Raw genomic sequence first — 140,885 nt, forward strand, 5'->3', positions numbered from 1 at the left:
GAAGGAAGGAAAGAAAGAAAGAAAAGAAAAGAAAGAAGAAAAAGAAAGAAAGAAAAGAAAAAGAAAGAGAAAGAAAGAAAAAGAAAGAAAAGAAAGAAAGGAAGGAAGGAAGGAAGGGAGGGAGGGAGGGAGGGAGGAAGGAAGGAAGGAAAGAGAGAGAGAAAGAGAAGAAGAAAATGGGGTGAAGGGGACATCCTTGACCTAGAAACATGATTAAAGCCTGCGACTAGGTTTTGTAGGGTATGATGACTTTCCTCATCCTAATACCTTTAGGTCAGGATAATTTCCTGTGAAAAATAGACTTACAGCTTTAGTGGAAAATCTCAAAGGAAAAATAGCATTCACTCTGTAGAAAGTCGCTTCAGAGCCAAATTTGACACATATTTCAATCCTAAAATAAAGTATGTACAGAATTATAGTCAGTTCCTTCATATAGGATCAAGGTGTTTAACCATTTTAAAATTTCTCAAGGAGTTTTAAGATTTGTGAAAATTGATTATTATAAATGTATTTCACTCTAACCAGCTCATTTGCTTATTCTTCTGGGAATACTAATGCCAAAATATAAAGCTCTAATTCCTATGAACAAAGAAATCACTCTTACTGTATCACATAGCCTGATTGGCATGAGTGTTGAAGGAGAAAGTACTCCCATGGCTTAGAGGCAGTGTGGCATAGCAGACAGAGCACAGGTATAAGGGTAGCCAGGGGAACATGAGCCCTGCCAGGCTCTATCACTTGCTTGCTGTGTGACCTTGGGCAAGCAAATACCTCCAAGCCTCATTTATCTCCTCTAGAAACTGGACACAGTGATAGTATTTATCTCACATGTTATGAAGATTAAATCAGGCAGTTGCTGTGGTGTGAATGTCTGTGTCCCTTTAAAATTCATATGTTGAAACCTAATCCTAAATGTTACAGTTTTAAGAGGTGGAACAGAGCCCTCATGAATGGGATTAATGCCCTTATGAAAAAGGTAAGCGAGAGCTTGTCTCTTCTGCCTTGTGAAGATGCAGCAAGAAGGCACCAGCGAGGAAGCAAAAATTGAGCCCTCATCAGACACTGGTTATACCACTTGGTCTTGGACTTCCCAGACCCCAGAACCATAAGCAACACATTTCTGTTGTTTATAAGTTACCAAGTCTAAGATATTTTGTTATAGCAGCCTGAATAGACTAAGGCAGTAATCCATGTAATATCCTTAGCACAGTACCTGCAACATAATAAGTCTCAGTGTGATTATTTAGTGCCAATAACCCACTTAACTTTCTTGGTGCCAAGTTTTCTTTACAGAGAGTTGTTATCTTTTAAATTATTTACTTCTCAAAGTCTGGTTCTTCCAACAAATCATTCCAGAATCTGCTATTGTCCACAGAATTATGCCTGCATTTAAAATGAATGATACTAGAAGGAATGACCTTATTTATTTCAAGGACTGTAATTTTTAAATTGATAAAAACAAATGTAAAGTTTTGAGTATCATTTCTTAGGTAAATGTGGCACCTCACTCTGTGCTTCTCCTGAGCTATAATGACAGCAACAAGGAAAAGCGCTTTCTTCTCCGATGAATGTAACGCTTTCTGACTTTAGGTTTGGTTGACTCTTCTGTCAGCTCTCCAAATGTTCCTGAAAGAGGCCTGCAGGGTGACCTCCAACAGACTGAATGACAGAGGCTGGCTTTTGTGTCAACAACTTAGGCAAGCATCAGGTACTTCCATTAAACACAAGTGAAGATACTTCTTTGCTCTGAACCTGGCACACTAAAACTCAGCTTTGAAAGGAAGCACAATATTCTTTTTTTCTTTTCTTTGTGTTTGTTTGTTTGTTTGTTTTGGGGACAGAGTCTTACTCAGTCACCCAGGCTGGGATACAGTGGTGAGATCATGGCTCACTGCAGCCTCAACGTCCTGAATTCAACTGATCCTCTCACCTCATCCTCCTGGGTGGCTGCGACTATAGATGCCTGCCTAATTTTTTGTACACACAAGGTTTTGCCATGTTGCCCAGGCTGAATTGCTGGACTCAAGCAATTCTCTTGCCTTGGCCTTCCAAAGTGCTGGGATTATAGGCATGAGCCACTGTGCCTGGCCTGAAATTACAATTTTCAATTTTGTTTCTGACAAGGGGTCACATTTAACTTAGCAGAAAGTTTGTGCCTAGCAATAATGGCAATTGGCTAATATCCAGCCTGATCCCAACCCAGCAGAAAAAAGATCCAGGGACACATGCCTGTGAGAGACTGTGCACAGCGTGAGACCAACGCGCCCGTATGCAGTCTCCATCGAGAGCCAGAGCCTCCCAGCGTGGGCCAGGCTCAGGAGAGCACCACAGGGTTGGGGGGATCCCAGGAGGAATGGAGCATTTGTTCTCAAGCTCTTGGGCACCAAAATATCAGCCAGGGACTGTGAGTGGGCAGCAGAGATGCTTTCCCTCCTGCTCACTCCAGAGTCCTTCATTGTGACTTCTGCAGTACCAAACCTTTCTCTTGCTCTTAGTATACTTAGTTTCAGTTGCCCAGTTATTTTCCTTGAGTTAAAAAAGAACTCTAGGATGAATGACCTCACCTAACCCTGGGGTTAGAAAGTAAAGAGACCAAAAGCCTGGAATAACACCCATGATTATTTTTTAGGCAGAAGAGTAAATATTTATCAAATAAATGTTTGTTGAATGCTCAGTCAATGCTGCCTAGACATATGTTTGTATTTCCTAATAATTTAACATTGCAATGTCATATCTTCAACAATCTTCAACAACCCCATGGGGAAGATTCCTACATTGCCCATTTTTGGTAGGTTAAAGTGAGCTGTGCCAAATTAAGCAGTTTCTCAATGGTGGCAAAGAAGTCAGTTAGCTGAACTGGAATTTCAAATACCTTACTTCTGAGTCTACCAACACATACACCTTTCAGTATCAAAAATACCATTTTTAGACTCTTTCTTGACCAAAGTGCAGAAAATAGGTGATAAAAAATGCGAAATTATTTTCTATGTTGTTTCCTTTTTTCCTATGTTTTTATAATAAGCAAAAAGACCAGAGAAAATTACCAGAGTTATAAGACTTTTTTACACAGTGCTTGCCTAGAATTATTTCTGTTTCTCAGGATATATAGTTTCAGCTATATAGACTATACAGTCACATTTTTAGAGAAATCATTTTCAATATAATCCCAACAAACATACTATGAGATACTTTGAGTATTTGCTGCCATGTGAAATAAAATATAGTAAAAAGCACAAGCTGCAGGGCTGGCCAGGTGTGGTGGCTTATGCCTGTAATCCCAAAACTTTGGGAAGCCAAGGCAGGAGGATCACTTGAGGCTAGAAGTGTAAGACCAGCCTGGGCAACATAGCAAGACTCCATCTCTAAAAAAATTTAGAAATTTGAAAATAAAAAAGTACAAGCTCAAATAAGGACAACTGTCAAGTCAATGTTTAAGTCTGATTTTGTTATTAACCTATTATGTGCAGTAATGATATCTTCTGAGCCCAAACTTGGCATATGACATGGTAAATGCAAGGGGATTGGGAAATGGGGCAATTATTTAAATTCAGAACAACCTATGGTAATTAGAGGACCTTTTTCACTGTACTATTAAGGAAAGTATTTTGGAATGACTTGCAAATACTTAAACACTCTTAATATTGGCTTTAATTGTTCTTTTGAACTTCTTATTGTATACATTTGTGTATCTGTTCCAAACCTAAAATTACTATTAGCAATGAGACATCAATTTAACAGCCTTAACTATAAAAACATTAAATAGGTCTGGCGCGGTGGCTCACGCCTGTAATCCCAGCACTTTGGGAGGCCGAGGCGGGTGGATCACGAGGTCAACAGATCGAGACCATCCTGGTCAACATGGTGAAACCCCGTCTCTACTAAAAATACAAAAATTCAGCTGGGCATGGTGGCGTGTGCCTGTAATCCCAGCTACTCAGGAGGCTGAGGCAGGAGAATTGCCTGAACCCAAGAGGTGGAGGTTGTGGTGAGGCGAGATCGTGCCATTGCACTCCAGCCTGGGTAACAAGAGTGAAACTCCGTCTCAAAAAAAAAAAAAATTAAATATTAAACTTCAGATAATATAGCACTAATTTGTTCCAAGTTAAACACCAAAGACTATGTAAAGTCATTGGTTGGGCCAGGCTCGGTAAATCACATCTGTAATCCCAACACTTTGGAAGGCTGAAGTGGGCAGATCGCTTGAGGCCAGCAGTTCAAGACCAGCCTGGCCAACATGATGAAACTTCATCTCTACTAAAAATACAAAAACTAGCTGGGTTTTGTGGCATGCACCCGTAATCTCAGCTACTCAGGTGGCTGAGGCACAAGAATTGCTTGAACCTGGGAAGTGGACATTGCAGTGACCTGAGACTACATCACTGCAAACCAGCCTGGGTAACAGAGTGAAACCCTGTCTCAAAAAATAAAAATAAAGTCATTAGGAAACTGCACATTGAACAATGTCAGTGAAGGCAGACATCATGGAAAATCAATCAATTAAAAAATGTTCACTTTCCCTGAATTACATGGCTGCTTTGATCTGTTCTGTATTTTAGTCATGGCCAGATACGTCACTGCTTGTTCAATTTGAAAGAAAAATAAGAAGAACTCAGAGAACTGTATCTGGAAAAGCATATTTACTGAGTACTTACTGTGTACCAGTGTCAATGCTCAGATACAGAAAAAGAACAAACAGCCAAACCAGCGAATGGCAAATTGGCTCCTGCCCTCAAGAAGCCTCTAAGGAAACAAACCAGTAAGTAGATGACTGCAAAACAATGTAGCAAGGTTCTGATGGGGACAGCCAGCTATTCTCCCTTGTCACACAGCCAGAAAGTGGTTGAATGACATCATCTAGCGTGGCATCCACCTCCCAGCACTGATTCTCAGGGATCTAACCTCCCAAAAGTTTCTACTGGAGGAGATTTCTCAGGATTTAATAGAGTATATGCAACAGTCGAAAATAGACTTTGAGGGGATTAAGAAGGGTGGTCATTTTGAGGATAATCCTTAAATCACACAGTGACTTCTTACAGGGATCTGCTCAATAAGACGTTAATGTCACATCTGAAGAGTGGGTACAAAAATGCAAAGCACTGGAAAGCATGCACCACTGATGAGCTGCAAGTCGTAACCTAAATATGCAGCCCTTTCAATGGTCAGATTAGGCCTGATTAGGAACTAAAAACAATGTATTTGCTTATTTATATAACTGAAGCATTTGATATTGGACAAGTTACTAATCTCCCCAGGCCTTATTTTCCTCATCTGTAAAACGGGATAATGTTAGGACTATTGCGAGGATTAAATGAGATAATCCACGTAAACTTGGAACTTTGCCTGCTAAGTAATGCTACTATATTTCAAGCCAAAGCATAGTGCCTGAAGTAGAGATATTTTTGTTTTGTTTTTTGTTTTGAGACAGGGTTTCCCTCTGTCACCCAGGCTGGAATGCAGTGGTGCAAATCATGGCTCACTGCAACCTCAATCTCCCAGGTTCAAATGATCTTCCTACTTCCACCTTCCAGAGTAGCTAGGATGACAGGTGCAGCCACCATGTCTGGCTAATTAAAAAAAATTTTTTTGTATAGATGGGGGTCTCACTACGTTGCCCAGGCTGATCTTGAACTCCTGGCCTCAAGTGATCCTCCCACCTCCACCTCCCAAAGTGCTGGGATTATAGGCTCTAGCCACTGTACCCAGAAAAGATATTTTTAAAAACTGAGTAGATGCAGTTTAAAAAATGTTTGGGGAGAAAGGCAGAATTTGTATTATGAAATATTCCTTCATTCTTATCTTTTACTTATTATTTGTGTGAGAATCATTTGTTAAAAATAGAGTCCCCATCTTTTAGAGATTCATACTTTAGTATTTGTGGGTGAAATGATATGATATCCAGGATTTGTTTAAAACTAATATAGTGGGTGGGGGCTAGGGAATGAGCAAGTAGATCAATGAACCAAGCTTGGCTGTATGCCGATCACTGTGGGAGCCAGGTGATAAGCACAAGGAGCATTGCTATACTATTCTCTCCACTTTTGTATGTGCTCAAAATGCATACTAAAAAGTTAAAAAATAATAATAGAGTCAGAATGTGCAGCTACTATCTGCTCCCGTGTATACATTCTCTGGTGTGGATTGAATGTCCAATTTTTCTTTTCAAAACAGGCAAGCATGAATTTCTGTCAAGCTGAGGCAGAAATCATGTTGCTACGGCAACTCTTCACCACATTAAGTGGTTGTAGAGTCAAAAGTAGCAGGTTTTTTTGTTTTGTTTTGTTTTTCCAGGAGATGATCTTCGTATAAGAAAAAGAAACCCATCCCAAAGATCCCTGCCAGGCCTTGTTCCCTAAGAGAGCCTCCCTCCCTCTGCCTACCATACATAAGGGGCTGAGGGGTGTAGGCTTCCACAGTTTTGAGCCAGGAAGAATAGAGGACAAGGAGTCCCTGGGGCAGATTCGTGGGGGAAGCCACCTAAATTGGGAGTCCTGACTCTGTTGGCTGGGACTTCACAACTCAGGTAGGGCCACTGGTGGACAAGCAAAGAGATCCCCTTATCAGGAAGCTGCCCCACCAGGAAACATCTGTTTCTTTCCTTTCATGCCCTTTCCTGACATATGCAACTGATCAATGACAAGAAACGGGGCCCAGTCCCCACTTCCTGCACATGGGACTCTGTTTCCATAGAGGCCCACTATATGTCTTGAGAATCACAAGAAAACCATTATTTGGCAGGGAATCTCAGGGCATCATTAAGTCCATCCCCTGCCTTCATAGAGAAAGTCTCTAAATCATTCCATATGTTGGCTCCCACGGCAACATGAGGGCAGAGGGAGCCCAAGCAAGAGCCATTAGGGTTAATTTCACAGCACAGAACAAACAGGCCTCCTGGCTTTGCTCGCTGGAGGGATTAGATGGGGTGTCCACCCCTTGACCGTTTACCGTATTATCCTGGGCAAGTAATTTAATCTCTGTGTGCTCAGTTATTTAAGGCCAGGCACAATGGTTTATGCCTGTAATCCCAGCACTTTGGGAGGCCAGGGTGGAAGGATCTCGAGCCCAGGAATTTCAGATCAATCTGAGCAACATAGCAAGACCTCATCTCTACAAAACATTTTTAAAACATTAGCTGGCCATGGTGATGTGCACCTTTAGTCCCAGCCGCTCAGGAGGCTGAGGTGGGAGGATCGCTTGAGCCCAGGAGTTTGAGGCTGCAGTGAGCTATGATCATGCCGCTGCACTCAGCGTGGGCAACAGAGTGAGACCCTGTCTCTAAAAAAACTAAAGTAACATGAAAAGTTTTTAAAAGGGTTCCCTTGAGGTTGTGGTAAGAATAAAACAAGATGAAATATGAGGAAATGCCTTGCAGAATGAAGGGATGATTTGCTACTCATGTGAACAGGGAGGAAAATTACAAAGCCACTATGTCATTTATTCCCCTCTTTTCTTTTCTTCCTTCCTCCCTCCCTTTCTCTTTCCATCTCTTTCTGTCTCTTTCTCTCTTCTTCCTTTCCTTTTCCCCCTCTCTTTTCCTTTATCTCTTGTTTCTTAATTCCACAAACTAGCCTGAGATTTATTTTTCTGACATGTCCATAGAGACTGTCTCCTCATGTGTTTAACAATTGGTTCATTTGCAGGCTTCTGGGTGTTGACAGTAAGCACCTTGTACATTGCAGGTTAGTCTGTGGGTCTAAACATTCAACGAATTCCCTAATAGCACTTATCACTCGAGCTCACAGTGCTGGCTTTCTCCTTACATCTCCCTCTAGCCAATCAAATTCAATACTTTATCACTCACGCTATTAGTGTTTCTGAAAATTTCCTGCACAATACAATCCAGAAATCTGACTACCTGGAATTTCATCTACTCAGTCAAGAACTTGTCTTTATTAAGGGAGTAATGAAATGTTTATTTCGACTGAGTCCACATGTAGGGGTTTTTGTTTGTTTGTTTTTATGTTTTCCTGACCCTTGGTGCCGGCTACAAGAAGCTCCTAGCATCCTACTTGGCATCTGGGATTCCAAACATTTTAAAGTAACAGGAAGTCTGTGCTGGCTTGTATTTTCATACATCTCAGTGCTTTGGAACAGGAGGCTGCTTCTGTTCTCTGGGTTTATTGTTATTATTATTATTTATTACTTCAGGTAGAATTGCTGACACAGGTAAACAGTCTAAAGTGCTCTCTCTCTCTCTCTCTCTCTCTGTCTCCCTCTCCTCTTGAAAACAGTAATACAAAATCCTGGTTTTGGTTTTCAGAATGCTTGACGCTGCTCAGGCCATAAACCGTGTGTTAGTTCTCAAGCGCTGGAGCTTGTCTTTGTTTAGTTTTCATAGGATGCTGTCTCTGGGAAGTGAAGCACATTTCTCCTCCTGAGCTCCCCCAGGTGGAGGCCCTGGAGCAGATGGGGCTGAGGCAGGAAGAGCAGCACACAGCCAGCAGCCTGTGGGTGGTGGCGGGAAGAGGAACAAGAGTGTGGGATGGAATCTCAGGTAGATCCAGAGCCATGGGGAGCCACTGTAAGGTCTAGAATAGGGTGATGCAGGGAAAGCCTTTGAAACCCCATCTGTCTTTTAGCCTCCTTCTGGTTGCTTTGGTGGTCTATAACAATCACTTCAGGTCATAAAGCAATCTACCCAATGGCAGAACAGCCAAATGGCCTAGATGGGGCTCAAACTCACTAAAACTAAGATGTGTCAGTATTAGACAAAGGAACTAACAGACTGTGAACATAATGGACTTTAAAAATGGCAGTGGAGGACAGGTGCAGTAGCTCATGCCCGTAATCCCAGCACTTTGGAAGGTGAAGCGGGGAGAATCACTGGAGGCCAGGAGTTCAAGACCAGCCTGGGCAACATAGCAAGACTCCCATCTCTACAAAAAATAAAAAATTAGCCTGGTGTGGTGGCATGCACCTGTAGTTCCAGCTACTCAGGAGGCTGAGGCAGGAGGATCACTTAACCTAGCAGCTGAAGGCTGCAGTGAGCTATGATTGTGCCATGGCAGTCCAACCTTGGGGATAAAGCAAAAAACATCTTTTCTTCTTAAAGAAAAAAGAAAAAGGCAGAGGAGCATCTTCCTCATTTCTAAGAAAAGTACAGATACCAAGGAGTTCTTAAGGAGAGAGGCTCCAAGAATTAAGGGCAAAGGAGGGAGAAAGAAGAAGGAAATATTTGCCTTAGTAATATTTGCCATCATCATAAAAAACAGATAAAAATTGACATTTGTGCAACACTTTGCAAACTTCTTTACAAAGAAGCAGTTGAAGTCTTTGCAGAAAAGAACCTTGAACTCCAACTCAGAAAATACCTACAATGATATGGAAAAGATTCAAGACCCATCAGCCAAATAGACTGCTATTCATTCAATGTAAAATGTAAGCCATATTTCCCAGCCCCCTCATTTGGGAGTAGAAACAGCATACCATCTATAATCATGATTTCATATTTTTCAGGACACAGTATGACTCACTGGCAGTAGCTCCCATCCTTTCTTTCTCAGATTCCCAGATGCCTCCCAAACAACACTTCTAGGACTTCAGGGGGAGTATGTGGCTAATGTGAAGAGTGGAAGTTGACTCTCTTGGTTCTCATGCCATTGTGTAATTTTCCATTCTTCTGCCCAACTCAAAACAGGGTGTCATGTGTGGCCATGGAGTTGGGGGAGCAGAGAGCTGCAGGGCCTGCATCAGTCACCCAGGGTTTACTAAGGCTCTGTATTAAGAATGTCTCAGCTGGGAATGGTGGCTCATGCCTGTAACTGCAGTACTTTTGGAGGCCGAGGTGGGAGGATCTCTTGAGACCCTATCTGTACAAAATAAAAATAATTAAAGGCCAGGCGCAGTGGCTCATGCATGTAATCCCAGCACCTTGGGAGGCTGAGATGGGTGGATCACTTGAGGTCAGGATTTCAAGACCAGCCTGGCCAACATGGAAAAACCCCGTCTCTACTAATAATACAAAAATTAGATGGGCATGATGGCAGGTGCCTGTAATCCAGCTACTCTGGAAGCTGAGGTGGAGAATCACTTGAACCCAGGAGCCAGAGGTTGCAGTGAACCAAAATTGAGTCACTGCATGCTAGCCTGGGCCACAGAGTGAGACTCCATCTCAAAAATAGTAATAATTAACTTGGAATGGTAGTGTATGCCTGTAGTCCCAACTACTACAGAGGTTGAGGCAGGAGGATCGCTTGAGCCCAGAAGTTGGAAGCTGTTGTGAGCTATGATTGTTCCACTGCACTTCAGCCTAGGTGACAGAGCAAGACCCTGTCTCTAAAAAATAAATAAATAAAATAAATAATGCCTTCATCTTCATGGCCACCAAGAGTGCTGTTTTTGAATTCCATGTTCCATGGAAATGTTAGGAAAACAGCTCTTAGTTTTTATTCCCTCCTATTTAATGGAAGACAGTCTACTCTATTATAAGCAAAGTCTCTGAAGGCAGACAGACTTGGGATTTAGATTTTAGATGCTCTTTTCTTTAGCTATGTGACCCAGGGTAAGTCATTGAGCCTCAGTTTTTCCAGCTATAAAATGGGGATGATCATAATAGTACCTCTGGACTAGGGATGTCCTCAGGGCTTTACTAATTGATCCAAGTAAAAAGCTTGCCACAGTGCCTGATCTTTGTTAAGCATTTGGTAAACATTAGTTGTTATTGCTGTCTTTGTTGTAGTCAATGTTATGTTGCTGCTGTTCCTATTACTGTCCCTTTTATGTAGGGATTTAGCTATAAGTCCACTGGGATAAGGCAAGAGAACATCGTGAGTGACAAGCACCATGCTTTTATAAGAATCCCCAATGCTATAAAGCACCTACACAATATCTGGCACATAGCACCTGCTCAATAGTACTGACTTCTCCTGTGGATACAGTCTTTCCGCTTTTAAATAAATACACATCTGTCACCCATGGTCTGAAGGCAACACTTGATTATATTCTCTCTCTCTCTGTCTCTCTCACTCTGTGTGTGTGAGTGTGTGTGTGTGTGTGTGTGTTTTACTGCTTTAAGCTTTTGTGATAGCTTTTAAAAGATATATCTTTTATAAGATATATAAAATCTTGTGATTTTGGGGAGGATTTTTATTTTGTTTTGTTTTGACCTTTGAGTCCCTAGAGCTCCTAGCTAGGTTAGCGGGTTCCCATTCCATCTCTTCAACAACTCCCACCTCTTCTGGAAACAGATCTGCTCAGCACTGCAGGAGTTCCCATTTTCCAGCTCCAGCACTTCTTATAGGAAAGGTGTGATGTCCTGGGCCCACTGCTGCTGTCTGACCCACCACTTCAATGTTAGCCGGCTCCAGCCGTTCTTCCTCCCAGGCTTTGTTCTGCCCAACTTTTGGCCCAGCTGGCCAAGAGTCTTAATAATGGTGAAAAGAGCCCCCTCAGATGATTTTAAATATTCCAGAAAGTCTAACAACAATCAGAGCTGGGTCTGCTGTAAGGGTTGCCATGCCTAATTAAAATGCCATGAGCCTTGGCACGTGGCTAGAAGTACATCAGCTATTTGGGGCAATGCTTGTCGATACTCCTGTTCAAATGCTCTGAGCATCTAACAAAAGTGGAAAACCAATTAGTTATAACTTCCTTTTTCCCTTGATGGGGATTGAGAATAATAAAAAAGAGTTCTTGTTGGCAAAAGGCCGGATGCCTCTGCTCTAGTCAATTCCATTTTACCAGTACAAATTTTCATGAAGGTCAAACCAAAGACGGCAAAACAAGCTACACAGGGATGTGAGGATATTATGAGCCCTGTCCCCTAATTGAACTGGGTACATTTGCCCATGCACAAGGAAAAGCCAAACACGGAAGCCAGATTTTTGTAGAGAGAAAGGCTTATTGCAAGGTGCTGTGCAAAGAGACAGGATATGGACTCAAATTCATCTCCTTGCATAGGTCACAAAGCAGTTTATTTAAAGGAGAAATTCTGGGGGAGGGGCTTTGGGGTTGGTGAATGATTGGAGGAAAGGGAGGGGACGTTTGGAAAGTCCCTTAAGTGGGCGAGGTTGTATCTTCGTGCTCCTTTGTGGTTGTATGTGCAAATTTGGGGGTAATAAGTATGAACCATATGGTATGACTTCAAACTGTGACATCAGAAGGTCACCCATCTGGCAAAGTAAGACCATTCTGCACAGACTGTAGCCAGCCATATTGATTGCAATTAGTTTCAGACAGTTTGGCCAGTTTTGTTTTGTTTTGTTTGTTGTTGTATTTGTTTGTGACAAGTTCTTGCTCTGTCACCCAGGCTAGAGTCTGGAGTGCAGTGATGAGACCATGGCTCACTGCAGCCTTGAATTTCTGGGCTCAAGTGATCTTCCCACACCAGCCTCTGAAGTAGCTGGGACTACAAGTATGTGCCACCATGACTGGCCCTTTGTTTCTTTTTGTAGAGACGAGGTCTTGCTATGTTGCTCAGGCTGATCTCAAACTCCTGGGCTCAAGCAGTCCTCCTGCCTTGGCTTCACAATGTGCTGGGATTAAAGGCCTGAGCCACCACACCCACCCCAGTGGCCAGTTTTATCGCAAGTGGAGGGGATTGTTACAAGCTGCTTCCTTATGTGCCATCCTGTAAGACAAACTCAAGAATTCCTATTAGTTACCAACTCCTTTAATCCTTTGGGCACAGTTTCACTTTTAGGGTTGAGTGCCTGATATCCGTGATGCCCAAAAGTCTGGTCTCTTTTAGGCTGAAGGCACTGGGGTGAGTGCTTGTTTTCATGGGTGAAATAAACCATTGCTTTCCAAGAGCAGCATCACTCAAAACTCTTTTGAGATTTCTGACCACCTAGTTGGTAGAGGGCAGAGACACAAGGAGGAATATTCCCTGACTTTTTCTCTAGCCCTTTCTACACAGGCCCACCCTGCGGTACTGTTGCCTATAAGTCCAGCTTTCCTGTACCCAGCCAATTACAACAAATGCATGTATCCTTCCCCAAAGCCCTGTGGGTGACAGATGGAGATCCTCACTCCTCTCCCTCTAAAACATAGAGCACAGGGTTTGCTAGTCTGTGCATACTGAAACCTTTAAAAAGAAACAAAAACAATTTCCCCCCCACCTTTTTTTTTTAGACAAGATCTCACTCTGTCGCCCAGCTGAAGTATAGTGGTGCAATCAGAGCTCACTTGTAGGCTCCAATGCCCCGGCTCAAGCAGTCCTCTCACCTCAGCCTCCTGAGCAGCTGGGACTGTAGCACACACCACCACACCCAGCTAATTTTTAAAACTTTTTTAGAGACAGCGTCTCACTCTATTGCCCAGTCTGGTCTTAGACTCCTGGCTCAAGTGATTCTCCCACCTCAACCTCCCAAAGTGCTGGGATTAAGGCATGAGCCACTGTGCTTGGCCTTCCCCAGCCTTCTTGACAAGTGTTTTCTGTGCCATGTAGTTGATCATTTAAGGTCTTGCATTCTCCTCTAATATTTCACATGCTTTCATTTTAAAAAAAATTTATCTGGGGCAGATTTCACATACTCAACAAGATGAAAGCTCCTAGGAGGCATGTGATTACTTTATTATGCTCACGAATGTACTCCATGAACAAACCAGAGTTAAAGTTACCCAGGTCCCTTGCTGCAGGCCCCAGGGAACTTTGCAGTGAGTGCTTCATGATCCAGCCAAATATGGAATAAAGCTGTGTTTGACAAATCTTAACTCGCATTGCGTGACACACTAATGTTATGTTTGCAGCTTAGATGAGAGTTTGCTGACCCGGGTATTAGCAGAGCCAGCAACCTTGTGAGAGAAAGAACTTGGAAGCGATGCAGCTGCCTCCTGAGCCTCCATTTGGGATCACTCCTTCCTGCAAAGCTTTACCCAACTTAGTGCTCAGTGTGTGTCCCCAGACTGGACCCTGGCTCTTGTTAGACAGATCCAAGATTGGTGGCAAGCAAAGTACAGCAAGTGTCTATCAAGCAGGCAGGAGAACACATAATGAAAATTTAAAAGCTGTATAAATCTTCCGGGATTAGAAACACATGGAGCAGGAATCAGTCAAGGTTCGTGACAGAGACTGCAGAATGTCTCTAAATATTATTTCTGACAGTAGAAAATCAATTTACATTTAATACATTTTAAAACAGCCAACCCACCCATACGATTTGATATTACTAAGGAGAACTGAAATGGAATCTTTATGTGGTTTGTAATCATATTCAGCAGAGGTTTATTATTTCTAAAAATGTGTTGTGTAATCACAGTACTTTGTTGAAATTGCCAGGTTTCTAATATGTTTGATACAAATATATTAGATTCATAATTAAAATGCTATTGTCTATTAATGCTGCCAGAGCATTTTCCCCAGGCAGACACTTAAAAAAGAATCCTATATACTTTGAAGGAGGAGTGAGCTCCTCGTTTAGGAGAGATTCCTCCCTCCACATTCTTTATTTATTAATACAATCAATCCAGGGAAGAATAAAGCATCCTCAGAATGAGACTAATGAGGCCTAAGAACACAAAATTGAAAATAGTCATCACCTTGACTCAATTGTGAAATAGTCTCTCCAGACTACCCACACTTGTGTAGTTTTAAAGTGGTATCGATTTCTAAGGTTCATCAAACAGTGCTGTCAGGGTAATCATTGAAAAATATATATATAATGAAAGTTGCTTTTTTTTTTTTTTTCTGGGCGTGGTGGCTCACGCCTATAATCCCAGCACTTCGGCAGGCTGAGGCAGGAGGATAGGTTGAGCCCAGGATTTTGAGATCAGCCTGGGCAACATAGCAAGGCCCTGTCGCTACAAAAGCCAAAAAAAACTGCTGGGCATGGTGGCATGCTACTGTAGTCCCAGCTACTCAGAAGGCTGCACTTGGTGGGGGATCCTTTGATCCCAGGAATTCAAGGCTGCAGTGAGCTGTGATTTTGCCACTGCATTCCAGCCTGGATGAACAGCCAGACCCTGTCTTCAAAAAATTTTGAAAAGCCAGAAATGAGGAGGATGAGGAGGAGAGAAGCATCGTCAGGGCAGAAAACAAGCAGTGCAAAGGCCAGAGGCAGGATGCACTGGAGAGCAGGCCAGCCTGAGGGAAGCAGAGCAGTGCAGAAGTGGAGGGGGCCCAGCCAGGAATTGCCTCAAATGTCTTAAGGCACTGAGCAGCCACTGAAGGAGCGGGTGGGGCTGTTACCAGAAACACATTTTATAAGTGCATTTAAAAAAATACTATAGTTGCTATTGTAGTCTCTACCCTGTTTCATGTCCTGCTCTTCTCCTAGCTGTGTATCAGAAACATTTTCAACGCTTCATCCACTGTTAGTTACAAAATGGTAAGTCATTCAACCATTCCCTTATAATCAGATATTTAGACTTTGTTGGATGACTTTGATTATTACAGAGCAATGCAAGTAACTTTGCACATAATACCCTTCTTCCTATTTAAAAATAATTCTGTGTCAGGATATGTTCCTAGATGTCACACCAGACAGATGTGACAATGTTCATTCCATTTACTATTTGATGGGTGAAAAAAATCATTATTTTCTAGTTTCAGTTTATGTTCCTTCAATGACTAGTAAAATTGAGTATGTCTCCATATTTTGCAACAAGTATTCATAGGGCAAAAGATAAGGTTACAGAGTAATTTAGTGAACACATAAAGAGAATTTGGTATTTTATACCCCAGTAAACCTGTGGCATGTGCAAACCAGTGAAACCATTTTAGGTTTGGCTAAAGTTCTTTAATAAAGCTACATTTTTAAAAATCACGGAGTTCTCTAAAGGCTAAATAAATTGTTCTTTGAAAGGAAGGCATTAACAAGCTAATAAAGTATATCTATAGACATGTACAGAGAGTGAAATCTATATGGCTTAGATACCAGACTAATCTGTTTGTATGGCTTAGGCACAAATCTATGCCCAAACCAGTGTCCAAGTATCTGTGAACCCGCCTATTCTACCAATAGAAACACAGGCTCAACTTCTTTTTTTATTGAGCTCAGGATGTATCTGTAATGATCTCATGGAGGGTAGCTTTTCAAGGAACTCTGGGTGGTTTTAAAATAGTGGTTTCACTGAGCCACCCAACACAGGAAAGCTGTGTTTTTCAGCCCATTAGGACAAACCCCAAATCAATTTACAGCTGTATTCAGGAAAAGCTCAGAGCAAGCTTGCTGAAGGAATTCACTTCAAAGGCCAAGTTCTAAGAGGGATTTTCTCTCCCTCCAGCTGCCTCCAGGATAGGACCCTACTCTTAAAAGATTTGTTTGAAATTTACGTAAAATCTGGCTAGTTCTCAGGGCAATAATCGCAGCCACTGAGGCGAGGCCAGGCCTCTGATGGAGCAGACGCCCTGAGGTCTTACTGACTCTAAAAGATGCAAAGATGACAAAAAAGGTTATGGTGTGAGTGGAACCATCCCTCCTCCTCGGGGTTGTTTCCGGAGGCCACCCATGGAGGGCCAGCACTGGGAAGCCCCAGCAGACAAGTGCAGAGCTGGCCTCTGGCTGGCACATCCAGTAAAACCCAGGGTTGAGGGTGGTGGTGTGTGCCTGTAGTTCTACCTACACAGGAGGTTGAAGCAGGAGGATCCCTTGTGCCCAGGAGTTCAAGGCTACAGCGATCTATGATTGCACCACTGCACTCCAGCCTGGGTGACAGAACAACACCCTGTCTCTAAGAATAAAAAATAGTAATAATGATAAAAATAAGCAGGCTAGTGCCATCAGTTCAATGACTATTGAATACCCTTATAAAAGCCAATCATTTAAAAACTAGTTTTGGAAAGACTCATAATTCTGCTGTGAGTTAGAGGGAATGAATTTAGGAAGGAAGAATCATTGCCACATCTTTCGTATTACAGTATATGTAAGACAAGATTATCTTATGGCTGAAATGAAAAACCTCCATGCTTATCTAGAAGTCAAGTACAGACTCTTGGTCAAGATAAAGATGGGAGTGCTAATTTGGAAATTGCAATGTGCTGTTTAAAGCTTGAAACTTCTGGGGTTAGCCCCTGCGGTCAGCTCGCTTACAGATGGATGTACAGATAGATGGCTTATACCAAATTTAAACAGTTATGTAACCTGGTTTTAGCTATGTAACCTGTACGCAGAATCTGTGCAAACTTTTCCCCAGATTCCCCTGAAATAAAGATACTTCTCACCTAGCATCCTGGTTCATGATAAAATAAATAAATAAATCTATATGACTCTCCAAAGTAAAATGCTGAAGATAATGACTAGTTTAAGCCCAGTCAGTATAAAGCCACTGGAAATAAGGTTTATTCTCTTGGCGGCGGTAGCCTGTCCTCATGCTGGAGTCTTGCACATTGCAACCTCCATATGCAACCAATTGAAGAAGAGAGAGCATTTTGCCAAAACCCTTCATGTGGAAAACCAGTGTGACTAGACAGACCATCTTTGATTTCATTATGGTCTGAGGTTTAGTTAAGCAGAGCAGCCAGCATAGGACCCGAGGGGGAATGAAAAGTTCTTCAGTGTATTTTCTGCCTCAAGGAATAGGGACTGTTTATTTTGGGGGACTTACTGTTCTCTTCCGTGCTCCTGAAACTGGACACCACTACGGTGAGGGAAGAATATGAAGAGCCGGGACGGCACAAAGAAAAGGATAATGAATCAAGTCGTTCCTTGGCACCCAGCCATAGGTTCCTTGGCAACATGGATCCTTCAGCTGTCGGCAATCAGCCTACAGGCATCTTTCAATTATCAACGCTATTGGAGGGGGCAGTGATGTGGGTAATCCCAAACAGCAGATAATCCCCCCAAATCATTTAATTTATCTTTTGAATGATTTTCATGTGTACACACATGATTTCTTCCTTCCTATTTATGTTCTGCTTAGGCCAAAAATAAAACTGATGTGCACTCTTTGAGCACACACTAATGAATGAGAAGGCTGGCTGAAGGACACTGGTCTTCTGATTAGACATTTTCTGTGGATCATCCACTCCTGGATGATCCAGGGTTTCGTATATTGATTTCATAGACTCATAGCACTGCAAGGAACCAAAGGATCATGCCTTATTTCAAATTCTTTTGTTTTGCAGCTGAAGAAACTGAGTCACTGCCATAAGACCATGTGGCTAGCTAAATATCCATCCAGCTGTCATTATTTCATTCACAAAACTTCTCCTGCCATTGACTTTTCCTTTAATCAGTTGTTCCCAATTGGGAAAAGTCATAAGAACCCAGCCATAGCCTCTGCTTAGTCACTTCTCATGGGATTTGTAGTATGATGCTGCAATGCCAACCTCCAGACCAGCAGCCCCGACTCTGGCAGCTCGTTAGGATCACCCAAGAAGCATTTAAAAATCTCTGGCCAATTAAATTAGAATCTGGAGTGGGGTTTGGGGGATTAGTGGGTGAGACCCAGGCATTCAAAGTGCAATCAGCTGGGCACAATGGCTCACACCTCTGATCCCAGAACTTTGGGAGGCCGAGATGGGAGGATTGCTTGAGCCCAGGAGTTCGAGACCAGTCTGGGCAACATAACAAGACCCTGCCTTTACAAAAAAAAAAATTTTTTTAAGTAGCCAGGCATGATGGTGTGTGCCTGTGGTCCCAGCTACTCAGGAGGCTGAGACAGGAGGATCACTTGAGCCCAGGAGGTTGAAGCTGCTGTGAGCCATGATTGTACCACTGTACTCCAGTCTGGGTGACAAAGGGAGAACCTGTCTCCAAAACAAACAAACAAAAACACCAAAGTGCAATCAAAGTCAAGAATCATCATTCTGATGGTTGACTCCTTCCCCTACCAGCTATATGGCCTCAGACAAATCACCTCACCTCTCTGGGCCTCAGTTTTCTCTATAAAATGGAATAATGAGTATGGTAGTTTAATACTTGCCTTACTGGGTTGTTGGGAGGATTAAATGGTTTCATGTATATAGAAAACAGTAAAACAGTTCCTAATACATAGAAGGTGTTATATAAATGTTAGCTGTTACAATTAGTACCACTACTACTGCCAAGATTATTGCATGAGGGCCCTGTGGAAGAAGGAACCTGCTGAGGGCTCTTGTTAAGACATTGGGCTAAATGAGGAGTCATTTTTGGAAAGCTGGCTTGGGGCCTTGAGTTTTAAGTTGACTTCTCCACTCAACAAAATATCCTAGGAGAGGTGGAAAGAAGTAAATCAGCATCTGAAAACAGATTTACCCTTCAACTTGGTGGGGAAGGAGGGGCATTTTAGTGGGTTGTATTTGAGTGATATCTGTGTTTTTTAAACATACTTTATTATTTTTGTTTTTATTTTTTGTACAGATGGGGTCTTGCCAAATTGCCCAGGCTTGTCTCAAACCCATAGGCTGAAGCAATCCTTCTGCTTTGGCCTCCCAAAGTGCTGGGATTAAAAGTATGAGCCACCAGGCCTGACAGGATATCTGTGTCTTTTAAATCACCATAGCTGGCCGGGCGCGGTGGCTCAAGCCTGTAATCCCAGCACTTTGGGAGGCCGAGGCGGGTGGATCACGAGGTCAAGAGATCGAGACCATCCTGGTCAACATGGTGAAACCCCGTCTCTACTAAAAATACAAAACATTAGCTGGGCATGGTGGTGCATGCCTGTAATCTCAGCTACTCAGGAAGCTGAGGCAGGAGAATTGCCTGAACCCAGGAGGCGGAGGTTGCGGTGAGCCGAGATCGTGCCATCGCACTCCAGCCTGGGTAACATGAGTGAAACTCCGTCTCAAAAAAAAAAAAAAAAAAAATCACCATAGCATTTGGCCCTTGTTCACTTAATAGTTACCATATTGGTTATGAACATGCAACCACTACCAACAGAGTCTGAATTTAAAGCATTGTTGATCCCACCTTTGCATTTTAGCACAGCCCCCTTTAAGCCTCTGTGACACACCTTACATTGGGATGAATTTAGATCCCTAGGCCCACTGTGGTGGGGAGCACTTTTGATATCAGTTTACTCGTGGTTTTAAGAACTTTTGTATTACAACCTTACTGTGATCCCAGACATTTTTTGATTCCCATTTGTTATAAAGTAAATGTCTGTGTCCCCTACCCCACATTCATATGTTGAAATCCTGACCCCCAGGGTGATGATATTGGGAGGTGGGACTCAGCAGAAATTAGGTCATGAGACTGGAGTCCTTATGCATGGGATTAGTGCCCTTATAAAAGGGACAGGAGAGCTCTCTTTGCCCTCTACCATGTAAAAATACCATGAGAAAATGGCCACCTGCAACCTGAAAGAGGCTTTCACCAGAACCCAACCATGCTGGCACACTGATCTTGGACATCAGCCTCCAGAACTGAGAGAAGTAAATTTCTGCTGTTTGTAAGCCACCCAGTCTATGGTATTCTGTTATTGCAGCCCAACTGAGACACCCACATTTTATTTTATTAGCAATCTGATGAACTAGAAATGCTCAGTTACTGGCCTTCAGAAATTGACCTATTTACTAGTCCTTAACAAAGTGGCAACCAGTTTTGTCCTAAGGAAGCAGACACACTATACAGTTAGTTTCAGGCTAAATGAAACAAACTCACACATTCCTCACTAAACATTTCTTATAAAGATGCTGGCAAATGGGCTTCTTTCTAAATAAACAACTATCATTGTATAGAAAAATTTTGAGACTAGCTATATTTAATAACACATAAGGCATCATGATGTTTGCGTGCTACAAGATTTCAGAATTTATTTCTACTAGTAAATAAATTATGTAGAAGTCAACTCATGATTTTTATATGTTTATTTTATTTTTTTACTTTTTGAAACAGGGTCTTACCCTGTCACCCAAGCTGGAGTACAGTCATGTGAACGTGGCTTACTGCAGCCTCAATCTCTTGGGCTCAGATGATTCTCGCACCTCAGCCTCCCAAGTAGCTGGGACTACAGGTGTGTGCTACCATGCCTGGCTAATTTTTTGTGATTTTTGTAGAGATGGGAATTCACCATGTTGCCCAGGCTGGTCTTGAACTCCTGGGCTCAAGCAATCTGCCTGCCTTGGCCCCCCAAAGTACTGGGATTACAGGCATGAACTACTGTGTCTGGTCTGAAACTCATTGTTTTAAAGACTTCTTTTAACAGACAGGTTCCAAAGACCTCACTGTATATTTTTTGTAAATTGTATTGAAACATAACATACATATAGAAAAGTGGACCAATCATAAGTGCACAGCTTGATGAATTTTCACAAAGTGGCAAACCCATGTAACGAACAACTTTATCAAAAAGCAGAGCATTACCAGCAACCCAGAATCCCATAATGCCTAGTCATTGCTCCCACATAATTATAATCCTGATTTCTAACACCATAGATGAGTTCACCTTTAAAATTTGTTCTTTATATCTTAATACAAACATCTTGATTTTGTATAAGTAGAATCATACACTATGAACTCTCTTGTATCTGGATTCTTTGCTCAGCCTTGTAAGATCCATGTATATTATTACACGTAGTTGTAGTTTTTTCATGTCATTACTGTGTAGTATCCCATATATAAATATGCCACAATTAATTCATTCCACTATAGATGAACTTCTTATTATTTCTAGTTTGAGGTTAATATGAATAGTGTTGCTATGAACATTCTAGTACATGTGTACATCTGTCCATTGGCTATATACCTTGGAGTGGAATTGCTAGGCCTTGGCGTATATCCATGTTCAGCTTTAGCAGATTCTCCCAGTTTTTTAAAGTGGTTGTACTACTTTTCCCTCCTATCAGCTAAGTGTAGTCATTCCAGTTGCTTTACATCCTCACCAACCCTTGCTATTATATACCTTTTCCATTGTAGCCAATCCCTCACCGCACATTTTAAGAAAAGAAAAAATAGACATTACAAATCATGATACTGGAAAATGCTAATCCTGTCCTATACCAGGACAGATCTCTCAGTCTGCAGTAGAAGTGAAAAAAGGACCTGACTGGCATGCCTGCAGAGCACTGTCTCCACAGCTTCTCCACGTTCCATGGCTGAGCTCCTTAGGCAGTGAGAAAAAGAAGACCAGGAAAGAACATGGCCCTGGTTCCTGCCCAGGGTGCTCTCTTGACAACGGGAACTTGGTGACCCCTGAAAGAGTACATATGTATTTACTGAGCAGCTCCCATACTGGAATATTGTCAGGAATCAAGCCTCTGCCCTCAAAGAGCTTACAGTAACCTCAATGCTTTAGCGGGGTGTCTCTGGCAGCCAGGCTGTGCATATCAAACTAAAACAAGGAGGAACTGAGGCCAGGAGGTGCTACACAATCCACACACACAGAAGCAGGTGCTGGAAACAATGGGGCAAATTCCCAGTGATCTCACCTACTTAACACCTCCTTGGAAGTGTTTCCTTTATTGAAAATTCAGATACCTTCAAGTTAATTTATCTTTGGCTTTTCACCCTGGCTTCTAAATGCTGTTTCTGCTAGAGAGGTCTTTGGGAGTCTTGGGCCAGCAATCCTCCAACTCCTTGGCCTATTACTTTCTCAGTTGTCTCTAGATATTTCTAGAGCATGGCTCCTCAGAAACACTCTAAATGCTTACAAACTTTTGTCATGGGAGCTTGTTAAACACAAATTCCCCTTCCTAATACTACTGGTCATCCTCAGCTACCATAATCCCTGGCAGAACATGCTTGGGCTTTAGAGTTCAACAGAAAGATCTTCTAGCTGCAAAATCCCAACTTCTCTAAGCCTCAGTTTCTTCATTTGGTTCTGGGAGGATTAGATAACTTATGTAAAATACTTAGTAGTGACCCTGGCACATATTGCGCATGCAACAAATGGTAGATAATATTATCAGCTGTAATTTAACGGCTCATCTGCCAAGTCATATGGCAGTTTGAGTGAGGAGCCTCATTGCTGATGAGATTGCACTGACAGCATGAGTGTGGTCACTTCAGGAAAATGTTCCTTCATGTCCATGGGAGTCAGACAGGGGTACAGAGTCTCATCTGACTGTATTTTTATCTCTGAAAATTCTGTCCTCTAAAGCCATCAGGTGTTTTGATTCGATCCCAGTATTCTAGGAATTTTTTTCCATCGGTTGTTAGTTTCTTCACTTGTTCTGCAGCAAGACCACATAGTAAAACCCAAAATGCATAAACTTTTCTCGTTAATTTATCATTTTCCAAATTTAAATGTCATTTTTTTTAACCTTCACACTAGTCTTTGGTACCATTCCCTTTCTTCTGTTTCTTTATGTAGTTTGAAGTCTCCAGATGTGTTCTCAAACGTTTTTCTTAAATGGTTACTCAATAATCATACATGGTCAGTCCCAAAGGTGAGTTTAGAACAATTTGGCAAAAAGCTTTCAACTCCTGTCCTAAGCTGACTCTTGAATGATTTGCTGAGATTTTCTAACAAATAACTATTAAATATTAACTTTAGGTAAGGAGTTGTGAAATCCCCAAAGATTAATGGAAGGCTGCTCTCAAAGGGGTCACACAGGCTCGCGTCTGTGATCCCAGCACATGGGAAGGCTGAGACAGAAAGATCCCTTAAGCCTAGGAGTTCAAGACCCGGCTGGGCAAGATGGTAAAACCCCATCTCCACAAAAATTTTTAAAACATTAGCTGGGTGTGGTGGCACACACCTGTAGTACCAGCTACTTGGGAGGCTGAGGTGGGAGGATGGCTTGAACCTTGGAATTTGAAGCAGCAGTAGTTGTGCTAGTGCCACTGCACTCCAGCCTGAGTGACAAAGCAAGGCCCCATCTCTAAAAAACAAAAGGGGGTGGGGGAGTGGGGTGTTCAGTCTTGAGAAGAAAATGATTAATCAAAATACAATGGGGGAAAGAGTATAAACCAGGGTAATAGGCATCCAACTTCCTGCTCCCCCTTCTTACAAGCTGTGTGACCTTAGGCAAGTGTCTCATTTTCTCTGAGCCCTTCTTTACTACTTTGTACAAAGTGGAAATAGTAAAACTCTTTGTGACTGTGTATCAGCAGAGTTAAATGAAGCAATGCCTGAAAAGCACTTAGCACATTAGCTGACAGAGTAGCCATTCAATAAAGATTAGGTCTTAACTTTCTACCCCTGCTTCCCAGTTATACAGCAACACACACATAGATATACACCTAAAAAACTCAGATATATTTAGAACTAAGAAATATTTTTAATCTAAAAACTTAAAACTTTTATACATGACATTGCTGTTTTAATTAAACACACTTTTAATGACAACCATCAGTTACAAGGATCACTGGATTCAGAACTTCCATACTCATGTGGGTGGGGTGCGGGAGGCATGGCATTAAAACTGCATCCTTAGATTCCACTGGGCAAGTTTAAAAAAGAAAAACAAGTTTTGACACAGAATCTTTAGGTTTTGAAATATACTTATCATAAAAAACAAAGACAATGTTAAATTGAAGATACAAATAATAAAACATTTAATATTCTTTCTAAGAACCCATGTTGTACAAACTGATTCAACAAAGCTTTTATTTTTTCCCAAAAGCACTGCCCATGTCAGTATCACTATACCATGTTTAACCACACTGATAAGCACCCTTGGAAACCCACTATTAAACTTATAGAACTTTGGACTTTGTGGAAGTGAACAAACTTCAAAATCTACTTATTGCTGACATTGTTGGTGATGTGCTTAGAAACCGTTTTTCCAAATTTGCTTTGCACCTAAGAACTGCCTGCAATCTGGTAATAATATTAAAATAAAGTATCTTACTAATTGATAGATTATTGTATAGCTATCACTTTGAAAAACAGATGTTCCTAATTTGATTTACTTATTTTTTTCTAAATAATGTCCCTTTGGGGAATATTTTAGCATATATAAATACATTTTAAAAATTGCATATAATCATACGTTAAACTTACAAACAGTTTCACATTGAGGTAAGGAGTAATCATTTTAATGCTTTTACGAAAATACTATACCAGAAAATGATTACATGTCTTTTTTTTTTTAAACAACACAATAACAATTTCAAGCATATGTAGCAGTATTTATAAAGTGACTCTTTAGGTGCCCATCACTCAGCTGCAACAACCACCAACCCTAAGGCCAACCTTGCCTCATTCACACTCTTGTCCATTTCCTCCCTTCCTTATTATTTTGAAGCAAATTCTAGATATTATATCATTTCACCTGTGAACATTTCATTACTTAGCCCTAAAATATAATGACTACTCTCTTGTCAAAATACGCATGACATTATCATCATGCTTAAAACAACTAACGGTCCTTCATGTCATCAAATATTCAGTCAACATTTAAATTTCTCATTGTCTCATATTGTCATAATTTAATTTCTTAAAAATAAGATCCAAATAAAGTACATGCTTTGCGATTGATTGTTATGTCTTCTAAGTCTTTTTTTAATTATAGGCCATCTTCCATCTCTCTTTTTTCCCCTTTGTAATTTATTTTTCAGAAAACTGGGCTGTTTGTCCTAAAGAGTTTCCCCTCTTCAGGTTTTGCTGATTAAATTTTGGGATGGTGTTTAACATCTTTTTCTGCACTCTATTTTCTGCAAATTGATAGTTGGAAGCTTTATCCATATGTAAGATTTCTATGTGTTTTTCTTTGGTTTATCTCCTTTTATTCATTCAACTTTTACTGAATACCTACTATGTGTCTGTTACTGTGGGTTGCTATGAAAACAAAAATGCCTCAGAAGCTTAAATATGAGTGAAGGTAATCAGTGCAAAGAGAATTATAATCAATGTGTTTGGAGTTGATGTTTAAAATAACTGCTAAAAGAGCCCTGAGAGGTGGCAACTAGCTTGCCTGAGGGAATCAAGGGTGCCTTCACTGAAGATGTGATTTTGAATTAGGCTCTGAAAAATGCTGGTTGGAGTTTTGCAGTTGAGAGCATAGGGAGCGAGGGAGAGAGGAACTGCAGGCAATTTCCAGTCCAAGGGATCAGCGTATGTGAAGGCAGAAAATCACGTAGGAAAATAAATAATAAAGCTCAACAATCTATCTGAGTACAAACATTGATGACAGTGCCCCTGAGCTGGACAAAAAGATCTTAAACTCTCTCTTTAGTTCTTGCCTCCTCAGTCTCTAGAGAAGTTTACAGCTTCTAGAAAGAGTTGATTATCTCAGCCAAGGAGAGGAGGAGCAGCGTATGGAGAGGATTCCAAGAGCGCCAGAGAATGACAGCAGATGAGTGATCAGGGAATCTGACCATAACAGAGCTTTGGGCAGAGACCATCTGGCCTGTTCTGGGACTGGGGTCTTTGGTATATGGAGTGACTGGCATGTGTTACGCATGCACTCAGAGGCAGCCTTTGGTAAGATGGTCAGGTGGGTGAAGTTCATTCTTGTTATTTCCTCAGCCCCCTTGGCATACTCCTCTCATCTTCCCTGCTCTTGCTCCCATCACTTGTATCCCCACAGCAATGACCCTGAACAATATGAGAAAAGAATCTGATTCTACAAATATGAGAAGATGCCAGGCAGGGAAAGAAGGACCGAAGGGAAATGCAGGGTGGTGGAGGTGGGGGCAGTGAAAGGAGTAGAAAACTCCCCAACAACCCTCCTGGAACAATGTTCCTAGCTACTACTGGCTGCTCCCTGAGATGATGCTCCCATTCCTCTCCTTCTCTAGTTGGCAAACTCCTACTCATCCTTCAAGGCCAGCTCAGGCCATGGTCCCTTATTTCTGTGACCTTTCATCTTGCTAGATAAATGCTCCCATCACCATGCTCTCACAGCACACACTCAAATCTCAGTTCCCGCATCCATCACTTTGTATTATAATCATCTACTTGTGTCCTCCCCGTCTCCTCCATGTGTCTACTTCCAAACAGGATTGTGGTCCACTCCTCTTTAAGTCCCTGTGCCTAGTCTAATGCTAGCACATCAAGATATCCTGCAAACATTTGCTTTTTTAAAAATTGAAAGTATTTACTAGAAGAGATTGGCCTGCATCCGTTGCCACACTCCACCTCTTTTTTTTTTTCCTCCCAGTTATAAGAGGGCATAGTAGATGATGGGCTAGAAATAATGTCCTACAGGAATGGCAGCGATGGTGGGAAGTGGGAGCCAGGTAGTCAGGGATGTAGACCTAGAAATTCTGGTTCATCTCTGTCATGAGTCTCATTTCATGCTGGGCTTCCTAAGATAGTACTAGTGATCTGTACATGATGGCCAGTGTTGATTGAAAAAAAAAAAAAAACTGCAAAATGTGTATTTACCCAAGTAAAAAGTCTGCAAGGGTAATGAATAATACCACGTTTGGTAGTCCAGATGTTTCAAAAAATGGCAGCTACAAGAGTGGAAATATAGCTTTTTAAAAGGTCTTTAATTGAAATCTGTGGGCCCAGGCTAAGCTACATTTTGTAGGATTGCTGAGGTTAAACTCTAAGAGAGCCCTAAGCCGATTTATTTACATTCCATATTGTTTTTCCCTCTTTAACCCAACTTAAAGCTAGGGGAATCTATTCGGTACCAAAGCACTACCCAGCTGGGGTTATCCAAATAAGAGTAGATTTTTTCGGCTTGAATTATTTTCATAATTGCACCACTTTCCACTTGGCATTAGTGTTAAGCCAGTGGTTATTATTCTGCAACTGCATTTTATGTTTGTGAAGGAACAGACTAGACTCCTCCCAGCCTGCAACTATGAGACAAAGGCCACAATTCCAAGACGTAAATCAGTGTTCCAGCCCTCATTTCATAAAATGCTTATTATATAATCGTTTTTAAGATACACGTATTAGAAAAACGAGGAAGTAACAACAAACAAAACGAAAATGAAGAAAAACGCAATCTTCAGAAATGTATCAGAGTAATGTTCTCTTGAAAAAAACTTTGCCTGCTGAATCATTCATTTTTCAAATATAACTTTGTGTTAGAAAAAAGTTCAGATTCCATCCACACTTCAAGTCCATTGTTCTCTAGGTAATTGCCACAGATCAGCGGGGTATTACTCTTAGATGTCGCAGCAGCAAATCATTCAGCTGATAGCATTTAAACATCTCTCGTAGTCAGTTTTTAAAAAGCATCTTTGGCATCCAAAGGAATTAAATACATCTGATAAATGTCTGAAGTTTTGGACAAGGTTCAAAGTCATTTTTTCTGAGTGAAGAAGGCACACTAAAAAGAGAGTAAACTATATTCACTTTTTCAAATTCCCTAAACACTAACATTTGCATTTTACTATGGATTGCTATACTATTTATTATTTAAAATCTATCTTACTCTATAGAGCACATTACAAAAGCTAGCAATAATTCTCACCTTACAAGCCTGAAAGATGGGTTTATTAATTTAGTAAATAATGTTTCAACTGTTCTATAGCCCTCCTTGTCTTTTCCCATAAATATCCTCTTAGGACACCCAAGATGGCACTGCTGGCCACAGATGTGTGGCACAGGTGCTCTTTTTTCCCCATGGTTTTCTGTTCTGTTTATAAACATTTTTCCATTCACCTTATGATTGACTCATGGAATACTTACAGGAATGTGTGCATGGTCTCTCAGAACTATGACCAGAGCACAGAAATCTATTTATACTGACCCATGGAAATTCTATGTGTTTCAGTGGGACACATGCCATGTCATCCTTTTCCCTGATCCTGTTGAGAATGTAGGAGGGGTGACAGGAAAACTGTGGTCAGGAGTCTGGATTCCAATCCTGCTTTTATCAACAACTAGCAGAGTATCCTTTGGCAAGGTCTGCTTTCTGAGCTTCACTTTCCTTATCTGTATAATGAAGACATTGGACCACAGGATCATTTAAGGTCCCTTCAGATCTAACTTTTTACATGTGGCAGATCATTTCTGATGGTGGTCATGACAATCCTTCCTACCTTCTATTCGTACCTTTTTTTTAAACGTATACTTTACCTAATAACTACAATAAAGTGCATATATTTTGACAAGTATATACACTTGTATATATACTGCAACAAACAAGGTACAAAACACTTCTATCATGCCAAAAGTTCCCTCGTGCCCTTTTGCTGGCAATCCCTATCTTCTAGCCCCAGGCCACCAGTGATCTGCTTTCTGTCACTATAGACTAGTTTCCCTTATCTAGAATTTGATATAAATATCATAATATATGTGTTCTTTTGTGTCTGGTTTCTTTCACTCAGTCCAACCACATTCCTTTTGTAAGGTGCCTGTATCATCCTCTCATCAAGAGTAGAATCTATTTGCCAGCTCCTTGAATCCAGAATGGCACTCTGACTTGCTTTGAGCAACAGAATACAATGAAAATAATGCTGTGTGATTCCTTCTACCCCTTGGTGAACAGTTGCCATGTAAAAATGCCTGAGCTAGACCACTGAAATACTTAAGGCCATGTGGAGAGAGAAGAAGGCACATGGAGGAGGACCAAGGTCCAAACTTGTGAATTAGGCCAACTTGGATCCTCCAGCCTTAGCTGAGGTACCCCTATCAAGACCACATGGAGCAGAAAAGATCCATCCTCCCTGACTCCCACCTGAATTTCTAACCCAAAGAATTGTGAGCAAATAAAATGCTCTTGGTTTAAGCCACTAATTTTGGGTTGGCTTTGTAACACCCAAAACTAAAATAATGAGTCTTCTGCCCTATCTTCCTTAAGGTCCAGCAGAATCTATGTCTGGCCCTAGGACTATTAGTCAACTAAAATATTTCCCTGAAATCTTTTCTACTTCTCTTTATTTCCTTTTCATATTGTTCTTCCCTCAGGTATCATAAATTGCATCTAAATTCTCATAACTCTGTTTCATGAACTTGAAAACCGCAGCGTGTTTTTCTTCCATTTCACTTTACAGGGTTAAAGAGTATCTAATTTTTTCTCTCCTCCCTTCAGATCCAGTGTTCTAGCATTTGAATTACAGCATGTTCTAGAGAAAAGAATAAAGAGTTTGAGAGCCAAGAACCCTCATTTTATACCTAATGAGCTGTATGGTTCTAGGCAAGTTTGAAATCTTCCTGCACCTGATTTTCTCCATGTAATCTCATGAGCTAGTGGGGAGAATATAAACTGTAGAAACAGATGGGAGAGTTAGTCAAAAGCAAAGTACTCTTTATTTCCATAACTTGGACACGTTTTCTGCAATTATATTTGCATGCCCTCCATGTGTCAAGTTCTCTATCACAGGCTTGAACATGTAAGATAACATTTGCCTATCTCCAGGAAAACAAGATAAACACTATTTCTGCCTTATAGGTTTTTTTGCTGGAAATTGAGATCTCTCTCTTCTACTCTCTCTCATGCTCTCTCACTCGTGTGTATGTGTGTGTGTGTATGTGTGTGTGTTTTATGTTGCTATTCTCCACAAATGTCTTGTTGTGAGATACTATAAGACTCTTTACGGTCAGGCAAAATCTGGGTGAACCATTCTCATGGAAGGGTGAAAGCTGAGGTTTATATGAAAAAAAAATATGCACAGGGCCTAAGAGGAAACTACCCCTAGGCGGGAAATTAGGTAGTCCTCTTTTCCCAAATACAATTTTAAATTTAAAAATATCACACTAAACCATAAAATAAAGGTAAAGAAACTCAAGTTTCTAATTTGTACCGTGATAATTACTTCAAAGCTTTGTTTGAAATATCAAATAAAAAAATCCAATTTTTTTCTCTCATTTTTTTCTTGCATGTCTTTGTTTCTGTTGGTGTCTTAGAACAGCAGATTTCAAAAAATGATCCCTGAACCAGCATCATCTGTGAACCTGTTTGAAATGCTAATTTGGGGGGCTCTACCCAAGTCTACTGAATCACTTAACTCAGCGGGTAGGGTCTAGCAATCTGTGTTTTAACAAGCCTTTCCGGTGACTCTGCAACACTGAAGTTTGAGAATCACTGCCGTGGACATATACTTGGGCTGCCTCTTGCAATTTATCAAACTGGCTGTTCATTACAATCTCCTGGGGAGCTTTATAAAAATATCAGTGCTGGGACACCAATGCAATAGATTCTAATATATTTGGTCAGGGGTAGGCCAGGACACCAGAATTTAAAGTCTACTAAGTGATTCTAGTATGCCTACCAGCATTGAGAATCACTAGCATTTTAGGTAATCTGGCTCTGACTCCTAGGCTTCAGCAACTTTGGGGAGAGAAGGGAGGAGCTCGGTATGCTTCCTCGGTTTAGGTGGAAGAGAAGCTGCAGGGAAGTAGGGATAGTTCAGAAGAATGTTTAAGCAAGTCTGAAATAAAATACATTTAAATGTGAAATGTGGAAAGGGAAGAATTACAGTTAAGCCATAGTCTTCAGGGAACATTTGAGGCAGTGAGCATTTTAGACTGAATGACAGGAAATAGGTTTATAGAAAACCAGTGGAAGAGAATCAGAGATAATACAACTGAGATAAATTAGGCTTGAATATTCCTTATGGGGCTGTGTTGTGCACTAGAATCCCGTCGTACATTTATATTCTAAGCCTCTGAGCAAACATCATTTACCCTTTAAAAAAAATCTGGGAAAAGAACACTTCTATTTTTTTAAAAGTGTTTTTGCTATTCTCTGCATTATTTTTTGTTGTATATTACTGTAAAATTGGTTATTTTCAACCAAAGTCTTGTGAAGGAGGAAACATTCTCACAGAAGAGTGAAAGCTGATTTGATTATAATAGCTAGCAGTAGGACTTGGCAAGTAATTTTCACTTACACAACAGCCAACTGAAAAAAACCAGCAAGATCATTTTTAGGCTTTTAAATATTACAGGCATAAAAAGAAAATTTGAGAAATGGATTTGTCTTGGTTAAAAGCTTTTTTAAAAGGATCTGACTTTCAAGTTATATTTCGTCATATATTTTTGGTATGTTCATATTTCAGATGAGTTGAGGGACAGAAGATAGAAATGAGTTTTTAAAAAATTGGTGAAGAGAGAGAACCAACTAGGAAAGAAGATGTGGCAAATGTAAAAATAAGAGAAAAGATGTAGTGAAGTGAAGGATAAAAGGGCCCTGAGAGTGAAACAATATGAAAGCGGGGATTTTTGTGTTTTGTTCACTGCTATACCTACAGCATCTAGAACAATGCCTAGCACATGAAAAATGCTCAATAAATACAGTGTAGTTGCTGAATGAATAAATGACCTGCAAGGATACCTCCAGTTTTGTGTACCAGGATAGTATAGTTACTGGGTGACTGAGAAATTAATACATGAAATCTTCAGCTTATTTTTTATTTAGAGCTTTCCAACTGTACTAACAGGTGTTATAAACTTTCTCAGCCAAGATGTGGCCTTTTCCTAACGAAAAGTTCCAAAGGAGTGGAGATTGAGACTGCAGTAACTTCTCAGGAGCTGGCTTCTCTGATCCTCTTCACTCCAAAAATACAATGTACTCCCTTTCACTTCCCTCAAAACAAATCCACCACTTAAGAATCTGCATCCTGTGGGGCTATTTTTGAAACGGGTATTAGGAGGATGAGGCCAGTCAATTTTCATCTGAAACACTCCTCAGATGTGTCTCCAAGTACAGTGTACACCACCATCTTGTAGGTGTTCTGAATGTCCCAAAGCCCCATGTTTTGCTCACCAGGCATGCCACCCTAAGTCCCCGATGCTGGAAATGAGAATATGTCTGAGGGTCATGGAGGAACAGTTAAGAAATGGCTTCCATCTTCTTCATACATTTTTAGTGGGTTGACCTCAGAGAATCAATCCCTCAAATGAAGTGGAAAGCATCCTAGAAGTGAGAGCTCACTTGTTTCATTTTCTTATTTGGAAAATGGAATGTTGGCGTGACTCCTTCTTGGCTATTCTTTACGTATTACTGTTCCAAAATGCAAAAAGCAGGTTCAAAGAGATACCCTCTTGCATCATTCGCCTTTTGGTTTCGTCTCACAATGCCTTTAGATAATGGGCCCATTTCTTTTTTATCCACGGATTCAGTAAATATTTACAAAGCCCCAGTACACTGCTGGGTATACTGTGCTAGGCTCCAAAAGTCCCTGCTCTCCAAATGGAGATAAAAATCAAGTGGATAGAGAAGCCAATAAACGTGTAAAATGCGTTATCACACCAGGAGGTTATAAATGCTACAAAGGGAAATAAAACAGGAGAATGGGAGATGGGCAGTAACAAAAAGCTCTAAAACCAAACTTCACTTCGCTGCTGTCAAAAAATATTCTACGCTCCACCCCTGCCCTGCCTTTTTTTTTTTTTTTTTTTTGCCCTTGCAGCTTGCCTGCTCTAACAGTAAATGTCTTTTAAATACCACCCACTCTGAGGGATGAGAAATTACCTAATGGGTCCAAGGGACACTATTTTGGTGACAGCTGCACTGAAAGCCGTAACTTCACCACTCTGCAATAACTGGAAGAAAACTGCACTTTTACCTCCTGAATCCATAAAAACAAAACTAAAATAAACAATAGATGCTTCCCTGCTGACTCCAAGCCCCTTTCTCAGGTTTGGTTTCCGCCCGCTTCTCTGACCAGGCGTTTCCATTGGCTCTGCATAAAAATCCTAAGGGATCCCCAAAGTAGCTCGCAGCCCCACAGCCCTCCCGCAGTCCTCCCCTCTCTCCACGCCTCCCTCAGGCCAGCGGTGTCGCTGGGACCCAAGTCTGAGGTGCACGGTGGATTCAGCCGAACAAACGTCACAAAACCATGATTTGCCGAAAAACGTCATAAAACGATGAGAGGAGAAGACGACGTTGTGAGAACTTGGTTCCAGACAGCCTCAGAGCAGCAGAAAACCTCAGGAAACCCAAGGAGCGCGACCCTGACGGCGACGGAGGGGGTGTGCGCGGACGGCACCGTCCCCTCCCGCCGACGCCAGGGCTCGAATTAGAACGAAGACCCGGCGGCCATAAATCTCGGTTTCTCGTCTTTCGCTGAGGCGAAGAAATCGCCCGCGGTCCTCGGCGCGCATCCCACCGAAAGCTAGCGGTGACCATTCAGACAGGCCGCCTGCAGCGCTCCCTTTCCGCAGACAAAGCTGCCTTGAAGGCCCTCCGCGGCCCCCGAGGGACCACGATCCGTTGGTCAAAAGAAAGCGAAAGCGGCCGCTCCCCTTCAGGCAGCCAGACAATAGCGGTGGATAGGCCGCTCCAAGCCAGCATCTTTGTTTCCCTTGCGCCAGAAAACGAAGTCTCCAGATACCACTAGAAACCAGAGGCCGCTCTTCCCGCTCGATCCTTTCCAGCGGGCAGAAGCGCGACGGCCACCTCCGTCGCGAGGAAGCAGTGTGCTGAGCCCCGCACCTCGCTGAGCCCTCTCGAGCTAAAGGAGGCGGCAGCCGTGGGCGGTTACGGCCTCGCGGACGTCTCCGCGCCTCAGGGCCCGGCGGCCTGGGCGTGCTGGAAGTAGCACCGGCCCCGCGCGGAAGGAAACGCACGAGGTGATACGGCTCAGCGCGCCTTTATAAAGCCGCGCCCCCGGAGACGACGCGGTGACTCCTTTAAGTTCACGTCATGTCTGCGCTCCTTTTCGGCCTCGACTGCCCGCTGCAGCATTGCCTCTGCGTCTCAGAGTGGCCGCCGCGGGCCTCTCTGCTGGAGCAAGCAGACCTGGAGGCTGTCCAGGGGTCGAGGGGGTAGCGGCCCCGGCCTCTTGGGCGCCAAAGCCTCACGCCTTCCGAGCCCTCTTCCCGGGTTTGGGCGTGGAGCATGCGTTGCACCCACTTCCTGGGCTGTGCGGCTGTCGGAGCCGGTGCCTCGCCTCGTCGCCAGGCCCCATTTGTCCCCTCAGGCTTGACAGCGGGTGTCAGCAGGTCAGCCCGGGGCTTCCTCCCACATGCACAAGCCTGGCACGCCTCAGTTTCCTCAGTTGTGAAAGAATAGAAATTAGAGGATGCAGATTACCTAGCGGCGCATAATCAGTTCTCCCAGCTAGCGAGTCCTAACATAGCATTAATACGCAAAACCGCGTGATTGGAGCTGAAAAACGCGTTGCTGTGCGGGGAAGAACCCCAAAAGCTATAGTCGGCCAGATTCCATTTATAGGACATTCTAGAATAAGCAACGGTGGCGAAGGAAAGCAGTTGCCTGGGAAGGGAGCGGAACAGGACAGAATGGAACGCACAGGAGCCGGGGAACTTTCAGGCGTTGGACGATCTCGTATCTTGATAGGAGCGGCGGCAACATGGCGTATACAGTTGCCCCAAATTATCACACTGTAGTTTCTAAATGGGTACGGTTTATTAACGTTCAAATTATAAGAAAAATTTCCTCAAAAGTTGGGGGGCGGGGGAGGGAAAAATTAAAAAAGGTCGTGGCTAGGGGGTTGTTGGGGAATAAAGAAGAAAAATCACGGTTTAAAAAATCTGAGAGCTAAATCCGTGCTCTTTCTGAATTGAGAAGCAGTGGATGCTAGCAGTAGGAATAGCTCAGGTCCGAGAAGGATATGCCCTACCGGACCCGGTTGATGTGCCTTCCCGGATTTACTCGTTCCATCGTCCACCTCCACCCCGACCTGCTCCTCTTGCTTAGGGTAGAGGACTGGCCTCCAGTGCCCTCTCCCGACAGCCTCCCCCAGGTGAGAGTCAGGCTTCAGCACTGCCTCCCTGACACAGAGGCTCTGATGGCGGGATGCTCTGACTCAGACTCAGGTGAGAAATTTGAAGCAATGCTCTTGCTTCCCTAGCAGTCGCCTGGAGGGGTCAGGTGCTGCCTTCGGAGGAGAGGGAGAGTTAGAGCCCCAAGTAGCCAGCATAGAAACTCCTTTCCCTGCCGCCATCCACACAGTCCCAAGGCATGCTAGTTCTACATGCGTTGTCTGGAAGCTGTCCTTGCATGTGAAGTTGTTTTCAGCTCAATAATGCACCACCTTGCATTTGCCTTCCTTCGCCTTTCCTGTCACCCTTACTACCGTGGAATTATATCTCCTAATAAAATCTTACCACTTAAACTTGGCCTCAGGCTCTGTCTTCATGTGAATCATTTAGCAGTGTTTGGGCTTTAGGTCTGTGCTTTTCTGAAAATTCCACAACCACAATAACATAAAATTAGGATTTTTTTTTTCTCCGTTTTGGCTCTGGTTTACTGTCCCATTAAAGTGCTTCTTTAAAAGGCATCCAATTGAGACCAACGCTGAATACATACATTTTTATAGGTATGCCCCTATTTGAAGTTGCTAGAGGTAATCAAAGTTTGGGCTTCCACTTATTGGTTCCTAGTGGTGTTTATTCTCAAGAGTAAATTCCTAGAGCATAGGCACCTAAACGCTTTAAACCTGAGATGCATGCAAGTGCAAAACAAAATGCTTTCAAATCATGATCATAAAGCTGTTAGTCTGGGGGTCTACTTATGTTTTTGGCCAAGCTCTAGCTTTCCTAAAGACATCAGAGGATGATATGTTAAAGACTTTTTAAGTGACTTTTGGTTTATAGTGCTTTGCGAAACAATTTTTCTTTGCATTATTTTCTGTATTAAATACTTCAGTAAGTGTTTTTAATGATAACAGCCACTGGCTTTGTGGCCTGCTGTTTACTGCAAGTTTGCCAGGCCTTATTCTAGGCTTCCCTTCCTCCTGGGCCTGCCAACCATCTGTAACTTGATCAACAGTAATTTGAGATGGGACTGGCCAGGGTCATATGTTAAACAGGACATTTCCACTTTTCTGACCACAAAATCCTCCGCTTCCTGACAGCTCAAAAACTGTTACATAATCTACAAACACATGGCTCTAATAAGTTCTACTACATACCTTGGCAAAGGTAACACCTGAAATTTACATTTCTATTGGCACAATATATTTTATTAAAGATGGTTTTCATTGCTTATGATTGTAGCCTATCAGAGCATTTAATTATTTTTAATAACACATTCTGCCTTCATCCATATCATCATAGTGAACTGATTTTTGCAAGGAAAACTTGGTCATCCTAGCATGTGAAAAAATTTTAATCCTTGTTTGAAAAATGTTTCATCTGAGGTTAATTTCCATTGAGAGCAAAAATGAAGCCAAGCTGTCTGTACACGTGATGTGTTTAAATACATTTTCACGAAGAAAAAAAAAGAATACCTTGGGTTACAGACATGCAGCATCAGAAGGCATCTCAATAAACAAAAGTGAGAGCTCCTCTTTAAATCCTAGCACTTGATTATTTCCAAATATATAAGGGCAGATAATGTTCAGCAAACGTGCAGGTTTTACAAATTGGCTCTTCAGAGTAGGTCATAAGCTTGCTGCAATTGTGTTCCCATTACTCAAACGTTTTTAGAATTCTTTAGAAACTTACCACAAGAGTCTGAGTCACATTCTTTTAAATGACATCATCAGTGATAGCAAATCTTCCACCTCTGAGAGTAGATTTTTAGAAATACCCAAGTCATCTGAAACCACCCCAAGTTTAGTAACATCATTTGGCAGGGAAAATTGAACTAGAAAGAGTGATTAAACTGATTAAATGCTTTTTAAAAAATTAAACTCCAAGAAATGGAAGATTAGGGAAAGATTGGAGCAGAAATTAACCATGAGAAAAGAATGTTTTTGATCAATTCCATAGGTAATTCTTTGGAAAAAGATCAAGAAAATGGAGAAATCTCTGATAGATCTATTTTTTAAAAAGGAAAAAAGAAAATATAAAATTATAAAGGAGAAAGATAGATATGGAGACTTTTAAAAAATTATATCAGGCTACTATGTGATATTAGCTATGTGCTAAACACTTTTTTCTGGAAAACCATATCACCTAAATTGAATCTAGAAGTAGAAAAACTAAGTCAAAGCTAGGGGAGAAATTAATAAAAGGCCTGAAGACTGAGAGAGGCTTTAGACAAATTCTTGCATATTTTGAAAGACATAAAATCCCTTTCTAAATGAATAAAGGCACTAAAATTTAATTTTTTTGTGAGTGAAACCATTTTCACTATAAAACCCATCAAAAATGGAATAGCCAAGCATGACGGCTCACACCTGTAATCCCAGCACTTTGGAAGCTAAGGTGGGAAGATCACTTGAGCACAGAAGTTCCAAGAGACCCCATCTTTACAAAAAGTAAATAATTATCTGGGCCTGGTGGTAGTCTCCTGCAGTCTTAACTACTTGAAAAGATGAAGTGGGAGGATTATTTGAGCTCAATAGGTCGAGGCTACAGTGAGCCGTGATCTCGTCACTGCACTCCAGCCTGGGTAACAGAGCAAGACCCTGTCTCAAAAAAAAAAAAAAAAAAAAAAAGATACAAAAAGGACACTCAAAAAATGAAATTTCACATAAGATACTCAATGCCAGAACTCCCCCCAAAATACCAAAAATATCAGCAAATTAAATTCAGTAAAGTCAGTCATTTTAAACAATCAGGTAGATTTTATCCTAGAAACGCCAGGATTCAATACTAGCAAAATGGTTTATATAAAAATACATTTAGGCTATATAAGAATAAAAACCTTATTATCTCAATAAGTGATAAAAATCTAGCACCTACTCCCAATTAAAACAACTATATATTTTTTAAAACTTTTAGTAAATGTTAAACTGATAGCCAACACCATATCTTTTAATAAGATTTTATAAAAATAATAATGCTACTGGTAATAAAGCCAAATTAAATTTATACCTTCTCTCTGAAGGCCTCCTGAGTAACTGGGATTACAGTGCATGCCATCATGCCCAGCTAATTTTTGTATTTTTAGTAGAGATGGGGTTTCGCCATGTTGGCCAGGCTGGTCTTGAACTCCTGACCTCAGGTGGTCCACCCACCTTGGCCTCTCAAAATGCTGGGATTACAGGTGTGAGCCACTGCATCTGGCCTGCTTTTTGTTTTTTAATTTCATAAAGTACCTTCTACATCTTCCCATATCAGCACATATAGATGTACCAAAATTTTCATAGTGGTTGAGTACAGTTACATGAATGAACCATGATTTTTCACTTGCCTATTGGGGACTATTTAGACTATTTTCTAGTTTTCTGCAATTATATACAGTCAGAGCATCCTTGAATGTCTTTTCCTACTGGTGCAGGTGTACTTGTTGGATTAATGCCTGGCAATGGAATTGCAGATCAATATTTGGATAGATATTTCCAAATTAATATTCAGACAGACTGGGTTAATTTACAATTTCACTAAAAGTGTGTGCAAAAATGTTGGTAATTGTTGAGGCTAGGTGATAGGCACATTAGATTTTATTCCATCTTCTTTTGTGTATATTTTTAAATTTCCATACTCAATGACAGACATTTTCACTAAAACCAGGTATAAATAGGCCTGCTTTCACTACTATTATTTTAAATTGTACTGAAATAATTCTGTAATAAGACAAGAAACAGAAATACTAAGTAAAATATTGCAAAACAGTAGAGAAATTGCCTTTATTTGCAGATACTTTTTGCCTAGAAAACTTAAGAAACTTGATTGAAAATCTATTATAAAATAATTATTAAAATCAATTAACTTTCTACTGATCTAGCAATGACCTGTTTGGAAATATAACTTTTTTCGGTTGTTGAAATCTGGGAACAAATATATTTCTTTAAAAAACTCTATTCACGTACAAATAATATTGACAAGAACTGACAGGGATTTATACAAAGAAAAAGAGAAAAAAAAATGAAAGCAAAAAGATTTGAATACATTGAGAAATATGTTATGCTCCTAGACAAAGGTATCTATCCCTTAATTTGCAATTGTAACTAAAATTTCAATGGGACTTTTTTAGAAGTTGAAAAAATTCATTTCTATTTGGAGGAAAAAAACAGATTAGCCGGAATACTTTGAAAAGAAAGACTAATAACAGGATATTTACTCTATCAAGATGTTAATAATATTATAAAACCATAATAATTACAATAATATTGAACTACTGAGGAAAGATTGACAAATATTTCAGAACAGATAGCCCTGAAAGAAAACTCAATATTTCAATAAATGAAGCATCAATAATGGGGAGGACATGGATTATTCAACAACTGGCACTAGGAAAACCAGTCATTTGGGAAAAACAAAATCAGATTAAAGGTTCATACAATCTACTGAAATACATTCCAGATAAAGAGATAAATGTGAAAACTGAACTACCAAATAACTAAAAAAAAAAAAAAAAAAAATCTAAATGGATAGCTAGCTAAGTGATTTTTGGATGGGAAAGAACCACCACAAAACAATGGAAGAAATCATAGATTTATCTGCAATAATCATTTAAAATATCTGTATACCATTATAACAATATCAAATAGTAAGTTGTGAAGTAGAAAGATATCTGTCATGACTATCAGAAAATGGAAGAGTTAGTATTTACATCCAGGTCCTTTACAACCCTTTTGAAAGAAGAAATTCCAAAACCTTTTGGGCAACACAAGCATCATTGAGCTTAAATTCAGAGAACCACTTTGAGAGGAGACATCATTTGGAAGAATCACTAACTCACTGAATTTTTAGAATGTTAGGTTTTTATTGTTTGAATGTTTTGTTTTGTTTGTTTTCACCTCATTTCCTGTGTTCAGGGTGACATTTGAAAATGCTTTTTTCTCCAGTTCCTTTATTGTGCTTCCCTATATCCTTTGGAAGAGGTTCAGTTGATCTCATTACAATCCCAGGGATAGATACACTTACTATTCCCATTTTCCAGATTAAGAAGGATGTATTTTTGTGGCTTTAAGCATAAGTAGGTGGCAAACTGAAAAAACTAACATAAACAAGTCATTCAAAATAAAGTTATTAAAGGAGAGTCCAAGCCACGTGAACACTATTTACAGAAAGAGAGACAGCTGTTCAAAGTACCTGTCAGTCCTCAAAAGACATGTGCTCAGCCAGGATCCCTACACCCACCCTCATCCTTAGTTGTGACAGAGCACGCCCAAGGGATATAACCTAGCTTTCGCCTCAAGCTACAGAGAAATGAGTCTGTGAAGTACACTGACCTCAGTGGGGAAATACCATCTGATCCCTCCCTGCACTTGTGCTAGCACTTACTGGGGGCTTAAAACTGAAACTGTTGTAATCATGTTCTGACCTCATAATACACATGAATCATCTCATATAACCATCACCAAACAACCCCAGGATTTGGGTACACTTATAAACCCAATTTTCCACTTTATGGAACTGAAGCACAGAAAAGTTACAGAGCTTGCTGAAGTTCACACAGCTAGCAAATGGTACAAGCTGTGTTTGAGCCAGGCAGGTAGTTGGGACTGGAGAGGGAGCTCCTTGGCTACGTGAAGTCAGTAACTATGTACAAAGCCCTTTTATATATAAGAGCTCATTTGACGTTCCCAACTTCTTTGTGATAAGGTCAGGAAACATTCTCCCCAATTTACACTGAGACAACAAACAGGTTATTGAAATTAATCATTTAAATATATATATATATATATATCTGAAAGAGATTGCAGAGCATGGATAAACATGTGATAAGGAATGACTGGAGGGAAAACAAGGCTTAGAAAGCTTGACTCACAGAAAAGAGTGCTCTGAACTTTAAACAAAAGCTGCATGGAAGGGAAAGGAGCTGTGGAGCGGGCAGGGGAAGGTTATCCTGAGCACAGCAAGAATGAAAATCATACCAGTTCATGAGCCAGCAAGGGGTATAATGATACTACATAATAAACATTGAGAGAAGTCACACCCACAGCATTCCCATTATTTGGAAGCTGTCTACCTTCCTGAAATACTAATCCATGTCACTGTTAGTCTAAGAATCCTGCTGTTAATTTATGTCTATTTATTTACATGGCCTTTGTTATTTTAGATAATGAAGCCAGAGGTTGTGTACAAACCACCAAGATGAAGTTTAAATACAATCATGGTAATAAAGTTTGTACAAATGCTTTTGGAATTTGTTCACATAGAGCTAAAACAATATCCATTAACCTCCAAACTTGTTGCTTGTTTTTTTGGTCACATTATTTTTTTTTATTCTGAAATATTGTGAATACAAAGGAACTTCACAAGAAACGTGTGCTCTGAGAAACTTACTTTTGTAAAATGATTCATGCTAAATGCACTAGAACTCCATCTGTTTAAAATAGGAAAATAAAGGATCCTTTTCCCATAATTTATTACCTACTCATTTAATTTAAAATCAACATGCATCAATTGTAACAGAAATTCTTTTATCTACTGTAAATTATAGCATTCTCCTGAAGTTTTATGAAATGTTGTTTAGTAGCACAGGTTTTTATCATAAGAACATTGTCTCTGTAGTATTCATATTCAATTCAACATTTTCATAAATAAGTGTCCATCTAAATTCTCTCTCAAAAGTGAACACATTCCCTGTAATCATCCCTTTTTGACCTCCCTTGCCTGCTTCAAATATGCATTCTTTCCTTCCATAATCCTGTGCCATCAAAATCCGTCAGTGACCTGTAGCAACCAAACAGGTTTTCAGTATTTGATCTCAAATAATTTTGAAAAATTGGAGGATTGTTCAGACTGAAATATTTTGGCTATGCCTCCAGGGAAAAAAAATAAAAGGCACTCTTAATCCAGGGCTGATTTTTTTTAATTGCCAGTGTTGGCATGAATGAAATATAGGATGACTCATCCAATGAGAATTTGAATGCTGGTGTAAAACCATAGAGAAAATCCAGGTGAGTTGAAGGAGAAAGATCAGGGACTTGTGAGGAAAATTCAGTCAGAAAATGAAAAGAGCGTCTCTACGAATGCAGGAAAACAAACAACAGGTTTGAACTCTAATATTTAAAGACTGCTAAAGGCTATTGACATATGACACCAGGATGGAAGAAAAGCTGAGGGTGAAAAGTTTCTAAGCTGACTATTAAATAGATGTAACTCACTGATGAGTGTGCCCATGTGGGATTTTAATTACTGAGACATCTGTTTGTGAAGTGTAGTACTAAACAGGGATCAAATACAGAGATCAAATTACGCGGGGCAGGGAGTGAAGATGACATTCATGAGTCAGAAAGGAGAGCTATCAGCCAGGGGAAAATCAATCCCGGCTTTACATCTCACCAACAGAGAAGCAATTATTTTAGATGTGGGGCTGGTTAGCGTCCTAGGTCATGAATTTAATTAAATAACCCTCGAGTGGCAGAAAACAGAACAAACCACTGTATTTAACTGTCAGTAAGACATGCTGCAAATAAATGGTCCAAATTCCTTCTTTTTTCCTTCCCTCCTCCCACATAGATTTGTTGCCATTTTTCTTAAATTCACAACTCTCTTTCCTTTCCTAACGTAGCCTTCTCAGTGGCATCCAATAAATTCATTTACATACATGGCTTGAATCAGAGGCAGAATTTGTCTCCAAAATTCTCACAATGGGATACTTGGGAAGGGGCAGGAGGGGAGAAAGGCACGAATTAAATCACCATTTGAATTCCTTCCTTAGGTTCAATAAAGAGGCTAATAATTCACAGAAATATCCTGGGATCAAAGAGAAGACTCTGTGGCCTCATTGGACATTAGTTGGTGCCTTGGAAGATAGCACAGGCAGGAGACACAAAAGAGTTCAAGTGGTTGGAACGAGATATGTAGAAGACATACCTAAGCACAGGAGAGGGGAAAGAGAGCATTCAGTTTGCTTTTGAAATGAATATTTAAAAACCAGCTTCACTCAGGGTGGCCCCTTCCAGTACTCTGCTGAGTCAACTCTCTGCTTGGCAGCCTCTTGTCCCTAGCTGACTCAGGACAGAAAGCTGATTGATTGCCTTAAGAGCCTTCCCCTGACCTCTCCACTCAACTCTCCTTCCTCCACCCCACCATTATTCCAGAGCCCAGCTCAGGTCCACTGCTTTTCTCCAAAATGCCTTTCTTCCATTTGCAAATAACAAAAACCAGTTGGAAAGAATTTAGGTAGAAATGTAAATTTACTGGAAGGAAGAGTCTTACAAGGAAGAGTTGAAGCCTCCCCCAGGGAGAAGTGGCCCAGGGAAGTTCCCAGGACCTCAGAGGCTAAAATCCACAAGTTCCTCCAAAGGGCTACCTGCCATTAATGATTTAGCTACCAACTCCCAACCACTGTCTCTGCGCAAATCTGAAATTCCTGGGAGAATCTGATTGGCAATACACAAATGCGCTCACACATATACACACACACACACACACATGCACAGCATGTATTCAAGCTCAAGCTGTTGAATAAACGCTGAAAATCATCCCACAGTGTGGTTCATTTTTATTAAACTGGTCTTTTTGCTACCATTTTAAAGTTCTAAGAACTACTTGAAACACCATTAACCTGAGTTGAGCAGGCATGGAGGACAGTAGAGCCAGATTCAAACACCCAGTGAAAACAAAATGGCAGTGGTCCGTCAGTAGAGCTTGAAAAGAACATTTCTCACTTGGGCAAGCTATGCTTTTAAAGTATCTTGGCCAAATTCCCCTCAAGGGTTGCCAGCAATTAGGATGGCTCATAGAACTTTGCAGCCTCATTCATTTATTCAATAATTATTTCTTGATCTCCTGCTGTGCACTACGCAACTATGCTAAGTGCTGTGCTGGATACAAAGATGAATCAAGCATCGTTCCCGCCCTCATGATTCATAAACATAGACCTGCATCTCTGTGTGAGCAACAATCTTAAGGGCTTCTAAGAATCATTTTTCATATGAATACTGATTTTTAAATCCCTCCCTCGTTGGATGAGAAACCTAAAAATTGTGCCTGAACTGTGAGGCAGGGTCATTTGTTAAGATTTCACTCTTGGTATTCAGAGCCTTCATTAGGCTACATCAGTTGAGAACTGAGATGGCTTCACAAGTAACCATAGCCAGGCATCACTTATTTTTACAATGTGACTTGGAGGGTATGATGATGGTGGGTGGGAATTACTTTTTGAAAAATCACTGATGTTTTCTTTCTTTTCTGAACCAAATAGACAACTAAGCATAAGTTAATTTTTAAAAATTCTAGCCATTTACCTTACCCTCACGTGGGAACGCAGTTTGGAAGATGCTTAGCAGGTAAGCTCCCAGAGGCAATACAGGAGCTTCTAATTAGCAAGGACTGCTAAGGCCACAGAGAGTTTACCTGGGTTATATGTGCGAAGTGTCTGAACTTCTGGTTTGGATTTACAGCTGAGAAAATTTGACGTTCTTGTTTGGATTCTAGTTTGAACCAGTTGCCTATATGTTCTCAAATTTGGGGTGGGGGTGTTCAAATTAAGGTGTCAATTTTAAGATTCAGCAGATTATTAAGACTCATTCTGGTTGTGGGTTGAGGATTTAATTCAGCCTGTGTTTGTGGGTAAGGATATAAAAAGTGTGACCAAAAATCACAGCCATTGGAGGACGTGTTTGTTGGCCCTTCGTCCTAAAGAGGAGACATGGGTAGAGCACTAGAGCATCATGGGCCACCCCTTGTGCTGCTCAGATCCACTTGCCTATTGGGTAAGTTCATCCACCTAGTACTCGGCAATTCCAGGATTCTCATTGGGCTTTATTACTGGAGAAACTTACAAGATTAATGGGCAAGCAATAGTCACTGCAGTTGCAATGGGTCTCAAGCCTGAGGTAACTAACATTTCACCCTCTTTTCTACCCTGTCCTCATTTTAGAATTGCCTTAGTCACTGCCAGCAGCCATGCTGGTCTAGGCAGATTGCCTGATGGGGTGACCCAGACCCTTGTCTCCAAGAGTCTGAGTCTCTGGTCCCATGTCTAGCCTAGACATAGCTTCTGTTCATGTCCGTTTACTGTTAAAACTAGGTATGAGAACATCAGGAAACAGCCCATCAGATCACCTGCGTGCCAAACATTTTTCCCTCCCTGTGTTCTGTGACAAAGTTCTACCTCCTCCTGATGATCAGGGTCAATGATCTTGCTACTTTAGTGACTCCTTTCTTGCTGGTCTCTTGGCATAAGGAGACTGAAGTGACTGTCAGCTGTAGTGTGAAGTACAATGGGACTTTGTGTCCACTGATGAAGTATTACTCCAGTGGGAACCAGGACCTCTTGACCCACAGAATCTAAAGTTTTGGGGACAGGAAGCACAAATTCCACAAATGTACCACTGGGAATGACAGCTTCCCCCTTCTCCCTATCGTTTCTGGACCTATGTATTCTACCTACTGGGAACATAGCACCATATAATGGCATTGATTTAGTGTGGTATCTCAACCTTTATGGGATATCTTCTCCAAGCTGGGGCCTCAGTTGCCTTTTTTTTTTTTTTTTTTTTTTTTTTTTGATGGATTCTCACTTTGTCGCTAGGCTGGAGTGCAGTGGCATGATCTCAGCTCACTGCAACCTCCACCTCCTGGATTCAAGCAATTCTCCTGTCTCAGCCTCCCGAGTAGCTGGGACTACAGGTGCATGCCACCATGCCCGGCTAACTTTTGTAGTTTTTAGTAGAGACAGGGTTTCACCATGTTGACCAGAATGGTCTTGATCTCTTGACCTCGTGATATGCCTGCCACAACCTCCCTAAGTGCTGGGATTACAGGCATGAGTCAGTTGTATCTTTAAGAGGTGGGTCCACCATTCTATCAAGCCAGTGGCTCAGGAATGGGGCAGTATGTGTGATAGGACCAGTAGAATCTGGTCTAAGGCAGTATCATATGAAATCTAATACCAGTGGATCAAGCATTCTTAAGTCCTCAGGTAGTGATGCTGGCTGAGGTCCTATGGATAAGAAAAGCAAATTCATGCCGGAATATATAACAATCCCAATCAAGATGAATTCCTGCCCCTTCGGGTGGAAGAAGCCCACTGAAGTCAGCTTACCTTCAAATGGTTGGTTGGTATTCTTGAGGAATACCACATTGGGGTTTCTGTTATAGACAGGTTAGGCATTTGGCAACAGTAGTGGCAGGCTCTGGATCAGATTTGGTGAATGGAAGTCCATGCTGTTGAGTATATTCATAGCCACCATTCCTGCCACCATGGCTACTCATTCTATTTATGTGCCTATTGTGCCAGCACTACAATAGCCAAAAGAGAGGCTGCCGCATGCATGGCTGAGTCATGAATGTTGTTTAGTGCCTTTTGGTAGTGGCTGCTTTGATGTGCATCAACATGTGACACAAAGTTCTTCACACTTTGTATCCATACCAATCCTTCTGCTTCCAAGCTGCTGACCGAACTACCACCCTATTCACCACTGTCCATGAACCTGCATATACTCTTTACCTTGAGTTACTCTTCTTTTCACACAAAGTGAATGAACAAGTGCATCCTCTGGAACTTTGCCCATTGGAAGGTTTTCTCCTCACCACCCTCTTTCAAGGTTGCCTTAAGTAAGGTTGTAGCGCAGCAGCATCCATTTTTGGCTTGCACTCTTATGCTGAGCCAACCAGCTATGAATGAAGGTCAGCCCTTTTTCTCCTCCATCAGCTGACCACAAGGGACACCTCCATGCAGTCATGGTTGTGAGCTGCTACAGCTGTGAACATCATAGTCATAAACACCAGGGCAATAGGAGTGGATGACACGTAGGTCTGGGCTATCAACTGGTACAACTTACTTGTGTCCTCTGGCCCAGCTCATGCCCAATCCTGTATCTGCCACTTCCATTTTGTGATAAATTGCTGCCAGGCCCATCCAACTTTATAACTTGGTGGGTCTGACAGAGCCAGCTCATGATGAATATCTCAGGCTCCATAGTTGCTTGATGTCTCATGGTCAGATGCTTCATTTCAATCATGGCCTAGGAGTCTGCAAGAATTTCCTTTTTTTCTTTTTTGAGACAGCGACTCTCTCTGATGTCCAGACCAGCATGCAGTGGTATGATCATGGCTCACTGCATCTTTGGCCTCCAGGGCCCAAGTGATCCTTCCACTTTAGCCTTCCAAGTAGCTAGGTCTACAGACACACACCACCACACTCAACTTTTTTTTGTAGAGATGAGGTCTCGCTGTGTTTCGCAGGCTGATCTTGAACTCCTGGACTCAAGCAATCCTCCTGCCTGAGCTTCCCAATGTGCTGGGATTAGGGGCATGGGCCACCACACCCAGCCATGAACTTTAGAATGGTATCTGTTTAATACAGATAATATGGTCCTTCTCCAGGATCCTAGGGGGTCTATGCTGTGATTCTCTCATTGAGATTGATTACCAGCAACTATCCCCAGCATTTTTCTCAGCACAGATTCCTCTAATACCAGAGGGTCTGCTGAGCGATATAGCAGGACTTCTTGTACTGCTGTCTAGGCCTGCTGCAGAGCTTTATTATCTGGTAAAAGGGTTGGAACAATATTCTGAAGTGCTGGTGAAATAATTACTAAACACACTTGCTCAGGTGATTTAGGTCCTGTTGTCATAAGGATCATCCTCTCCTTCAGACAATGGGTTCCAGATCTGAGAGCTGACAGGTTTGGAAACTGAGCTAGTGACTTTTTACCATGACAACTGCCTCATATTTATTTTTATTTTATAAATTGATACTTGTTGACTGCCCATTTATCTTGCCTCTAGGAAATTCTATTAAGCATTTTCATAGCTCTCTGTGGATTGGGTCCCTGGATGCCACGTCTTGGCATTTATTGCAATAAGTGTGCACACCTTGCTTCTGACAGTTAAGTCTTGCTACTTGGCCTCTGTTATTTCAGGAGTCTATCATCCTTATTTCTGTTGAAGAGCCCAGTTCTGTAGCAGTGTCTCCTCCAGTCAACCCTGGCATACACAAGAGCAACTCCATTGAGATTCTCAGTGACTGTAATGCTCTTAACAATGCATTTCTTATCACTTTGGTAAATGGTATGTCCTCTGGGCCTTCTCTTAGAATGCAGTCAGCTGGTGGGTTTTCCATCCCCACATAGGCTATGCACTCCAGCATGTCCACCTCTCTGAGTTGCCTGGCACCTCTTCCAGTCTGCCTTGGTAGTCATGGCATTTCCACTTCACTTACTATAGGCTGTTGCTGCTTTCTCCAAGCTTCCAAGAGTCATCTTATCGCCCCTGCCAGAGTGATCAATCTCATGTCCTGGGAGAGTGCTCCCATTATCAATAAACTCTTCTTTATCCTACTTTGGTCAGTCTTCTCCATGATTGTACAGATAGCTATGAAAATGAGCCAAATACTTCCTTTTTTGTGCAAAAGAGTACTATAACATCCCTTCATTAAGGACTGGCTGGCTAGAAGAGAGGGAGACCTGCTATATCCCAACCCAGGTTCTGAGATGAAGAAAATGAAGCCCAAAAGTGTGGCTTTCTAGAGATCCACCATCTTGCAGTGATGATACATTATTAATATATTTTTTATTCAATTTTTAAAGTCAAGGTGAAAAGGTTATATGGGTTATTCCAAAATGTGCTTTGGTTTTGCATACATATAATGTGGTCCCATATTTGGTCTCACGTACAGTGTCTATAAATGCAAGAATAATGGCTTAATTAGTATCTCTGCTAACTTTAATTGTAGGTTTTATTGTAGAGCACACTTTTCTGTGGGGGAAGGGGGAAGTCAGGGAAGCAGTGGGCACAAATGTTTCCAGGCTTTGCAACAAAAAGGTGATTCTTTTTATTGATATTAACTTTGACTCTGATTTTTTTCAACAAACTTCTTTATCTTTTAGCATTGTTTATCTGAAACTCTCTTTGAAATCCATTATAAAAGTGAAAAGAAGAGTTGCAAATACGATCTATCAAGCACTTATGTGCACAGATACACAGGTTGTGTACTTCACGAGGGCATGACACTTCTAAGGGGGCACGGTTCACAGAGTAGACATCATGGATTTGCATATTTATAGAGAATTTTCCAGCAGATGGCAGTACAGTGTGTAGCTCTAACAAAATAAGACAATTACAATAATTTCTGCCAGATGGAAATAAAGTATCTCAAGGACTGGGCAGCTTTTATAGTCATACAAAGATATACAGACTAATGGTGGTATCATTTACTACATGCCAAGCTTTCTGGTCACTCATCCTCATTTTATCCTCAGAATCTGATGAAGTGAGTGCTATTAGCAACTTGCCAAGGCCACTGACTGGGGTTGTAGTTTTGAGATTCTTATAAGGGTCTACTAAGGCCCAGAGACTTGAGGAGACTTGCTGTGGTCAGAGCTAGCACGACCTAAGGTCAACCAGAAGCTTAGCGGCTCTTACTCTCAGTCCAACCTGCTGCTAGTTCTCCTGCGTGTTCACCACAGTACTGGGTGACACTGCCGACTGACAACAGGGCACATTTCACTCATGTAAGTAAAAGGTCATCTTTAGTTAGTGAAGAAAAATATGGGAAAATGCTGACATTCCCGTTGGCACTTTACACACTTACATTGTATGATTCAAACTATACCTGCAACAGATATATAAAAAACAGAAAACTCAATATAGGTTATAATAGTTTTCATAGAGTTGGACTTCTTTATATTCAAAAATACTTTAAGTAAACATTTACTATCAGTGATGTATAAGTTTTAGCAAGAGTGTATTACCAAAAATTCTATATACATGCAGAAATTTAGAGGCTTTAATGTATGAATATCTATACCAAATCACCTTGCAATAATTATATATTGGTATAATATTCTTTATCCAACATTCAGTTTAAATCTACTTTAGAAAATGTATCAATCATGATTAAAAGAAGCCCATTTATAAATATTTTGTATTGCCCTCTAACTTAATCCCCAAGGAATTATTTTTCCCTAAACCCACTAAAATTAAAAACAATGTGAAAACTCTATCACCCATGAAACAAGCAAACTGTGGTAACTTTTTAATTTTAAAATAACATGTATAGCATGAATACATTTTTCTAGCTGTAAAAAGGCTTGGAGAGCTATTTGGAATTATCTGTTTGTTAATGGCAATTGTTTTGGGTTGTGAGATCTGGAGTCATGTTTTTGCTTCTTTCTTTATCTATTCATATACTGCCTATTAATAACACTGAATATGCATCTAATTTTGTGTCCTACCAAGTCCTCATAAAAGCAAAGCAACATGAGTATATGTTACCAGAAAAATAAGTGCATAAACAAATCTAATTTTAAAAGTCAAGAGTCTCTTAAACTGGTAAATGTAATAATTATAGGACAGTCACTTGATCCTTTTAATCTCTGAAAGAAGCAGAACAGCTACAAGTCAACACTTTCTAACCAGTGAATTCTGTGGCAGAATAAGCCACAGTGTACATAAACCTCAACATTTGGTAGCACCTATCTTAATCAAAGAATTGGCTATTTGAAAACACAACAGAAAATTTCTTCATTCTTTCAAGGTTAGTTTCTAAACTTGACATCTGGGATGGGAGATGGGCCTCACCCAGGAATTTAAGGTCAGAGTTTATGTTAAGCAGGACCTCAAATCAAGTTTAGAAACAAGCAAATCTTTCATCCTTTCTTTAAGGGTTTTCTTTGAGAGGAAGGGTTTAAAAAAACAGGTCAGTATCTTGTAAATACGGGGTTGCCATTTATTTTTACATACTGCATTAAATATGCCTGTTTTGTGTTCAGTGTCTTGTGCCTATTCCACTGCCTCTGTCTGGGCAAATGTGTTTATATTAGAAAACTCCATGAGGGCAGAAAATGTAGTTTTTTAAAAAATCATAAATCATCTGGTTTGAACTCCACTTATCTAAGAGTATGAGGCCTGGGGAATACTGCACAATTGCTGGCCAAAATATGTAATCTGTCATTGACTATCAGATTTCCCATTAATCACATGTCAAATTTGTATAAAATGGATTTGTTTATAAATTGTTATGTGCACCACTGCAGGTTATTTTCACAAGCTTCTTATGAGTAAGTGGAGTGACTATTATCACCCTTACTATAATACTTAACAAAGAGAGACTAGAACCTATGTTTTCAGCATCTCTTTTCAGGTACCACTGATTTCACCTATTTCCACAACAGGTGAAAGGACTGAATCTATAATAATAAGGTCCAAGTAATTCTGTTCCTGAACTGAAGGCCTAAAAATAGTTGTTCATATAAGTAGAGAATTCCTAAGAACAGGCGAATTTTAAATAAACTCCTGGAGTTGGGGGTGGACAAGGAGCAGTGGGACAGGGGTTTGTTTGCACAGGGAATTAAAATCGACAAAATTCAAATGAGGGATGAAAAATATCAGTAAATATCATTAATGACAGACACTATTTTTGCCCTATAACATATGAAAAAGATTTTGTTTTTATATGTATTTTTAAAATCTCACAACGTACTTTTCAAAAAGTAAAGCTTCATTTTGTTTAAAGTATTTTATGTTAAGAAACATTTAATAGAATAAATTTTCCAAACTGCATATGATCAAATTATAACACCAATCTGAACACTATTAAGTATTTTATTACTTTGTTTAGTACTATTTGATAAGTATGAAATTACCTATGAAGTGAAAAACTTAGTACTACAAAGTACAATGGCAACAAAATACCTAAGAGGAAATTCAGCATTCCAATAATATCTGAGGTGGTTTTAACCCAGATAAACTAATTTCTGTCATTATCAACATGGTCATCAAAGAAAACAGCCCTAATGAAGAAAAACTACTTTTATTTTCTCAGATTAAAAGATTCGTAAGACAAGCTGTGCAGGCATGAAGGAAAGAAAGGAAAGCTATAAAATGGAATAAAAATTACATTTTCCTATTCAACAGGTCAAAGAAATTGCTGCAAGGAAACAAAATAGGCCCAAGGAAGTATTTTTAAAAAAATGAAATCACCAGCAATCTTAGCCAGACACTAGGCAAAAAGGAATGGGGTAATCTTGGGTATTATGAAGTTTTAAATGATGCAACAAAGCTATGCACTGTTAGGAAATAATGATGACAGAGATGAATCCAGAAAATTAAAAAAAAAAAAAAAAATGGGTAGCTCCTTTTGCACTTTAAAAAAAAAAAAAAAAAGAGAGTCCAAGAAGGAAAGCTGAAAACAGAGTTAGACTGGAAACACCGTAGCATAGGGGCTGTATGGGTTATCATTTACCTCCTCCAGGAGAGAGCAGCAGAAGCAATTTCCCTTTAAAGCAAGATACACACACTACAACTAACCAACACCCATAAATCCAATCACATATTCCCCAAGGTCACCACCACACTGGATAGGAAAAATGAAAAGGACAATTATAATGCTGTTTTTATTTAAAATTTTATTGAAACTCTCTTTCGCCCCTTTACCGCTTCCTAAGTGAAAATGTATTTAAAGTCTGAGCCTGATGGTATTATCTTCAAATTATTCCTTAAATCCCTGAATATGTGGCTTTTGAAACTTGGGAAAGTGAAGCTAGGACAAGGGTCCATTTTACATGCCTGCTTCTTTGTTTATTCATGAGCAGAGCTAGACTAAGAAACCTTTCAATGAGAGGGAGAGCATGTCTGCAGGAGTATAACTCTTTATTCTGAATTCTACCGTCACTGGCCCCATGAAAGGCAAGGAACACGTTACATAGGGTGGGGAAGGGAGTTTGGACAACTTGTGATGAAGAGGAGTAAATTCTTCCTAAACTCTTGGCAAAACCTAACAGGTTACCCGTACAGTCTGTGTCTTAAGTTAACATACTTAAGCAACTAGCATCAGAGTCTCCTTCAAGTGCCCTATGTATCCGTCATCAGTTTCCTCTTTGAAAGATTTCTCTTCTCTATCCTACTATATAGTTAGCAAGACCAGTTTTCCTTCCTTATGCCTATGAGAAATTGGCAAGAATAATTTAGGGTTTTGGAACACCATCTCTTATCTGTATCTCATTGGAGGTGTCTGCATGTACAAGTGTGTGTGGTTTTTAACAGAATAACAAATGCCTTAAAGCCCTTTAACGGGTTTTTAAAATCTACCTTTAGAGCAAATCCTACGCACTTGAATGACCATGAATAGTTCCTCATTCAAGCTACTAATATTTAAAGTATTATATAAATTTAGAAAATATTATCTAAAGGTATTTCCCATTAAATACATCTAGAATATACTTAGTTCAAATATTTAGAAAGATTTAACTACTGTTACTCATAACTACTCTGCTGTGAATTTGAGTATCAGACTACAACTTTGCTTAGTTAATAAGTGGTTGATAGCTGTCCACCCTCTGCAGAAGAGTATCTGAATATCCAGGGGAATAATACCTGAAAAAAGAAAATACTCTATTAAACGCTTGTGAAATGATCAGCACATAGTCGGTACATAAGATTCAATATAGGGGATTTATCTTAAATAATCCTGTGAGTGAAACCTCAAATACACTCTGAATGACTATGTTCCAGTAATGCTTTGTGCATAAAGTTAGAGGCTATCCAGGAAAAGAATATGAATTCATAAAACTGTGCTACAGAAGTAACAAAACATTTAAGGGATATAAATGTAATGGCAAAGGGGGCATTTTCCAAACAAGAATCTTCAATCCAGTGGCAATATTTTATTACAGAGACTTCATTTTAATCATATCAAGTGGCTAATGTTGCTTTAAGGATCATAGCTAATAGATTATTTTTTCATAAGTTAGACTACACAGTCTACTGTTACTAATAAACTTCTGTATTCTGACTGCCTTAGAGATCATTTTCAGCATAGGTTTTAGCCAGATCTAGTCACCCAGGAAAACAAAAATTTCTGGGAGTATAACCCACATTGAAAAACTACTTAATAAATGGGTTACAAATACTTGTGTCATACAAACCTAGGAAATTAATCATTTTTACTATTAATAGTTACCGTATACAAGACTTAGTATAAAAGTATTAAATATGTTGATCAACACATTGTGAGATACTTAGTATGTCATGGAAATAATTTACATGGAGAGAAATGAATGTCAAAATTTAGCAGGCATTCTAGAATAAATAGATTTTTTAAATCTATGGAAATATATTTCAGAAATTCTCAAAACACTCAAAATATTAAGCTTCTGAAGGCATTTTCTCCAGATAAAACCTACTATTAGAGATTTGCTCTATCCTTTGTTAGTTATCTTCATCTACGCTCAGATGCTCGACTTACAAACTCATAATTTCACACTAATTTCTTCCACAATTTATCAAGTTAAGGTGGACCAAAAAATAATACAACTGTACTTTCTCAGTAGTGTGCTTATAGGCATCCATATTTAAACAGATACTTATGTACACATCCAAAAAACTACCTTAAAGAATATTTCTTCTCTAACAGCCTCTTACTCTGGAAAAAATTGTCTTTCAACAATGGGTTTCTTTGAAGTATTCTTAGACTAAGAAATTCACAACTGTTTCTTCTCTGAGTTAGTCAAAAATTTTAAAGCAGGCTTTACCTTCCTAGGCCTTCAAATGTATCAGACAACAGATACGAAAAATGCAAAAGGTAGATTCTTAACTATCTCTAAAATTTTAACCTTTTTTATTCAAATACTAATAAATTTTATACTATTTTAATGTAGTAAATATTTAATTTATATTAATATTTTACTTATTTAATGATATAGTATTCTTAGTACTGATATAATGATATCATTGATATTAGATTAATAATAATTATTAACACCATGTTAAATATGGGAGCCACCAGCTACATGTGGACTGAATGGGAACCACCAGCTACTGAGGACTAGAAAAATGGCTAGTATGGACAGGGCGCAGTGGCTCATGCCTGTAATCCCAGCACTTTGGGAGGCCAAGGAGGGTGGATCACCTGAGTTCGAGACCAGCCCGACCAACATGGTGAAGCCCTGTCTCTACTAAAAATACAAAATTAACCAGGCATGGTGGTGCATGACTGTAATCCCAGCTACTCAGGAGGCTGAGGCAGGAGAATTGCTTGAACCTGGGAGGTGGGGGTTGCAGTGAGCTGAGATCTCGCCATTGCACTCCAGCCTGGGCAACAAGAGCAAAACTCTGTCTCAAAAAAATAAAATAAATTTTTAAAAAAGAAAGAAAAATGGCCAGTATGTCTGTATTTAGATTATATAAAATTTGCAGTTGAAAGAATAGAGTAGGCTGGGTGCGGTGGCTCACACCTGTAATCCCAGCATTTTGGGAGTCGGAGGTGGGTGGATCACAAGGTCAGGAGTTTGAGACCAGCCTGACAAATATGCTGAAACACTGTCTCTACTAAAAATACAAAAAAAAATTAGCCGGGCATGGTGCTGGGCGCCTGTAGTCCCAGCTACTTGGGAGGCTGAGGCAGGAGAATCACTTGAACCCGGGAGGCGGAGGTTGCAGTGAGCCGAGTTCACGCCACTTCACTCCAGCCTAGGTGACAGAGTGAGGCTCCGTTTCAAAAAAAAAAAAAAAAATAGACTCACAAGTTGTTCCAAACATATCTAAAAGTTTTCTAACAACGGAATCAAGTGTCAGGTTTTTTAAATTTTAAATTCAATATTAAAAATTCAGTTTCACAGACATACTAGCCATTTTTTCTAGTCCTCAGTAGCCACATGTAGCCCTTTGGCTAAGTATTTTCTCATTTAGTTCTAACTATATTAAATAAGTAATTATCTTTAACCACCTTGTATAGATATGGAAACTGTGACTAAAAGGGTTAACTATTATCTTCAAGGTCACACAGTAAGTAGTTAGAACTGAGAGAAGAATTTAGGTCTGTTTGACACCTAAGCCTGAGCTCTTAGCCATACTCCTCCTGAAAGAACCAACATGAGCCTCCAGGTAAGACCAGGAAATTCCTTCCCTCTGGCCAGCAACCACGGCTATGGCTATTCCAACTTACCTCTAAATGGCCTTTAAGAATGTAAATGAATTAACCTTATCCTAGACCCACACAGAATTAGGGTTATTATTATTATTATAATGTTATGCTACCAGAAATGTGCTGAATGGCAGACTGTGTGTCCATGTCTCCCTCCCCAAATTAGATGTTGCCCCAAGGCCACTTCCCCACCCCAGCTAAGGCAGAGATTTTGAAAACAAAGGAGTTCAAAAACACCTTATGGCTGTGAAATAAATATTTAGGTTGTAACAGATGAATGTATCCGTTGATACTTTCTTACAAAGGATAACTAGTTCTAAAATGTTGTCATCAAGTGATTCTTGAGAATTATGTAATTGTAAAAATAAAACTACTTTGAGATTATATTTGTCTATTTTCATAGAAAGCCAACATTTCAAATATTTCTGTAAAATACCATTTTATACAGCTTAATGCTTTAAAATATAACAGAGGTTTTCCTGCTTGCCCTGTATGGTGAAATTATCAGAAATTTGAAAACATTATTTAGCTAACCAAAATTCTTTAGTCAATTTAAAAAATGAAATCCCAGCTCACAGAATTGGAGAAGTTAAAAATTTACAATGGCATTTTGACAAAGCACCAGATTAATTTCTAATGTGATAGACTTTGCAGTTTCTCCTGGTGCTCAGTTAAAATATGCCTTCAAAAAAGTGGGAAAGACTTCTATTCAAGAAAGTATCCTACCATTGGTTGATTCTAATAGGTCATTCATTCTGGGTCTCAGGACCCTTTGGTTAGGTTTTTTTTTTTTTTTTTTTTGCATCTTTCTATAATTTTGTTTGTAACAAAGTTGCACTGAAAGTTATATTAAACTTGTATAAAACAGCATTCTTCCTGAAGGGACATATATTCCATGTATAAAAATGAATTTTATTTTCTCGATAAAAGATTTTCATATTTCCTTCATTTAATGGTTTTACACATTTTATGTTAAACAAACTTTTAAAATATAAATCTGTGGTCGGGTGCGGTGGCTCAGGCCTGTAATCCCAGCACTTTGGGAGGCCAAGGCAGGAGGATCATGAGGTTAAGAGATCAAGACCTTCCTGGTCAACATGGTGAAACTCCGTCTCTACTAAAAATACAAAAAATTAGCTGGGCATGGTGGCATGAGCCTGTAGTCCCAGCTACTCAGGAGGCTGAGTCAGGAAAATTGCTTGAACCCAGGAGGCGGAGGTTGCAGTGAGCTGAGAGCACACCACTGCATTCCAGTCTGGTGACAGAGTGAGACTCCGTCTCAAAATACATATATATATATAAATTTGTATGTTATATGTAGACTAATTATACATGTTATATCACTGCTTTGATGTATCATATATATTAATATTTTTAAAGCTGACTCATTGGAACTCTTTGGTCAAGTAGTTCTCATAAACTTCCTAAAAGTGTACCAACTGGCAACTCTGGAAAGAATTTACTGGATAAAAATAAGTGAAAAGAAAATAAATTTTAATCTTAAAATTGTTTTTGTGCTTTTAAAATTTATGTTACCATATGTATTAAATACCACTGTTACTAAATAGGAAGAATGAACTGAGTTGCAACTTACATAAGTATATGTTATAGCATGTAAGCTTTAGAGATTAGAATTTACATTTTCCAATATTAATCAAAGAAAATAAGAAATAAATGTAGGATTAGAAAAACATAGATAAATGTGCTTTTATTCTGCATGCCTTATGGGCATTCTTAAATTATTTAAATGATTCTATCTTTTCCTGGTTACTTTGCTTTTATTTATTTTGAGCTTACTAAAATAGTTTTCTTTTAGGCTTACAAGGACTGAGGCTTAGGCTGAATGCTCTGCAAATCAACTTCATTTAAAAATGAATTTTATTAATCTTGAAAATAGCATCTTGCTATATTACTCTGAAGTACCTGTATATCATAAACACTATTTGGGTTTTTCTTTTTTTTTAAATTTAGATAGTGACTCTTTTTTGTTACTCAACATCTTTTTTCTACCTGTGATACTCTCATTAATGTAAATGTGAGTTTAAGGCAGAAAAGTTATATACAGGGAACTATGAAAATCACCATCTATTCTAAATCAGGTAGTCACAATTTAAAAACTGTTTAATTTGTACTCCATATTTGTGTATTCTTTAGTAAAGCATATATTAAATTAGTACAAAAATGTCTTCAATAACATTCCAGTTTGAATTGGAAATGTGCATGTCAGTCAGAGCAATTAATTTGTGGTGCGGGGGGAAGAGAAATAAAGGTATACACTGGCCTCACATCATATTTTGAAGTCCGCATTTTGACACAGTGGATATAAAAATCTAGATTTGAAAACAGAAAAATTACATTCTAATATTGAATATTTCAAAGTCCGTTTTCCTCACCTCACTATTTCCTCTGGGTAACAATTGTTAATACTGTTGATGTAATCTTGAAGGAGAGAACCAGGTTCTGCTTTTATCTCTTGAACTTTTTTAAGGCCACCACTTGTTACAAAAAGTCGTCGAGCTTTGCTATCATGTGGCAGTACCTTGAAAAGTGAAGCACAGAAAAACGTCAGCTTTTCTTTTTCATGTTAGATTATTACTATTGAAAAACAATAATGTATGTGAGAAAATGTAAAAGGATTTATACCCAATATACCTATAACATAATGAGCCATATCTGCTGCTGATTTTAAGTGAAACGTGCTCTTTTTAGAATGTTGTAATTTTTATGCTGTAGAGATGAAATAAAGGCAATGAACATGGGCAAAGGCAATGGGGATCCACTCACAGATATAAAATATAAAGCTTACACCATTCAAGGTCTCTCTGCTCTCTGAGAATTTAAAGGCAAGCTCCTTAAAAAGCACAGAGTCTTGTGGGAACCAGCTCCTAAGTACCTCTCCAGCCACCTTACCTACCAATTTTCTAAATATTGTTTCAGTAACATCATAGCATGCATGCTGTGCCATCTCTTGGCTTTGCACAAGCTGTTACCACTTCCAAAGATGGCTTTCCACACTCCAGAAAGCTCTCCCCTTAGGCTTGGTTAACTCTTAGTCATCTTTTAAGACTTAGCGCAAGCATTACCTCCTCTAAGAATTCTTCTGTGGAAACCCTTATCCCCTTATCCCAGGATGAGTTGAGTCTTTTTCTTCTGCCAGCATTCTGTCAAACCACCATCAATGTGGTTACCACATAATACTTAAACACCACACAATATTTTAATTTTAATCAATATTTTAATTATCCATTATATGTCTGTCACAATATCACTGAAGGCAGAAACTATACATGAGTTGATTCATTCATTTCCCTCAGGCCTGGTGCCTAACACTAACAGAGGTTCAACAAATGTTTAATGAATGAATATACTGAAAAGTAGGCAGAGAAAGGCGACTGAAATGTTAGGGAGACATTCGAGAAGATCAGAAACATAAAGAATCAATAAATCCAAGAGAAGATTTCTTAAAGCAACCAATCAGAACTAAAAAACAAGTCACTGAATCTGACAGTGAAGAGAAGGTGCTGAAGACTTGAGTAAGGGCAGCTGTGTGTGGAGGGGAAGTTGAAGCCAAGTTACCAGCAGCCGAGGAAAGTGTCCCAAGTAAGGAAGTCAAGGCAAACTTAAAAGTTTCAGAAAGAAAAGAGAGGGAATCAGTAGATCAAGCTAGGATAGAACTAAAGGCTAACGATGTTACAGATTTTGTTCTTAGGATCAAGGAGACTTGAGCATGTTTGAACATTGACAGGAAAAAGCCAGTGAAAATGAAGAAATTCATTATGAGAAAAAAAAAGCTGACCAGACTAGGAAGGTCATGGGAAGGAGGGGGGCTCACAACATAGGAAGTCCTGCCATCTTCCTTGGTCACTGCTACTATCCCTGTGACAGAAACACCCTTTTTCCCCCACATCTTGTTCCTTCTGCAAGGACCAGCTCTTCTCACTTGTCCTTCCTCCACTGAAGCCCTATCTGAACACTTCAGACTGCATTCACTCATTTCTTCTTTTAAAAAGTTTACCTCCAAGTCTAGTATATTGAAACGTTTTCTAATTGTTTTGTCTGCTCTCCTCAGCTAGATTATAAAGTTCCCTGAAGATCAACTTTATCTTAATCTTTTTTGTCTGTTCCCCAATGCTCAACAGAGTTGGGTACACATAGGCATTTAACAAATAATTAAAACCACAAAAAGATCTTACTAATAGAACAATAATACAAATAAGCTGGGCAATAAAAGACTGCACTAGTATGTATTTGTAAAAATATAATAGTCTATAAATATATTGGTTTTACATATTTCATTTGGCCCGGATAAATTTTATTACTTTTATTACTATTTCTGTCCCCAGCCACTTTAGTATCTTTTCACTTTCTACCTTGCTTTATCATCTCTTTTTAGCGCTTTGGTATCCTTAGATTAAGAAAATATTCCTGAAGGCACATTTATAAGCATATATGATACAGGTACTGTATTTATTTTATCTTGGGGCTGTCTAACTTCCACACATCCCACTGGTTCTACTTATTTTAAACTCTTAATATAGGCTAGTGTTTATTTTCATACCTACTTCAATAAAACCAGAATATCTCACTCGCTAGGCTAAAAGATTACAAAATGAAACTTTCAGAAATAATGTCAATTACCCAGTTCAAGAACAGATGAATCTGTCCGTAGATGATTTACTCAACCCCTTACCCCTTATCCCTCTTAGATGACCAAATTAGCTGGTCACTTTTCTAGCACCCAAAAGTACACAAAAATAAAGAAATGGATCAGTTTCCCTTGCAGTAACTTAGTCTTTGCTCTGCATTATTTGGTTAGTCAGTTTGTCAAGAGGGCATGGCATTATATCTCCCGCATCCCATATAACTAAAAAGGGGAGAAAAGTTTGGCTATTTTCTTGGAAGGAGGGATAAGGACTAGGTGTTTAATACACACAACAGTATCCTGGGTGGGTGGCTTCAACAATGTGAAACTTCTACTTTCCTGTGGGTCTGGCACTTGAGGGCCAGTCACACTGTTGGAGGTCATGAACAGAGTTGAGAGAACTGGAGACTGTTAGCAGACTCTTTCAGATGAAGACCTAAAACTAGACAAACTTATCTGTAGGGACTACTTTAAAAGTTATAACAATACATAGTTTTTGTTCATTATTTGTGGAAATAGTATATGAATAGTAGCTTCTCATTTATATAGTATTATAACTGACTATTCAAATGAATTTACCACTCCCCATTCATTTTTTAAAAAATCTTTTAAATTAGCCTTGATTTAATTTATTTGCATGTTTTCTTTTCTTTCTTTCTTTCTTTTTTTTTTTTGAAACAGAGTCTTACTCTGTTGCCCAGGCTGGAGTGCAGTGACACAATTTTGGCTCGCTGCAACCTCCACCTCCCAGATTCAAGTGATTCTCCTGCCTCAGCCTCCCAAGTAGCTGGGACTACAGGCACGCGCTACCACGCTCAACTAACTTTTTGTATTTTTAGTAGAGATGGGGTTTTACCATGTTATCCAGGATGGTTGCGATCTCCTGACCTCGTGATCTGCCTGCCTCAGCCTACCAAAGTGCTGGGATTACAGGTGTGAGCCACCACGCCCAGCCACATGTTTTATTTCTTAAACACAACTCTTTGGTTGTTTTTGTTCTTTTGAGTATTTAATATGTGCCTGGGATTGAGCTAAATGCTTAATATATGATATCTCATTTACTCTTTACAATGACCCTATGAAATAAGTACTCTAATTATTTACATTTTATGGGTAACCAAACCAAGGTTTAGAGAGGTCAACATTTTGTTAAAGAATTATAGAGGGCCGGGCGCGGTAGCTCAAGCCTGTAATCCCAGCACTTTGGGAGGCCGAGGCGGGTGGATCACGAGGTCAAGAGATCGAGACTATCCTGGTCAACACGGTGAAACCCTGTCTCTACTAAAAATACAAAAAATTAGCTGGGCATGGTGGCATGAGCCTGTAATCCCAGCTACTCAGGAGGCTGAGGCAGGAGAATTGCCTGAACCCAGGAGGCGGAGGTTGCGGTGAGCCGAGATGGCGCCATTGCACTCCAGCCTGGGTAACAAGAGCGAAACTCCCTCCCAAAAAAAAAAAAAAAAAAAAAAAAAAAAAAAATTATAGAGCTGGTAAGTGGGAACTCCAGGTACTCCAATTCAGAACGTCAGCTCATGATCACCATGGGCTACTACTCGCACAGACCCCATTTTCCTAAGTCAAATTCACTGAGCATGATTTAGCCAGCTCTTGATAGCTTAGGGTCACCATCCTCACCATCAATGTCTGTAGTAATAGAGTCATTCTCTTTCATCCTTTGCTATTGGTAATCAGCTCTGCTGGCTATGCCCACCTCTAGCAGCTTGAACTTTCTACCTTACTACCATATACTATCATTTAATCTGCAACAATCTCAGAATATGACAGCTATATTTGTTAAAATTGTTCATAAAATAAGTCAATGTGCTCCAAATGACTGAGAGCATCTCCAGTAAAGTACATGGATTTTGTGAAAGATATTTCAGTGGCTCAGAAACCTTTTTCCTTTTCTCTTTATGATCTTTGCAGTATTTCCAGGTGAGTGAGATGGACACTAGGAAGATTACTAAAAGTCACTTATCAATATAAATTATCTACTTATGAGATTTTTATTTCCTGAGAACACTAAAAAAGACAGTAGAGGCTCTGATGAAAATGTGAGGATGAAGAAAGTGTTTTATTTATGTGTGAATTTTATTAAGGTAACTTCTCTGTCCATACAGATTGGTGAGAGTTAAGCAGTAAAATCATGACCCTGTCTTACAGAAAAAACTACTGGCCCAACAGAAAAACAAAAAAAGTTAACAAATTATTTTAATTTTCTTCCACCCCTTAGAGGCTGCCATTTCTTACCTTACTAAACTGTCCAACCACATGCTTCAGGATATTGGGAGGAGCGTCATACAGAAATGGTTCGAGGGCTGGTAGGTAGGTGCACTTTTGCAGGATATTCTTTATGGCTTTTTTACTCTTGAAATATAAAGCAAAATGTATACAAAAGTAAGTAATCAATGAAACCTTGACAAGAATTCAAATCTAACATTCCTGGAATTTCCTGGTCTAAGCTGCAGTTGTTTCATTTGTTAAAATCGTTGTCAGAAAAACTCCTGCTTTGATTGGTTTTATCATAGAATATCCTACAAGTTGTCTTTGTGTTAAACCTTAAAATGTAAAGTATATTACTGAGCTCTTAAAATACCTAAAAGAAAATTAAAATTACAAAGCACAAAGTTACAGACTATAAATTAATATGTACACATATTAGGGTAAAAATTTGTATACAGGAAACTGAGGTAACTAATACATCCCATGTCTACTTATCAACAAACATGAGAAAATAACAGTTTTTTTGAAGAATATCATTATCAGGCATTCTAGATTCTTCTTGATTTCATGGCTTATACATATGCAGTCAGAAGTGTCTACAGTGTGCATTATTCAATGAGCATTTGCAGAGGTGCTGCCATAGCTCATAGGTAGACACTTCTCCATTCACAGATAGAAGCAAAACAGATAGGATCTACTCAACTGCAGAGAAAAGATCTTCTCGACAGTAGGGAGTGTATCACCCACAAGCAGAATACTTACCATATGTATCATTCCCACCCCCGCCTGCACTCTGTATTTCAAGGTAACATCACGTGCTGGCCCTTGCCACAAGTGAAGAAGGACCCTGATGGGACTGCAACATAGCACAGCAGCCAGCTCTCAGGTCATGGCTGGTTGTGATTCGTTTTCTTTGTATTAAAGGCTGTCCCCTTCAGTTTGGAAAGCTTCACAACAATTGGGCTTGTCTCCAGCTATTTTCCACTAGAATTCCACATTTGTTTGTCTGAAGTTTTGTGCTTCAGTGCTCCCTTATGGCTTTTCTCTTCACCTATTCTTTCTCTGAGGCCTTACCCAACCTGGTCTTCTGGGATCACCATCTTGTTTTGCTATTGAAATGTTTTGCAATGCTCTTGAAATGTCAAGGAGCATTATGATTTTCACATCACGAATTTTATAATTGGTAAATCAACTCAGTAAAAACTTTATCACGGTAGTGTTATTAGTAAAAGATCTCTTAAATTCAAGTTTTCCTGGAGACCCAGGCTAAGCAGTCTTGCATAGCCTCTTATTGCTTAACACACTTATCCTCAAACACTGTTTTACAAATTACATTAAATAAAACAAGGAATGTAAAATATGCAGCCCAGCTTTTTCCCACAAGTAGTATAATGTAAGTTGGAACTAAATTCTCAGTTCCCACCATATCTTAAATCATGGTGATCTTAGCAAGCTAACAAATTTAACTTCACTGTTATCAGTGAAAAGGTCTTTGAACACTGTAGCAAAAATTACATACACTGTACAGCCTTATTCTAATAATTCTAAGTCGATGTATTGTCAAGTTATTAATCAAGAACTATAGAAAGGAGTCTAATGACACTAGAAATTCACTGAGCTTTACTATCTTTCACGTGGAGGGAAATATAATCAGCTTATGATTATATTCTTCTAGATATAAATGTATATCAAAATTAATAATCAGCTCTATTATCCAGCATGATAGAAATCCTAGTTACTTAAGACTTTGTTTACATGTCTATTTGACAATGAAAAGGAACAAAGTACTGATACACGCTACAATATGAATCAGCCTCACAAATGTTACCCTTAGTGAAAGAGGCAAGCCACAAAAGTTCACATATTGTGTAATTTTGTTTATATGGATTGTTCAGAAAAGTCAAATTTAGAGAGAAAGAAAGGAGATTAATAGTTGTCTGAAGCTGATGGGGATAACTGAGAGGAGGGAAGAGGGGACTGACTAAAAATGGACATGAGGCTTCCTTCTGGGATGATGAAAATGTTCTGAAATTTGATTGTAAAGATGGCTGCACAATTCTGTAAATTTACTAAAAATCATTCAATTGTGTTCCTAAAATGAGTGAATTTATGGTATGTAAATTATATCTCAATAAAGTTGTTAAAAAGACTTAAACTCAGCCAGGTGCAGTGGCTCATGCCTGTAATCCCAGCACTTTGGGAGGCCAAGGCGGACGGATGACCTGAGGTCAGGAGTTTGAGACCAGCCTGGCCAACATGATGAAACCCTGTCTCTACTAAAAATATAAAAATTAGCCAAGTGTGATAGTGGGTGCCTGTAGTCCCAGCTACTTGGGAGGCTGAGGCAGGAGAATTGCTTGAATCCCAGAGGTGGAGGTTGCAGTGAGCCGAGATTGTGCCATTGCACTCCAGCCTGGGTGACAGAGTGAGATTCTGTTACAAAAAAAAAAAAAAGACTTAAGCTCCTTTCTTGAATTGCAAATATTTTCTTCAAGTTTGTGTGGCTTGTCTTTTTATTTTCTTAATGGTAACCTTTTCTTTGACAGGATCTCACTTTGTTACCCAGACTGCTGTGCAGTATCAGGATCATAGCCCACTGAAGTCTCAAATTCTTGAGCTCAAGCAATCCTCCTGCCTAAGCCTCCCAAGTAGCTGGAAATACAGGCATGCACCACCATACTCAGCTAGTTTTGTTTTGCTTTTTGTAGAGACAGGGTCTCACAGAATGTTGCCCATGCTGGTCTCTAAACGCCTAGCCTCAAGTGATCCTCTTGCCTTGTCCTCCAAAGTGTTGGGATTACAGGCATAAGCCATGTGCCCCAGCTTAATGGTGTCTTTTGAAGCATAAAAGTTTTTTTTTTTTTTTGATGAAATATAATTTGCTCTTGTTGCCCAGGCTGGAGTGCAATGGCATGATCTCGGCTCACTGCAACCACCACCTCCCGGTTCAAGAGATTCTCCTGCCTCAGCCTACCAAGTAGTGGGGATTATAGGCACCTGCCACCGTGCCTAGCTAACTTTGTTTTTTTTTTTTTTTTTTTTGTTTTGTTTTTTTAATAGTAGAGATGGGGTTTCACCATCTTGGCCAGGCTGGTCTTGAGCTCCTGACCTTGTGATCCACCCACCTTGGCTTCCCAAAGTGCTGGGATTACAGGTGTGAGTCACCGTTCCCGGCCAATGTATCAGTTTTTAAAATCACTGTGTTTGAACAATTAGAACGTGTGGACACAGGGAGGGGAGCATCACACACTGAGATCAGTAGAGGGGGCCTAGGGGGAGGGACAGTAGGATGGTGGGGAGGGATAACGAGGTTAGAAATACCAGATATAGGTGATGGGCGGATGAAGGCAGCAAACCACCTTACCATGTATGTACCTATGCAACAATCCTGCATGATCTGCACATGTACCCCAGAACCTAAAGTACAATTAAAAAAAAGAAAAGAAAAAAAAATAATTGCCTAACCTGAGATCACAAATATTATTCCTAGGTTTCTTCTATGAATTTATAATCAAAACATTTATATTTAGATCTATGATCCATTTTGGATCCCTATCTAATATTTTTTACTTGAGATCCAAACTAATATTTTTACTTGAGGATACAATTCCCAGTACCTTTGCTGAAAAGACTATTTTTTCCACATTAAATTTCTTTGGCAACTTTGTGAAAAATTAATTGATGATAAAAAGGGTTTATTTCAGATTCTCAATTCAATTTCATTGATATATATGTCTTTCTGTAAGCAACTACTATATTATCTTCATTACTATGGCTTTTTGGTACATTTTGAAATTGGGCAATGTTAAGTTCTTTTTCAAGATTGTTTTGCTAGTCTCAGTTCTTTTCATTTCCACATGAATTTTCAGATCAGCTTCTCAATTTCTGGCGGTAAAAAAAAAGCCAGCTAGGATTTTGATGGAGATTATGTTGAACACACAATATTAATTTGGAGTATTGCCAGTTTAACAATATTGAATCTTCCAGTCCACGAACATGGAATGTCCCATGATTTATTTTTTAAGTAATGTTTTATAGTTTTCAGTGTACAAGTTTTAACCTTTTGTTAATTTGTATGTATTTAATTCTTTTTGACATTATTATGAATAAAACTATTTTCTCAATTTCATATTTGAATTGTTTATTACCTGTATATGAAATACAATTGAAAGGCCAGCAGTGGCTCACGTCTGTAATCCCAGTGACTTTGGGAGGCCAAAGCGGGTTGATCATTGGAGCTCAGGAGTTCAAGACCAACCTCGCCAACATGGCGAAACCCTGTCTGTACTAAAAATACCAAAAAAATAGCTGGGCATGGTGGTACATGCCTGTAATCCTGACTACTCAGGAGGCTGAGGCACAAAAATCACTTAAACCCTGGAGGTGGAGGCTGCAGTGAGCTGAGACTGTGCCACTGTACTCTAGCCTGGGCAATGGTCCAGCCTGGGCAACAGAATGAGACTCTGTCTCAAAAAAAGAAAAAAAAAAAATACAATTGATTCTTGTATATTGATCTTGTATCCCATGACTTTGTTGAACTTTTATTAGTTCTATGATTGTGTGTGTGTGTGTGTGTGTGTGTGTGTATCTGTGTGTATTCCTTAGGATTTCCTACAAACAAGATCATGTCACATGTTGGTTTTAAGATTCGTTACCTTTTAAAAGATACATGTTATAATTGATTATTCATGGCACTGAGCAAAATACAATAGTTCTTAAACTCCATACTATGAATTGTACGGAAATTTTATTGGGTCAAAAACCGCTTCTATTTACCTAATTCAGTAAATCAAGTAATATCTTACCTTGAACTAATGAATAACAGATAATAAATTCTGCTAATTGTCACTGCATTTAGTAGTTAATGCTTAACCTTACACACAATATGTGATGATGTCAAAGAAGGAATCCTGGGCTATATATTGAGGGCATTCTGAGGGTTTGAGCCTGGTTTCCCTATAAACTAGCATAGCATCTATAATTCTAAATTCATTCATTTTTCTGTCATTTCTAAAAACTGACTGTATCCTCCCTGATTAGGGCTATTAGAAAAACTGCAGTAAGTAACAACACTATTTTTTTACCTTTTAACACCACATATAAAAATAGCAATTAACAAAATAAAATTGACAATACTATGGGAAACCAATACAATTTTGATTGTTTTCACTGAAAATTGAATACCAAAAAATTACTCATTATTGCTTTCCTTAATGGATTATTGATATGGCTTGCTCCCAGTGTTGGAGAGTAAACCACATCAATTGTGTGGCCTACTATCAGTGGTGTGACCTGGTGGGTGGTGATTGGATCATGGGGGTGGTTTCTGATGGTTTAGCAGCCTTCCCTTAGTGCTGTCTCATGATAGAGTTTGTATTAGTCTTCACACTGCTGATAAAGACATACCCAAGATGAGGAAGAAAAAGACGTTTAATTGGACTTACAGTTCCATATGGCTGGAGAGGCCTCAGATTCATGGCAGGAAGCAAAAGGCACTTCTTATATGACAGCAGCAAGAGAAAATGAGAAGATGCAAAAGTGGAAACCCCTGATAAAACCATCAGATCTCATGAGACTTATTACCTACCCCAAGAACACTATGGGGAAAACCACCCCCATGATTCAAACTATTTCCCACTGGGTCCCTCCCACAACAGGTGGGAACTTTGAGAGTATAATTCAAGATGAGATTTGGGTGGGGACACAGAGCCAAACCATATCAGAGTTCTCATGAGATCTGCTTGTTTAAAAGTATGCAGCACCTCCTCCTTTGCTCCCTCTCTCCTGCTCTGCCATGTGAAGACATTCTCATCTCCCCTTTGCTTTCTGCCATGATTCTAAGTTTCGTGAGGTCTCCCATCCATGCTTCCTGTACAGCATGCGGAACTGTGAGTCAATTAAACTTCTTTTCTTCATCAATTACCCAGTCTCAGGCAGCTCTTCATAGAAGTATGAGAACAGGCTGATACAATTATCTGGAATGAAAACTATTCAAAATTTTTTTAAAAATGTTTCAGAAAGTTATTTTTGTTCTGAAAGCATTGTGGTCCAAAGAGTAATGGCTATTAAAATGAAGAGGAACATAGTAGTAAATCTTTATGACCTTTGGTTAGACAAAGCCTTCTTAGATACAACATGAAAAACACATGCAACAACAACAAAAATAGATCAATTGATTTTCATTAAAATTTGAAACTTTTGTGCTGCAGACAGTATCATCAAGATAATAAGACAACCCACAGAATATGAGAAAATACTTGTAAATCATACATCTGATAAGATCATGCATCTAGAATATACAAAGAACTCTTATAACTCAATAATAAAAAGATAAACAATCCAGTTTAAAATGAGCAAAGGGTCTGAATAGATACCTGTGCAAAGATGAATGAACAGCCAATACAAATGCAAATCAAAACCACAATTAGATACCAATTCAAATCCACTAGGATAGCTACAATCAAAATTAAAGATAATAACAAGAGTTGGCAAAGATGTGGAAAAAGTGGAACCCTTTCGTACCTTGCTGGTAGTACCTTGGAAAACAGTTTGGCAGTTTCTCAAGATGTTAAACAGAGTTATCCATTGACCCAGCAATTTCATACCCAAGAGAAATGAAAACACATCCACATGAAAACCTGTTACAATAATGTTCATAACAGTGTTATTCATAATAATCAAGAGTAGAAATAATCCAATATCCATCAGCTGGAAAATGGATAAACAAAATGTGGCATATTAATATAATAGAATATTATTTGGCAATAGAAAGGAACAAAATACTGATATATGCCACAACATGGACGAACTGTGAAACTTTGACTAAGTAGTAAATAAGCCAGGAACATGGCCAGGTGTGGTGGCTCACATCTCTTATCCCAGTGCTTTGGGAAGCCAAAGTGAGAGACTGCTTGAGGCCAGGAGTTCAAGACCAGCCCAGGCAACAGAGTGAGACCCTGTCTATACCAAAATAATAATAATAATAATGATAATAATTAATTAGCCATATGTAGCAGTACATACTTGTATTCTTAGCTACTTGGGAAGCTAAGGCAGAAGGATCACTTGGCCCCAGGAGTTCAAGGCTACAGTGAGCTATGATTGTGCCGCTGCACTCCAGTCTGTGCAACAGAAAGAAACCCTATCTCTAAAAAGGTTATATATTTTGTATGACTCCATTTAAGTGAAATGTCCAAAAGAAGCAAATCCATAGAGACAGAAAGTAAATTAATGGTTGCCTGGAGCTAGACAGAAGGGATACAGAATCACAGCTAATGGGTACAGCATTTCTTTTATGGGGAATAAAAGTATTCTAAAATTAGATGGTTTCACAATTCTGTAAATATACACAAAACCATTAAATAGTGTACTTTAAATGGATCAAATGTATGGTATGTGAAATATGTCTCAATAAAGCTGCTAAAAATGACGGGGCAACAACTATTACCATAAAAACACAATAATTAAATATCTTAAACATAGTTTTATAACTAGAATGAGCTGATTCAAATGCCAAATTCAGATGAAACATTTCAATATGATGCCTCTAAATCCAAACAAAGATATAATTGTCTGAATATTTTCAAAACATACGTAGATAAACTTAATAGAAAAAAATTCCTTTTCCATTTTTATTAAGATATTTCGTATAACATGGGAGCAAATAGTAACAAAATCCACAGAATGTGAGAAAATATTTGCAAATCATACATTTTATAAGAACTTGGGCCAGGTGCGGTGGCTCACAGCTGTAATCCCAGCACTTTGGGAGGCCGAGGTGGGCAGATCACCTGAGGTCAGGATTTCAAGACTAGCTTGGCCAAGATAGCAAAACCCTGTCTCTACTAAAAATACAAAAATTAGCCACCTGAAACCCCAGCTACTTGGGAGGCTGAGGCAAGAGAATTGCTTGAACCTGGGAGGTGGAGGTTGCAGCGAGCCAAGATCACACTACTGCACTCCAGCCTAGCAACAGAGCAAGACGCCATCTCAAAAAAGCAAAAACAAACAAAAAAAAAAACAACTTGCACCAAGAATATACAAAGAGCTCTTACAATTCAATAATAAAAAGGTAAGTAACCCAATTTAAAATGAGCAAAGGGTCTGAATAGATATTTTTCCAAAGAAAACATGAGAGAAATTCCGAAAGACTGCTCATTGGTTCTCCTGCATGGAAACCAATTAGAGAATGCTTACAGAAGCTGACATGCCTTTGAGAAAAAATGAACTTCAACATGGCCCTATAATTTGAAAGCTGCCATAGAGTAACAAATGAGAAATACCATTAGACAGTTCTTGACACTCTTGAATACACTTCTCCCTGCTGAGATGATGTCAAATCAAAAAGGTTTGAAAGGACTTTTATTCTACACCCTTCAAAATAACAACTGACAGAATTCAAGAGACCGTGGGGAAAGAAAAAAGAATGATCAACTCCCCATAATAAGAAAATATTTGGATGGGCTTGAAGCCTTAAAAAGATTGTTGATAGAATAATGACTGGTAAAGATCCCACATTTTAACTTAACTACTCAGCGTATTTCCTGAAAGTAATACTGTACTAAATATGGGCAGAAGGAAGCTAATTTCTACTAGTTAACCTAAATATACCACTTGTTAAACAAAATGAAATTTATCTTACTTCAAAAAGTGAAGTTTTCAAATTTATTTTTCTCCAGTGATATGTATACAACCTAATATCATAATAATTTATTAAAAACCAAGTTATATAAGGTAGTAGTATATAAAAAGTACATACTCCTACCTAAGGGACTATTTGAAACGGTTTCTCAAGCTGAAATTACTATTGAGTCCACTATTAATGATTTATGCTCTAGCTCAAATATCCCTTTATTGCCAAAACTTAAGAGGAAACTCAGGAGGGTGGCAGGGGAGGAAGGAAGAGAGAAGAATAGGAGGAGGAGAAAGACAGTGATGATAATGGGTTAAAGAAATACGAAGCCAAAAGAGGACTACATACATAGGTTAAAATTATATGCATGTATATCAGCTGTGCTTGGACAACTCAAAGCTGGGAATAGAGTTTTGGTTTCTCACCAGAAAGTTAAAGAGACCTACTAAACTAGAAAAGAACTTACACTGTCAATCTTTCTCTCTCTACCAAGCACTGCCAAAGAATACACATGTGAAAGACATATGAGGGAAGTTCTAAATCTATTAAATTACTATTGGTCTAGAAAGCCTTATAAAAACTGAAAAAATGTTAAATCTTAGAAATCAATTTCCCTCAATGAATTAGCAGAGAAATAATATGCAATCATAACCAAATATACATAAATTTACTTTTCTAAAATTTACAAGCCAAACAGATAATTCACTATACCTAACTTTCAGAGTCCCTCAACTACGTAGTCCAAGCAAACTTCCTGTCTCATTATCCCATCTAAATTTAAGTTTCACCAAATTGTTTTCCTATTTGTTAGTTTACTGTTTTAATTAAAATTTAAATGTAATTTAATCTAATGTTAAATTATTGTTTTTTCTGTGAACTTCCCTCAATCCAAGTCAATTTTACAAACTGCTTTCAAAAAATAACATGTTTTCCTAACAGGAACTATGCTGGAAAACATTTTTTTTTCTTTTTTAAAAAATTCTAAAATCATTAAACAATCCATCCTACTTCATATTTATGTTTTGTGAATCATTTTGGTAATCACTTATATTTTGTGAATCACTTCAGAAAATCTGCCTTCTAAAAATGCATGATTTTAAAATGTTTAATTTAGTGAGTCTTATAGACAAATTTTTTAAGAAACAAATATAAAAAAGGTCAGGTGGCCCTGGAATTAAGAGAGGTAAATTATGGGTTCAAAAATATCCCCTGAATTTGTATGATACCTTTGAAAGGTACTTCACATTCTTTTGGATATTACTTTTAAATGTAAAATGAAGTAGAGGTCTCTCCAGCAAATTCCAACTCAAAAATTCTATTATTCTTCAATTCCTACTTCATAAGAAGAGTCAACAGGAATGTAGAATATAATAACCATTCATTTTACAAATAACTTTGCACCCATAGAGAACTTTCTGTCAAATATATTGCTGAATTTTTAGAGACAGGGTAACTCATTTTCAAAGAAGGGTAAACTCAATTATGATAAATTCGTATTTCTTGACTAATAAAACAATATTGTCCATGATGAAAACTAAGAGATTTTAAATGACATATTTTTTAAATGAGCCAAAATCTTCATAAAACAGAATTAAGCACTTACTTTTACTTGAAGATCCTCAGAACTTTCTGTTGACATGTACAAAGAAAGCAGAACTGGCAAAGTATTTGTGACTGCAACAGCCCGTGCGTGTTCAGGAGTATGTCTTCCAATCTGTCCTAAAGCCCAAGCAGCGGCAGCCTTAATATGATCTTCTGGCTCTTCTGACAAGCAGACTGACAGCTGGGGTACACCCTGCAGCGTGGATCAAAAGAGCAAGTGATATGAATCTAGAGCAGGATTAAAGAGTCTTCCATGTCTCTCAAACATGAGAAGAAATCATTTCAGCCTTGATCCTTTTTTTCTTAAATGGTTCAATAAATAAGCACATCACAGGGGCTGTCATTTATTAAGTCAATAAAATGACTAGAACTAAATTACCTTAATTATCTATAACAATTCAACTAAACCAAGAATATCTCTACTAGCTTTTACCCCCCAAATAGAGAGGTATTTAACCAAACAACAGATGTCACAGACTAGGAAATAATAGGCAAACCCAGGTGATACTGTGACAAATTAAAAATGTTTAGAATTTTTAAATCTTGTATTTTCCTTTGTTAAAAATTTAATTTAGAATCTTTAAAGAAATTGTCTTTTCACCAAATATAATAAACCTGAAAAGAAAATAACTACTATAGATTCAAAATCAAATAAATCAGTAAGAATCTACTGTATCTAAGTACCTTTTTGATGAAATATATTCACTAACACCTTTCCTAAAACAGTACATAAATAATTTTCCATTAATTATGTTCAACTTTTAAATTATAGTTTTGTCCATTTTAACATGATTGAATGTCAAAACAGCAATGATTACTTTTGTTACACAGATAGCACATGCTCACATTTTGCATCTTAGGCTTCAATTTTATCTAAATAATAAAAATGGAATTAACTAAAAAGCCTCAAATAGATTACATTTTGTATACCCAAGGAACAATTTAAAAAAAAATCAAATTCTAATTCCAGATTCTGCACAGGTATAATTTTCTGACTAATTTGTGATTAGAGTAATCATCTTAAATTTAGTACCACAAAAAACTATCACATGGTTATGCTGCCATAGCAAAGGCCAGAATCATCATATATGCTTTAATTCTTTGCCTTTTAATTTGGTTATTAAGACCAATTTCCTGAAGAGATCATCTGTATTTCTTCATTGGCTTTTTTCCTACAACAAAAAATGTATGTCTGCCAATATTAAAGGTCAGACCTGTCTCCAGAATGAAGCAACTTTCCAGAAAGCCCACATGTCAAGGATGTAAAAAGACTGAAGAAGTAGGGGGAAAAGGAGACAGTGCCTCCACCCCATCCCCAAAGCTCTGACTTGTTGGCCTCAGTTGTAATGAACAACAAATATGATAAGGAATACAAATTTGCTTTAAAATTACTATTTAAATGTAAGGTATTATTGTTAGTCTTTATAGTACTACACAGGAAAAGGAGAGAGTTCTACCATACTATGTGGCTTGCCTGAAACTGCAGGAGTTTCAGCAAGCAACACCTTGATCTCTAATTATCTGAAAAACAAAGCAGGTGGGAGTGGCCAGCAGCAACCTTGGACCAAATATGGGGAGAGCTTCCTGGTTAGTTTCAGGAAGACATATGGGAAGCAAATGCAACTGCTTCTTCTTTCATCATTCTTCCCATGCATAAGCTTCATGCCTAACCAAAAAAGAACCAAGGATCAAAATCCTGGTAACATCCTTACCTTGACCCTTCAGAAAGCACCACTATTGCTCTAGTCACTATCACAGTCTCTGGTAATAGAAGAACAAAAGGTAAAGAGCAGGATAAAAGGGAGTAAAGCAGAGAATTATCATGAAATAAGTAGAAAATAAAGATCTGAGGCCCCTTTTTATTCTGAGGATTAGTAGGGGATAAAAATAATCCATATTTCTGTTTAACATACAGCAGCAGGTTTTCTATGCTGATAAGGAACCTATACCCTAGAGGGTCACCACACATACTGTAAGCATACAGGCTTTGAAGCACTCATCCAGAGACCAATATTTATTCATTAGCATATATTTTGTGAGCACCTACTATGTGCCAGGGCTGTATTAGATTAAGGGTTCTTACAAAGTTGTCAATTGAGATAAAGCAAAACCCCTAGAGCAAGGAAACAAAAACACTGCTTTCTGACATGTACTCTGAATTGCCTAAATCTAAGAAGAGAAATAGTTCATAAAAGCTGAAGGAGAGAAAGTGAATAAAAAGGGATGTCTTAGCCATTGTCATCTCCTACTCAAGTCACAGGAAGGGAGGGGTATACTGAAAATGACTACTGGGCATGACATTTACAAATAGGTGTTTCTAACAAAAGTAAGCTTCACATGTTGTAGATATGTACAATTAAACCTTCAAGATACAAAGAAAAAATATTTAAATACAGATAATACTATGCTCAAAATAGTTGATATTTTGTTGATAAGAAACACTGAGTAAAACTTTAAACTTCCCATAACCTAACCCTTACTTTAAGGATTGCTTTGGGAAACTTGCTAATAAGCATTGAAATAATCAAAAATTTTTCAGGTAATTTTTTTGCTCCAGTCAGTTATATTTTGTATTCTGTGGGAGAACATTAATCTGTAATTCTTAGAATTTCTTACTGTAACTAGAAGAAAATGAAGCAAGAACAAACCTTAGAAATGATGACCGCCATTGCTAGGTTCTCAGAATGAGCTGCTACGTAACCAAGCATCATGATGCCAGGCAGCCGTGTGTTCCCTTTGCAGGAGCCAATACAGTCAATCACAGCAGCAGCCCCTCCTGCGTTAACTACCAGCTGTGAAAGCTAAGAGATGGGAACAAGAGTTAGATCACCAGGACCCTATGATGGTCTTTAAATATAGTTTAATATTGTTACACTCTATGTGGAAACTAAAAACAACTGGTGAAATGGAAATATCATTTAGTGAAATCATTATATTTATTAAACAAATATGCAAGTACAATCATACTGCTAGTTCAAATGCACAAACATACTCTCTGTGAGGAGCTTTATTCTGTGGTTCAATTTTTCATGCATGGATGGCACAACTTTTATCCCTGTTATAATGGATGTCAAAATTCCTCACCTAGACACTAAGCCTAGGGCTAGTTCATAACTACTACCGAAACCCCCAATCACAATGGGTAAGTATGAAGCAGATGAATCACTGAATGCTGAAAGACAATGTCAGACTTGAAATATTCTAACCTAATTGTTCCCCCAGTAATGATTACTAGCTGAGTGCACTTCAATTTTGAAAAATCTCAACCAAATAAAGATGTTAGATGAAATAAAGAATGAGGACTTTAAAGTTTAATGAAATGAAAACTGACTAGTCAAAACATACACAGAAAAAAGATACTTCAGAATCAACACAGGTTTGCGTTGTCTCTATTTCTTTCCCATCTAAGAACTCAGAGCAGGAAATCACCATGTAAGAGCAGCTATTGGAGTGGTCACAGTAGGCCAAGGGACCTTTGTGATTTCTCCCATCCTGGAGCTACAAGAGTGTTCTTATTACTCCCAGTTGACATAAAATGGTAAGGATGGCAAAGTTCCATAGTCCTTACAATCTAGAAATGGAAAGCTGGAAATGACTAGGAACTGAGATTTCAAGCTCAAACTCTGCTAACATAACCCAGTGTTCTCAACTGGCGGCAGTTTTGCTCCCTGGGGAACATATGGCAAAGTATGGAGACATTTTTGATTGTCACTACTTGTGGGGGAAGGGTACTTTTGGCATCTAGTGGGAGAGGCCATGGATGCTGCTAAATATCCATCCTACAATGTGCTGGCCCAGCTCCCCACAACAAAGAACTACCCAGTCCAAAACATCAGCAAGTGCAGAAGACAAGAAATCCTGACCAAACTAGATCATGTGTCACAACCCTTAGGCCGTATAAACAAATTCATGTTTTATTTAAAAACTAAAACTAACTGCTACATGTTACTGTGTCTTGAAGTTTCTTTTCACCTCGGGTGTATGTTTTGCGATCTCTCTAATTAAAGTACAAGCATTTTTCTTCACGTATTCATCCTTGTCCTTCAGACAGGTAAGTACAACTGGAAAAATCTCTGCTTCAACAACCATTTCTGCCAGATCCACGGAATGTTTCGCAACCTGACTGAGAGCTGAAAGGACCTGATGCTGTGAAACAAAAAAACAAAACAAAACACTATTTAACATCCATTACAGAGTTCAGATGTAAACAGTTTTGTATATATTCAAATTCCTTTATAAAAGGAAAAAAATGTACATACCTAACACAACCTAAGATTTCTGAGTTTTGAGACATTCACACTGTAGTCTTATATTCAAGTTTTTAAAATTTCCTAATTTCCAAATTAGTTCTCAATATTTTAAAACTCTATTGTAGTTAATTAAATAACATGACCTCTGGATGAATATCATTTCTTAATTATGCAGTACTAAGGTTGCTAATTTATGAGACATATGATCATTTAGTACAAAAATCATCAAGCAGAACAATATCTTTGACATGATGCTCAAATGATACCATTTCAAAGAACTTTCTATTGCTTAGGTAACTAACAATTTTAAAACATTATAGGATATAAATATTAGAACATAAAAGTATAATTGGTGACTGTTAACTAAAAATCAGATTTTAGAAAGCTATAAAAAAAGCTAACATAAATATGGCAATTTCCGTAAGAAACAATATTATAGTGGTGGATTAAAAAATCTTTAGGTCTTTTCCAAACCAGAGATTTGATGATTATGTGATTCTGTGTTTTAATTATTAATGTTAACACTGATGTTACTTCTTGTCTTCAACACTGTACACAGTTTCCCCAGTCACATCTTTGTTATCTAATCTTACAGTACTATTTTCACATATTGAGACAAAATACATAATATATTCATATCTATCTTCAGATAATTTACTAATTATTTTTAGATACAAAATATTCATATGTTCACATTTTCATTCTCTTACATTATGAGAAGGTTGATGTGTTTTTCAAACTTATTTTGAAATACCTTCAATTTAGCATCAGGGTTCAGGATCATCTGGGCTAAGTGAGCAACAGCTCCTGCATCCACTACTGTCTGTGCTAACTCTGGAGAATGCTTTGCTATATCACTGAGGGCGGAAGCAGCAATCCTTTTCAAAGCAATTTCTGGCTCCTGGATACAGAGTACTAAAAGAGGAACAGCTCCCGCATCCACCACAGCTTGTGACAGTTCTGTGGGTCCAAGAAAAGTAATTAAGTGAGTATGGGTGACTGACCCTTGTGCAAGCCATTTTTCACCCTGACAGATACAGCAAAGAAAAAAGGGGAGGGTGTACTTCACTCTCTCGACATCTGCATTTCAAATCAGGCTTCCTGGTTTCATAAACCATGTGGACCAATCCTGAGCTGAAAAGAATACAGGTCAATAGATGGACCTCCATTTACATGAACACATTTGAGGTAGATTAGGCTGAAATGGCTTGTTATTCTTTTTTTTTTTTTTTTTTTTTTAAGAGAGTAAGCAGATGTCAGCTGTTTAAGCTCTGACAATTCTGCACTTCTCAATAGACAAGCATTTTGTGCATGGTTTACAATAACAGAGAAAATTAAAGTACCAAAAATTTACCAACCACACTAATTAGGCAGTATTTTGTGCTATTTACATGAGTAAACATTAACATGAATCTTGTGCCAATAATGTTGATTTTTAAATTCATTTTATTTTGTAGTACTTTTAAAAGATTTTTTTAAAAACTTATACAAAATAGAAAGCTGCCTTTTGATTGTTTATATAAAAATACTTTCAAAAATGAGATCTACTACTGATCAATATACTTCTATATATAAATGTTAATGTAAATTTATCTAACTCATGTCAGAAATCAAGTATATATCTTTTGAATACACGTGTTGATTTACTTGTATGTCCAAGAATAAGAGCTACAAAAATAGCACATTTTAAATTACAGATAATGAGAGACAGGCAAGCAGACCCATATGATATCTATGGAAAAACTGCCTTTTGAGAAGCATAAAGCACTACACACAGTTACAGATTCTACTCACATTGTATTCACGGCCCCTCTTACTGAATTACAGACACCCATTTCTGCAATCTCTTCCTTTCAAATTATGTTCTTATTTTCCCAGATGTGTAGTGCCTTAGTTATATATAGATATCTTAACTGTCAAGCTAAGACCTCTATTTATCATATCACTTAAAGTCTTTAATTTGAAGATAATACCATGTTTGATTTTTCAAAGTATTAGTAATATCACATCTTCTAAAAGAAAACATTAGCAAATATAGGACAGTGTCCAATATTTACTTTCCTTAAATTATCATAATTATCTTAGAAGTCTCAATATTGTACAAACAATTCATTCATTCTTTCATTAAGCAAGTATTAATGGAAGGCTATTAAGTGACAGGCTCATTCAACTCGGTGCCAATGACACACTTCTGCAAATTAACACTACATTCATTAGCAAAGGTATGTTTCAATTTTTAAAATTTGGTGTACAATATGGTATACTATGGGAAGTTCTCATGTAATCTCAAGAACCCGAGGTAGATGAGGGGAGTATGTTTTGTCTTGTTTTTTGAAAAGAAGACAATAGCCAAAAGACTGCAGTATCAATCTGGAAATATAACAGGTTCCTCAGAAACAGCCTCTGGGATGCTACTGCAATAGACTGAAGACCATGAAGACAGCAGGTGACACAGGTGATCACTGTTTCTCTTCCCCCAAACACCCCCACACCCATCTAAAGGAAATGGGAAAAAAAGTATAAAATGTTATATTACATGTACTTTCTAAATAAAATCTCATATTTTATGATAATTATTAACATGCTACTTAAGAATCTGACTCAATCCAAATTATACAGGTGTCATATAGTAATAATTTATATGTACCTATTTAAGCACACCTGGAAAAGAAAAAATATATATATGGCTGAATATTTTATTTTGAGAAAGTGTAAGTATTAGTTCATTTACTCATGTATTTTCACTTTTATATCCAGTTTCTAAGGGTAAAGAATATGTAGCAAACTACAACTGTTTAAAAGTATTATTAACAAAAACTCAAGATACTTTTAAAAAAAAAATCTATTATCTGTCTTTATAACTCCAATTCATTTGACCTGTTCCTTGAGTAATTCTTGAATGCAATATCCTTCTTCCTTAGAATACATAATGTTAATAAGAAAGCAAATTGTGTTCTTCTAACTTGTTACCCAATCTCATCCTAGGCTGTTTCCTATTCTCTCCACAGTAGCAGTGTTAAATGTGGGGAAGGCTGGGGCTGGCAGTGGAAAAAGATTTGTCATGAAGGTAATGAAGTTTCCAAGGACATGAACTGGGCCTAGCAATTTTGTACTTGCAATTTCATATAGTTTACATCCCCAAATGTATACGGTTCTACTGCTCTTGAGTAGCACACTTTTTACTTAGAAATAGTAGTGTTCTCCTAGCTTCAAACATATAATAATATTAAATATCAGTGAGTGTATATACAACTAAGAATACAATAGGCCTAAATAATGTAGACCCTAAATATTACACATCCAATAGGCTATTTCATTCTGCCTCTATCACTACTCTTTTTCCCATTATTGTTTCCTCTGGTGTTTCCATGCCAGCCACTGTTGGTGTCTACCCAATAGCCATTGTCAGCTTGGGCAAAGGCTTGTGAGCCAATCCTAGGCCTGAGCAGAAGTCAGCTGGAAGCAACTGTGAAAGCTCTGTAATAAACTGAGATACACAGCAGAAAATATCGCCTCTTCTTTGTTGGACGTGGTCATGTCTGCAAATAACATCTGGAACTCCTACATCCATCTTGCAATTCTAACAGAAGAAATCACCAATATGCTGAGGATGGCTGAGTACAAAAATGAAAAACATCTGGGTACTCCAAGACACTGTTCAGCTGTAAAACCAGCTTTGGAACTGCCCCTACTCTGAACTTTGTGTCATGTGAATTTTAAAAATGTCCTCATTGCTTAAGCCATTTGTAATTTACATTCTATAACTTACAGCTAAAAACGTCCTGATATAATTCTTAAGCTTGGTGTCTTTACATAGCTTTTCTCTCCTTCACTCACTGAGTGTTCATTAAGTGCTTACTATGTGCTTGTTGCACATTTGGCTAGATCTTGGGGAAGGGAAATAAAGTAAAACATTATTCTGTGCTAGAAAACCCTGCTCAGAGTGAATACATGAACAGACCACTACAAGGACAGAGCAGAGCCAGAAATCAGGTCTGTGGAGTGTTCAGGGAAAATGTATACAGAAGTGTCATTTCAGGAAGTACTTCCAAACTTACTTCCTTTTCCTCTTTTCTTTTTTTCTGTATTTTCTACTCAAAAAAAAAAAAAAAAAGCAGTAGCAACCAAAACACATACAAAACTGTGCACACCTAAAAATCACTTCCCATAGGAGAACTCTCATGAAGATAATTTCAAACTCAAATGTGGAAATGAGTTTTTAGATGTTCAGTGATCACACTTATGAAATCGAAGATTGATAAGTACCGACTTAGATGCTCATAAAAGGGTGACCAAAAAAAGCAGTGTGCCAAGAAATTTATCTTCAGTCCCTGAAAATATCATTGCCTCATTTCAAATATTAGGTAAATCTTTAAAAAAATTTTTAACATATATCTTCTATTATACAATAACATGTGACATAGCCTACATTGTTATATAACAAACAAGATTAAAAAGAGGTCATAACTATGTCTAAAAATGCAAAGAGAAAAGGCTACATATTATACCAACATACTAACAGCATTTATACTAGGTTGATGGTACTATGGGTGGTATATTTTTTCTCTGTTTACCAAATTTTCTTCAATGTGAATTTTTTAATAAAGAAATATAAGGTTGTCTCTCTAATGTAGCTACTGCTGGGCCTAACTGTACAAACATTATTATTACAAAGGAAAGACAAATATAAAATTTTTAGCTTATTTTTTAATATAGCAGAAAGTTTCTTATTTTAAAAGATGGTGGAATATATTTCTTCTTTAACAAGGCACAACTAAATAATGTACATCATACATATTACATATCCAACAGGCTATTTCATCCTGCCTCTATCACTATTCTTTTTAAATAAATTACATGAAAAGAGTATGTAATTTTTTTTCTTCAAAGAATTACTAACATATACTAGAAATAATATTCATTTACTTTTTCACACTTATCCTGTTGCCTTAATTCATACCCTTACTAAAGTTAAAATATTACGTTTTTTAAATGATAGGGGTTATTTACTTTTAACCTTTTTTTTTAACTGCAAACTATCAGAAGAAATTATCCTATAGCACCTTCCTTATTCACAAATAATAATTAAAGTTTTTTATTGCATATGTAGACAACTAAATGTACAGTTACCAAATTTGATGATTAGCTGTTTTTAGTAAAGGAATAACTGGTTTTATTTGGCTTAGGAATAGCTCATTTTGCGTGGAAAACTGAGGCAGCCTCCTCTGTGGGACTGTGACATGGGAGGAGGGAGCATCATCTTTTCACACTTCTCTGCCTCTCTCAATTTTTCCATAATTCTTTCCAACAACATTTATGGGCCTTATGTGCATACAATTTTTTGATCAGTAATAACATGTAAAAACTTGGGGTGACAAGACTTTGCTTCTCACACAGTTGCATTTTCTTAAGAATTTCATTCTGCACTGTTTTTGGAACCTGGGTTTTTGGTTTGTTTGTTTGGTTTTCCTAACTAAGGGCTACACTTGCAGTGATCTGTCAGTAACAGGCATGGGAAGTGTTACAATTTAAGTGGATCAAAATTTTCAACTTAGAATAATAAAAAACCTCAGTATGACATTAGGTTTAAGTTTAAAACAGAAAGAGAACATAAATTAGAAGGAGGACATTTAAGAACAACAACATTCATAATATTAGTACTATCTAAAGCTGCATGAATGGAACACTAGAAATGACTCTATGTTGACTGGAAGGGAAGAGAGCCGACAGGAATGCCCCTCAGCATAGCATTAGTATGGCTGTTACTAGGCAAATTGGACAAAAGTGATCTTGCTTTAATAGTGCCCCAGTGACTTCAGCCTCTCTCAATTATGTCATGGCTAGTTGTCTGTTTAAATCAGAAATGGTCAATGCAAATGGCCACAGGGCCCAGGAAAGTAAGTAAAATAAATGAAGCCAGAGGATGTTTGGAAGGAAAAAAAAAAAAAAAAAAAAAAAAAGGTCAGGGAGTGGGAGAGCAGAACTGAAGTACAAAAGTCTAGGCACCATCTACAACGGGCAGCAGTTACTTAGCTTCAGCCAGTGTTGCCATGTAGGAATATAGGCCTATTGGTCAGACCTTTTTTTCTCTAATGTGTAATTGCCTGGTTTTTAAGTGTTGGCAACTCTTTTTTTTTTTTTTTTTAAAGAATACTGTGTGAGACAACATAGTGCTGGCCAAATAAAACACGTCCCTCTGTGGGCCTGCTACAGCCTGAACCACCATTTTACAACCACAGACTTAAATCTTACACCCTCTAAAACAGCCTGTGGAGGGCTTTCTGCATATGGGAAGGTGATGTTCTTTCTACTTTTAATTTTTGAAGTCATGTTTGGGGTCACAGAGGAAGAACCACTATTTTGATTATATAAGAAAATTCAGAGAATTCTAAGAAATCAATAAAAACCTAAAAATTTATTCACAAAAAGAATTACTCTAAACTTATGATACTCAACTAATTTTTCAGCTCATAATGGAGATGAGGGACAGAAGAATTTGAGCAAACAGGTGATCATGAGGACTCATAAAAAGAATTCAAAATGAGGAAGTTTTCCAAGAAGAAAAAATATATATGTATCCAGCACACTAATTAAAAACTCCTCTGGAACTCTCTTTAAACTTTCTTGCTTTTTAGTTTTTTTCAAACACTGCTTTTAACTATTTCTAAGCCCTACAAAGGTTAAATTTTGTTTCACTGAAAAATACAAGAAAGCCATAAATTATTAATCATCTCTTTGCAGTTAGGTGGCCCTATTTATCAGTTTGAAGATGGGCTGGATTTTGCCATAAAAATATACAGCTATATCACTTCAAAAGCTTTTTTGAAATAAAGCAGGTTTAAAAAAAAAAAAAAAAAAACCACATTTTGCCTGGGTACAGTGGCTCACGCCTGTAATTGTAGCACTTTGGGAGGCTGAGGTAGGTAGACAGCTTGAAGCCAGGAGTTAAAAATCAGCTTGGGCAACAGGGCAAAACCCTGTCTCTACAAAAAATACAAAATTTAGCCAGGCATGGTGGCAAGCACCTGTAGTTCCAGCTACTTGGAGGCAGAAGTTTCCATGAGCCAAGATCACATCACTGCACTTCAGGCTAGGCAAAAGAGCAAGACCCTGTCTCAAAAATAAATAAATAAATAAATAAAAAAGCAAGAAACCTACATTAAAAATTGGCTGCCACTTATATGATATTGTTAATAATAATTCTTCATCCCATTCAACCAAATTTCTCATGATTAGGTGAAATTATAACAAATAGGTTGCTACAATTACCAAAGCTGTCTACTTACTGGTAACTTCAGTATGATTTTGGTATTAGCACTTCCAAAGTAAAAGAAATCTGTTGGCCAGCACAGTGCCTCACTCCTGTAGTCCCAGCACTTTGGGAGGCCAAGGTGGTAGGACTGCTTGCATCCAGGAGTTCAAGACCAACCTGGGAAACATAGCAAGGCTCTGTCTCTACAAAAAAATAAAAAATTAGCTGGACATGGTGGCATATGCCTATAGTCTCAGCTACTCGGGAGGCTGAGGTGGGAGGATTGCTTGAGCCCAGGAGGTCGAGGCTGCAGTGAGCTGTACTCATCCTGGGCAACACAGCAAGACCTGTCTCAAAAAAAAAAAAAAAAAAAAAAAAAATAGAAAAATCTCTTTAGGTTTTGGTCTAACCCAGTTGTTTGCAACTGGTTTAGTTGTCTACTGCTATGTAACACCACACTGAATTTAGCAGCTTAAAACAGCAAACATTTATTATCTCATAGTTTCTGCAGGTTAAGATTCTAGGAGCGGCTCAGCTGTCGGGTTCAGGCCCAAGACCTATCACTAGGCTATAATCAAGAAGTCAATTGCTGCTGCAGTCAATTGAGGTTGTGTGTCCAGGCACACTCACGGGAGGATTAAAGGGAATCTTCAGTTTCATGCTCTATGGGCCTCTACATAGGCTGCTCATGATGAGGCTTCCCCCAAAGTGAGTGATTCAAAAGAGAGGACCAAAGTGATTCAAAAGAGAAGACCCAAGGTTATAAAAGACTGAAATGTCTGGACGTGGCATAGCATTGCCTCTGCTATAGTGCATTGGTGCAACGGGGGAGGGGACTACGCAAGAATGTGAATAAGAGGAGGTAGGCATCACGGAGGCTGCTACCACAAAAAGCTTTGTTCTACACCGACACATCTGCGAAACAACATCCCTCTATAGGCAACAGTGACTCACTAGAGCTATCATCCTCAGCTGAGAGACTGACATTTCCAATTGCAGGTGGAAGTGAGAAAAGCATGAAGAGAGAATTTGCATATTACTATGTAAAAGTCTCGTGTGATTTTTATTTCTCCCACACACAAAGAATGTCATTTTTCCTACTCTCATCATTTCCATCTCACTTCCCTCCACCCAGTCATCAGAGCCATTAGTTTAACCCTAACACACGGGTTGGTGTTTGAGAGCTTAAGGGTTAACATACATACATACATTTGCTTTAAAGCCGAAATAATTCTGGCTCCTTTAAAAAGTCAAGTGAGTCAAATAAGCCATTGATCTGGAGTTAACAGGGCCTTAGTAAGAAATTACAATCAGCTGGGAAGAAAGGCAGCTCTCAGAGGACTCAAGTAAAAAACAGCTTCAAAACATGGAAAGAAAAACTAAAGAAGTGTAGACCAGACAAACACAAAGTGAGGAAAAAAAAGACTTGGTTATAGTCTTGAAAAACAATAGGCTGAGGAAATTCAAAGTCACTGTAGCTCCCATCCCCACCACTAATTTAGCATTAGACTTTTAACAGCTGAGACCAAGCTGAACAGCGAGAGTCTGCAGTGTCCTTGTAAAGAAGAAAATAGCTAAAATACCTGGAATTATATCTTTACAAAGTAATGCTTTTGGAATCTAGAAGTTGTTTCATTTGTTTTCCACCTGCTTTATATAGCATTTGCAACCATAGTTGTAGTTTCACTCTACCTATAATTTTGCATTTTGCTTAAAAAAAAAAAAAAAAAAAAAAACCTGCCCAGACTTCACCACTATGCAATATGTGCATGTTAAGAAATCTGTACTTGTGGCCAGACCCAGTGGCTCGCTCCTGTAATCCCAGAACTTTGGGAGGGAAAAGTGGGCGGATCACCTGAGGTCAGGAGTTCAAGACCACCCTGGACAACATGGTGAAACCCCATCTCTACTAAAACTGCAAAAATTAGCCAGGTATGGTGGCACACATCTGCAATCCCAGCTACTTGGGAAGTTGAGGCAGGAGAATCACTTGAACTCAGGAAGCAGAGATTGCAAGGAGCTAAGACTGCACCACTGCACTACAGCCTGGGCAACAGAGTCAGACTCTGTTTAAAAAAAAAAAGAGAGAGAGATCTGTACTTGTACCCACTAAATATTTAACAATCTTTTAATTAATATACAAAATAATTTTTAAAATAAATAAGAGAAAACCAGTTTTAAAAACCGTGGAAAATACATAGGTTATTATTCAAACTTCAGTGGTATTCACTCTTTATTCCAGCCCAGTGCTAGATAAGAAGTCCCTGCCTTCAAGTAGCACACAGTCTGATGAAAATGGCTAGACAGCAAAAGGCCAGAGGTACTATGATGGGATTCTCCACAAGAACAGGTAGAGGAGAGAGGAAACAGAAGGAGGAAATAAAAATGAAACATTAGGAGGGTAAAACGTTAATGTCCTGTTTTTATAAATGTGGTCCCTGGTCAGCAGTGCTTGGTGTGACTCCCCTGAGTGGTTCTGTGAAGCCCCTCATGGGCTTCCACTGGCTACTTTTATTCCTGAGGATTCAGCTAACCCAACATTTTTAACAGTTGCCTAATATCCCACTGAGCAAATATGCCATCATTTACTTAACCAGTTTCCCTCTTGAGGACATTTAATTAATTTCTGGTTTGGTTTGGTTTTGTTGTTGGCTACTATATAGTATAATAAACCTCTTTTGCATTTAGATTATGTATTAGTTATCTATTGTTATATAACAAACAACCGGAAACTGAGCAGCTTAAAACAACATCACTTACTATTTCAGAGTTTCTGTGGGTCAGGAACTCAGCTTAGCTGGGTGGCTGTGGTTCAGAATCACAAAGTTGCTGTCCAATTGTCAGCTGCAACAGTGACCTGAAGGCCCACCTTGGGGAGGATCTGCTTCTAGCTCAATCCCCTCATTTCTGGGAAGTCTTGGTTTCTTGCTGGCTGCTAGAAATCTCAGTTCTTCACAATGTGGACCTTTCCATAGGGTGCCAAAGTGTCCACGTGACATGGTAGCCAGCTTCCCTTAGGGCAAGTGGTCCAAGAAAGATAGAGTATCCAAGACGGAAGCTCTGATTTTTTTTTCCAGAGGTGGGATCTCACTCTGTTGCCCAGGCCAGAGTACAGTGGCACAATCATAGCTCACTGCAGCCTGAAACTCCTGGGCTCAAGTGACCCACCTCATCCTCCCAAGTAGGTGCATACCACTACATTCAGCTAATTTTTGTTTTTTGTTGTTTTAGAGATTAGATCTCACTACTTTACCAAGGCTGGTCTCAAACTCCTGGCCTTAGGCAATCCTCCCACCTTGGCCCCCCAAGGTGCTGGGGCTATAGGTATAAGCGACTGTGCCTGGCTTCTTATCTTTTACAACCTATTCTCAGAAAGTGACATACCATGACTTCTGCTGGCCACACTGACCAGCCCCGGTATAATGCAGGAGAAGACTAAACAAGGGTGTGAAAACCAGGATATATGATCTGGGAGACTGGCTATCACAGGTCACACACACACGCAAGTAAACATACATGTACACACATGCATATATGTATACTTGTATACATGTATGTTTGTATACATATATGTATAAACAAAAATATCTCATATGCCTTTTTAAGACCACAGCATTACCAGCACATTGCCTTTTAACAAATATCTACAAAGCATAGACACAGTAATTTTATGTCCTAGCCAATAGAAATGTCACTTAATATAATTTAAAACTCAAAATTAGCCACATTTTAAAAGTAAAAATAGGTGAAAATAAATTTTAATATACTGTAACACAATACATCCAAAATATAATTTCAACATACAATCAACATTTTAAACATTTAGTGAGATTTTTTACATTTTTTCATATGAAACCTTGGAATCCAGTGTGTATTTTGTACATAATTATAGCATGTCTCAATTCAGCTATGAAATTTTCATCAGAAATGCTCAATAAATATTTAGATTTCAAAAAGTTTACAGTTGAAAAGGTAGATTCACATGCCTGAGTTGCTTTAATTATATCTAAAAATTTTTTAATGACTATCATTTTTTAAATTTACATTAATTAAATGGCAATAAAATAAAAAATTTAGCTTCTCAAAGTGCACTAACTTCAGTTCAAGTGTGCAAAACTTCCATGTGAATAGAGGCCACCATACAGTAACACGGTAGTATGAGATCAAAGGGGATATAAAGAAATGGTCTATGGCTAGTTATAGCACAGTGACACCAAAAATGCTAGAGGTCCTATCTTGGAAAATCCTCTGAGGCAATTAACTTACTCCACACTTTTAGAGCAAACTGGTTCATTCATCTAAAACCCTGATAAGAACAAACCAGGCTCCAAAAACTAATGGTGCAAAATCAGTCCGCCAACATGATGAAAATACAGTTCCTATTTTCCTGTAAACTATGGATTTAAAAATCTATGGCAAAATAAGATGATGAACATGTCTTATTTCAAAGTACAATTCTTATGCTAACCAAGTCCTGAGCTTCTAATAGCAAACTCTCTTGTAGTTGTGAAATGCTCAACTGGAGAACTTTCAAATTGCAGTTAAGTATATTTTGCTTTGTATACTTCTAGAAATTCAAATGTAAATAAAAGTGGGTTTCCCCCACCCTCAATATCAAAAAGGTATTAGGCAAATTTATATACTAGTGACTGGAAAACAAACTAAGTTCAAGAAACAATGTTGTTCAAGAAACAACTGTTCAAACCTGGTTTCTTTCCAAAATGCCAGTATACAAAATATCCTTCTCTTTAACCACTCAGCACACATATACTTAGTGACATTCCTCCCACCAGTATTTGCATAAAGCCAAAAACAAAGACTTAAACTAAAAGAATTACAGGTGGTATCAGGTAGAGGCGGCATTTTGTGGGGCAAAGAGTTTTCCTTCCTCTTACAACTGCATGTATCACTTCCTCCTATATTTCTATGCCAAAGTCTGTTCAGTTGTTATCTGAATGTAACAAAGTTCTTAAGAAAGTAAAGATTCCCCTTTTTTGCCATTGTACAAAAATATAACTCGTAATTCATCTTTTTATTTATTTATTTTTTTGAGATAGGGTCTCACTCTGTTGCCCAGGCTGGAGTTCAGTGACACAATCATAGATCACTGTAGCCTCAACCTCCTGGGCTCAAGTGCTCCTCCCATGTCAGCCTCCCAAATAGTTGGGACCACAGGTGCACGTCACCACATCCAGCTAATTTTTAATTTTTTTTTTTTTTTGACAGACAGGGTTTTAATATGTTGCACAGGCTGGTCTCAAATTCCTGGGCTCAAGTGATCTTCCCACCTTAGCCTCCCAAAGTACTCGGATTACTGAGCATGTGAAACTGTGCTCAGTTATAATTCATCTTTTATTTAATCTAATGTACAGTCACCCAATGCATTATATATGCTTTTTAATACAGTATTGTACATTGTGTCAATGTTTGTCTAGCTGTCTAGATGACCTTCATGGTCTACTGTATTAATTTTTCTGCCTTTAGATTATAGAGTCCCACATGTGAGGTCTTAATTTCTTTTACTTTATACAGTTAGAAAGAAATGGGAACACAGACATAAATGGCTCAAGCACATTTGATCACCATGATGATGACATTGTTATATAAATGGATTGCTAGCCTCATATAAAAAGCTAGAGGCCTTAGTAACTTAGGAATCTAAGGTTATATGATTATATTTTGTTGCTCCACATTCTAAGTTAAAAAAAAAATCAGAAGATTTTATTAGCCAAGAGTTCTCAACTAAAAATATCACAAGAAATGAAAACACAGAAAAATCACAACATGTTTTTTTTTTTACCAGCACACAAACTGAACCCTGAAAATAATCAACAAATTAGGTAACTACCAAGTAAAATAAGGTTATGATTAATTAAAATGTTCTTTTGTTTAGCACATTTGGCCTCTATGCCTAAAGAACACAGAGGGATATTTATTTTCACTTTATACTTTTTTCCACTAGCACCTAACAAAATAGAAAGATATTTGTGAAAATAAGTGTTTGGGTCAAAACAGATGTGATACATAATATATGTGATCCCACATACCTCATTTGTCTCTATGTTTGTGTTCCTCAACCCCCTACAATAGAAAAAGGGTATGAAAATAAAGATAAAGAAGCAAAAGATGTTACAGAAACCAACTGAAATCTATAGGCGCGAGTAAAGATGGCTGTCTACAGGGCCTTTAAAATAATTTTTAATTATCAGTCTCTAGTCCCTTCTCCACATCCATTCTCCCTCTAAGAAAAAGTTCAAATTCCTTAGCTTTATCTCTGATATTTGTCACTAATATTTGGGTTTTATAAAAGTTAATTCGTTTGAAAATTGCTAAGACTCAGTGTTTCTGCCACGTCCACATTAGCCCAGCCCTGAAAGCACGGCTCATCTCTGGCACAGCAAGCTCATCTCCCAACTGCCACAGAGCTGGACAGAAATCAGGTCCACAAGAGAAAGAAGAGTCACCCAGGTGGAAAGCAGCCAACAAAGATTAGAAACAGAGGTATCTGCCAAGGCTTTCAGTCACCCAATGCATTATATATGCTTTTTAATACAGTATTGTACATTGTGTCAATGTTTGTCTAGATGACCTTCATGCTCTACTGTATTAATTTTTCTGCCTTTAGATTATAAAGTCCCACATGTGAGGTCTTAATCAATTTATTTTACTTTATATAGTTAGAAAGAAATGGGAACACAGACATAAATGGCTCAAGTACATTTTATTACAAGGAGCTAAAAAAAAGAATGATAGATCTTGTACACGCTCCTTTCTCACAGTGTAAAATGCAAGAATCTCTGAAAGTGTTGAGCTGTTGCCAAACAGTTGCATCATAAATTGTTGTATTACCAGAATAAATCCTTTAAACTCTCTACTTCAGTCTCCTCATCTCTGTGACAATTATATCAGTAATTTAAAAGTTGTAGAATGTCTAATCAAATGTCTAATTCCTCTTTGCCAGGTTTGAGAAAAGCCAAAGTTTACTACCAAGAAACACCTTTTTTTTTTTAAGCTAAAGGTCCCAAAATAAACACTTAAAACTCATTGTTGAGCACAAATGTGGAAGACCATTCACACAAAACACCTGGATAACTCCTTCTGCACACTTGCAGCCGGGCTGCTGCTCTCACCTCAGTCCCAAGTGTTCTCACTGTGGCCACTCTCTCCACAGAAGGTCATTCGTTGGAAACACCCTCCACAGAGCCGCAGGACTTCAGTCACAAGGCCTGAGGGGGGCCGCTAGGGACCAGGGGAGGAGGGCCTGGAGCCTCCTGCAGCGGCCACCCTTGCCCACCTCCCAGCGGCTGAGCCATCAGCTGAGGAATCCCGGTGGCTGGGGAATTCCACCATCCCTCCTACCTTGCAACTCACACTTCCAGCTGGCACAGGCTCCCCAGGGCCCCTTTCCAAAACCAAGACTATTCCTTGGAAATGGTGACAGATTTCATATTGGTTGAGTAAACAAATATGTTAATAGAATAACTATACAGTATATCTATGTAACAAAAGTTTATACAAACTTTTTAAAGTTTGATTTATAAATTGGGCATGGTAAGAGATTAACAACAATAGCTAATAATAAAAGAGAATATAACAACAGGCTAAAAAATGTTATGTGAATGAGGAAACAAAAGAAGAATTCTGCAAAGTGGGAAAGGGTTGCAAGAAGGAAGAAGATAGAAAGCCAGTCTGAGAATTCTACCTCAGCTGTCACTAAGGAGCAGGAAAAACTAGAAAAAAATAACTTATTTATCTGCAAAGTCAGAGGTAAACATTGCCATGTGTATTCAATAACTGGTGATTCAATCATAAAAATTTAATGATACAATTTTTGGGGGGAAAAACTACCATTTCTGATTGTCAGCCCCAAGCTCCCTTTGGTTGTAAAATGCTTCAAAATCTGTACATAGAAATAAGTTTTAGAAGTTGTATTTTTCAAATAAGGAAAATTCAGGTAACACCAATTGGCTTCTCCATATGCCTATTTTAACTTTAATTTTGTTTCCTGCGGTCAAAACTTTTTCCTTCTATTGCCCTTGAAGTTACACATTATTTCTTTTGTATCTCCATTTAAGATTTATGTTTCTTAAACTATCTAACCAAACATTTTTCCACTAATACTCATTAATCTTAATATCTTTTGCTTTTAGAAAATCACTAAGAAATCAGGTTATTTGAAGGCAAATCCTCCATTTTCATTGATATGGATGTGAGTGGTGACTTTTATTGTTTACTAGATAACAACTGCCTTTCCTGAGAAATCTATGCAATAATCTCTTCTGGAAGCTTCTGTGTCCCAGGCCCCTAACTACTGTGAAATATTGAAATTATAATGGAAATTCCATGTGGGAGCCAGACTATAGCAAGAAATTAGAATGGGACCCCTAAGACAGATCCTATTTATGAATTATAATGATTTTGCCCCAGACTAAGCAAAACGAAGGGATGGAAACGTTACCTATGGGGCACCTGCCTGAGAGGGTATCTATACAGTTGTCCCTCAAAGCTCTTTTCCAACACTCATGTTGCAATCTGTAATATGTCCCTCTGACATAAAAAAAACTTGCTAAATATACTCATGTAGTTTCCCATGATAACCAGCTTTCGAAGTAAAACCCTGCTGTAGTTTTCTCAATCGACATGTACTGAACAATAGTCTTAAGGTGAACCTATTTGGGAAAACAAAATCTAGATTTAAGAAAAAAATTTAATAATTTGGAATTTAATTCTGAATCATTCTAAACATGACAACAGTTGTCTTTCTCAACTTTCCTTTATACTGTTTTATTTCTATTTTGTCCGTAATAATGTCACCATTTTAAGAACCAAATTAAATATAACCATAGGAGAGCCTCTTCCTGTTTCTGTTTTGAAGTTTTTCTTCAATACTGTTTCAGGAAGTATTTAGTGAAGCTATATGGTATAGTAGTTAACATGGGCTTTGGGGTGAGAGAGACTCAAATTCCAGTTCCATTATTAATATAATTGTGGATATCCTTTCTAAATTCTACTTTATTTCTCCATTTAAAAGGGAGAGTAATACCCACCCAAGGGTAGCTGCAGTCAAAATGAGATAATGTGTGTAAACCACATAGCACACAGCCAGGCACATAGTAATTACTCAAGATACAGCAGCTAGTATTTCAGACATAGACATACACTGAAAATCTGGAATATGAAGAAAAAAATTCTTAATTTTACCATCTTAGAATTATAAACATGATTCCTTTGTAATTCTATCCACATAAAAATTAATTTTTACATTATTATAATTCTAATACACAATTGTATATCTTTTTTAACATTACAATCACTTTTCCATGTTACCATGTATAGTTCATAATTACCTTTTAAATTTTTTTCTGAGATTTCATTAAGTTCCATAATTTAGCCACTAAATTTCTGTCAAATATTTGAGGTGTTTACAAATCATGCCATAATAACATTTTCACGTCTATAGCTTTTCCATCTAGCGGAATTCTTTCCTCAGGATGAATTCTCTAAGCAGGCTTTTTTAGGGTAAGCATGATCTCTTTCATGACTTTAAGAGTTTTGTTAAACTGCTTTCCACAAGTTTATAAAATTTGTTGTTCCTCCACCGATGTGCACATGTCATATTGTCCTTGCTAACCTTCAGTATTAATACTAACATGTTACATTTACTGAGTATTTCCATATGACAAGCACTGATCTGAGTGCTTTACATGTACCATGTCATCATCCTCACAACAAATCTCTGATGTAACCACTATTAGTCATCCTCTTCCATAAATGAGGAAGCTAAGGTTCACAAAGTTTATAAGCCATGTCCAAGGTCACACAGCAACTAAATGGTAGTATCTAAACTAAACGCAGAACCTGTCTAATGCCATGGTGCTCTTAATCACGCGGCTATATTGCTGCTTTACTCTTCCACCACCATCTCCCACTTAAATAACAGGTTTAAAAGATCTTCACTGATGTTTTAATATGCAGCTTGTTGATTACTGGCAAAGTTGATCATTTTTACATATGTTTATTTTAAAACTGTATTTTTTTCTTATGTTATTTGTTCATAAGCAATTTCTGTAATGTGATGGGGAAAATTCTGTTCCTCATGTGCTTTTTACCAATTGGGCATGTCAACAAAATTTCCCACAAGAGGCCCAGGTCCCTTCTTGATGACCCCTCTGAGCTGTCAATTTGTAAGGGTTTTTTTGTGAATATGTAATCCAAACAACCTGACCATCATTCAAAACGTACCTCTCATCACATACAGAAACATCATTAAAACACCATCTATGTTTTACTAAGCAAAACTGGATTTACCTAATAAATCTAAATTCTAATAATCCTATTTTAAAATATGCTCCATTACCTGCATTATGTCTTGCAATATACCCAAGTGCCCAGGCTGCAGCCTCCTTGACTCCAGGGTCAAAATCTTCCAAGCATATGACCAGTGTATCCAGTGCTCCACAATCAACTATTGCCTGAGCTAGCTGGGGAGAATGTTTACCAACTGCTCGTAACACAAAGGCAGCTGCTTTCTTGTAGAAGCGCTACAAGGGCCAAATAGACAAAACCCAAAATCAATTGAGCACTTAGATAACCAAAATCTAAAATAGACCAAAACTAACATAAAATAACATTAATATAAATGAAGCTCAACAGCTTTTGAATATAAAAGATGAAAATCATCGTACAAAATAATTTTTGATTATTTGATGTTCCCTCATTGCTTCTGTTCAGTAACTAAACTGAAAACAAGGTAGGTTTTACATTGTATTTCAAATGTTTTACCGTGAAGCATGCATTTGGAAATTGTGTAAAATAAATTATAAAGATATCTTCCACAAATTCATAAAATAATGAGATTTTATGTATTTGCATTATACCAAAATGTATTGTTTGACCCTTGGGAACTCTTGGATTGTTAGCATGTACAACTAAGTTCACTGCCAACTGACTAATTCATTTCCTTTACTTGCCCTGAGTCTTTGAGTGTGGTAAGCCTTTCATGACCTCAACTAATCTTTCCGGCGTCCCAAGTTATTCTGAAATAACAACCATGTTCCAAGATATGCTTACCAATCATCAAATACACATAAAGGCAAAACATTAACGACACATTTAAAAACTTTCCTGGTAAATAAATCCGCCAAACAATGAGATATAAGTTATTTATTTTCTCTAGAAATGCTTTTTTAAAAGATAAAAGCATATTACTTATCATTTTGTAAATTTTGAATACTACTTCATATTTTTATTTCCTATAGATACATTTTATCTGACTAAGGAATGAGTAAATGAAAGTGAAACACAAGACTAACATGTTTCTCTTCACATCACTAAAAACATTAAATGTATAGGAAATATGTGGCTGTGATACTGTGGTTTTATGGTCAGCATAATGACACAGTGATGGTCTCCTCTTTCTGTTATTAATAAAACCCAATTAATCCCCTATTTTAAATTCTAAGTTTCTATTTCTTCACAGTGACTACTAAAAAGTGATTAGTTGACTACAACATTTAATTTGAAAACATTCTATTCACTTAGACTATAATATTGATACAATGAAAATTACAGGAGAAAAAAGCACATCAAGTATATATTAAACATAGTATATCCTAAAACTTGGTATATGTTGCTAATATAAGAAATATGCTGTGTTAGTACTGAGTTTTTGACACATTTTCTTTAGTTTCTTAAATTATATAAGTAACTAAATTTCTACTAATTTACTGTAAAAATTAGTATAGAGTTTTGCAGTAGGTTTCCATAGATCATTTTCTTACAATTGTGGGGGAAAAATGGTGATACATTTATTTTCATTACCTTAGCTAATTTGACTTTTTATACAGCAGAATTGTCAAATTTACAGACCATTTATGGGCATCAACAGTCACTATTAACTACAGTGCCTATAACTCACACTTTCTGATCTCATTCCCTCTTTCTCCTAATTTTCACTTCCCCCAAATTCCTAACACTCTTCTTCTCCCATTCCAGACCAAAAGAAATCCTTTTTTAAAAAAAGGAAAACCACAGGACTTTGTACCTCATAAAGAGGAGATTAAATCTTCTGTGAGAAATGACTTAAAGGCTGGTAGGTGAGGGAGACAGAAGCTTGTACAAAGGCCTCATGTTTTCACTGCCTCCTCACTTTTCTGCGCTGGTGCTTTTCTGTCTCTCTACAACTAATTAACATTCATTCAACTTAGAAACTTCTACTGAAAATCTTCTATGTGGGATACCAGGATACAGACATTGCTCTCAAAAGAAAGAGCTAAAGTCCAAGAAGAAGAAAGTCCAACAGTATTTGGTGATAGAAGGAATATCTACAAGAAAAATACAATTTCTGTGACACCTTGTACAGCTGTAACAGGCATTAGTAAATGACTCTGTAGGCCAGCTGCGGGGGCTAACACCTATAATCCCAGCACTTTGGGAGGCCGAGGTGGGCAGATCACCTGAGGTCAGGAGTTCAAGACCAGCCTAGCTAATGTGGTGAGCCTGTTTCTACTAAAAATACAAAAAATTAGCCAGGCATGGTGGTGCGCATCTGTAATCCCAGCTACTTGCAAGGCTGAAGCAGGAGAATCACTTGAACCCGGGAGGGAGAGGTTGCAGTGAGCTGAGATCGTACCATTGCACTCCAGCTTGGGCAACAAGGGCGAATCTCCATCAAAAAAATGACTCTCGTCTATAAACATAGGGCAAATTTCTGTACCATTAGGATTTATTTTTATTCCGGCAAAATATACATAACATAAAATTTACCATTTTAACCGTTTTAAAGTATACAATTTAGTGGATTTAGTGCATTCACAATGTTGTGCAACTACCACCACTGCCTAGTTCTGGACCATTATCATCACCCCAACAAGAAACTCCTTACAAATAAAGCAGTCACTTCTCATTCCCTTCCCTCCAGCCCCTGGCAACTACTAATCTGCTTCTGTCTCTATGGATTTGCATATTCTGGACAGTTCCTATAAATTGAACCATACATTCTGTGGCCTTTTGTGTCTGGCTTCTTGCACTTAGCATAACGTTTTTATGGGTCATCCATGATGTAGCATTTTTCTCAATATTTTATTACTTTTATGACTAATAGTCCATTGTATGGATATACAGCATTTTGCTCACCCATTCATCTATTGATGGACTTAGGTTGCTTTTACCTTTTGGCTATTGTGGATGCTGCTGCTATGAACATTTGTGTGCAGGCTTTGCTGGAGCATCTGTTTTCAATTCTTTTGGATATAGAACTAGGAAAAGAACTGCTGAGTCACATGGTAACAACTGTTTTACTGATTACAGACCTGCCAAAGTGTTCTCACAGTGGTTGCCACCATTTTACATTCTTACCAGCAATGCATGAAAATTCAGATTTCTCCATGTCCTCACCAAGACTTATTATTTCCTTTTTATTTTTCATTATGGCCACTCGAAAAGGTAATAAGTGATACCTTGTTGTGGTTTTGCATTTCTTAATGACTAATGCTGTTGAGCATCTTTTCTTATATTTCTTGGCCATTTGTATACATTCTTTGGAGAAATGTCTATTAAAGTCCTTTGCCCATTTTTCTTTTTCTTTGTTTTTTTTTTTTTTTTGAGATGCAGTCTTGCTCTATTGCCCAGGCTGGAGTGCAGTGGTGCAATCTGGGCTCACTGCAACCTCTGCCTCCTGTGTTCAAGCAATTCTCCTGCCTCAGCTTCCCAAGTAACTGGGACTACAGGCACACACTGCCACATCCAGCTCATTTTTCTATTTTTTATTATTTTAGTAGAGACAGGGTTTCACTGTGTTTCTCAGGCTGGTCTTGAAATCCTGAGATCAGGCAATCTGCCCACCTCAGCCTCCCAAAGTGCTAGGATTAATTGTCTTGTCTTTTTGTTACACAAATACGGATTTAATCCCAAAAATATGTCAAGAAAGCTGTGTCCCTAGGTCATAATAAACTAACAGAATAGAATGAACAGCCCAAAACCTACCTACAGGTGATCCTTAACTATTGTAGAAACCAAATAGCTGGCACTGTATAGAAATAAAAGTGGTACATGATAACGGGGGAAATAGGGCAACTTTAGACAGTGCTTAACAGAGTTGACATTCCTTTAGCTTGGTAAAAACCATGTATCAAACCTTCCATTACACACATGTATTCTTTTCTTCTTTTTGGTTGCTTCTCTACCCCTTGCTTCAAGGGTGTCTCTCACTATTTCCCTTAACTTGGTTTCACCAGCATATAAGGATTGCTGAAATCAACAATTTGTCTAGGGTCCATATGCTTCCCTAAGACAGATCTGATAGCTCTGTTTAAAACTCCCATATACAGAAATGCTGCTTTATATATAATTTCTCCTAAAAATATATTTTCTCCTTATATTATCAATAAAAGAAAAATGGTGGTTATCAGCACCAATGCAAAATACCCTAAAAATACTATTGCATGCAGCTCAGAGAATTAAAGATTGTGTTAATCCCCTAATAATTCTGATGCCTACAGGCTTGCAAACTGTATCCAAACTGTCACATTTTTAAAAATTTAAAACAAAAAAACATATAACTAGTTTTTTAAAATTCTTACATTCTGTTCTGCCAGTGAATAAACAAGCTGTGGAAGAATGTCACCCTTCACAACAGCTTCTGCGAGGTCGTCATTATAATTGGCCAATCTCCCAAGAGCCAAAGCAGCAGTCTGCTGAATTGTTGGGACCACATCCAGAAGAAGAGGCCTCAGCAAAGACATTACACCTTAAATTATGAAAGATCAGAAATCAGCAGAATTTAAATTAAAAAGCAAAAATGCAATTTGGCATATATGCAGACAGTAAAATTAAAGGGAAAAAAGTCAGTGAAAACAAATCTATTCACTAAAAACTAATAGGAAATTTAGAAGTACCTACCTGACCAAGACACAGAATAATACAAGCTATCACTATTAAACATTCAGTACAGCATGGAAATAAGAAAGACTTTGGATTTAGGTAAAAATACCTGATTCATCAAGTACTGTCTATGTGACCTGATAGGCTTGTCATGAGGCATGCAGAGAAAGGTTGTAGAGTATGCTATGATGTCTAACACAAAAAAGATAGGGCTTCCCCCCAGACTTTGCAAATCTTAACTTTCAAGTCTCATTTCAGGGCCTCACCTACATATTATATCCAAATAAATTTCTTGGAGATAAGGACATATATTACTGGTTCTCATCATATTCATCCTAGGGTTGAATGTATAGTAGGTATATCATCATCATCACCACGATAGCAACAATAGTAAAAGTAGCTCATATTTATCAAGCACTTATTATATGCAAGCACTGTCCTAAAAACTTTTTTCCATAATAATTCATTTAACTTTTATAACAAAACTATGAAGCAGGCCCTACTATTACATCTATTTTATAGACAAGAAAATTGAGACTGAGAAAAGTTGTTACACAACAAATGAATGGTGAAGCAGGGTTATAATTTAGACTTTTTTACTGATAACTGTTAAATAATATATATTGAAAACTGAGAAGATGGGAAGAGAGAAAACAGTAATAATTGCCTTGTAGTCATTTTACTGGAAATTCCAACTCTTTCTATTAACTTTGCCTTACTATAAAATCTGCAAAAGAGTCAACTGCTATTTCTGTTTTAATGATGCTGTTTTAGTCTAAGATTATAAGAAAGGTAGTGACAGAATTCAAACTATAACAAAGTACCTCTTGACTTTCTACACTTTAATTTACACCAGTCTATTCAATTAAATATCATTAGCTCTTTTCTTTAAAAACATATCCCAGTTACACATAAAAGCAAATATTGCCAATATTCTTTTATAGTATTATATGCAGAAACATTTGAAATAGAACAAAAAGAAAACATTTACAGTAACACCTAAACACTTGATCTTAGCCAAAAGCCAAGAAGTCATTACACTAACACTTAGGATTAGACCAAAATAAGAGTACTAGCAAATAACATAAGCAGAGAGCAATGATGCTTATCACAGACACATTTAAAGATGTGGCCTGTGGATTTTCCTAGTTTCCAGTTTTACTTAGTCATTAGTTTTGTGCCTAAGTTGGCTAGGTTAGATCATCTATTACAGTTGCAGGTGTGAATCCTACGAAGGCTGGTTAGCTCTGCAGGCACACAGAACCCCTGCCCATACTTGGGTCATAGCTCATGTTCAATAAATCCAGTGTTCATGGGTGTTGCTTATATATTATTATCTATACTGTTTGACAGAGATAATTTCTGAAATATCTCACAGATAATTCTGTGTTTAAAGCACAGAATACAATATTAGCATGACTACTCAATATTAACACAGGTTATTTCAGGCAAGATGGATTTAAAACAATTGTCCATCTCTTTGTAGTTTGCTTTATTACTTGATTCATTGTTGTTGTTGGTTTTTTACTGGGTAAGATACAAATACAATATACCATTTTAACCATGTTTAAGTTTATAGTTCAGTGGAGTTAAGTAAATCCACAATGTTGTGTGACCATCACCACTAAGAACCGGCAAACTGTTTTCCACAGCAGCTGAGTCAGTTTACATTACCATCAGTAAAGTACAAGGGTTCCAATTCTCCCACATCCTCACCAACACTTGTAATTTTCCATTAAAAAAAAATAACAGCCATCCTAATGTGGATTGAGGTGGTATCTCACAGTGATTTTGATTTGCATTTCCATAGCACTAATAATGTTGAACATTTTATGTGCTCATTGGCCATTTGTACATCTTCTTTGGAGAAAGGTCAGGTCAAGCCCTGTGCCCATTTTTAAATTGGACTGACGTTGTGTTGTCATTGTTGTTGAGCATTACATGTTTTTATTTTTTGATTTTTTATTCTGAGACAGAGTTTTCCTCTGTTGCCTAGGCTGAAGTGCAGTGGTGCAATCATGGCTCACGACAGCCTCAACCTCTAAGGTTCATGCAATCCTCCCACCCAGCCTCACAAATAACTGGGTGCATCGCACCTGCCTAATTTTTTATTTTTTGTAGAGATAGGGGTCTCACTATGTTGCCCAGATGAGTCTCAAACTCCTGGGCTCAAGAGATCCTCCCATCTTGGCCCCCCACAGTGCTGAAATTACAGGCATGGGCCACTATGTCATGGGCACTTACTTCATATTTTTTATAATGAATATGCACTATTTTAATTAAAGTAAGTCCATACTCTAAAAAAGGAAAGCTAAACCTGTTAACACATATTTAAAGTTTCATAATAAGTGCATTAACAAGGCCAAAAAAGTAAGCTTAGAATTTTTTTTTTTTTTTTGGAATAGTTTTAAAGTATCACAATTGGCTGGATGCGGTGGCTCACACCTGTAATCCCAGCACTTTGGGAGGCCAAGGCGGGTGGATCATGAGTTCAGAAATTCAAGACCAGCCTGGCCAACATGGTGAAATCCCATCTCTACTAAAAATACAAAAATTAGCAGGCCATGGTGGCAGGCACCTGTAATCCCAGCTACTTGGGAGGCTGAGGCAGGAGTATTGCTTGAACTCGGGGGGCAGAGGTTGCACTGTACTCCAGCCTGGGCGATAGAGTGAGACCCTGTCTCAAAAAAAAAAAAAAAAATCACAATTAAGTTTCATGTTATTTTTTCTTGATTATTCTGGGTTTTTGTTTTGTTTTTTGAAGGAGTATATGTGGGTGTGTGTATTTGCTCACTTGATAGATTTACGTAAAGGCAGCAATTTATCATATTTTGAAATTCTTCATATTGAATTATATTTTGAATTAAATCTAAAGAACATTGAACACAGATTAAGGATTTAAGAATGAATTAATTTACCTGGCATTCTAATATTTAATTATAAGTGTTTATTATAGTATTTAATTGCCACAAATATCCCAGTTTTAAAAAAAAATTTAGTTTATAATTTAGAAGTAAAATATGTTGCCCACCCAAAAAGGTAGTAACTATTCCATATACCCAAGGGAATATTTTTTTTTCTTTTGAAGCAGAGTCTTACTCACTCTATCACCCAGGCTGGAGTGTAGTGGTACCATCCTGGCCCACTGCAATCTCTGCCTTCCAGGTTCCAGTGATTCTTCTGCCTCAGCCTTTTAAGTAGCTGAGATTACATAGGCATGCACCACCACACCTGGCCAATTTTTGCATTTTTAGTAGAGACAGGGTTTCCCCATGTTGGCCAGGCTGGTTTCAAACTCCTGAGCTCAAGTGATCTAGCCATCTTACCTCTCAAAGCGCTATGATTACAGGCATGAGTCACTGTGCCTGGCTGGAATTCTCTTTTTTATATATTTTCTCTGTGTTTCTACTGCATCAGGCTAAATTAAATATTAATATAAGGCCAATGAAATGACTCATATTTCTCTTCCTTCTATTTCTAAATCCAAGGTCAAAGTTAGGCTTATATGTGAAATTCTTTTGGTCTGTCATGATTTTCCTATATTGTTTAGTTTAGACAGTAGCACAATGAGAATTTTGAAAAATTTTTTAATCTACAAATTTATATAAATAAAAGCTAAAGTGTCCATGTGAAATATCTGTTGGAATAAACTTATTCGATGAATGACCTTCAATAAGGTCATTTTTACTGGAGAAGAAAATAAATTCTCAAAAATAGCACCCCAAATTTCTAGTCCTCAAATTGCCTCTTAGTGCTTCATAATTATCAGTCCCCATGTGTTTCTCTTCCTCTAAAAAGACATGTTTTTACCTCTGACACATATTAAACATGGAGACTTTACTTTTCTAACTGCAAGTTTCTCTTAAAATTACAGGGGAGGGGAGGGGGAGGAAACGGAGGGGAGGGAAGGGAGAAATTTTTCTTACCTGCCTGTCCATTAGGTATCCAGAGATCCACAGTGAGTGAATGCATTAAAATTTAGAGTTCACAAATAAAAGCAATCCGAATAGTTGCCACAATATCTGATAAATAAGGCCTCTAGTAAGGAGCAAATGACATCACTGGGGCTCAGTTGAAGAACCCAACATATAGTATGTAATCTTATATCCAGTACTAAAATTAACAATTCACATATTAAACTCGATTATCTATAAAACAATTGTCTGCTCTATAAAAACTGATGAGATGGTGTGAATATATTTTTGAAATTTAACTTAAAGACAAATCTTTACAATGCTTCCATATACACAATTTATAGCTTTGAGTTCCTTGTCTATTTTTCTTATTCTAGTGCCATACTGGAAACATTACTTTTTAATTTTAATTTTATTTTTTTTACATGGTTTTGCCATGTTGCCCACGATGGTCTTGAACTCCTAGGCTCCCAAAGTATTGGGATTACAGGTGTGAGCCACCATACCTACCCTGAAAACACTCCTTTTAATTCCTACATTGCAATCCAGTTATGAAAAAAATAAAAACAGAAACAAGAAGCCATCAAAAATAAAAATTAAAAAAAAAATAGCCTCACTGATCCTTTCCAGTCATTCATTCAAAAAATATATCAGGGCTAACCATGCAGCAAGCAATAGGAATACATATATGACTGAAGGGAGCACCTACTATCAAGAAACTCATAGTCTAGTGAAGGAGCTTATAAAACACCCTCAAAACCATCACAACTCTCATTTAATTTGTTGTAACACAATGCAGGCCAAATTATTTTATTTTGCATGCCAGTGACATATAGAAATCACTGGGAAGAAAATGTCTAATTTTTCCAATGACAGAAAAAAAACCTCATCCATTCTTATATTACAAGCATATAATTTATATACATATTACCTCAGTCTGCTGTTTTACAAAAACATTTAATGTTGCAACTTTGTTCCTTTAAAAACAAGTATCAGCACCCCCCCCAACAAGTTTACCTAAGTAACAAACTGGCACATGTACCCCTGAACTCAAAATAAAAGTTAAATTAAAAAAAAAAAGAACTAGTAACAGTATCTGCAAACTGGGTCTTCAGTCCACCTAAGTCATAGTAAAGTTATCTGGTTGCCCTGGTTACCTCTAACCTGCTTTGTTAATTTTTTTTTATCATGGCAAAATATACATAACGAAGTTTATCATTTAAACTATTTTAAGTGTACAATTAAGGGCACTGTACTGTTTACAGTGTCATACAACCACTACCACTATCCATGTCCAGAACTTTTTCATTACCCCTAACAGAAACTCTATACCCAGCTGGATGCAGTGGCTCACACTGCAATCTCAGCACTTTGGGAAGCCGAGAGGCAGGCAGATCACTTGAGCTCAGGAGTTCAAGACCAGCCTTGTCAACATGGGGAAACCTGTCTCTACTAAAAATACAGAAATTAACCAGGTATGGTAGTGCATGCCTATAATCCCAGCTACCTGGGAGGCTGAGGCAGGAGAATCACTTGAACCTGGGAGGTAGAGGTTACAGTGAGCGCAGAGGGTGCCACAGCATTCCAGCCTGGGTAACAGAGTGAATGAGACTCCATATCAAAAAAACTCATTCATAAACTTATAATAAAATATGTTAAATATTTGTTACTATACATTTTACAAAGCTTTAAAAATTTAAATTCCAACAATATGCTTCATTTTAATCTAAAGCTACATTCTATGTAACCACTTACTGCTAGCATAGTTCATTCAAGTTTTAGAAGAAGTGATTTTTACACAAATTAACCAATTACAGAGTAAAAGATTCACCTTTCACTGTCAATATTACCATCTGACTCGGACATTCTTTCTGGGATCCAATGAGAAAGAATATAATAGAAACTTCATGCTTTACAAACAAAAGGAAGGTTATGTGATTGCCCATGTTGAGAGGCAACAGAGTAAGGTAGTTAAAAGCATGAATCTAGAGGAAAACTAATTGGGTTCAAATCTGGACTCTGTTACTTCCTAGCTGAGGGACCTTGGCAAGACTACTTAACATCTCTGTGGCTCAGTTCCCTCAAATTCTAGTACTACTGATAAAGTTATTGTGAGAATTAGATAAAATTTCTACAGTGCTAGAAGATTAGAACAAAATAAACACCATCAAGTGCCTGATAAATAAAAATGCCAAAGAAATCAGTTCCCTAAATGTATTAGTTTCATCAACATAACTTTATTATTATTAGTGAATGACTCATTAATTAATAGGATCCATTGTAATGAACTATTAAAGATTCAATGGCCCCACATATTGAGGCTTTTTTTTTTTACTATTTTTTAATTACTCTTGAATGAATAATTCATTCCAAGAATATACACAGTATTAAAGGATACACATATCAAGAATATACACAGTATTAAAAACACAATTGTCCTTGACCTCAAGGAACTTCTAAAGGGGTTGTGACAGATAATCGCAAAATATTATGATGTACGCCACAATAGGAGAAGTAGAGAGAGCTCTGCCAACATACACCAGAGCATCTAACCCAGGCTTGTGTGGACATGGGGAAGCAACACAGGGGAAAGTGACCTTGAAGTTAAGAGCTGAAGGCTCTCAGGCAGACTTTGCCTGCCTGCTGAAAAACTTGGAGAGGGTGGAGAAAGGAAGGATCAAAAAGTTTCGCAATCAGAAGGAACTGTATAAACAGAGCAAAAAGAGTTTGATATGTTGATAAAACCGAATGCAGTGTGACTATAATGCAAGAGAGGAGACAGGAAGCCAGAGAAAGAAGGCTGAGAGATAGAGACAAAAGTCCTGAAGTATCCAACACACTGTTTTAAGTATTTTGAACTTTATCTGAACAGTAATGTTAGTGCAGTGACAGGATCCAAATCACAGTTTGTAAAGAAGGATCACTCTGATTACAGTGGAGAAAAAGGATGACAAGGGACGAGATGAGACACATCAAAGACCACTTAGGAAACTATCATAGTTACCAAGCCAAATATGAAGATAGCCTGGAGAATGGTAATGGCAAAAGGGAAGGTGAAAGTGGAAGGTCTAAGGAGATATTTAGAAGACAAACTGATTATTGGGAAGGAATCAGTGATATTTCCAAGTTCCTGGTTTGGTCAAAGGATGTATGGTGCTTGCCCACTGTTGAAGAAGACTCAATAAATTAATACTGGCTTGCCCGCTTGAAACAAAATGGGAGGAGTGAGGTAGCAAGAGATAAAAGCTATGAAGTTTACTTAGGGCCAGATCAAATTTGGCTGCAGGCCAAACTAAGATTTTCTGATTTTATTGTAAGGGGAATGGAAAGCCACTGAGGAGCTTTACTGTTTGCCCCACTTACTCTTAGGGAAATGAATAAAAATGAAAACTTTGAATAATTCCAGGTCCACCATGCACAGCTGTGCAGGCTGCGCACTGCACAAATCCAAGGAATGCCATTCACATAGATTATGATATAAATGGCACCCCTGAAGTTGTGCAGAGCACAGCACAGCAGCCATCCTTGATACAGCATGTTATATGGTTCTCTAGTTTACATGAATAAATGTCTTATATCCTGATTAAAATAATAAACCTCTCAGCAAGGCACAGTGGCTCATGCCTGTAATCCCAGCACTTTGGGAGGCTGAGGCAGCTGATCACGAGGTCAGGGGTTCGAGACCAGCCTGACCAACCTGGTGAAACCCGGTCTCCACTTAAAAATACAAAAATTAGCTGGGCGTGGTGGTGCACACCTGTAATCCCAGCTACTTGGGAAGCTGAGGCAGGAGAATTGCTTGAACCTGGGAGGCGGAGTTTGCGGTGAGCTGAGAGTGCACCATTGCACTTCAGCCTGGGTGACAGAGCAAGACTCCATCTCAAAATGAATAAATAAATAAATAAATAAAAATAATAATAAACCTCTCTAAGCCAGAGCTTATGTTTTAAACTTCTTTCCTATCCTTCAGGTGACCTAGAATAGGTAATTTGTAATTTGTTCTCAATGTACAGCTAGCCCAACACTTGTGGTAATTGACCTAGACACTACCATCCACTTCGATTTTACTACTACAACCATTACATATTCTCCTGTTACAATGTAAGTCTAAATATACTTACAGCCTTATTCTAACAGATTTTTAAATAGTTATTTCTATATGATATTTATGTCACAATTTTTACTGAACCAAGTTTCACTACACTGATGAATTATATAACATGTTCTCATTTTCTTTACTGGACATTTTTTACTTAAAATTATTTGTGTTCCTCCCCTGTCTTTTTCAGAATAAGAATTTTCAGGCCTTGATTTGGTTTCTTTCAGCCTCCACTGATTATATACCTCTGACCATTGTTCCTGCAATTGATTAAGAAATCACAAATTTTGGTATCACATATCTATTTGCCTTGTTTTTATGAAATATTTCTTCAGACATAAAGTCAATTGTGATTTAGGGTGTTATCACTTATAACACAAAAAAGGTCTTATAATTTATTTAAAGGGTCAGAATGAATCACAGAAGAATGGCATTTTACATAGAATTCAATTGTAATAGTAAGTAATTCAAGAAACTATTATGAGCCAGAATAATCTATTTTCTCCTTTGAAATTTATTCTCATTAGCTATAGTATCTTCTGAGTTTTGTTTGGTGATTCAGTGTTGATTCAGTTGTTTGTGAGTGAAGGAATACCATACCTGATATATCACTTTTGAGTGGAAAGGGCTGAGAGGAAGATGGGATGGGGACCAGTACATCATAAATTCATTCACTTATTTAGCAAACACTTACATAGTATTTCCCCCGTGCCAGGCACCTCTCTAAGAAATTTACAAATAGTAACCCATGTAACCCTCAACCCATCTACCTCATCTGTTTCTCCTCCCTGCTGTCTATCACAGCCCATTTGCCAAGAAATACTGGCCTATGTGCCAGGTTTGAAATGTATACCAAAGGGTATAATCTGTTGAATTCACATTATTTCTGTCATTAGCATTATCATAACTATCTTCCATTATTACTGTATGAAACCAAAATTTCATTCATTTTTCCAGTGCAACTGTCTGACTCTTTTTTTTTCTTTTTCTTTTTTTTTCTGAGATGGAGTTTCGCTCTGCTGCCCAGGCTGGAATGCAATGGCGCGATCCTGGCTCACTACAGCCTCCACCTCCTGGGTTCACAGGATTCTCCTGCCTCAGCCTCCTGTGTCACTGGGATTATAGGCACCTGCCACCACTGCCAGCTAATTTTTCTATTTTTAGTAGAGATGGGGTTTCATTATGTTGGTCAGGCTAGTCTTGAACTCTTGACCTCAGGTAATCTACCCACCTTGGCCTCCCAAAGTGCTGGGATGACAGGTGTGAGCCACTGCGCCTGGCCAGCTGTCTTTTGATTAGGTCCCAGCCACCATCGTCTGTCTGTGAGATTCTCAACTGAGTGAGAATATAGAGCATGAAAGCTATGCAAAGTTGGATCTGCATTATACTCTAGATAAAATGACTGGAACTTAACATGTTTACAATTACATAAAGAAATATAAAATGGACTTTTAATATAGTTTTCAAATGAACATGTTAGTTCCACTATCCAAGTCTTTCTTTCTAGCTAAGATCTCTCTCCTGAGCCCTGGCACTGTACATCACCATAGTCACTAACGCATGGATGTCCCAGACACACTTCAACGGCTGAAGAGTGAAATCACCGTTTCCCTCTGCTCTTTGCATCCTTTTTCTCTATGGAGGAATGGTGCTAATGTGTCCAAGCAACCAGATGTCCAGGAGTCATCTTGAACTCATCTCTTACCTCACTGACCCGACCCCTACTCCTAAGCCCCTCAGTCCTGCAGACGTTACCTCTTTAACATTTCTTACTCCAACATGACTGCTATAGTAAAAATGAGCAACCAGTCCCCTGATCCTGATTTAACCCCCTTCCTATCTACTCTCCAAATACGGCTACAATTACCTTTCTAAAACACAAAGTGGATTCCATGATTCTTCCAATTAAAACACTTCAATGGCTTTCCATCAATTTCAGGAGAAATCCAAACTTCACATGAGGTCCTTCATAATTAGGCTTCTTTTCTTCTCCAACCACGACTGACTCTCCTCTCCTTGCCCCATTACCCTGAGCTCCAGTTGTACCTAAACATTGGCCTTTTCCATCTGTGCCACCTTTTCTCTTGCCTTTGTGCCTTTATACATAATGTCTCCTCTACCTGAATGCCATTCCATCTGGCTAACTCCTAGGAAATTCAGCACAGTATCTATGTGATTATATACCTCCTCCTAGATATATCTCCCTTGAACGATATCCCTCATTCCCAAATCTTGAGTAAGATGCCCTTTGAATAAACAACAATTTATTTATATATCTCTCCATTAGCAAACAAGCCATTTAGGCACAGGGAATATGCCTCCTATTTTTGTATGGTCAGCATGTAAACATCCATCTGGCACTTAGACACTCAATAAATGTTAACTGAGTAATGAATAAACCAGTTGTGAAAATAAATGTGAAATTTTCTCTCTTTTCAGGTAAATTTTAGTTAAAATAAAAGCAAAATGGGTTATATTGTGTTCATAGTTGTTTACTTTTTAGGTACAATAAGTCAGGTATGTGCATAGCACTACTAACATAAATTCACAAAGCTTTAAGGAACTCAAGTAAGTCATTCAAACTGTGAAGAAACCTAAAATCACCCCATACCCACGTCGATAAAACTCTTATTTTGAAAGTCTTTTTAGAGAGCTGTCAATTTTGAATTAGTCCTGTCTTCTTTTATTAATATGTTTTCTCTTTTATAGTAAATACCTAATCATATCCATCTGTTTGCAGAAGACTGAAATTAGGAATGGGGCAGCATAGAGAATAAACAGGACAGTGCTAACAGGATTATCTGTGCCAAGAGTTTTCATGGGTAACATGTGAAGAGAAAATGTATGGAAGGCAATCAGTTTGAAAATCCATCTTTAGATAGAATTAACATTTTATTTTATTCACACTTCACTACCCTAAAATATTTTACTCCAAAATATTTGGAGAAATAGTTTACTCCAAAATATTAATACATGTACACAAAGATACGTACACAGTCCCACCTCTGCTATGCAGTTGGGAGGAGAACTGATATTTTATCAGAAATGTAGGTTATACATAACTGCTGTAACTGAGTTCTGAACAGCGCACTGAGTTTCCTGGCAGCAGAAGTAAAAAGGAAAACACTTTGTGAAATAAAAATAAACAGGAACATTTTTTTTCTGAAATTTCATATCTAGCACCTAGCTTACAATGTAATAGTTAGTAAATATTTGTTGAATATACAAGTATATCTTCATATTAAGAATTTAACAAGATAGAAAATGCCTTCACTGATAGATTAATTACAGCTGCTGGAAAATCTAAGCAACTATTTTTAAAAAATAAGCCTTCATTTTTTTTAAAAAAAGGGGAATATGTTATTAAACTAAGTCTACAAAGATATTTATATGGGAAACTAATATCTCTGAACATACTTTAATAGTGTTTCTAACTTGATGTAGGAATACAATACAGAATATTTAGAAAAGTGAATAGAGATAATTTTCTTTAGATATACACAATATCACTTGTTTTCAGCAAGACTTTTAAGAGAAACTGAATAAACAATAAATTTTAAATGGAGTCATCCTTATGATAGAAAGCATGGAGTACATGGGAAAATCAAGATCTCACTATGAAAATTAGGGAGGTCTGACTTGTATTCATACAGGCCATTCTGCCCACTACAAGACAAGGCCAAATTTTTCCTCAAGATGTAGCCCTGAATTTCTCCTACGGCCAGTACAACCACTCAATAGAAATTCTGAAGTTCTGCCCCCGTGAACAAGAAGTACTTCACACAAAGCATGATTAAAAAGGAAGAAATGCTAAGTATATACTCACATCAATCAACCAACAAACATCAGGTGCCTCCGGCTTCACTGTATTGTACCCAGGCAGCTGACAGCCCAGGCCTCTGTAAAAGTCTCCTCTAGACTATACTTAATGCAGACAGGATCTCAGCCCAAAAACCCTCTGCAGGACTACCTTGGTTCTCAACTTCCAGTGGATTAAAACTTTCCTCTGGGCGCCTTTAAAGAGCTCCTGGTTTGATAAGACTCCAATTAGAAGCCCAAGGAAGTCTAGAGGCCCTCCAGAGTTCTGAGGCCAGCTTAAACACTAAACACTACTCTCACTCCCTCAAAGCTGCAGGAATTTATCAATTAAAGTTAGCTCTCTGCGTCTGGCCTCCACTCAAACTCCTATGACAGTCCTCAAGGAGACTTCCAAAGCAACCAAATTTCCCAATTATTGGACAGCCACTGGTCCTAAAGACCTAAAGACAGCACTTAGTTTAACAGTTAAAACCAAGGTTTGTTAGGAATCCCTAGAACCACATAAAATAGTTTACTAGCACCTAGAAGTTAAAGTAGAAAGAGCACAAAATGAGGCAGTATTAAGAAATGTAGTACTTCCAGTTCAGGCACTAACTCACTTTGGGAAGAGAACAATTATCCAACCTGTGGATGTGAAAATCACTACTTCAAAAAACTTCTTCCTCATTCAATTACTCCTTCCTTCATCCTATTTAAGCATTGATTATGCTATGCATGGAATTTATGCATGGTTAGTGGGGAAAACAAAAATACTAGGAGAAAGGGTAGCATAAATCAAGAGATTTAATTTACTGTGAGGGCTCCGGCAAGATTATCTCAAGGAACCAACACCAAAACACAGCCATAAAGGCTGAGTAGAAATTAGTTAGACAAATAAATATAGGGAAAGATTCCAAGCAGAAGTGCAACGGTCCTGAAACCTCATTCAGATGTTAAGTAGAATTATAGTATATCTAAATAACTTTGCAAAAACTTTTGAAAATATCAAAACTTTAATCAGTAACATTAAAATTTAACCTATAAAGTTTGCTATTTGTAAGCCTCACCTTTCTTATAGGCTCATCCATAGCTTGGATTTTTTTTACTTGCCTAATTTTTTCTAAGAAAACCATGAGAGCCTAGCCTTGAGTCTATTACTTTCTACTACGTACCAATGCTTACCTAACCAAACAGATCAATGTCCATGTAGGAACAGCAGTTTGGAACACAGAATAAAATTCTAACTAAGCTTTTGTTTTTAGAACATATTGTTTGGTGCATACAAATTCAGAATGTGTATAGCTTCCTGGTATACTTTCCACTTAAGCATATGTAACAAACCTTTCTATCCCTATCTTTTAAAAAGAAGTCAGTGCTTTAATTATTATTCACATTCAGAACTGCTAAGACTCCTTTTATACCAAATATATATATCAAATTTAAATAGAAGAATTGGTTACATTTTTTGTAGTTGCTTTGTTAATTTTCTTTTCATTTTCAGTATCTTTGAAACAGTAGGTTTGTAAGAGGATCATGGCACACGTACATATCAAGGTATGTTTTAAATACATTATAAATGCTTACTAAGGGCTTTTCCTTCTCAAAGCATATTAAGAGGTGCTAGATAGTTCATCTGGAGCTTTCACCCTGCTCCAGACACATGTAATCTACAATTACTTTATGTCAACAATATATTTATTTTCTTGAATTCTGAATCCATTAAATTGCCTCAATCTGAAAATGAGCTTCATAAAGATGCACATTTAAAGTGTTATACAAACATTTACTTCTACTTTTCTGAAAATGTGCATAACTACTGATTTGCTATGTTTTGCTGTTTTACTATAGGTTGTAATATGTACAATTTTGAGTAAAATTTTGAGTAATATTTTAAACTTTACCCCACTTATATAATTAGCTGGTTCAGGAAATGTTTATTTTATATAGCTAAGTGTAAAAGTAATTTTCTTGGAGCTTTTATTAGTGTATTTCAAAAGACCTCCTAAACGAACTAAAAGTGGCCTGGTATTCCAATAAGACACAAAACATGTTTCTTATATTTTATAACTAACAAACCACTCCAATTGCTGAAATTTTACAATTGGTAGAAGTAACAATGTATTATCTCTATTGTTATAGTCATGTGTTACTAATTATTCAGAGAGGGAAAAATATCAAAATTTGTTTTTAAATAGCTGCAAGAGATAATGGTTCAAACATATAGAATTTAAGAGTACATAAATTTTATTACAGACATTAAACCTTTTAGTTGTTCATATGTGTTCTTTTTAGAAGGAATAAAACCTCAGCGAGGGGAAAAAAACAACTTAAGATTATAGAGGCTTTGTACACAGTTCTTTCCAGTAACAATTTTGATTAGAAATCAAACTTACTGGCTGGGCACAGTGGCTTATGCCTGCAATCCCAGCACTTTGGGAGGCCGAGGCAGGTTGATTATTTGAGGTAAGGAGTTCGAGACCAGCCTGGCCAACATGGTGAAACCCTGTCTTTAATATATATTAGCCTGCCTGTAATCCCAGCTACTCGAGAGGCTGAGGCAAGAGAATCATTTGAGCCTGGGAGGTGGAGGTTGCAGTGAGCGGAGATCGCACCACTGCACTCCAGTCTCGGCAACAGACTGAGACTCTGTCTCTCAAAAAAAAAAAGAAACCAACAAAAAAAGAAATAAATCAAACTTACTATTTTCCAAATACTCTGAAGAAAAGGTCTTGCAACATACTTTGTCTGCTTTGGTAATTACTTTGGACATATTTATTAAGGCAAATTCTCTTATTAGCATATCAAAAACAAAAAAGATCAGAGACTTAAAGTGAAATTAAAACTCCACTGACAATGTTCACCTTTAATTTTTCTTTCACATAAAATGAATTCAAAAATTCTTACCAAGGTAATTATTGGTTTGATCATGATGACTACATGGAAAACATTTTTTACGTTACCTATGATCCAAGATATATGTTTACTTAAACAGCATATTGGATGGAAAAGTGAGAAAACAAACAAAATCTTCCTAGATATGTAGACAGTATGTCAAAGTCCGGAGTAAAACGCACTGGTATCTTAAGCTACCAAAATGAAGGCATCTGACTGAAAAAAGTTTGATCATAATATGTAATTGATATACACATACTGAGGCTCATTCTAAAGCACTTTTAAATCCATAGTAACCATTTTTAAAGAATAAATCATTTGAATGGTTAATTGACTACTAAGAAAGAAAAGTGTCCGGGTGTGGTGGCTCATGCCTGTAATCCCAGCACTTTGGGAGGCTGAGTCGGGTGGATCATGAGGTCAAGAGATCAAGATCATCCTTGCCAACATAGCGAAACCCTGTGTCTATTAAAAATACAAAAATCAGCTGGGTGTGGTGGCGCACACCTGTAGTCTCAACTACTACTTGGGAGGCTGAGGCAGGAGAACCCCTTGAATCCAGGAGGCGGAGGTTGCAGTGACAGGAGATCACGCCACTGCACTCCAACCTGGTGACAGAGCAAGACTCCATCTTAAAAAAGAAAAAAAATCAGAAAAGTTTTCATAACAAAGCTTACAGGTTATTTTTTAATCAAAAGAATAAATATATTGAAATATTCATGGTGTCTCTATTTAAAATTGCTAAAGGAATGCCTGAATTGAATCTAGATAACATGAAATATATAAAATGAAGTTTCTCAGGAAAATAAAAATTTTAGCATGCTATCCAGATATTAGTCAAGTACACAGAATTTCAAAACATAAATTCATACTCCTTTCGTATTCCAGTCTTTCCTAAGCCAAAAAACAATTGTAGACTCTTATATCTAAGCCACTTATACTGTCGATTTGGATTAAATTCCATTGTGTACTCTACATTGCACTCTTATGGAGGGAACTAACCTGCCACTACTCACTAAAACATGAATCTCCACATCTTAAAGGTTATATACAGTTTAACATCTCAGTATTAAAATTTAAAAATAATATCAATTATTTTCCCATTTTACAAAATTTTTAGTTTGGCTGTATTCATATTGTCCAGAAAGTAAATCTTTGTTAAGTAGTAAGTGTCCACTTACAAAGGCCATTGAGAGGGACTGAAAGAAAAAACCCTAAAAGTTTACACTTTAAAATGTACTTTTAAATGCACTTTTAAAATGTAACATGTTCTAATATCTTAGTCTGCGTGTATTTAATACTGTGTGCCCAGTATTTTTCTGTGTACTTTGAGGAGTACGAGTGCATATATACAAACACACACAGAGAATACAGAAAATTAATCCATATAAAACAACAACTATAGAACAAAGGATTATCAATTCTGGAATGGCAAACTTTTAGAAATGGAGAATAGATTAGTGGTTGCCCAGAGTTAGGGATAGAAGGTGTGTGTGGCTATAAAAGGGCAACGGAGAGGATCCTTGAGATGATCAAAGTGTTCTGTATCTTGACTGTGCTGGTGGTGGATACACACAGAATAAAATTCTATAGGACAAAACACACACACACAATTAAAATGAGGAAACCTAAATAAGATCAAGGAATTTTTATCAATGTCAACATCCTCCCTGTGATATTGGGCTATAGTTTTGAAGGATGTTACCTTGGGGGAAACTCAGTAAAGGGTACACAGGATCTCCCGGTTTTATTCCTTACAGATGCATGTGAATCTACAATTATCTAAAACTAAAATGCTTTTAAAAGATTATAAAATACTTTATTGTAAATACATTCCCCCCTAATAAAAACACACAAGGAACAAATGCCTAAAATCCTAGTGACAAAAAGAAATATCACATAGGTGCAGTAGTAGTTCCCCTCAAAGAAACCCAGAGAAATGATTACACCTATGTATTCTTGCTGTCAATGTTCTTAAATTTTTTAAATTATTTGTTAAATTAGTTTTAAAGATCACATCCTATAAACTGAAGATTTCTCATGACACAGTAGTGATACAATGCTACCTTACAGTTTAGATGGTGGTAGAATCACCCAAAATAATAATAATTTTAAAAAAGGACCATCTTTCTCTTACCAGTTTCTGTTAAGAGATAAGAAGATCTCTCTCCCTCTCTCCCTTCTCACATCCGAAAGAGTTGGTACTGAGGAGTAGAATGAATGCGCCACAAGGATTTCGAAAAGTCTGGTCTTTATCTACTTTGAATTTCTTGGAAAAGATTCAAGCATATCATTCCTTTAACACTAAAGCAAGATTAGAAATCACGTGTAAACCACTGGAATTCCTTTGCTGTGAGGAAGTCGAAGGTGATCAAAGGCAGGGTGACACGCAAAATGGCACTTGGATAAAATGGGTCTCATTAGGGTGGAGTCCCATTCACGTAAAATGACTTCCAGGCAATTCCTAGGGCCTTGACTTTCAACCCGACACTTGCCTGTGTGCAATGAAGATGGAAATAGAAACACCGTGCCCCTCCCACACCCATCTGGAAGCTTCAGCCTCTCGGCCTGACCCCCAAAGACCCGCTGAAAAGAATGGATACTTTTGCGAACTCCCGTCCCCACCCCGCGGCTCCCCAAGAGCTCCACTGGCAGGGGAGCGGGGCCGAGGCGCCGGGGAGTCCGGCGCGGGGCGAGGCTGGTGACAAGGGGCGACGCGGATTCAAGCTGCGGACTCACCCGCGTTCTGCAGCGTCTCGATGTTTTGGGGTCTGGTCGCCAGCTCCGCCACCATCTGCACGAACTGGGTCCGGGCCTTCTGGTATTGCTCGAACACTGCGGGGGAGAGAGTCGGTGGAGTGGCCCGCGGCGCCTAGTTCACCTCGTAGCCAGCCCGTCGGGGCACCCGCCAGCACCGGCCCTACCTTGCAGAACCTGCCTCTGACTCATGGTGTCTCCGCCGCCGTCCGCCCTCCTCAAGCTCTGCGAGGAAGCGACTCGGCCTGCAAGTCGCCGAGGGGACGACCGCGACGACCACTCGGCCTCCGACGGGAGCCGCTCCTCTGTGTACCCGCGTCTCCCGGGCAACCGACCGGAACCGGAACGCGGCCGTCTCGCGGCAACGGCCAGTGCCGGGCGTGACGTCACGGTCGCGGTGTCCCGGCGCCCAGCGCGGGGCAGCGGTGCGAAGGCTCCCGAGCCCCTGGACTCGGCCTGCAGGGGGTCCCGGCGCGCCAGGCTCGCCGAGCCGCGGGGACATCGCGCGCCGTCGAGTGTAACTGCACCGCCTGGAGGTCGGGGCTCTTTACGAAGAGATCGCCGTGGTGTCCTGACTGCGGCGCGGGTCGGGACCGAGCGCCGGCAGAGCTCCACGCGCAAAGGGATCCTGGTTCAAGCGCGGCCAGACGAGTAAACTGCAGCCCTGGAGTTGCCCGAGTTTCGAGGGTCCTGAAAATCTCACACGTGACATTGTACAATCTGATGAACACATTAATGTCAGAGCAACTTGAGTGTTGCCTTGGCATTTAACACTGCATTGACAATAAAACACTGACTTTAGAATCCGTGTTTTCCTTTGTAACCCAACGGTTATATACCTGGCATTCTTGGTTTCAAGATTCCTGGAGGATCATGAGAACCATGTTCTTACACTTAATTATACTGTATGGAAGCATTTAATGAGCACTCAGAGACTCAATAAGGAAAGCAGATGAGCAAAGGATGTGACAAATGTCCTGTCTTCCCTGGCTTTCTCCTAATGACTCCTAATTTTGCTGTTTCCTCGCTTTTATGTGATTTGTAAACATTTTGTCTTAGTCTTTTAAATGTAGGCTTCCTTATGTTGATGAATGACCCCTCCAACAGATAAGGAGAGAGAACCTTTACCTGGAAAACCAGACTTCCCTATCTTATATAACTTGAACCCTTTACCCAGTTTCTTTTAACAAATTTGAAGTCGTCTATCACTGATTTCTTCCCTGTCTTTGAAAACTATTTACCAGTTGTTTCAATGACAGTTGTCAACTTTAAATGTTCCTCCATCAAATCTACAATTTCATGAGATGTCAAGTGGATACACAGCCACAGCTGCTGCCAAGACAGGAAACCCCTTGGTACTTCTTCAACAGAAGAGAGCATGCAAACTTAGCTGGATCTATAGTTGGAATGAGTCCTCTATAATAATCTCTGAGGTCTCGCCCTGACCTGAGCTCTTTGATGAAGTCCTAATATTTTGTGGAGCTCCAAATGGACCAGCAATCAGAGAGAATGGACCAGCAATCAGAGAGAAGAATAAGTGTGTTTATCGGGGTCTCTAATACCCCCGGGGAGCAAGTACATGTCTTCTGCTTCTGCAGTTCAGAAGCCAATGATGGCCACAATCCTTTTACTTCACTCAAAGTTATAAGTTTTACAGTGATATCTATATTTCCCTAAGGGAATACATCGTTTAAAATTAAAGTTGTTGTGTGTTCCCATTTAGAGACGTGGGAGGAAACAGATTGAGTAAATAATTAAGATTGCAAATAAGCCTTGTAATTTTCAGTTCCTTGTTGAAAGATGAAAAAAAAAAATCCCCTTAAAACTAAAAGGTTTTATATTTGGTTTCAGCCCTTAAACAAACAATTCAAACTCTCAAGCTACTACAACTGCCATTTTTAGCAACTGGTTTACTATTTGTTTTCTATTTTTAAAGTGTTAAGAGCTCAATGGGGGGAGGGAGGCCGGGGGGGAGGTCTAAACCTATAAACATAACACAGTATGGGATGCTACAAAGTTCTCGGAAAACATATGTTGAAAAGCTGTGTAAATTAGAATCCAAGTATCTGTTATTAATAATCTGTTATAATTAATAATCCAAGTATCTGTTATTTAATTTGTATTGTTCCTGATAAAACATAATGTAGGATGCCTACTTCATATCTGAAATTGGACATATTAAAGAAGCTAGATCTTTGCTCTTTATTCTAGCTTCCTTTTAAAAAATCTTAAAAACTAAATGGAGAAATGTGTGTAATGCAGAGTGATTATAATATAAGTGAAATATCAGTAATTCAAGCATAAAATATGGCAGATTACTTTTACTGACAAGAAAACCAATCTGTATTTTCTAACCCATTTTTTCAATGTACTAACTCTAAAACAAAATACTATTCTGTTTTCTAAAGTTAAATGAATGTCCCATGATCACATACACACCTCTAAACTAACAGTTAAGCAATGAAAAAGAAAACAATTTAAAGGGATACTTCAGTATTTTAAAAATATTACAGGAAGATTACCGTTGTTAAAATACCAGCTTACTTTGAAGATATACAATGTAACTGAAACATAAAACTATACATTTTATTGAGAATGAAACATTAGTAGAACAATTTGCAAAAAAGTGTTTCCATGAGAGGTTTGTTTGGAAGCCTTTGGCTACTTTTGTAAAAAGCTAATCATAATATATAACTTCAAAATAACTTTTTCAAATAATTCCTCCTTTAGTTATGAAAATGAGACTGAAAATGACAACAAAAAATCCTTTTCTGTTTCTCTTTGTATATCTCCTTTGAGAATTCAGAAAATCCTATTATCAAGGGAATATATGCCATACATGCCTAAAAGAAGCTTTGTTAATTTTAACATCCATGTATTTTTTCTTCAGTTCCTACCTGAATTTTAAAATTTAAAGATTTATATATGCTAGATATTAACACCCATATTTTAACTGTCATTGAGATGAATCAAGTGTGTGTATATATATATATATATATGTATATATTCTTCATCAAGCCAAACACGTATTCATTATCAATGTGTGTCAAACACCTTGCTAATAAAAGAATGTGCCTTTCTTCCAAGACATGAAGTCTAGTAAGAGATAAACATCACTTCATTCTACCAGCATATACCGCAGACTGCATTCATTCAATGGGCATGTACTGCAGTCTGCCACTGTTTTAAGGGCTGTAATTGCTCAGTGCTTTAGTGTTTTGGGGGACAAACAGGAGGGGCTTATGGCAAAGTAGGCAAAGAAGTGAGAATACCTAAAACATCATTTAAATTATAAAAGGCTTCTTGTTTTTAATAAAAATTAGCTGAGTTCTATGCAGCTATGAAATCTCCCTCCCCTAAAATAATTTTTCCCAAAAAACATTGTTAGCATTTAAGAAGGCATTCAACTGCTAATTGCATGTCATTACTGAAGTTATGAGACTACATTAATCATTTTGCAAACACTAAAATTACTAAAATAACTCCATAGTTTCATACTTGAATTAAAAATAGAGGCATTGCTTAGTCCATAACCAAGTTAGTGGAACATAAATATTACCTATAATGATGAAAGTAAACATGACTATCTTAAATGTTGCATCGCGCCTCTTTTGGGAAATAATGTCAGGATTTTATGTCTGAGCCGACCATCCAGTTGATTCATCAAGTTTGTCAGTAGAGCAGAAGACACTTGTACACTTACATCCGGGAAGGAAAGATTAACATTTCTATACATGTTTTGCATTTATGCCTTACTCCCTATTGTTGGCTTTTCAAACCCAAGTCAACTCTTTGCATTTTAAAGTTTTTCTTTTTAGTGTTAAGGTCGATGTCAAGGTGACAGTAGTTTAGCTGGCCCGAAATTCCTAAATATCTACCTGTATCTGTCTTCCTTTGCAGTAATTCAGAGGATGAAGAGATGGAACTAATCTTTTCCACTTCCCAAGAAACTGGTCATTAGGGGGATTCCACACAGGAATAATTTTGCTTCCCCAAAAGGCACCATGTAGTGTAAAGTGATTGATATTAAAAATGGGTGCTTTCAATGTCTAAGTCCGAAACGCAGCGTGACATTTTCTAACACAGCATTGATGTGCATAAAAACAAATTATTGCAACTTAGTGTGTGTGATATATCTTCCGGTTAGACTTGCGGGCGTTTTCTTAAGTAATTAAAAACTGTACCCAAAGCCAACATCACGAGCTGGAAAACACTAAGCGCCCTACTCCAGATGCCAGTCAGCTGTGCCTCTCAATACCTCCCACCGCTTTAAAATGTTGGCGTTGCTGGGCTTGTGTCAGAGAAGGTCTGTACCATCCTCTCCGCCCTTTAATCAGGACAAGAGACAAAGACGGAAGGTGCGACAGAGGAAACGACCCTAGAGCCCACCAAGCCCGCATCTGGGCCACGCATCCCCCAGGTGCGGGTCCCACGAAGACTGCGCTGCGGCTGGCCCCCCGCCCCGAGCCGAAGCCGGACGCCGGCGGGTCCCCGAGCGGGTTGTGCACCGGGTTTGCGCTCCCCGGCGTTGGCAGGCAGCCGCGTCCAACGGACAGGAGTGTCGGGCCGAGGGCAAGGGAAGAAGGTGGTCCTCCCCGGCTTCCTCCGCGTTTTCCATTCTTCCCAAGTTTCTCCAACTCCGACTGGCAGCTCCTCGGTGACTGCGAAGTTTCTAACCCGGGAGGCAGCGCGGGAAGCAGGCCGGGAGCGCGGGCGGGGGCACCGTAGGCGTCGCGGGAGGAAGGGGCGGGGGCGCGCAACCCCAGGGCGAGAGTGCGGAAGAGCCTCGCGGGTCGGGCTGGGGTTTCCCTCCCGCGGGGCCTCCCAGGGCGCGGCAGCTGCGATGCGGCCGGTGGAGGGGGCAAGCCCGACTCTCCCGCTCCCTCCACGCCGTGGGCCGCCGGCCTGGGCTGGCTAGGGGAGGCACGGCGGGCGACTGGCGAGGAAGGAGGCCTCTGTTCTTTCGCTTTGCTTCCTGGGCCGGGCCTCCCGCTGGAGTCGCACGGCCGCGCAGGGGCCAGGGCAAAGATCCCGGCCCAAGCCTCCCAGGGGCGCGACTGCCCCGCGGCCCAGAGAACTGTGCGGCCAACTCGCAGGGGCTGGCCCGGAGCCGCGGGGACCGGAACCCGGGCACCCAGGCCCCGCGGCGCTACCGCTGCCGGAAAACTCGCTGCGGCCGCGCGGGTCGGCCTACTTCGCCCCGGCTCTTTGCGCCCGGGACTTAGAAGAGCGCCCCGACCGGGTGGGGAGGGGCTTCAGGCTCTCTCCACTGAGAGTGGGGGACTGAACTCCGCACCATCTTACATTGGCCGACCCCCTAGGACCCCGCGGTGCAGGCAGGATCCCAGAGGCGGGGACAGGAGCCAATAGCTGATTTAGGAAAAAAAAATAAAAAGCAGTTGCACTTCATTGCGCATGTGCAAGCCTCGATTTTTTTTTTTTTTTTATTTTTTGACGTCATTTCGCGATATCAAGTCCCAAACCAAAATGTCTTGTGCATTGGTTACTCTGAAGAATAATGGACTATATCTTCTGACTCCTGGAAATTACTGCAAAAGTACCGAGAGAAGGTTTTCAAGGTTTCTGAAACCTTTGAAACAAAAATAGTGTCTCCTGTTTAACCACTCGATTATTTGTCCATTTCTCTCTCAGAGATGATCTGAGCGGAGTGTGAGCTCCGCTAAAACGTAGGCTAAATTTCAAGGACACGGTGGCACTACATCTCATTTTTTCAGAGGAGATGCTTGCATTACAGTTTGGACCCTTGCTTTTTGACATTTCAGAGAAAACATCTGAATGTTGCTAAAGCTGCATTACTTTACCTCCTACTCCAATATTACCTATATTTTTTAGAGTGAAAAATAAAAGTTCCTGTATGAACAACTTAAAAGATGAACTACCTATATGAAGAAAATACTAATACTTTTCCTGTTAGTAAGACAAATCTGGTCCTTAAGAATTGAATTATAAAGAAATGCTTTTTATTCAAGGAGTGCTTTCCCCCCCTCCGTGAAATAATATGCAATTGCTTATCATTTTACTTGTAAGTCCAGAGTAACAGGAAATTTACAAGTAAAGCTGGAAATATACAAATAATTTCAGTATACTTATCCCAAAGAGAAGCAATTTACTAATAAACTCCTGGCTTAGAGAGTGTCTTGCAATACTAAAAACACACAATGGGTAAGTGAAAATAGAGCTCTCTTCTAGCCCAATTGAATAGATAAACATTGATTTTTTTTTTTTAAATGTGATTTATGTATAATGGCTTAAATGTATGACAACATTTTAAGAGAGAAACCAAGTAACTAAATCAATTATCTTTCTGGGAAAGGATAGTCCCAGAACCCACTGCAGACCATGATAATGTAATAGACTTTATTGCACTAGAGTCTTTTTTTAGATTTAGAGAGGTTATATGAATTGTGTATATTAAAGTTCAGGAAAATGTTGTTTCCTAAGTCTGTTTTAAAGATTGCTTGCAGAATTCAAAGTCAAGCTTACTTTATTGTAATGCATTTCCTAAGAAGTGTTCTCCAAACTGATAAGCATTTTAATAAGAATTATTTGATTCAAACTGATAAGCATTTTAATAAGAATTATTTGAGCAGAATGACTGCTTGCTGAAAGTGAAGGGGCGTTTGACTGAATCTAGTAATTTCCTTCTCTTTAGAAAATCATGGGACAGTTTGAGGAAAACCCAAATGAAAATGTCTTAAGAAAATTGTCATGAGGCATATTGAGAAAGAAACAGCTGGTAGACACATTTTCCCAAGCTTATTGTAACTGAGTTCTTCAGTTACCCTAGAAAACAAACTGTAATGTATCATGTTCAAAACAAAAACACTCTCTTGAGGTAATTACTGATAACACTAATTTGTCTGATTCATGAACAGCTATTAATAAAAGCTTTTAAAACATCATTGTATCTTCTTAGTACAATTTACTCATAAGTTTTTTGGAAGTGTACTTGCTGAACTTGGGACTTTTGTTGAGAAGGTTGGAAAGAAGTCAAACATTGAGTGGTAATAAGATTCTATAGAAATGTAACTGATTCCAATAAAAAGTCCTCTATACGGAAGTACATTATGGAAATGACGTGGTTGTCAGACCTAATTGCTTGGCTTTTGAGTCCTCAGAGAAGAAATTCTACAGCCTTAGGGGTGTAGCCTCAAAAGCAGCAGCGTTCCTGGTTTTAGTTTAAATAAAACAATGAAATCCATCATTATTCAAGTCAATAGCGATAATTCACATGAATATGAATGCACTTTGATCTTATCCTTCAATTCACTGAAAGACAGTCGTAATGAAAAAGGGAGATAATCTCTTTAACTTGGTCCAAAGCAAGTTGTTGGAGCTTTTCTTTCTTGAAAGACCGTAGAAAGGAACTTTTCACTAAAGCCTTGCTTTCCTATTTTTAAGGTGGTAATGGGGGTGGTTTGGCAAGCTACAGGTCGTTATGCTCCCTCTAGGAACCAAGCAGTGCTTTTTTCTTTGAGGTAAACTGTCTTATTTAATGAACTTGATATTTTGTGAAGCTTAAACATGAGTGCCTTTTAATAATATACCTAAAAGTCATTTCAGGAGGCATTAATTTGAGTTTACTATCACTTGTGATTGAGACATACGATTTTCAGTATGCTTTAAAGCTTATTTAAATTAAAGAGGACATTTCCAGGTGCCTTTTCTCAGTAGATTTGCAATATCCAGCGCTAGATCCTTAAGCATTCCTGTCCAACTGTAAAGACAGTTAATGCCATGTAATGCCATGTCTGGGCTATAAGAAAGTATGAAAGCACTTTAAAATCGCACCTTACTTATGGCTATTTAACCAAATTTTCAGACACTTGATGAAAAATTAGCAGTTTCAAGTTATTATGTACAATTTGTCATTCTTAGAATTCTGGAAACATCTGTCAGTTATTTTTACAGTCTACGACATCTTAAATATAATTAAGTAAAATATTCATGAATGAGAATATCTGATAATGCTACTAGCTTGGAAATTGTTTAGCTTTTCATTGAGTTCATTAAAGGTATCCAAACTTTGTGCTAGTTATGAGTAAGTTGATTTTTTCCTAATGAGAGTTGGTGAGACTTCTAAAATTCCCTGAAAGTTCGACAAATATTTGTTATGTTCAAAGGACTCTGAAGCTTACAAAGATGAATAACACAGGTGCTTATCCTTAGGGAGCTTTAAATTTGGAAATTTCAGCACATTTGTGATTTACAAGAAATTTTAGCCCAGAAGACCACTCAGCTAACAACGGCTATTCAAAGCTGGGACAATTATTCAGAGTGAAGAAATCTGGCAATGCACAAATTTCCCGAGTTATCCTAGCAGGAAAAAAAAAAAGACTTAGCTGGATACTTTAAGGACTTTTCTTCAATAAAACCTGCTTAAAACATTAACAAGAGTTCTATTTTTATAAAAAATTAAATTGGTGTCCTAGAACCACAGAAAAAGTAGATCTCTCAGGGTTAATGTTAGTCATTTTATGTATCAAACCACGCAGCCCACACTGCCAGGGGTTGATGCCGATCATCCAATGAAATGGAGAAAAAAACAGTATTCCATACACTGATAAATAACTAGTATCCAGATGCAACAGTTAAGCCAACGCAAATGGTTACATTCTGGATTTCATGCCAAAATATTCAAGGTAGACGAAGAAGAGGAAAGATTGCAGTGGGTGCTTGTGCAAGTGGCTCTAACCTAGAGGAAAGCCACTGTTACCAAGCGCAGACGCAACTATGAGCTCTTCTTTGTGTAGATGTTATTAGAAAGGGAGTGGGCGTTTGACTTCTTTCTTTGGTACCAGCCCTATTTCTGATGTCAAGAAAAGCTTTGTAATTGGCCACTGAAAAAGAATTTCTGATCAACTCCGAGAAGAGGGCACCTGGGGCTGGGACTCAGTGACGCGCCCGGGTTTGGGGGGCTCAGGTGCCCGCTGCTCACGGCGCGCGCCGCCCTGTGTGCTCCCAGCCTCCCCTATTGTCTGCGATGGGGGCAGGGCCCAGCCGGGGGCGCTGGCTTTTGAGCGGAGCGGAGGATTTTGGAGGATGAGGACCGGAGGTGGGGGCGGGAGATGTCACCGAAGCCAACCCCCAGGGTTTCAAATGCTCGAGCCTGAGGTGTAGGAGGAGGCAACGGTACCAGCGGCTGCGGCGGCGGCCCTGGCTGCAAATTGCCGTCGTGTGGTTGCTACTAGCAACCGAGCCTCTGCCGAGCGCGCAGCCCCTAGAACTAAGGTGGCGAGCGAAGCTGCTGCAGCGCCGCAGCCGCGCCGACTTGGCGGCCAACAGGGCTCTCGCTCCCACTCGCGCCCCGCAGTCCCTCCGGGCCTTAACCGCAGCTGTGCGGCGCCGAGGGCCGAAGGACTCTCGGGTTGAAGGCGTCGCTGTCTCGGAAGCGTCAAGTGACTGGCGCCCTCCGCGAAGGCAACATGGCAGCTTGGGCTCCAAGAATGGGATCCCGGCGGTCGCCTGCGAGGCGGGGGCAGCGGGCTCCAGTTTCCAGGCGAGGAGGGAGCCCTGCCGCGCTCCCGACTCCCAGCCTGGCGGAGGCGAGGGAGCAGCGCGCGCGACCTCGCCTCGCCTTCGCCCCTCGGCCCTTTGTTCTGCACTGGGCGGGCGCCTCACGCTTCGGGGGCTTTTCGTGAAAACCTCAAAGTCTCGGCCACCCGAGGAGGTAACACCGGCCCACCTGGCACTCGACAGAAATGCCTGGCATTCCCCGGCCCCGGGGAGACCGGGCAGAACAAGAGGCGCGAAGGAGGGATCCCGATCGATCCTCCCCGCGGAGCCGCCTCTCGTCGAGTCGGTCCCTTCCCGCCAGGCCTGAGCTCAGTTTCCCCTCCTCACCTCGGAGAGGCGTGAGTCTGGAGACCCGGGAAGGGACACGGCGGGGCCAAAAGGCAAGGCTCGTCACCCCCGTCACCCCAAGGAAATGACATTCTCCCCGCGGGGGAGAGGAAAGCTGCCGGCTCAGAGTCGTCCCAGCCTCGAAAAATCGGGGTGCCAAGCGCCCCTTTAGGTCTGCACTGGACTCCATCAGGCTTTGGCAAAAGCAGAGGCCAGGGGAGGGCGCCTCACAGAAAGGACCCCAGCCCTCCCTGGGTCTCGGGTCGTGGCGACTGCACCGCCCGAGGGACGAGCGACGCCCCAGAGCCGTCCACCCGGAGCGCCGAGGGGGGTCGACGCCCTCGGAGGAATAAAGCCAGCGGGAAATTTGCATTTCGTAAAACCGCGGTTAAGAAATGACGATGCCACGTAGACAAGCCAGTTGTGACGTTCAGCACAAAGTGCTACTGAAGTACCGAGATCCGCCACCAAATGGCGGCTCCGGCAGCCTGCTGCACTGATAAAGAGGACTCGCCCGCCGTCGTCCATTTTAGGCCGCTTTCACTTCTCCGCTGTTCCCCAATCCCCTTCTCCAAGTCGTCCGTCTCTCTCCCGGTTTTAGGGCGCACGAAGAGCTCCCAAGTCCGAGAAGCCTCTGTGCTCTGGAGACCCGGCAGGCGCGGGCTCTGCAGGAAGCCGCCGCGCCCAGGCAGCTTTGGGAGGCGACGTCCCAACCTCTGCCTGGCCGGGGGCGCCGGCACTCCCAGGGTCGCCCTGTCCGGGGACCCATTTTGGCATCGCCTTGGGATCCCGAGATGCGAGCCTTTGCCCAGATCTTGAGATTCCCGCCGCGCAGCCACCCCTCCCTCCTCAGCCCTGTCACCCGGTCAAGGCTCCTTCCCCGGGATTCGAGAGCGTTCTTTTTATTAAACGACCCCAGGGGGAGGACCCTCTCCCTTAGGCCTTTCCAGTCACCGACAGGAAGTCGCCTTCGGGAACCTTCAGGATGGCAACTTTATAACTGTTAATAATTTTCTTTAAAATCCATCCAACAAAACCCCAAAGTCCAAGAACACCTGTTCCTGAGAGAAACGGCATTGATTGGACTCGAAGAGGGAGGAGGACAAAGGAAGGCGATTATTGGTCCTGGCTCCCGGTAGGACGCGCTCCTGTGGGCTCTGCTCGCGAAGCCGCTGCCTCCCCAGGTGCGGGTCGTTTTCCCGCCCGCGCTGAGCTCCGGGGACAGGGACGCGTCGCCGCCGCGCCTCGGCCCGCCGCTGTGGAGGGCTTCGGCGGGAAGGGGGCCACCTCCGGAGGCGGCGCGCACCAGGCTGCTGCTCCTGCTCCGTACAGGGTCCGACTTTGGAGAACGACGTCGTTCCCCCGCCCCTCAAGACCCTCAGGGCCTGACAATCCAGCTTTCAAATTTGGCGGGATCCGAGTCAGCCGAGCCGGGGGCGGTGCGAGGCGAGCGGCGCACGCGCAAAATGGCCTCCCGGTGCCCAGCGGCCGCGGCTCGCGCGCCCTGCAAGGCCGAACCCGGATGGCGCAGTTCCGAGCAGGGGTCTGAGCTGTAGCACTTTCCACTGCGCTGTGAGATGCTAATTAGAAAATAAGGAAAAAGAGAGGGGCCGTTTCTTCTTTAAGGTGTCCTTTTGGTAAAGGCCCCCCTGACCGGGGAGGCAGCGCTCTTAGAAGCCAGGTGATTTCCTCCAGGCAGCTGTACTGTACCCTTCCACCGGGCACCAGAACCTAAGAATCCTGGGTTTTTTTTGTTTTTGTTTTTGGAAATCCGTGGCCTTTCCCACCCTAATCACCCTCCCCCGGGCTTTACGCTCCACGCCGTGCAGTGCGGCTTTGTTGGAAGATCTTCTGCTCCTGAGGACTTTGGAATTGAGACTTGGGCTCTTGGACCGACCTCTCCACCTGCATTAACCTCGGCATCCGTCTCCACCACCTTCCCATTCCAGTCATCCCACTTTCCGACGCGCTTCCCTATGACCCTGGGCTGCAGCCTCCCAAGTCTCTTCTCTCAACTTGGGTTCCAGCTAATTTAGGACTGAGAGTTGGAGATCTCCAAATCCGCACCAACGTTGAAATAACGTCGACTATGAGGTTTATATTCTATCATGACCCGACAATCAGAGCAAGAAATAGCCTTTTACTGAGGTATAGGGAACTACACCTGCTTTTTTTTGAAAGTAACTTCAGATAGTCTCAGAAGGTATATTTTTAAAGGCAATGGTCAGAAGAATGAGAATAGTTTTAACTCCTTCATTGGAAGTTTTTGTTGAGCGCTTACTATTTATTTGGAGGTCTAAAGGCGACTTCCGAATGAGTTTTCCACTTGAGCTTCTCCAGAAAACTTCTCACAAGGGTCCTACAGAGGAGCCTTTCCAGGGATAAATATGACTTCTGATGTCGTCGACTTGATGAAGACAGAGTTGATAGTGAAGTTCTTCATGTGAGACCTCTAGAAATTGCACACTCAGAAAAAAGAAACTGGTGCAAATAAAGGAAATCCGTTTCAAGAACCAAAAGAAGAAAAAAACGTTAAAAAAAATTAACTGCGGAAACAGGAAACACTCAACTGTGTAAACATTTTCGGAGACTTTCATAATCAAAACTGGGCTATCTTGAGATTTGCAGGGAGATCGTCTGGCTCAAGATCTTCGCGGTGGGTATTTCCAAATCTGATTCGCTGCAAGGCTGGAATATGTGGATATCCCCTTCTATTCCTTGTAAAGAATTCGTATCGGTGGTCTGAATTCTGTGGTCCTAATTTACTTCAAGGCATTTTTTTTTTGAGGAGTCAGAATTTTTTTAGAGCGACCTTAGAAATTATCACCTGTTTTAGTGTTCATTTCATACATGAAAAAACATCCTCAAGTGAAATGATGTACCTCAAGAGCTTTATGTTGGAGCTGAATTCAGCGATCTTTGCACCACATTAGATGACTTAAAGGCATAGACGGTTTTTGAAAAGGATTTTAATTAGTATACTGTTAGACGCAGCACAGATATAAAATGATGTCTATTTTTCATATAGTTTGATCAAGACCTTTTTGTTTTGGATAAGATGCAAGGAAGACTGTGTGGGGAAAACAGCCATAATATTTTTAAAATCTTATGGAGCCTTCATTCCATCCAAGTACTAAACTAAATCAGACTTTCCATCTATCATTCCTGGTGCATTAGGAAGAAAAAGATATGAAACATTTATCTAACCTTTAAAATACAAGAGAAATGGAAAAATTTAACAATTGCTTCATTCACGATTTTAAGAGACTGGATTCCATGTGCAGACTGTTTCTAAAAGTAAATCCTGTCCCCTCAAAAGATACCATAAAATAAACTATTTTAAAATATCCATCATCCTCCTTTCGTGTTGATCAAGGCAAGGAGCATTTCACGTGGGTATTTAAGTTCCTATTGTTTTCATAACAAACCCTTAATAGGCCCATACAGTGAGTGTAACAAGACTTCACAATGAACTGCGCCTTTAAATATTCGGAAAAGAGGAAAGGATGAAGGAAAGTTCCTACCAGCTACTCTGCCTGTTTCATTTTACCTCCAGAGGTCCAAATATTACCACGTATGGATATGGAAATGAAGCAATATGGTTGGCAGGTTAAAACAACTGAAGGTTTTTGTTTTTTTTTTAATGCAGTGCAATTAACGGCCGGCAATTTTAAAAGCAAAAACTACTTGTAAAGTGGTATGCATGTGTAAAGCAAGATAGATCACTATTTACACAACAGCAAACAGCCTCATTTTTCTTTTTGCATCTAAGTTAAAAATCTGTAAAATCAATTTAGGTATTTTCTGTGAAATATTCTGTTAGCACTAACTTTGTGTTCTAGAATATTTTCAGAAGCAAAAATCAAACTTAAAGCTGACTTTTCCTGTACCCTGCTTTGACTACTAAAGTTACAAAGTTAGGAGCTTTTGATATGGGTTTTCATTAAGGTTGAAATTTTCTAACACAGTAATTTAGCAAACGTTTTTAATCTTAATTGTCAAACTAATAACTGCTTATTTAAGAATACAAAACATTATAATCTTTATTAATAGAAAAATTTTGGCTGAAATATACTTTTATGCAACTGAGAAAAAAATCATTTTTTGAATAAAACACTTTCACATATGGTTAAATAGTGCTAAGCCATAATTGCAGTATCTGATAATAAGCAATCTCAAAAATAAATCCATAATAAAGAGGTTGAGATGTAAAGTTTGAATTCCATGTTGATCTTATAACTTGGTTTTATGTAAGTCAAATGACAGTCCACTAGCATTTAAAGTTTTTAGCCTTTTAAAAATATTTTTTCATTCTTTATACAAATGATCAAAGAAAATATCACTTGACACTTCCATTAACTTTTGTCTTAAATAATGTCACGAAAAACTTAAAGCCTAGAAAATGAGTTAAATTCACCCAAATTGGCAAACATTGGTAACTTTTACTTCAAAGATTTTAAGTAAACAGATACATCTTTCAATGGGCTTTCAAGCAATTTTACAACAAAGCACATACTTCTTAGCAACATCACTATAAGACAGCAATGTATTCTCTTCAACTTTTACCTGTTGTAATCCACTATAGCGTTTCCACAACTTCTGCACATTGTGCTTTTCATATCAATTTTTTATTAAAGATCTTAGCTATTTTCTAAATGAATATCCTTTTTATTGGATTTTTTCCAATTACAAATGAAATTTCATTTTACATCTATAATTAGAAACAGCACTTACAATGGGACTGTACAAATTTAGGTCAAAATAAAAATATATGTATTTTGTGACTTCATAAAACATCCTTTACTATAAAGAAAGCAGAAGTAACAGCAATATATGTAAAAGTAATGATTTAATGACTATAAGCAAGACAAAGCAATAGAATTGTGCTTCTTTTGCAGACTGGGGACAATGAAATGTTTAGCTACAATTTTCCCATACAAACATGAAACAATATTCATATAGAATAAACACCCTTACAAATAACTGACGGGTGATGAACACACACCAAGTTCGACCAAAGCAAAAAAACTAAAAATTGTTGGGGTTATTCATATTTTAAATTCAACATGCTTGCTCTATGTAAAAATACCTGTAGAAGCCCATAATAAATAGCTTCTATTTTCCAGACAAAGCAGAGAAGGCATATTCCATTGATAACTGTAAAAGCAACTCTTAAATTTGAAATTACTGCTATACCACATATTAAAATAATTTTAGATAAAATGCCTTCTTCCAGCAATTTGCTGCTTTATTTAAAAATTTTAGAATTAGTGATCAATATGCCATTTAAAAATACATTAATTCCATCACAACCAATGAAAAATTAACAAACTATTTCCGTATTTCTCAATTAAAAGCTTTTCTTTACTGCAACAATTTTTTAAATAAACATGTATTATTGGAGAAAAGTCAGTATTATAAAGATGAGCCAATTGCTTCTAATGGAATTTATAATTTAGAATTAGATATCCACATTAAAAATATTCTATGCTGGTAAGCAAGGCTCAACATAGGTTATGGGTAGCTGCAAAGGTCGAACCAGCTGGGAGAATTTTAACAATCATTTCTGAATGCATGAAACACAATATTTCTTTATAGCATTTATAAATATATCATACAATACTGTTTCCTGTTATGTCATATACCAATATGGCATTGTACAACAAGCATAATGCCATCTGATTCTTACAAAAGCGAATCATTTAAACAAGTCAGTAAAATAAACGGTAGTACCCGCTTTTAGGCATACAGATTGTAAAACTGAAGTTTACTTTTCTTTGATCGGTTTTGTGTAGCAACAGAGAAGTAAAAATCAAACAGGAATCAAAATGGCTAAATATGCAAGAAATCGTTATTCACAGTGACATGGCTACATAGAATGCATTATTCTATGCATATTCTTTCCGTTGGTTGAAATTTCAAGATAAAAAGCACTTGTTTTCTACAGGTTCACAAAACAGCATAATAACAAGAACAATCAAGGAGAATGTAATGTAGGCGTTAGTTGAGATTAACAAACTATGGCCCAGTGCTTATGTCCACTGCAGAATATTTCCAAATCCAAACAATGGTTACAGAAGCCATTTTCCACCTTTCCTAACACAGAGAAAAAAGTCTTGCCTGCTTTCCAAGAAACCAATTCTTTATAACAACAATCTTTCTTTTCAATTAACGTCCATAGGAGTATCACATGTAGTCCATCTTTTATAGCCAAATTTAATGTCACTACAAAAGAAAGCAAATTGGACGATAGTCACATGTATTAGCATCTATAAAGCTGTAATGGCATGAAGATATCTATATAAATCAGGGGTTTAAAATTTTTTTTCCTTAACAGTCTCAGGAATCAACCAGAAGAAGTTGCTGATGACCCATTTACTGATGATTTTCGAGGTCTACTGGCAAAAGAAGATTGGTGGTTACCGCTGGGGCTGTTGCTGGTTCCATTCATAGTACTGGAAATGTGAGGAAACTGTGGATGAGGAGACTGCACTGGAGTACTGGGACTAGGCAAACAAGAAGAGGTGGAGGGAATACCTCCTGCTGGGCTGTTGGCCTTGTCACTCCCAGAGTCACTTTCCAGTTCTCCAGCATTTGTCAGTCCATCTCTCTGGTGACTGATCTTCATTCTTTTACAAGTAGGTCGAACTCTGTATTTCAAAGGAAGTGGACCATTCTATAAAGTTAAAAGGAAACAAATTACTCTTAATTCTTCAAATATAGTTTACTATCATAATCTAACAACAGATAAGCTACTTACCCTTCTCCAGGTATAAATGTAGGCAATATCCATTAGTGTATAATAATCCTTTAAAGGTTCCTCCTCATACATGACATCAATCTAGTGAAAAATATGATTATTAAGTAACAAAACAAAGATAAATCTACATTTTTTCATTTAAATATAATCCAAAAGTGCATTAAAAAGCATATTCTCCAAACATTTTAACAAAGAAAGGCTCCTTTTGAAACTTTAAATGAGGAAAAAAATATTTCTAGTGATTAAGGGATTTGTTTTCATAGCATAAAAGAGAAATGTATATCAAATGTTTTAAGAGAAATCACAACTTTAGCACTAACTTTAATTTTTTTTTCCTGTTGCTTTTTTGGGTTCAAAATCCAAAGTGAAAAATGTAATTAAAATTGTTAAATCTATGTAAAATGCAAGAAGAATATAAAAGTAGATACCTGGAAAGTATTAGGTATGTCCATTTTACTTCTGAGAAACTTTCTTAAGTGCATCACAGTCATTGCTGCTGGGCATCGTAAATATCTTTTATCATTCACCTAAAAGTACATTTAGAAAAGTAATTTTTTTCAGCTATTTTCAGATATGAAGAAAGTTTCAAGTTGATTACCAGAATATGATAAAAGATGCCAGTATCAAACAAAACTGGAGGTGACTAACCTCTCAACTATACTTTGAGTTTACTATCATTATAAATACTAAATGAACAGATTCCTAATATAATAAGCAAACTTAAAGCATACCAAAGTATTAAATGTAAACTACTTAAAATATTTTGTAAGACAATCACATATAAAATAAATTCTAATTATTAAATATCACGTGTAGACCTTTGTTAAACATTAAACACAACGATTTTCTTGTCTCTAACAGCTGAATGTTCTAAAGGGCAACACAATCTAAAATCTGGAATCCAAACGTTTCTTCTATGTTTTTGTAACATGAAACATACCTCCTCCTTGGATTTCTCTTTGTCTTTGTTTACTTTCCGATCCAATCTAAAAAACAGAAAATTAATTAGTGAAATAATCTAATAAAACATTACCATAAAATAAATTGCCTAAAGATTTTACCTGTTCTGGTCAAAGAACTCAATGGATAAGCTTATTATCTCATCATCAGTTATAATTCTCTTATCTTCATCTGCAACCTCTCCTCTATCTTCATTAGAGCCATTGGCAGCTATAAAAATATTGTGAAATGTAATTTTTAAAAATTAAAGGCCTAATATATTTTATACATAGGCGAATGGAAGTGGTACTTTAAAGGCAATTTTAATACATTGTAATTCCTAGATAAGCTCTCCCCCCGCAAATAAAAATGTCTTCCCTCCCCTAAAAAGTTTACCATCAGCAGAAGGATGAGCTGCATAAAAATCCCTTCTTCTTTTCATTTCATCTGAATGGGGAAAAAAAAGACGTAAACATTTTTGGCCTAACACAAAAAACTATGAATGATCTCTTTAAATTCATTTTCTAAGTAAGTTACTCACTTTTGAAAAGCCCTGGAACTAATTTGTATACGATATCTTGAAGAGTTTTATCTGATCTGAAAAAGAATTAAAATTAAAAATTATGAATTAGTATGGCAAGAACTAAAAATGTTGTTTCTATAGTCTGTTTTTTTGTGCTATAGTATTTTACTTCATTGTGATGCGTCTATATTGATAACATAAAACTTAACTGAGAATAAAAGTTTTCTGTATATAGCACGTTGTAAATCAGTAGAAAAATATTTTATATTCACTAATAAATTCTTCACATTTGCTCAGTCAAAAGAAGTGTGCCTTTCAAGTTACTAAATTAGCTAATATGAATAGAGAATAAAAAGGAAAGAATGGAAGCCCTTTAAAATATTTATTCTTGCCTGTTATGAAGTTCATAAAGAATGCAAAAAAGGTGAACTAACTCAATTTTTAAAAGACAGAAAAAAATATGAAAATCACTTGAATACTACTAAACTTTATCTAAACTTGGTCACCATTAATATGGCAAGAAATTAAAGAGCTACCCTCTACAAAGCATACATATTAGGTATGTATTCAAGAGAAAATTTAAGAAATAAAGAGTAAATTATACAACTTTAGTATATTATACAACCTTCAGTAAATTCTACAACTCCAGTAACAATTACAAACAAGGAATTTAGACAGTTTCCTACCTTATATTCAGTAGTGGTCTGGTTTTGTGAACTTGGACATCACAAATAGGACAATACTTGCTGGTCTCCAGGTAACGAACAATACACGTTTTACAGACTAGAAGTAGAACACGTAAAGTTTTTTTTGTTTAGAAATTAGTGGGTAAAGCATTGGTGTCAGAAACCAAGAACTAGCAGAAATAAGATGGTAAATGCCGAAAAGTATTTCCAACTAAACTAATTCATATCCTGAGAACACATACATTGCATGCTTTTACAACATATATGTTAACAAAAAGTAAAATGCAAGAAAAGAAAATAACTTCACCACTTTGTACCAACATTCCCACAGATTGCAGGAATCGTTAATAGTTTTCAAATTTCAGGCGAAATACACATTATACAAAAAAGAGCTAAAGCTCAGTACTTACAGGAATGTAGACATTCTATTATGGTTGTGGCATCAATGAAGTACCCTCCACAAAGCACACACATCAGGTGGGGATTTAGCTCAGTGATCTTGATTCTGGTTGTTCGATGCATTTCTGCTTGATAAAAGATCCTGCAAGACGCAGAAATAATGGCTATAATTCACAGAACAAGAATGGAGATCTAGTAATCACACACTTTGAATTCATAAAACTCAATTTAACACTGTACAGCTGGGCTGTCCCAACGTTTCTACAGAAGGAATTTACTCATCAGATCGGAATCAGTTCTACCTAAATGATGAAAAAAGATCCAGCTAATGTTACTTCTGGTCTCTCAGATCATTCCTGTAGGGAGAAGAAAAGATCTGAGGTGGGGGCTGGGAGCTGAGCGTAGTCGGGTCTCTTTCTTCCATTTGTCCTCCAGCCCAGCAGCCCCAAGGCTGCTGCAGACGCCACACAATCCCTGCGGATATTTACCAACCACTAGGGCTTGTTCCAGGTCTCCAAATTTATCACAAAACTTCCTCAAGAACTGCAAGTGAAAATCCCAGTGTTCCGGTTGTTTTAGACGGTTCTAGCAAGCAGAACCTGGCACGTTTTTCCGCGACGCGCAGGGAAAACAATTCTGCCCTCCCTGCATCCCTGGCATTTCCGGAGACGGGTGCCGGGGCCGCAGGGGCACCTCGAGTCGGCCTGGGCCGGGGCCTGAGCGGGGCGGACGCCCGGGGGCCGGGATGCGAGGGGCGGATCCGGCGGCGCCCGGGGCTCCGTCTCGCTCCGGATTCGGAACTCGCCTCGGTCGGGGTTTCCATAGCAACTTACACTTACACTTGGCATCCGGCCACCGCTGCAACTCCGCGCGGAGCCCGGCCCGAGACCCGAGCCTCGGCAGGCGTGCGGGGCGGCGGGCGACGGGCGGGGGAGGGGCGGCGCGCCGCGGGGGCGGGGCCGGCGCGGGGGCGGGGTGGGTGCGGCGACGCCGGTGGGGGGGGGGGGGGGGCGGACCCACGAGGCCACGGCGCTGGGGAGCGGGGACTGGGGACCCGGGTCCCGAGCGGCGGAGACCCCGGAGCCTGCGGCAGCGCCCGCGAAGGGAAAATGCAAACCGCACTCCCGGCCATTTCGGACACTTCGGGGGCCTCTTTCCACGTCGACTCGGTGCGCAGAGCTGCTTTCAGATCTCGACTCTCTCGGTCTGTCCTCTCTGCAGTCACTCGGTCAGAAATTTCACGAGGGGTCTTTTGAGAATGCCAACTGTGCACTTAGCCCGAAACCGTGAGAGCTCAAACTGCAGAGATGTTTATTGAACCGAACCTCTTTAAAACTTCCTTCTCTAATGTGACGCTCTCCTGTAGATCAAATGAGCGATACAAAGTTTTGGAAAGGCTGAAAACTAAAATCTGTTTTACTAGAGGAGGGGGGGCAAAGCCCAGTGTTTTATCTGAACAAACTATGCTGGGGGCAATAAAAACTACTTTAATCGGTATGATAATGACAATATATAAAGAACCATATGACCAGCCCATTCCCAAGGCTAAATCAACACCTTGTCAACCCAGAGCAGCGACAGGAGAGAAAAACAAATGTCATTTTCTCAGGCTAAGTTTCATAACCCCCCCCCCCCCATACGATGAAATGATATTCTCAACAGATACCTATGTTATAGGAAAGTCACAATGGGGAACTGTCAGCAGGAATACACCAGCCGACAGTCAGAGAAGTCAATTACCTCGTGTAGTATTCTTATAAAATAAACTTCAACTCCCTTCATTCATTTCAGAACCTGATATAAGACTAAGCTTCCACACTTCACTGAAGTACATTCTCAAAGCTTCCTTGAATGGAAATCCAGGAACTTTTGAAACTTGCAGTAAGATGTACCTGCGGTTTTAATTCCTAAGGTATATTAGTGCAGTAAAGGGAAACACCAATCCACACATCTTAATGGCTGAAATTAAGAGCTGACTTCTAGAAAATGGTAAAAAACAAAACAAAGCCTCTTATGAAAGTGACCACAGTGACAACTGACAACCTCAACCAGAAAACTTCTTGTGTGACTCCTCAGTTATCTTTGGGCTACTTGTTAAGAAGAATACTGTCAACATGTAAACATAAATCTAAGCGGGGTCATAGAGGAGTTGTAGGTAGAGCTATGTCCCTAAAGAGTAGCAATATTTAAAACTAGCTGTACTTGGTAAATTAAAGAACAGCCTTGTTGGTGCTTAAGGAAAATTCTCCTAGTGAAATCAGAGGATCTTTCCTAGAAAGAGAGCAAGGTGATACTTCTGTTTGCCTGTGAAAACATACTGCACTAAAAAACCACTGATCGCGAAGTTCATGAAGAGGCGCCAATAAAAATAGCTCCCTTTATTTCTCCTCTACCTTGTAGAAAACCAACACCACATCAACAGAAATATTAACATGGAGAACAATCAAACCTCAGTGGAGGGTTATCTACTGGTTGGCTTTGAGCATTTAAGTCACATGTACTTGACCAAAACTCTTTCAAATCCAAGTCTTAATTCACCCAATTCCTCTACTTCAGTTCAGAAGAATTTGGCCACAGTCCTCTGACCATTTATAATGCTAATATAAATATCACTTTGTTACTTAAAATCAGTTATTTAAGCCATTTAAAAGCAGTGGCAACCTAATGAAGACTTCCAAAGTGTTTGACTTGCTTGTTAAGATTTGAGAAACAATCTCTTCCACACTAGAAGTGAAAACCTTCCAGGTTCCAACCCGGAAACTGCCAGTTAAGCAAGCAAAAATGCATCAAACATATAATGGTAAAAATACTCAACAGTTAGAACTTGCCATTGTAACACACTCAATTGGGGCTGTCAGTTTTTAGGTGATGGCCTAACACCAGGAATGTAAAAGTGAAGGAAAACAGAAGCAAGTTCTTATGTTAACCATCAGCTTGCCTACTGCAATCTAAGAAATGCAAATGAGCTCCATAACCCCAGTTGTGGCTCACAGCCCAATACAAGTATGGGTAAAGTTGGGGTTAATTTGACTCCTGGGGAGAAATTTGCCTATTTGCACACTTAACATACATCCAAGAACTTAGTGACAGAGTAATAATGGATTTATCATATACAATTAAATGCTTAATTTACTTACAAAAGCTTTATGTGTATACATGCATACACGGTGACTTGTATATAGCTTTAAAAATACCTTTACTAGGCATATGATTTACACAAGTTATTTCAAACACTTCTGACTACACTTGGGGGAGATGTATAGAATGAACTCAAGTCTAAAAAAACTGTAATTTTGTTTATAAAATCAACCCCGGGGATTTCTGATCCGTCTACCTAAAACTCAAAATGTTAATATATAGAATCTCACAACTGGTATATACTGTCAATAATTTGCATCCTTAAGTATCAAGTCTTTAGTGTAGCTTATAATGTGTTTCCAGAACTTGGGAATTAAGGTTCCTATAAAACATAGGTTGAACTACTTATAAGGTTGTACACATCACCAACCTTCACTTGCATTTGGATAAATACGCGCGGAATTTTGCCCACTTTAAGGGAAGGGGTAACTACTTGCTTCTCTTTCACATATTGAACCGTGACGACTAAGCCCACTAAATCCTTTTATTGCAATTGAGAATGATCAAAGTCTCTCTACTTGTTTACTTCCAATTATTAACTGTAAGTCTCTGGGAAAAAGATCATGCTATAACGCTGTCAAGCCCAAGTGACTGCGTAAACATATGCAATCAACTTTTTAGTGCTCCCTTCTAAAGTAGCCCTTTGCCAAACGACCTATGCTGACATTTAGCAAAATCTATAAAATGTAGTAGACTGGAGTCATGATGCTGAGTGCATCCTTAGTAGAAGTTGAGAGAAAAGTTGCAGTCTCCAAAAGGGGAAAAAAGAAAAAAAGAAAAAAAGAAGTAGAGAGAAAGGAAGCCTCCAGCAAGGCTAACGTCCAGTCACCATCTTCACTCAACAAAAAGCTCCAAATTTGAAATATCCACTTCCCAGGGATCACCTCCCAAGTGACGTTCGGAGCACTTATCCAAAACTCCCAACACACAGCACCTTGAAAACTTTAGCATTTTAAACACAAATGCAGGAGACCTTGGAAACAACTGGAAACCGCCATCTTACCAGCCATCCAATCTCACACAAGTGTCCCCCCAACTTAAGTTAATAACATTTTTGTCGGGGATCTCTCCAGCCTAACACCCACCTTGGAGGGATGGCCGCCCCCCACGCAACCCATCCCTATAAAATGGGGGCGTTCTCTGGCTGCTGGAGCCCCTCCAGAGCCCTTTCTTCCGAAGACGAGGGAAGCCACTTGACCCAAGCAGCTCCCGATTTCAGGAACCCGTACCCGTTCCATCCAAATCTACCTCTCAACAAAGGGCGCTGCGGCCCGGAGAGCCGCCGAGGCTGGAAATACTAGTGCTCCTCTTGGGGGCCATGTGCGTCGCGAGGGTACGGAGGGGCGCCCGGGGGAGCAGGGAACTAAAATGTGGGGCCGCGCGCGGCGCGCTGGGGCTGAGCGGGCGGCGGCGGCTG

The 140,885-nt window shown here is 38.9% G+C and overlaps 2 protein-coding genes across 10 annotated transcripts in view; both read right to left on the reverse strand.

The window, feature by feature from the left end:
* Positions 1 to 52,683: 52,683 nt before the first annotated feature.
* On the reverse strand, positions 52,684 to 117,540 carry SPAG6 (sperm associated antigen 6). 4 transcript variants are annotated; one of them, XM_032243890.1, is made up of 11 exons: positions 117,327 to 117,540; positions 117,142 to 117,237; positions 99,399 to 99,565; positions 95,177 to 95,360; positions 78,322 to 78,527; positions 77,290 to 77,463; positions 75,966 to 76,118; positions 73,319 to 73,510; positions 63,111 to 63,227; positions 58,612 to 58,757; positions 52,684 to 53,670 (listed from the first exon to the last, which is right to left on the reverse strand). In XM_032243890.1, exons 1-11 carry the CDS (start codon positions 117,349 to 117,351, stop codon positions 53,601 to 53,603), a joined length of 1,530 nt encoding a protein of 509 aa, XP_032099781.1. In that variant the 5' UTR covers positions 117,352 to 117,540; the 3' UTR covers positions 52,684 to 53,600. The 4 variants fall into 4 exon arrangements, with proteins under 4 accessions (XP_032099781.1, XP_032099783.1, XP_032099784.1 ...); XM_032243892.1 differs by lacking the exon at positions 117,327 to 117,540 and adding an exon at positions 103,626 to 103,629 and having other exon boundaries at positions 117,142 to 117,223; XM_032243893.1 differs by lacking the exon at positions 58,612 to 58,757.
* A 13,905-nt stretch (positions 117,541 to 131,445) lies between these two features.
* Positions 131,446 to 140,885, reverse strand: part of BMI1 (BMI1 proto-oncogene, polycomb ring finger) — a 10,673-nt gene continuing 1,233 nt past the window's right edge. Inside the window, exons 1-10 of one of the 6 annotated variants that reach the window (XM_032243900.1) lie at positions 140,717 to 140,776; positions 136,342 to 136,472; positions 135,932 to 136,028; positions 135,264 to 135,319; positions 135,119 to 135,169; positions 134,845 to 134,953; positions 134,724 to 134,769; positions 134,212 to 134,310; positions 133,784 to 133,864; positions 133,190 to 133,699 (exon numbers count right to left, since the gene is read on the reverse strand). In XM_032243900.1, coding sequence (XP_032099791.1) covers positions 133,370 to 133,699; positions 133,784 to 133,864; positions 134,212 to 134,310; positions 134,724 to 134,769; positions 134,845 to 134,953; positions 135,119 to 135,169; positions 135,264 to 135,319; positions 135,932 to 136,028; positions 136,342 to 136,453 — 981 coding nt within the window. In that variant the 5' untranslated portion in view covers positions 136,454 to 136,472; positions 140,717 to 140,776 and the 3' untranslated portion in view covers positions 133,190 to 133,369. Of the gene's footprint in view, positions 133,700 to 133,783; positions 133,865 to 134,211; positions 134,311 to 134,723; positions 134,770 to 134,844; positions 134,954 to 135,118; positions 135,170 to 135,263; positions 135,320 to 135,931; positions 136,029 to 136,341; positions 136,473 to 136,632; positions 136,652 to 136,818; positions 137,129 to 137,163; positions 137,255 to 140,716; positions 140,777 to 140,885 lie in introns of those variants that run through there. The other 5 variants (XM_032243896.1, XM_032243895.1, XM_032243897.1 and 2 more) reach the window with 5 other exon arrangements.

This window comes from Sapajus apella, unplaced genomic scaffold, assembly GCF_009761245.1.
Source record: "Sapajus apella isolate SASKATOON/1434 unplaced genomic scaffold, GSC_monkey_1.0 scaffold53, whole genome shotgun sequence".
In the NCBI taxonomy this organism is placed as follows: Eukaryota; Metazoa; Chordata; class Mammalia; order Primates; family Cebidae; genus Sapajus; species Sapajus apella.

Coding starts and splice junctions, on each gene's coding strand:
- SPAG6 (XM_032243890.1), bottom strand. CDS start 117,351: ATGAGTCAGAGGCAGGTTCTGCAAG. Junction 77,464..78,321: donor ACCCTGATGCTAAATTGAAG/GTATTTCAAAAT, acceptor TTTGTTTCACAG/CATCAGGTCCTTTCAGCTCT. Junction 73,511..75,965: donor TGGCGGTCATCATTTCTAAG/GTTTGTTCTTGC, acceptor TCCACGCTGCAG/GGTGTACCCCAGCTGTCAGT.